The 143,499-nt window shown below is 49.3% G+C and overlaps 2 protein-coding genes, 1 long non-coding RNA gene and 2 other non-coding genes across 5 annotated transcripts in view; 3 read left to right on the top strand and 2 right to left on the bottom strand.

The window, feature by feature from the left end:
* Positions 1-38,013: 38,013 nt before the first annotated feature.
* LOC115647721 (butyrophilin subfamily 3 member A2-like) lies at positions 38,014-48,524 on the bottom strand. Its single transcript, XM_030554453.1, has 5 exons — positions 48,456-48,524; positions 45,394-45,483; positions 41,156-41,506; positions 39,620-39,748; positions 38,014-38,225 (listed from the first exon to the last, which is right to left on the bottom strand). Exons 2-5 carry the CDS (start codon positions 45,449-45,451, stop codon positions 38,134-38,136), a joined length of 630 nt encoding a protein of 209 aa, XP_030410313.1. The 5' UTR covers positions 45,452-45,483; positions 48,456-48,524; the 3' UTR covers positions 38,014-38,133.
* Positions 48,525-59,699: 11,175 nt separating this feature from the next.
* On the bottom strand, positions 59,700-109,538 carry LOC115660628. Its single transcript, XR_004002864.1, has 4 exons — positions 109,443-109,538; positions 99,935-100,016; positions 61,427-61,513; positions 59,700-60,337 (listed from the first exon to the last, which is right to left on the bottom strand). It is a non-coding gene; the product is annotated as an uncharacterized LOC115660628 (long non-coding RNA).
* TRNAP-AGG lies at positions 87,539-87,610 on the top strand. Its single transcript has one exon. It is a non-coding gene; the product is annotated as a tRNA-Pro (tRNA).
* TRNAP-AGG lies at positions 92,329-92,400 on the top strand. Its single transcript has one exon. It is a non-coding gene; the product is annotated as a tRNA-Pro (tRNA).
* A 23,337-nt stretch (positions 109,539-132,875) lies between the features above and the next one.
* Positions 132,876-143,499, top strand: part of LOC115660406 — an 18,577-nt gene continuing 7,953 nt past the window's right edge. Inside the window, exons 1-3 of the mRNA XM_030581857.1 lie at positions 132,876-133,159; positions 136,152-136,514; positions 137,359-137,667. Coding sequence (XP_030437717.1) covers positions 133,108-133,159; positions 136,152-136,514; positions 137,359-137,667 — 724 coding nt within the window. The 5' untranslated portion in view covers positions 132,876-133,107. The remainder of the gene's footprint in view (positions 133,160-136,151; positions 136,515-137,358; positions 137,668-143,499) is intronic.

Below are 143,499 nucleotides of genomic sequence, written 5' to 3'. Positions count from 1 at the left end.
AAAAATCAACTCTAATATTCCACAGTGGAGAGAGGAGGGGGTGGAACTGGTGCTTCTGGCTCCACAAGGAGACTGCACCACCAGGCACAGATACCTGTCCCCAGCCTCTCTCAATTCACTGGGTTTGGAACCCATGTCCCTTGTCTAGCAAGTACCAGCCAACTGAGGTTGAGTCATTTCTGTCACCAAGCAGTCCCACAGCTCGGCAGCTTGGGATGGGGTAGGCGTGCCTATGCAAATACACTCTCTGAAATTGTTTCCACCAGATGTCAGGGTAGAGCTCATCCTGACTCTGCTTACTCTAGTTCATCACACAGTGTGAACCTGGGGTGACAGCAGCTGCACCCAGGGCTCAGAGCCATGCCAACGCACCCGTGCTGCAGTGTGAACCTGGGATAACGGCGGCTGCACCAGGGCTGTGACGATGTGGTTCTGGCGGGACCCAACTGAGAGTGCCAATTCAGGACAAATTACAGTTACAGCCCTAGGCTGGGGTTTTTCCACCTCTAAGGCAAACCAAAGCAGCACACCCCAGTAAAAGAAAAAGGTTCTCTTGATCCCAAAGGACCAAGCCCCACACCCAGGTCAATATACAAATCAGATCTTACCCACAAATCACGCTGTTGCCAATCCTTTAGAATCTAAAATCTAAAGGTTTATTCGTAAAGGGAAAAAGATAGAAATGAGAGCTAGAATTGGTTAAATGGAATCAATTCCATCCAGTAACAGCAAAGTTCTTGGTTCAGGCTTGTAGGAGTGCTGGAGTAAACTGCAGCTATAGCTTAGTGATCTGAGCATTGGTGTGCTAGACCCAGTGTTGTGAGTTCAGTCCTTAAGGGGGGCCATTTAGGGATTGGTCCTGCTTTGAGCAGGGGGTTGGCCTACATGATCTCCTCAGGTCCCTTCTAATCCTAAAAATCTATAAGTCTCTGGAGTACATCCCTTGCTAGGATGGGTCATCAGAGCTTCAGTTTGTAGCAAAGTCCCTCCAGAGGGAAGAAGCAGGACTGAAGACAAGATGGAGATGAGGCATCAGCCTTGTATAATTTTTTTCCAGGTGTAAGAACCAGTTTGTCCTTACTGTGGAAAATTACAGCACAATGGAGTCTGGAGTCACATAGGCAAGTCCCTGCGTACTTTGCTGAGTTACAAGGAGCTTCTGCCTTCTCTCAATGGATCAGTTCAGGGCCAGCGCTACCATTTAGGCAGCGTAGGCAATCGCCTAGGGTGCCAGAATAATTGGGGGGCGCCGTTTTGCCGGAGAGGGCGGCAGGCGGCTTCGGTGGAGCTGCCGCAGTGGTGCTTGCGGAGGGTCCGGTGCTCCGCAGCTCTGGTGGAGCTGCCGCAGTGGTGCCTGCGGAGGGTCGGCTCCTCGCGCAGCTCCGGTGGACTGCCCGCAGGCATCACTGTGGCAGCTCCACCGGAGCCACGGAGCACCGGACCCTTTGCAGGCACCACTGCGGCAGCTCCACCGTAGCCGTGGGACCAGCGCGTGGGGCGGCGAAATTGCCGTCTGCCTAGGGCGCTCAAACCCCTAGCGCTGGTCCTGGGTCAGTTGTGTAGCTGATGGTCCTTAATGGGCCATCAAGCAGGCTAGGCAGAGCTAACACCAACGTGTCTTGGATGTCACTCAGAAGCACAGCATAAATTTGACATACAGACAGTACAGAGCCAATACTCATAACTTCAACTACAAAATGACACTTGCATACAGACAGCATTATCATAACCAGCAACCCATAACCTGGTCTTAGACACCTTATATGACCCCCTTTACATAAGATTTGGTGCCACTACGGGACCTTGGTTGCAACCATGTTCTATATGGTCCCAGATTATATCAATAACGTCACAGGGGCTCAGAGCCGCGCCAATGCGCCCGTGATGCAGCGTGAACCTGGGGTAACAGCGGCCGCACCCGGGGCTCAGAGCCGTGCCCGCGCTGCAGCGTAAACCTGGTCTCAGGGTCATCCTTAGGCATATGCAGCATACCCGGCTGTGTAGGGCACCCAAAAATTTGGGGCACCACCCTTGCTGGGTGTGGCGCAGACTCCTCTCCAGCCTCTCACCCGTGCTGGGCCGGCTGGCTTATCCCTCAGCCAATCCCCTGGCCCTTCCCCACCGTGCATGCACTCCTCTGGGGCTGAGGGCTTGGGCTCAGGTGGGGCATAATGGGGCCAGGAGCAAAAGTTTTTGCCTGTGAGTGAGCAGGGGAGGCGAGCTGGGCCAGGCTGGGGTGCGGGGGTGGGGGAATACCTGGAGGCTGGGAAGAGAGGGGGGAGCTGAGCCGAGCCAGGCCAGGCAGGGAATAGAGTGGGGGCGAGGCAGGGGGAATACCTGGAGGCTGGGAAGAGAGGGAGGAGCCGAGCTTGAGGCTCTGGGTAGAGCTGGGCATGGGACTTCGCGGGGGGCAGGAGAGGGGGATCTTTGTCTTGCACAGTGAGCAAGCAGCGAATGCACTGGGGCCTCCCGAGGAGCAGGCTGGTGGCCCTGGGGGAGAGCAGCCGTTCCAAGCAGGCCCCCCGTACCTGCCCCTCTCCCTTCTTCTGCCCACATGCCCTGCCAGAGGGGTGGCAGGCAAGGGCCTGGATGGGGGCTGGCCTCAGCCATTGGCATCAGCTATTTCTTTTTTGTCATTCATACAGATTTGGGGGCATGGCTGACATCCCGGCCCTCATGTAAAACGCTTCCTGTGGCCTTTTGATCTGCACACTGAGGTGTCTCACTGCCAAGTCCCTCTGCGGGGCTGGGGGAGGCTGCAGGGTGCTCTCCCACCTCCCTGCAGCCAGTGGCCTGTGCTTCCCACTGCCAGGCTGGAGCCTCCATATTTATATATTGACAGAATTTGCAGAAATTTGCAGAATTTTAAAATATTGTGTACAGAATTTAATTTTCTGGCACTGAATTCCCTCAGGAATAGTGGGGGCTGGGCAGTGGAGGCAGGCTGTGAAAGGGGTGCTGAGCAGTGCAGGGGTGTTTGTGGGTGGGAGATCGCTGGGCATAGGGAGCTGTGGTGGAGATCTCTGGGTGAGGAGCCACTGGGCATGGGGGTTGCTGGGCATAAGGGGGTGGAGTGTTCTGAGCAGGGGGACGGTGTGGCAGGGCACACTGGCAGCGCAGGGCTGGGTGTGGGGGTGCAGGTGGGAGGGAAGTGCAGGGGTTAGGGGTAAAGGTGGCACAATGAAACTGGGGTAACGGTTGCTGCACCGGGGCTCAGAGCAGCGCCAACACGCCCGCACTGCAGCATGAATCTGGGGTAATGGCAGCCACACCTGGGGCTCAGAGCCACGCCCAGGCGCTCGCGCTGCAGCGTGAACCTGAGGTAACAGCGATTGCAGTGTGAACTTGGGGTAACGGCAGCCACACCTAGGGCTCAGAGCCATGCCTGCATTGCAGCGTGAACCTGGGGTGACAGCGATTGCAGTGTGAACCTGGGGTAACGGCGATTGCAATGTGAACCTGGGGTGACAGCGGCTGCACCCGGGGCTCAGAGCCGCGCCCATGCTGCAGCGCGAACCTGGGGTAACAGCGGCTGCACCCGGGGCTCAGAGCCACGCTCAGGCTGCAGCGCGAACCTGGGGTAACAGCGGCCGCACCCGGGGCTCAGAGCTGCGCCCGGGGGTCAGAGCAGCGCCAATGTGCCCACGCGGCAGTGCAAACCTGCGGTAACAGCGGTTGCACCTGCCGATGGGCCCACGCAGGAGTATGCAGCCCTGCCTGGTGGCTGCAGCTTGAGTCTCCTCCCCAAGCTGGGGTCCCCGGTCAGCTGTGTGGCGGCTCCCCAGATTAGCTGATGGGGGGTGCTGCCGGATTAGCTGTGGCTGGGGGTGCTGATCACTCACCATTTTTTCCCCATGGGTGCACCAGACCTGGAGCACCCACAGAGTGGGCACCTCTGGCTTTCGTTGTCCCTTTGTCCTGTTCTCCTGTTTCATTCCACTCGTTCGCTGTAAAGCCTCGTCCATAATCATCCTTGGCACGGCCTGGCCCCTCCCCCAGCTCTGGAGACACCCCTGCCCCTCTTGTCCTGACCCAGCTCTGGGGACCCCTCACCCCTGTCTCTCAGCTGCTCTCCATCTAGCAGGGACACCAGCTGTTAGGCATACCACATCCTCCTCAAACCGTGCAGGCCAGCTCCTGCCCCACTGCAGGCAGGTCCGTTGGCCTGGATTGGAACAGGAGCAATTCTGAACTGGGTCAGCTTGTTAGAGCAGATGGGGCTGGGAGCCAGGATTCCTGGGTTCTATCCCCACTGCTCGGAGTGAGGTCAAATGGTTAGAGCAGGGAGTTGGAAGCCAGGACTTGTGGGTTCTATCCCCACCACTGGGAGTAGGGTCAAATGGTTAGAGCAGGGAGTTGGAAGCCAGGACTCCTGGGTTCTATCTCGGCTCCTGGCATGGAGTGGGATACACTGCTTAGATCCCCGCTACTGACTTGCTGTATGTTCCACGGCCAAATCCCAGCATGGCTTCAGGCCTCAGTTTCTCCAGCTGTAAAATGGGTGTAATTGCCCCGGCTGTGCTGACCAGCCTTCCGCACAAGAGCAAATGAGTCAGTTCCTTTCTCCGATGAAGCCGGCACTGCAGTCAGAGGCCTTGGCGTGTGACGGCCTGAGTGTGTTGCTGTTTCGCTGCGTTCTCATGCCTTATGCTTCTCTCTTTCTCTCACCCTCTGCTTGCCCTGCTGCCTGACAGAGCTTAAAGTGGTTCCAGCCGGTGAGTGCACAGCGGGGAGCATGGGCAGCGGGTGAACCCCCGCTTCAGGGAGGCTAGTTCCCCACCCCTTCCTCATGAGGCCCTGCACCTAGCCCCCCTTGCCTGCCAGAGCCTCTCCCTGCAGTCGGAGCAACCCCAACCAAACCACCCCGACCCGGGGACCAGCTGGCTGCCCCAAGCCACTCCGGGCTGCCCACTGGCCTGGGCCCCAAGCTCCAGGCTGGCAACCTGAGCTGAGCCCCCATCCGGGAGAGGGGGAGCGAGGACAGGGACATGGCCTATGATCCCCACCGACCCTGTGGAGAGGGGGTGCCCTGCGTCCGAGACGCTGCCCCTCAGTAGGGGGCTGGCCAGGGTCTGCCTTGGCGAGCGAGAGCCGGGGTCTGGAAACAGCCCTGCATCCTGGGGAGTCTGTGGCATCGCAAAGTGAGGGGCCTGCCCCCTCCCTCCTGAGCCAGCATCCGCCCCAGGCACCCCAGCGTGGGACATGATTCCGGCAGAGCCCCCTGGCTGATGGGCCCGTGGCCCTCATCTTCCTCCTGTCGTCGGATTTCATTTCGCCTGGGTGCCGTCCCTCACCCCAGGAGCCGTAGCCTGTAAAGAAAGGGGAGGGCCTGGTCTGGCTCTGCCACCGACCAGCCAGGTGGCCAAATGTGTCTGGCTGGCTGCCACATTGGGAGTCTCCCCCCACCCCTTGGCCCTGGTTTTCACGGTGGTCATGGCTGTGCCAAGGGAACTGCCCTGGGGTGAATTTGGCCAGGGGGGACCTCGGGATGCAGGTGACGTGGTGGGGCCCGCAGCAGTGCCCTCTGCCACGCATGGCCCAAACGCAGGGTGGGGGGTGAATTACTTTCCTGCCTTGTTCGGTGGCACGAGCCGGGGCCTCCTTTCGAGGGTCACCACAGGGGCTTCCAGCCCTGCCTTTGCGGGTGCGGATGACATTTGAAAACCACCGGTTGTGAGGGCTCCGTCAGGCTGGGCTCTGCTGCGAGTCTTCACAGCAGCTTCTCCCAGGCCGGGGTGAGAGTCAGCCCTCTGCCCAAGGTCTGTCCCTGCACTGAAGGAAGCTTAGCCGGGCCAGGCTGGATCCCACACCTTTGTTGTAGGGCTTGGGCTCCCCTTGGCAGCAGCAGGCTAAGCCCTGTGGCTGGCACGAGCCCCCAGCCCTGCGGGTCCTCTTGCCAGGGCCATGCCAGGGCCGGGCTGTGGAGCTGGCAGCCGGCACCGTGTGGATGGGCAGTGAGAAATGGGGGTGTGGGACACACATAATATAGAGGGGGGCACCCTGAAGGAGATGGGGCTTCATTTGGTGCATAGCGCGGGCACTGGTGCCGGAGAGAGGCTCCCCATTTGGGTGCGTCTACACTGCAAGTCTCAGCCCCCAGGTCTCCAGACTCGGTTCATGCTCTGGAGCAGGGGAGATGTTCCTGCTTGGTCTCTGAAACCCGGCTGTGGGGTGGGGCTCAGAGCATGGGCTCAGGCCGGGGCGGGAACGTCTACACAGCTCTTTTTCACCCTGGAGCGCCAGCCCCACGAGCCAGTCAGTTGTCCTGGGGCTCGCAGACCCAGTGCAGTGTAGACGTCCCCTTAGATACTCGGTGCCTACAACAAGCTCTGGGTAGAGTGTCCGTCAGCCAGCCAGGCCATAGGCCTGGTCACTGAGAATGACAGGTGGCGTAGGGGCCTAGCGTGAGTTGGGGGGCGTCTCCTGCGGGGGTGGGGTGTGCTGTGCGGGGCACTGGGCTTTGTAAACGTCTCGCCAGCCGTGACGGGCTGGGCTGGTGAATTTCAGCTGTCTCTGCGCCCGGATGGCAGGGTGTCTCCATGCTGGGGCTGGGAGGGAGTCCCCTTGAACTGTATCTGCTATTGGCAGCGTGGTTCATTCCCCCTCCCGTGTGGGGCGCAGCAGGATGGCCTGGGGGTGGGGAGCTGCCCTGTGCAGACAGCCAGTCCTAGCACTAGGCCCACTTCGGTCCCCTGCCTGGCTGAGGCAGCCTTCGGCTGGGCCGGCGTAAGAGCAGCTCACCTGTGTCCAGCTCCGACGGGCCAGGCTCGAGATTCTTATCGCTTAATGTAACTCTTCTGCCCTTCTGACTTGGCAGCGACAAGGGCCAGGTTCAGTATCCAGGGGTTCCGTTTCAGTAACACAATGCATAACCGGCTCGAGCCCCCACCCAGTGACCTGGGACACTCACATACCACACCCCCCGGGTGCCTCTAGGAGGCAATATTTCCCCTCTCGCAAGCACGCAGTCTGAGTGTAGCAAAAACCTTTTAATAAAGGAGGGAAACAATGCTGCATCCCATTGGAGAAACACCACAAATAGGATTATAACACAAAACATAAGCAAAAAACCCACCTCCAAGTACGTTTGGCACTGTCCTTTCCCCCTTAGGGTCTTAAGTCCAATCACCCCAAAGTCCAACAACCCGAAACTCTCTGGTCAGTGCCACCCCAGAGTTCAAAAGTTTATCTGCACAGTTTTACCCCCCCAGCCTGGGTGGAAATGGGGGATGGGGGGAGCACACACAGGGTGTTAAGGGGCACCTTACGTGGACCTGGGCCAACTGCTCCGCGTCTCTGTGCAGCCTTCACCACGACCAGCTCCACTACACCAGCTGTGCCACTCCTCCAACCAACCCGTGAGCCACTCCAGCCATCCCCACAAACTGCTCCACTCCGCTCACTGTTCCATGGGCTGCTCCAACATGCTGCAAACTGCTCTGCTCTGCCAGCCGCTTAGCAATAGGTCTTCAGGCTCCCCCACTAGTTAACATGGCACTCGGTGATCTCAGCTCTTAGAAGGGGAGCCCTGGTGCTGGTGCACCACTGGCCCAACGTGAATTCAGCTCAGCAGCCTCTAGATGGACTCCTAATGGAATCAAAATTAGCTTTGCTCTTTTAGTGGAGAGAGGAGGATGTGCAATTGGTGTTCCAGGCCCTGAAAAGGGGCCCATCCCATCAGGTACACACACCAATCCCCAACCTCTCTCCATTCACTGGGTTTTGGCACCTGTGCCCCTTGTCTAGCAAGTACTATTTAACTGAGGTTGAGTCATCTCTGTCATAAAGCAGTCTCATAGTTCCTCATTCACATAATTAGGGTGACAGCACTTTATTCCTCCTGCCCCAATAACAAAGAAATGGGGGCTCCCAGAGCTGTCAGAATAACCATCCCAGGCTGCCGTGGGCTATGCTAGATGGGGTGGGTGTGCCAGTGCAAATACCTGAAATTCCTTTCCACACTCCCCATAATTCACCACCAGATGTCAGGGTAGAGCTCATCCTGACTCTGCTTACATTAATTTATGATCATTTTAAGTCAATTGCTGAATTTTGCAGAATTGAACGTTGGGGTCTGACTCTGTTACCAGACATGCCAGCAACCTCCTCCCCTCCCACGGCGAAGGCAGCTGTGGGCGATTGGCCACCCTGCTCCCTTCCCAGCTAGTGTCAGAGTGGGGGAGGGTTTTCCTTTGGTGCACCTGCACTGTCAGAGCCTGATCCTTTCCCTCCATCCCACAGGTCAATGCCGGGAAGTCGGCCCCCCACCCCAGCAACGTTTACTTTCAGAACGAAGGCTACAGCGACCTGGGAGACGCAACGCCGGAGAGCACCGGGGGCTGGGTGAGCCAGGCCGCGCCGACAGGGAAAAGCCAGCCGGCTGAGACCAGCAAGGAGAGCCCCATGGCCAATTCTGTGGGGAAGGCCGACGGCTTGATGGGAGTGCGGAGCGGGGCAGGGTTAGCGTCCACAGAGAAGGGAGAAAGCGCTGCGGCCGCGCTTCCCAACGGGCAGACGCTCGAGCCGTCGGGGTGTAAGGACACCTGCCAAGACGACCAGGCACCACCCAGGAAGTGCAGCGCCAGCGCGGAGCCTGGCACCGAGGAGGGCACCGCGGAGTCCCAGCCAGCAGGGGAGAAAGAAGAAGAGCTCCCGCCACACGACTCTCAGCCAGACAGCCAGGAAAAGCCAACAGAGGCTGGGGTGGGAAGCAGGGAGATGGAGGTGGGGATGAGCAAACCTTTACAAGACAGGTCACAAGTTGCTGCAAGCCAGGAGGACACAGGCTGGAGTGAACAGGAGCCGCTGCCCACCAGCCCACCCCTGCCTAACTGCACTGCCAGCGAAGGGGGCTCTCTGGCCGAGGGGGCCCAGGCGACTAGCCACAGCGCCTCTCCCTCCAGTGCCAGCCACGCCGACGCCAGCCACACAGACGCCAGCCTCCAGCCTCTGGCCTCGAGTGGGCAGCACGAGCCCCCGCCCAAGCTGCCGATGCTGAAGGAGGTGAGCGAGGAGACGCTGGAGGAGGATGGCCCCAATCCTGGAGCACCCACATACCAAGACCCCCTGGCACCCTTGCCCATCAGCGACGTCCGGATGCCGGTCACCTTGATGCAGCTCCTGGAGGATTCCATAGAGTGTTAACCCATCCGAGAGGGGCGAGCGCCTCGGCCGCGTGGAGCCGAGCCCAACACAGAGACTGTGGCTGGCGACCGGAGCCAGCCCTCCTGGAATGCCTGGAGAAGGGTGGGGCACTCCCCTCCCCGTTCCACAGCACTAGAGTAAAGTCCAGCATCCCACATGGTACCGAGCCCCAGTGCGGAACAGATCGGAGCTTCCAGTGTCTTTCCCCAAAGTCCCTGGCTGCAGCGCACCTGGCATGGTTACAAAGGAGCCTTTGGCCTTTCCAGGTTCTAAAGAGACGTTTTTTAACACAGGGCTGTGCGGGTGGATTGTGCGAGGTCGCGATTCGCGGGGGGCTGCCAGCTCTCCAGGATGGTCCTGGAGTCTCTGGGAATTAAAAATCAGTCTGTTGTGTGATGAAACCTCCAAGAATGCAGCCAGCCAGAACTGGCAACCCCAGATTTGCCAGGTCCGTGTCCGAAGCGCAAGCAGAAAGGACGGCACCTGCTCAGCACGCCCAGGATCTGCCTGGGAGCTGAGATGCTGTTTGTGATCACGAAACACCGGGCTCCTTCTGCCAATGAGCTGGGCCTGTCCCTGGTCCGTGTGTGTGGAGCACCTAGCACCGAGGCCAGATACCCAGAATCCCCCAAACCCCGTCCCACCCGTGCCACCAGAGTCAGCAACACTCCCGCTGTTCAACTGAGCGGGCTTGGGCGCGAATCCAGCTGTGCTTCCTCCCAGAGGGAGCCCCTGCTTTGCTCCCGTAGCGTCAGAACTTCGATTCCTTTGGCAGCAAATGGATGAAATCGAAAGAGACAGACTGTGAGCTCGGTGCCCGCTGACAGGGTGCATGCTGGTGAGGTGCCCGGGGCCAGACCTGCCGTGAACTCCCGCCATTACCCCGTATCACTGTAAATACCCCCTGGGGAAGGCTGCTTCTCTCCCACCTTTGCTTACTCAGCTACGATCACATCTCCTCTTAGAGTGGCACCGGTTGGTTTAGGCTGGCTGCAAAGGGCTGGCTTTCCCCTGCCCTCCCAAGGCACAGAGGGGCCCGGGTAACACTGGTGAGGGGGACACGAACCGAACCAAACCAAGAATGGTGGCTCGGAAGCAGATCAGCAGATGGTGAAGGGGAGCTGGGCTGGGGGTATCCCAATCCCTAACGATTTAAGATCTAAGCTACCCCACTGGCAGGCCATGGTGCCCCAGCCCCACTCAGAGCCCCCCATCCCCTAGCTGGAGCCTCAGCAGGCCCACGTCTCTGGTGTGTATAAAACACAGCCTCCGCCTCTGGTTTATTAAGATTTTGAAATTAAACCTGTTTTAAAAAAAACCACAGTTGGCTTTTTTTTCTCGTGTGGCGTAATTAACATCACACAGCACCAGCAGGAGCCCAGCGCTCTGCTCCTGCCTCTGCCAGGGACTCGGCGAGTGACCCTGGGCACGTCCCGTCGCCCTGCTGTGCCTCACTTTCCCCAGGTGTTACAAAACAGGGATAAAAACGCTAATCCGCCTTTCGAAGGTGCTGCTGCGAAAGGCACCCAGACAAGAGTTCGGTTTATTATTAGAGCATTAGCATTAGCCCAGGAAGGCTTTGAAGACCGTTCCTGGCTGGACAAAGCATCTTAACCAGTGAGTTGTGGTTACTACCTTGTGGGTAATTAAGGTGATGGGCTGTGGACTGTCACCCACGGGAGACCGAGGGCTTGTATGTACAGAGACCGGGCAGCCCTACAGGAATCTAGCTGCCAGATGAGTACCCACAAACAGGTCCCAGCCGTTCAGAGTGTTTGCCCATCTGCCTGGTCTGACATTCTCTCAGCGAACAAAGGAGCTGAGCAATCCCACAGCACCAGAGCAGCGTGCCAGCAAACACCTTCCTGGGCATCAGTGGCTGGGTAAGGCAGGTCCCAGGTACTGCCAAGGGCGTTCAGTCAGAGTACAACAGGTGTGTGCCTCTCCATCGTGGTAACAGGGGCTCTCTGCCTCAGTTTCCCTGGCTGCTCAAGGGGATTGGCTCCTCATCTGCTCTGGAAAGTCCAGTGCTACTGGGGCAAATGAAGGCCAGAGCAATAGGAGCCCAAACCTTCACCCCCATGGATGTGTGTGGGCAGGGTGGTGGTGAGCAGGGGCGGAGCTTCAGATGCATGTGAGTTGGGGGAGGGGATACTTGGGGGGGGCTTCTGGAGAGAGCGGGGGATGGGCAGGATGGGGACTTGGAGTTATGATGGTGCCTTTGCCCATGGAGGGCTCACCACAGGCCTGGCGGGAGGATCCCCTTTTGGGGAGGAGGTGGGCCAGCACCTCGACACCTGCACCAGCTTTGCTGGCCCGGCAAAGGCTCCCCTGGAATGATAAGACTCCCTCAGCTGTGCCATGGGTGTCCTGCCTTCACCCCGTCTCTGGCATTAGCAGCCCTGCTCACGTGCCAGGCCTTAGGTCTGTCCTCTTCCAGGGGTGAGCCCCACAGCTCTGCGATGCGAGATGGGAGCCCCCAGGCTCCAGCCCCACTGCGTCTCCCCAGGGCTCAGAGCTCAACCCCTGGCAGAACGGTTGCCCCTTTGGGAGCGACGCAGCCAGCAGGGATTGGCACAACAAGTGGACACAGGCGTATCTTGTTAATCAATCACGGCTCTGGAGGGCAGAGTATGATTTTCTTTGATCTGGAAACATTTGTTTCCAATACTTCTACTCGCTCCTCCTCAAGTCTCTGTTCTTCGTTAGATAAACATCCTCGTTTTCACTCTGTCTCCCAAAACCCACGCGTTGTGTGTCCAGTGGAGCGGGGAGCTGAGCTGGAGCTGGGAAGCTGTGAATTCTAGGAGCGTCCGGTGGAGCTGAGGCTCGGGAGTGTCGTGTCCTGACTGAGTAGGAGCTTCTGGAAAGAATCCCACTGACGTCGCAAATCGCTTCAAATTACAGCCTCCCAGACCACTGGTTTCTCGCTGCAGCTCGCAGATCACAGCATGCGGCTTCCAGACCCTTCGGGCCATGTCTACGCTAGCACTTATGTCTGCAAAACTTTTGTCACTCAGGGGCGTAAAAAAAACCAACGGCCTGAGCGACATACGTTTTGCCGACGTTAACGCTCGTGTGCACAGCGCTGTGTCGGTGGCAGATGCTCCCTGGTGACATAGCTACCGCCGCTCGTTGAGCTGGTTTTCTGATGTCGCCAGGAGAGCTCCCTCCCCTCGGCATAACGTGGCGATGCGAGTGCTCTGACGGTGTCGTAAGCATAGACGTGGCCTCAGTCGCTACTAAACCCCCTGAACCTGCACTGGATAATGTGACGGTGCTGCCCATGGGAGCCAGCTGAGGTCACTCAATTAGGGTGAACTGCAAACAAAACGGAGCAGACAAACCCCAAAAGCTGCTGGTTATTCCAATATTTTGATTTACCAACCAGCACAGAACATCTTCTCTAGTACCTCACTGGTTACTGAGAAGTTCAAACACCGCAGTTCCCTTAAAGTGCCCAGCCTCAGGCCTCTGTCCAGACACACACATCAGATATGATGATGATTCCTGAAAATCTTACTTCATCATATAAAAGAAAAGGTTCTTCCAACCCCAAAGGATCAGCCACATACCCAGGTCCAATTATAACTTAAATCTTACCCAAAATATACATCACAGCCAATTCTTATTACTCAGCTAAAATTTATTAGAAAAGAAAAGGGAGAGAGTGTTGGTTAAAAGATCAATATACAGACAGACTTGAATTCAATTCTTGAGGTTCAGATACATGGCAGAGGTGAGCTTGTAGTTGCCAAAAGTCCTTTCAGAAATAGTTCATAGTCCAATGTCCATGTTCTGTTCAGGGTGGCTCCAGTCAATCACTGGGGATCTCAATCCTTGGGGCTTAAGGTTTCCCCCTCTTGAAACCCAAAGCAGATCTGAGATGAAGAAGGATCGTGTCCTAGCGTTCTTATACATTCCCAGCAGCCTTTCGGCCTGAGAAAAAAATAGGTTTCACTCTCCTTCCAAACATCCTGGCAATTAGCACAGGGTAATTTATCCATTAAACAGTTCAGATACAGGTTAACCTTCAAAGAGACACAGAGACAATAATACAATTTCACTCAAGCATCTTTCTAAATGTTAATACTCCTTTTTTGATCTTTGAATTAAAACTATAGCAATAGACAAGACTTGTTTGCTTACATCACAAGCCCTGAGCAAACATCTACCCTTGAGATCTCTAACAATGCAGACTTGCATTTCAAAGATCTGTTCATTTACATATCTTCCTAACCAGTCCTTAAGGTTCACCCATGGGTCAGGTCAGGCTGTGAGTTAATTACATCTTTCTGGCCCTGTCATCTTTCAAGGAGATATTAGATCAGACTCATAACGTTGTTGGGTCTAAACTTTTGGTGAACTTTGGAGCCAAAACACACCCAGACTGGCCGTCTCTGCATAATCCTTTCTGAACCCTTTATCGAACAAAGCACTGACCTGCAAACTACTCATGACACCCCCTTTCTCAAGTAGCCATTAGCCTTTATCTCTATGCATTTACTTGTTAAACTTGCTTTTCCTGTAAAATCTTGATTGATTATGCATGACCATTATCTTTTATTAATCACTTTGTTTACTTCTGTGTATAAATATTGATGCTCACCCCTAATAAAGGGGCCACACTTATTCTAAAGCTTTTGGGTTAGTGTGAGCCCGTTGATCAACGCATTTGTGTCTGGTCTCTGACAGAATTGTGTGCCCATAGCCTCCCGCACGAACTCGGGTGCTGGAGAGGTGAGTAAGGACTTGCTTTATTACCTAACAATTTGGGGGCTCGTCCGGGATACCTTCTGGTGCGGTACCTCTGTCCAGTGGTCAGACCACTCATATATGAATTGGCAAGGCGCCACAGGAGATTTCTCCTAGCCAATTCAATATTGAGGGGTCGTGTATTGGACAGCAGGGTAAACGCCAGTTGGAGGGCTCCTGTCAGACACCATGGGTCAAGGGACTAGCGTGCCTCTTGAGAGTCCGTTGGGGATTGTAAATAAGTTATGGAACGAAGGGAAACTCCCAGTACAGACAGGAATGTCTAGGAAGAAATTGTACACACTATGTGTAAGGAATTGGACTGGGTATACCGCGGTATTGGCCGACTCGGAGATGAGGTGGCCTTCGTATGGCTCTTTCGAACAGGCTGCCTTAAGAGGAGTAAAGAGCCAGATCGAAAAAGACCATCCGGGACAGTTATGTTACTGGTTTTGTTGGGACACAGCAGCAGAGCTGTGGAAATCTTTAAAAATTATGGCAGTCAGGTACTCTCCCGAGAGTGAACCCCCTCCAGGTTATTTCGATGAAGGGTGTAGACCACGGCGTGTTTTGACTCGTCAGCTGGTCCCCTCTGCACCTGCCCCTATTCCTCCGCAGGGGGACTCTCTCCTTGTAGCAGAGGGGAATCTGCAGGATCCCAGATTGGAATTTGTGCAGAAGGATGAGGAGGAAATGGAGGGGCAAACCTCGGGAGGAGTAGTTACTAGGCTTATGTCCAAGCAGGTACGGCAGGGTGCATGCCCCCCCCCCCCCCGAGGAAAGTATAGTTAGAGAGATGCCTTTACAGGTGCATGATCAACCTTATATGGGCAATGATGGACGGTTGCAACATGCTAGTATTGTGGAATATAAAGGATGGCTAGAATGGGATTTGAAAGAGTGGGGACAGTTGTCAGGGTCTTTTGGGGAAAATCCCCGAAAGATCATAGAACTTCTAGAAAGATTGTTTTTAAGTTATAATCCTACTTATACGGATGTGGATCAGTTGTTAAGTAGAGTTTTGACCGGAGAAGAACGTAGTAGATTGTGGATGGCAGAAAGGACATGGGGAGATAGCAATGCAGCTAATTTTACTTGGATGGATAGGCGGGATCTGGCCGCTGGCTGGAGTCCCCTAGACTGGACTCAGCTAAGGCTGGCTCAGCTGCAAACAGACCGAGAGCGATTGTTAGAGAGACTCAAGGAAATGGCTCGCCGCTCGCCTAATCAGGCTAAGTTCATGCAGATTCGGCAGGAATCTGATGAGCCGCCCAGAAAGTTCTGGTCGAGGCTATTGGAGGGGGCCCGAATGTTCACTCAGATGGATCCTGAGAGAGAAGCAGACCACCCTACTCTTATTTCATTTTTTGTGAATCAGTCGGTGCCCCCTGTAGGGGATTACTTCTTAAAGTTTCGCCCTGGTTGGGGAGGTGAGTCAGTCACTTCAGTGTTGGAAGTAGCTGATTTTGCCTGGGAGAAAGAAAGGGAAAGTAGTAAAAAGAAAGAGAAAAAGGAAGAATATAAGCTGATGGCTTTAGCTTTTCACGGTGGTGTTCGAGGCAAAGGCCGTGACCGTGGCAGGGGATTCCAGGGTGCCCGGGGAAGAGGGTCCTGGCGACCCCAGCCATCAGGAAATTGTTTTCAGTGCGGACAGCCTGGTCACTTTAAACGTGAATGCCCCTGGGGACGCCCAGAGGGTCTGGTTGCATCCGCAGATGCTTATACAAGTGAGGAATACACCCCTGCACCACCAGCTCAGCCCATCCCCCAGGCCTGGATCAACTACGGGAAACAGCAGCAGCCGCAGCAAACTCAGCCTCCTCAATGACGGTACCCCGGGGGCGAAGGCAAACAATGTGATGGTCTTATTTCCTTAATGTCTTTAGCCGGCTCCTTTCTCACTTTCTCCCCTCCCAGCAAAGAGCCTCGTTTAACCCTTTCAGTCCAGGGACTGCCTGTCTCTTTCCTCATTGATACTGGGGCTACTTTCTCTCTTTTAAATCATGCCCCCTCTCCCTGGCTATCCTCTGAGGTTAAAACTGCGACTGGGGTGGAGGGCAACCCACAGTCTCTGGGACTCACTTTGCCTTTGAATGTTATTTATGCTGATAAATGTTTTTCTCACCGTTTTCTTTTTTCCCCAGCTTGTCCGATCCCTTTGATGGGCCGGGATTTACTCTGTAAGCTTGAGGCTACTTTAACCTGCACTCCTGAAGGGGTAGGATTATTGATGACAGTGTTAGGAGATTCGGCCCCTACTCAGGGTAATTGGGAAACACCCCTCTCTCTCTCCCCTGACCTCACTGACTTGCCTTCAACCCTCTGGGGAATTTCTGACACTGATGTTGGCTTGCTCCTTTCGGCAGAGCCCGTAAGGATTCAGGTAAAGCCTTCCTTAACCCCCCCGTCAGTCCCTCAATACCCCCTGTCGCTGGAAGCCCGGGAGGGCATCCGCCCCATTATCGAGGGATTCATTGCACAAAAGCTAGTCCGCCCTCAGCGCACTCCCTGTAACACCCCTATACTGCCTGTCAAAAAGCCTCCTAAAAAGGACGGAGACCCTGTTCGTTGGCGCTTTGTACAGGATCTACGAGTTGTTAATCAGTATGTGGTCCCTCTTCATGCAGTAGTTCCTGACCCAGCTACTATCATCAGCCAAATCCCCTGGGATGCTGAGTGGTTCACTGTTATTGACTTAAAATCAGCTTTTTTCAGCATTCCTGTGCACCCAGACTCTCAGTATCTCTTTGGTTTCACCTGGGAGGGACAAAGTTATGTCTGGCAACGACTTCCTCAAGGCTACAGGGACAGCCCCACGATTTTCAGCCAGTGCCTCCGCCACGACTTGGAAGGTTTCACCAGTCCGCAGGGATCCACATTGGTCCTATACGTAGATGACATCCTATTAGGTAATCGCGAAGAAGCTGCCCTCCGCATCGATGGTAAGGCACTTTTATTATACCTACACACCAGAGGCCACAAGGTAGACCCTAAAAAGATTCAGTGGGTCTCATAGAAGGTCCGATATCTGGGCTTCCTGTTAACCCCAGAGGGAAGACAGATGGACCCAGCCCGCATAAAGACTATTCAAAACTGCCCTCTACCGAACACCAAGAAACAACTTCGAGGTTTCTTAGGATTAATTGGCTTCTGTCGCCCCTGGTTGCCGTCCTGCGGGGAGTTAAGCAAACCGCTCCACCGACTCACTGCTAACCTTGCTCCTGACCCTTTGCAGTGGTCCCCGGACACTATTCAAGCCTTTCAGTTACTCAAGGACAGTGTGGCCTCCTCCATGTCTCTCCGCCCCCCCAATTACAGCAAACCCTTTCACCTTTTTGTCCACGAGAGGGGCGGAATTGCTAGTGGTGTCCTTACCCAGCTGAGCGGGCCCCACCATTTCCCGCTTGCTTTTTACTCTCAGCAAATCGACCCTGTCGCTCAGGGAACCCCATCCTGCACCCGGACTCTGGCAGCAGCTGCCTTGCTGATCACAAAGGCAAAGAGCCTAACCCTGGGTCATTTTACCACGGTTTGGACCTCTCATGCCTTGTCAGCCCTTCTGCGTAGGGGCACAACCCAAGTCTTTTTGGCCCATCGTCAGCAACAGCTAGAGGCCGAACTCTTAGAAGACACTAACCTAATTTTTGAAAGGTGTGGACCCCTTAATCCAGCTACCTTGCTTCCTGACCTGCCAGTCCTCCAGGACCAGCACGACTGTGTGGAAGTAGTTTACAGCATCTTACAGATAAGAGACAACCTGTTTGACGTGCCACTGGACAACCCCGATTGCATCCTCTTCTCGGACGGAAGCTCCTTCTATGTTGATGGCAAGCGTTTCACTGGTTATGCTGTCACCTCTGAATGGGACATTCAAGAGGCCGCCTCACTGCCAGGCAACTGGGGAGCCCAAGCCGCTGAACTCTATGCCCTGGCCCGAGCTTGCCAGTTGGCCGCTGGTAAGACCGTTACCATTTTTACTGATAGCAAATATGCTTTTGGAGTTGTGCATTGTCATATCCACCTCTGGAAGTTTCGAGGTTTCCAGACAGCTGCCGGTAAACCCATTCAGCACCTCCCCCTCATCCACAAGCTTTTGGACGCCCTCCAAAAACCCTCCGTCCTGGCTGTAGTTCACTGCCGGGCCCATACTAAAGATAGCAGCCCCGTTACCCGTGGGAATGCCCTGGCTGATGCCTCTGCCAAGAAGGCTGCCACCTTACCTTTAGCCATGCCCACATTGGCTATTGCAACCTTCTCCTTTACTCCACCGCACCCCGTACCAGTACCCGCTGCTGAACTAAAATCATGGGAAAGCCTCGGGGCCACTCTGGTCAAAGGGACCTGGCTTATGCCAGATGGCCGAGCCTGCCTCCCTCGCTCCACGTACCCCGTGGCAGTTCGCTGGCACCATGATAAAGGGGGTCACTACGGCACACACGCCCTCGTGGACACTATCGCTCGCTTTTGGTATGCTCCAGGCATTCAACCCTATTGCCTATCAATAGTGAAAGCATGCAGCACATGTCAGCGTAATGGACCTGCTCCGCCTCTTAACAAAATTAAGGGTGGAAGACCTCCGCCTGCTGCTCCATTTCAACATCTTCAAATTGACTTTGCAGATATGCCAAAGGCTTTTGGGAAAAAGCACCTCCTTGTTTTGGTTTGCCCTCTGACTTCCTGGGTCGAAGCTTTTCCTACTGCTAATTGTACTGCTGCCACAGTGGCGAAGATTCTCCTTAGAGATATTGTACCCCGTTTTGGCATCCCTCTTGTGCTCGACTCAGATCGCGGACCTCACTTTACTGGTCATGTCCTTGGCCGTTTAGAACAAGGACTGGGCATTTCACACTCCTTTCATACACCCTACCACCCCCAGTCTAGCGGGAAAGTTGAGCGTATGAATAGGGAACTTAAGTTTACATTGGCTAAATACTGTCAGGAAACAGGATTAAAGTGGCCTCAGGTACTTCCCTTGGTCCTGTTTCACCTTCGTACTCGCCCAACCCGCGCATTGGGATTATCCCCCTTTGAACTGCTCTATGGACACCCCCCTTTCAAAGGCGGGGCGCTACCACGTGCTGATGTTTCACTATTGGGAGGGGATCATATGACCGCGTGTCAGTTTCTCTCCCTACATGCTCGCCTCCGTACCCTTTGGAAAGCCTCGCAGTTTTCCCAGACCGTGCCGCTGGAGGAACAAATCCACCCGTTCCAACCAGGGGACTTCGTCTGGGCCAAAAAGTTCGTTCGTGACGACACCCTCCAGCCAAGGTTTACTGGACCCCACCAGGTTCTTTTGACAACCCAGACTGCAGTGTTCCTGGAAGGACGCAAATCTTGGATCCACCACTCCCACGTCAAGCCAGCCGTAGTGGACCACAGTGACGGACCAGCAGCTCTTGTCACCACTGAAGACACTGCCTTCGACCAGTGGACCAGCTTACCTCTCTCAGACATTAGACTTAAATTAACTCGAAAAAAATGAGAGGACCCTTTATTCTGACAACTGTATGTTTTTTATGCTTTTTTAGTTTATTTTCTGCTTATGAAGATAATGCTTTTATTAGATATTCCCACGAGGTTAAAACTCGTATTTTAGGAAATAGAAGTGATTGCTGGGTATGTACTCAATTTCCAGTAAATGCAGCACAGGGACTCCCCTTCACACCCATTCCCCTAACCACTGCTAATATGACTTGGATGCCACCGACTAGAATAAAAGATCCAGTCCAACCCAATCTTACATGGGACAAAACAGAAGTGCCAATTAACAAATATCTCAGGGTAACCAATCAAACAGGATCACTGTGTTTTGTTAAAGAAAAAGGGTCAACCTTTGTGGGAACAAGTAAATGCAACATATATTTTAATGGCACTGCCTTTAGTAAAAATCTTGGCTTCAAGCCTTGCGCATCCCACTTATCCCATATGTGGATCCCTCACCCCGATCCAACCTTTTCAACTTTTTCATGGAGGGGCAGGTTTTCAGAGTCAGTTTTTAAAAAGCCCTGCTCAGATCTCGAGGGTGTCCAACTAATTGTTAAAGGATACACAATTGCCTTCTACAACTGCTCAAGCAGTACTACACTGCCCTTTGAGGACAACACTACCAAATTGTGCCTCTGCAGTTCACACAACGACCCCTCTGCGTTACCAGGGGAACAGTGGTACAACGGGTGGTGGGTTACCTCCTACTTTGAGAAATGGAATATCCAAAACGCATTATATGAAACATACTGGGTGTGCGGGCCCAAGGCTTATTATTTTCTCTCCCCTGATTGGGCAGGGTCATGTTATTTGGCATGGCTAGCACCGCCTTCTCAGATCTCCCTCACTCCCCCTCATTTTCCCCACGTTCGTAACATCCGTGAAACTGACAGAAATATTAATCTCCGTGATGGTTTGTCCTGGCAGCGGTGGGCTGGTCACACTAGCTTGAAGGGTGCTATCATCCGTCTACAGGGACTATTAGAATCTTTGACCAATGAAACTGCAACCCTATTTGAGAATCAGGCCGGGGAAATGTCCCAGCTGCGCCAGTTAGCTTTGCAAAACAGAATGGCTTTAGATATGATGTTAGCAGCCCAGGGAGGAACTTGCGCCCTCATAAATGAAGAATGCTGTGTTTTTGTAAATGACACCTACTCTGACACTTTTCAACGTACCAAACACCTAAGGGAAATGGCTAAAAACTACTCCTCTGGCCAGCCACCTTATGATTGGTGGGGAGCCTTATGGAATTGGCTGCCCGGATTTGGGTGGGTTAAAAACCTCTTGGTGGGTGTTGTTGGGGCCATGGTAGTCCTTATAATACTGTGTTGCTGTATTCAGTGTGTCCCCTCCCTCATAAACTCATGTAAGTCAGTTTATTCTTTTCCCACTTCAGCTAAAAACCTTACTCTCTTCGAATTGGCCCAGGCTGAAATTGCCAAGCGGCCCTTGAGATCTTGAAATAGGGTGTAGCTTTTTGATTAATAGTTATCTCAAAGCTACAAATGGAGGAATGTTGGGTCTAAACTTTTGGTGAACTTTGGAGCCAAAACACACCCAGACTGGCCGTCTCTGCATAATCCTTTCTGAACCCTTTTTGAACAAAGCACTGACCTGCAAACTACTCATGACACCCCCTTTCTCAAGTAGCCATTAGCCTTTATCTCTATGCATTTACTTGTTAAACTTGCTTTTCCTGTAAAATCTTGATTGATTATGCATGACCATTATCTTTTATTAATCACTTTGTTTACTTCTGTGTATAAATATTGATGCTCACCCCTAATAAAGGCGCCACACTTATTCTAAAGCTTTTGGGGTAGTGTGAGCCCGTTGATCAACGCATTGGTGTCTGGTCTCTGACAGAATTGTGTGCCCATACCAACTCCGCACGAACTTGGGTGTTGGAGAGGTGAGTGAGGACTTGCTTTATTACCTAACATCACCTAGAGCCTGAGAGCGCGTGGCCCCGGCCAGAGCAAGTGTCCAAGGTGCAGCCTCCTTGCAGCACAGCCAGGGCCTGAGAAGGGGCCTGGGAGTTGTGAGGAACAGACTGAACTGCCCTGACATTCTAGAGAAGCTGGTTGTGATGTCCCCGTGCCACAGAGTGCGGTGATGTGTTTTCCTTTAACCTTTCCTATTTCTTTCTTATTTTTAAACATCGATTGCTGTTGAATTGTACGTGCTTTGAACCGTGTGTAATGATCAGTGGGTCAGGGAAGTGTCCAGTGCAGAGAGAGCACCTCGGAGAGGGGACAGCCTACTCCCTGTGTCACGTTAGTGATGTGAACTGGGACCATATAGAACACGGATGCAACCAAAGTCCTGTAGTGGCACCAAATCTTGTATAAAGGGGGTCTAATGAGATGTCTAAGACCAGGTTATGGGTTGCTGGTGATGATTATGCTGTCTGTATGTCTGTATCAGTTTTGTAGTTGAAGTTATGAATATTGGCTCTATTCTGTCTGTATTTCAAACTTATGCTGTGCTTCTGGGTGACATCCTAGACAAGTTGGTGTTAGTTCTGCCTAACCTGCTTTATGGCCCATTAAGGACCATCAGCTACACAACTGACCCATTGAGAGAAGGCAGATATGCCTTGTAACTCAGCAAAGTATGCAGGGACTTGCCCATGTGACTCCAAACTCCATTTTGCTGTAATTTTCCACAGTAAGAACAAAGAAGTGTTCTTACACGTGGAAAAGCCTATAAAAGGCAGATGCCTCATCTCCATCTTGTCTTCAATCCTGCTTCCTACCTCTGGACGGACTTTGCTACAAATTGAAGCTCTGAACAAAGGACTGACTGTATTCAGCTGTGGCTGTATTCCAGAGACTTGATTTGAACCTGCAGTTTATTCCATCACTGCTACAAGCCTGAACCAAGACTTTGCCATTACTGTATGTAATTGACTCCATTTAACCGATTCTAGCTCTCATCTATATTTTTTCCCTTTATGAATAAACCTTTAGATTCTAAAGGACTGGCAACAGCGTGATTTGTGGGTAGGATCTGATTTGTATATTGACGCAGGTTTGGGGCTTGGTCCTTGGGGACTGGGAGAAGCTTTTTCCTTTATTGGGGTGTTGGTTTTCGTAACCACTTGTCCCCATAACGTGTGGCACTGGTGGTGATACTGGGAAACTGGAGTGTCTAAGGGAATTGCTTGTGTGATTTATGGTTAGCCAGTGGGGTGAAACTAACGTCCCCTTTGTCCAGCTGGTTTGGTTTGCCTTAGAGGTGGAAAAAGCCCAGCCTTGGGCTGTAACAGCCCTGTTTTAAACAGTTTGTCCTGAATCGGCACTCTCATTTGGGTCCCGCCAGAACCAGCATCCTTACAACAGGTCACAAACAATTCAGAAAAATTCATGGAAGCGTGTGACCTGCCCTGACTTTTACTGTAAATCTTGTGACAAAATGTGAGGCGTGTGCAGCTGTGGGGCTGGTTCTGGGGCCCCCACCACTGTTGGGTGCATGGAGGTCCAAGGTCTCCCTCCACCCATGTCTGGCAGATCCCTCTTGCCACTCTGCCCCCACCCCCACCCCCAGTGTCAAGGGGCTCTCCAGTCTGACTCACCAAGTCCCCCTCCCCCAGCCTTTGTTTTAACCAAAACTTACCAGAAGAAATTCTAGTTATGAAGTGGGTTACTAGCAGAATGATTGGGGCACGAAAGTGGGTTCTGTGCTGGAACTGCTGAATCGGGGGGCATATGAGGGTTGCCCTGGGGAGCCTGAGTGCAGGGTAGCTCCACTGGGAGGGAAGTGACAGAAGGGAAAAGTAGAACTCCAAGAGCACAAGTGACACAAGCAGCACATTAATAGAATTAATCAACCCTCCCCCCCACCCAGACAAGTAACCCCAATAATGGGCAAAGCTGGTAACAGTACCCAGATACTAAGGGTCTTCCTGGCTACCTGCATGAATAATCAAGAAATTTTACCAAACTTGTGTAGTCATTTTTGAAATGGTTTGCATGCCTGTAATGAGGGTGATTCCTGTATTGGTTTGTCTCTATGGCCCTGTTTCTCAATTGTTTATGGTCTCTGTCTGGTTCTTTGATTTTTGTTTTTTTTCCTGCTGTATATTTAAGTTTGCTGGGTGTAAACCAATTAATGTGGTGGGATGTGATTGGTTAGATAATCTAGTTACAGTATATTAGGACTGGCTATTTAAATGTCATGCAAGGATTGGTTACAGGCACACCTGAGACAGAGACAATACTGATCTGTGTATGTTACAGGGGTTTCTTTATTTCAGATTCTTTAGAATTGCAGAAAACTATTTTTTCCCCAAAAAGTTGCATCAAGCAAGAAATTACCTGTTATACACACCCCATTATGGCAGGTAAGTAGACTGTTTCAATGTGCATTCATTCCTTTGCTTTCTGAACCTATTATTTTCAAGCCCCTCTGCTGGTAATTTCTCTTTTTTATTCACATTTTTGTGCTGTTACTTGTCCTGTCCTGAGTTACAAGGACTATACATGGTTACAATCTTGTAGGTGATCTCATTACCTCAAATAATATTCCATCAGCACCGATTGAATCCAGCCTTCTTTCGTAAGCCACAACTGCTTCACAATTATGTACGGATCTGCAGTTTATTTACGTCTGTGTTGTGACTGGCCTCTGAATGATGCCTTGTTCATTTTGGTTTACCCTGCTTATATGCCCGCAATGTACATCTCGTACCTTTGAATCTTCTATGGATTGACACTGCCTGTTTTTGCTTATGTAACTTTTCTGTTGTGAACAATTCTCAGGGAAATCGTTTGAGGAAAAAATTGCAAATGTTTTGGCATACCTGAGGAGTACCACATATCCTGAGGGAATGAATACGGCAGACAGACTGAACCTGCAGCAATTTGCTATCAATTTTTCTTTGGAAGGCAAGGAATGCTTTTTTCCCTATATAATACTGACACATGGCACTGGAAACTTCAGCCTATAAATGATGGTCCTGATGTCCCAACACTGGGATTAGTTGGAGTGTTAATTTTACCTTCAATGGGATTGCAATCATTAGCTTTATTCAAATTTCCCAGAAAATTTCCTTTGCTATCTATGCAACAAATATATTGGGCAATTAAATGAGACAGTCTAATTGTTACCAAAAAAGCCTATGACTTAGTTTCATTTCTTAAGTAGGTGATCCAGTGTGCTGCAAGCACCAACAACCACTATATGTTCACTGAGCAAGGATTTCTAATTTGAAAAAAAAAACAAAAAAAACAGCTAGTCCTAACCATACTCTGAAATTCCCCCCTCGTACTCAAGCCATTATGAACCATACTGTATGGAGATGTCTTTGATCTGCATATGCCTTTTAATTAACGAATAGCTTTGCAAATAACCGGTCATAGCTTAAATGCACCACTTGATTTCATTATCATGTCTCCCTCATCTGTAGATTAGCTACTGTGACTACTAGGCCCAGGCCTTGGGGGGGAGGGGAAGGAGCTTCCACCCAGTGAGTGGGCCACTGGAAGCCTTCCCACATTGCCCCCAGTCCAGCACTGGAAGAAGCCGGAGGGCAGCAGGGGGAGCCCCTATGCCCGACCCCATCTCCAGCAGATGTGCCAGGTGGGGCAGGAGAAGTTCCAACACCTTGCTCCTGGTCCTCTAAAGAAGCCGCCAAACCCCTACCACAGCCCTGAAACTGGAGGTGCTCTCACTCCCTGCTACAGCCCTGGGGCTGTGAAACAGGGACAGAGATTTTCCAGTCCTGGGGCTGTGTGGGAGAGGGAGGTGGGTGGGAAAGGAGGAAAGGAGTTGTGGGGCAGGCAGAATGGCGGGGAGCCTAGGTGGAACATGGCTGGGATCCCAGGGAACAGGCTGAAAGGGGTAAGACCATGGATGGTGCAGCAGGCGGACAGGGTGGGTAGGGGCACAACAATTGCTCTGGCCCATGGCCCTGAGAAACCTTAATCATCCTCTATGCTCCATGTTCTATGGTCAGCAGAGGGGACATTGTTCCATTCTGCAAAAGGAAGAAAGGCTGTCGTTGTGCATACCATGAAAGAAGCCCTGCAACTCTTCGAAAGGTATCATGACAGTCCATTGGGTGGACATCTAGAAATATTCAGAACGAGCAATATGCTGACATCAAAATACTATTGGCCAGGGATGACAAAAGACATCGCCGACTGGGTAAGTAAAGTAATGAAACTAAATCCTTCAACATTTATAAAAGAAATATAAAAATATACTTGGTGTACAAATGTGCACTGTCTGTCCCTTGCAATATGATTTCCATACCGAAATGTTCATGTGGTCATATTATTCCATCCAAACTAGGTTGCACGATGTCCAACGTGCCAGAAACAGGGAAAGGCATTTAATCGGGATCCCACCTTGAGAAGCGTAAAGGTGAAGGTTGGAATGAGACAATTATTTATCATTTGTGGCACAGCTCTGCCCTTATCTCTGTGGGTCCCACAGTTCCTAGTGGATTTCACTAGCCTCAGAGGCTCCCTGTGACCCTCCACGTAGCCCTTCTCTCTAGAGACAAGGGTCACAGCCTACTGAGCCATTTTCCTCATAAGCCAGCAAGGGAGGCGAGGAGAAGCCACCCTCCCTCACACAGTCTCTGTCGTCTCCCAGTCTCAGTGATTAATCACCAAGGGGAGTGGGGAGCCCGGGCCCACCCTCTACTCCAGGCTCCAGCCCAGGGACCCTAATAGTAGCAGCTATGGTAGCTGACTTTTTGGAAATAGGACATGTACAGTTTCCTGGGCCACTTCCCCACAGCAGCCCCCACTCAATATCTCCTTCACTGATACCTCACAGCCTCCTTCCTTGCACCTGATCTGGTTTGTACTGCTTCGTTCCTCCCACAGCTCCTGACACACACGCCCAGCTGACTAACTGGGAGGCTTTTAACTAGTTCCAGCCAGCCCCTGATTGACTTCAGGTGTCCCAATCAACCTAGCATCCTCCCTGCCTTCCGGAAAGCTCTTGGTTGGCCCCAGGTGTCTTAATTGACCTGGAGCAGCTGCCATTTACTTATGCATACAAGTGGCACAGCAGTGTAGTACAGCAATGAGCAGTACTGCTCCTTTGCACCATCCTGGGATATTTCTTCAGCTTTACTCCTGTATTGTTTTCCTAACCCATCCCCGTACTTCTGTGTGTTTTTCCTTTCTTTCTTTTTCTCCTGTTTTTGAAAGTGGGCTTTACATTCCAGTTCTGGCTCTTTGTAACCATATGACACTGTGTGCTCTGCCTATGAGAGATGGGTTTATTGAGAACATTTAGTAAGAAAAATGTGAAGCGTGATTGTAACTGGTACCCTTGCATATAGGTCACTCGGGTCTGGGAATTGGTGGGAATGGATTTAATAGGCCATTATCAGTAACAAAGGATGGATACCAGTATATACTGACAGCCATAGATTATCTTTCAAGATGAGTGGAAGCCTTTCCACTTAGAAGTAACTCAGCATCTGAGGTCTCAGACAGCATGTCCAAAATGGTTCTTCGACATGGATGCCCACAGCGGATACTGACAGATCTTGGTCCTGAATTCACTAATAAGGTAATATTTTTTTTCCAGATTACAGCTCTACCCGATATAACACTGTCCTCAGGAGCCAAAAAGTCTTACCGTGTTATAGGTGAAACCGCGTTATATCAGACTTGCTTTGCTCCACCGGAGTGTGCAGCCCTGCCCCCCTGGAGCGCTGCTTTACCGCATTATATCCGAATTTGTATTATATCGGGTGGTGTTAAATCAGGATAGAGGTGTATTTTATTCAACCTCACCCTCAGGTCACAGATAGCTGACAGTGAACATGGTTTTCATGTCCCTTGTGATTTCTTTATTAAAGGCACATTGTTCTCAAACAGTTGTCAAGAACAGTCAACCGTACTGCTTTTGATAAACTGCTGTTAGTCTCTGTCACGGTTGCTATAAAAAATTTTGGGAGTGTCTTCATTTCTATCAAACAAAACCCACAACAACTTGCTTCCAATAGTAATATTAAAAGATGGGCTATTCCTGTTGCTAATTGCACATACACTAATGGCAAATAGGCAAAGGAACATTCCTTAAGACAAGTCTGTATGTAAGTTTATGATGTAACTTATTTTCTTCCAGTTTAACCAGTATATTTGCCAAAGATTGGGAATAGAACATAGCTTCACCAGCCCGTACCATCCACAAACCTACAGCTTGGTTGAAAACGCTTATAAATCCATCAGAAGGTAAGTGAATGGGTGTCAGTATTTCAGTAATAAAGGCAAGTAGAGTGTTTTATGCCAGAAGATGCAACTCACTAAAAAATCTTCAAAATCAATGTGTTCCATTGAAAGTTTTTTTGATTATGTATAATCTGTTTCAGTCAAAAATATACATGTGCCTTTTTTTTTCCCAACAAACCAATCAATGAGCATTTCTTACAGAGCATTGCAGAAGATGGCTGATGACAATGGCCATTGGGAGGAATTTCTTGAGCCTGTTTTGTTTTCTTTGCGAATTAAAGTACACGCAACAACAAAAATTTCACCCTTTCGACTAAGGTTTTGTGCTGACCCAGTGTTTCCAGAAGTCTCCGAGAATTACACAGTAAGTGTATGTAATTACCAGCACCGTTCATGTACACGTGGCATTCAGTGTGTCTCCATTATACAAATACAACCCCTTCTCCATTTGTTTACAAAGATCCCAGATCTGAATACTCTGAAGGAAGATTTCTGCAGAGTACGGCATAGATATGAAATCGAGACATGATGCTGACATTGCACTGGCTCTTAAGTAACATTCCTAAAGCACGAGAGAAACAACAAAGACATTCTGCTAAAAGACTTCTAAATATGGGGAAATAACCTTTGATGTTGAGGACTGTGTTCTGTTACTGAATACTAGAAAGAGAACAAGAAAAGGAGGGGTACTGGGACCTACCGATCGGGGACCATACAAAATTACGACTGTTGAGGGTAAGAGAGTGAAATTACAAACCAGGGCAGGAAAACCGTTAGGAACCAAGTACAGCATCACATTTAAAACCATTTAAAGAGCCAGCAACATTAGCTGCTGAAAGCACAGCAGAGGAAAACATCGGAACTGAAATGGCAGTTGGTGACACTGAACCAGAAACCCCCCCTGAAGAGATTCAAAAAATGGTTGGGGCTGTATCTCACAAGTCTCGTGAGAGCACAGTGAAAAACACAGAGGTCGCAGCAATGGAAGAGGATGTTTCAAGCAACGATACAATTGCTGCTGATGATGACAATGTTGATGACATGCTTATGGAGGACGGGGAAGACAGACAATGGTTTCTGGAAGCTAATTGGTTAACACACCTTTCTTAAACCGGTTTTGAACATGTTCAAGTAGGTTTTTCATGTACAAAGTGGCAGCAGTCACAGTAGTAAAACAGAGGAAAAGGAGGCTGTATTACCATGCATGTGATATGTGTTACATTTTTTTCTAGTCACATTTGTAATGACTGGCAAACACACAGAAACTGGAGGCCAAAGTGAGAGATATCAGGTTGTGTGGCTCTTCATTTCATTGCCTGAAACCAAGAAGCTGGATAAGTGAGGAGATACACTTAAGTACCACTAAATGTGTATGGTAACAGAACTGATTCATCAAATATTATTTAAATTGTTCCCTTTCTTTCATCATGTGTTGTAGATTATTGAGGTATATTGGAGCCATGTGGTCGAGAAAGCAGGTGGAAAGGTAGGGCACTTACTGTGATGGTACATAAAAGTATAAATTATATCCATAAGTAAACAATCACATGAATGTGGTCCAACATACTTGAGTCCAAATACTCTTGAAATATCAATATAAACCTGACACTGCAACATTTCAGTGTATTTACTGCTGCAAAACATGTACTGAAATGTATTTGGAGGTGCATATCTGACATACAATCCTTGGTACGTTGAGGGCCACATCAGTTTTGCTCTACATTTCAGTGGGTCCATTAGTTAAACACAAGTCCGTGAGCAGCTTCGTCAGTTTTTGCATTAAGTAAGACAGAGCAGATTGATTACAAATCTTTTTGTTTTTACATGAATCTCTTACGTATCTTACTTGTAACACTAAGGATCCCTTGCATGGCTGTCTATATGAACTTCATTAGCGTCTTCATTATGTCCTCCCTGAAGCAACTACACACCACACAACAACAACACTAACCCAGGAACCTATCCCTGCAACCTATCGGAGAACAGTCGGAGAACACTTCAACCTCCCTAGACACTCAATAACAGACTTAAAAGTGGCAGTTCTTCAACAGCAAAAGTTCAAAAACAGACTCCCGACGAGAAACTGCAGAACTGGAACTGAATTGCAAACTGGACACCATCAGATTAGGCCTGAATAAAGACTGGGACTGGATGGGTCACTACAAAAGCTAAAAACAAATTTCCCCATATTATTCTCCATAGTGTTACTCAGACCTTCTTGTCAACTGTTTGAAATAGGCCACCCTAATTACCACTACAAAAGTGATTTTTTCCCTTCTATTGATGATTGCCCTCTTCCACTTTAATAGAATTGTCTCATTAGAACTGACACCCTCCTACCCCCCACCCATACACGTGGTAAGGCAACTCCCATCTTTTCATGTACTGTGCATATATTTCTGCCTTCTGTATTTTCCTCTCCATGCATCTGATGCAGTGGAGTTTAGCCCACGAAAGATTATGCCCAAATAAATTTGTTGGTGTCTAAGGTGACATAAGTACTCCTCATTTTTGCTGATACAAACTAGCCCGGCTACCACTCTGAAACCTGTCATTATGTTCTTTATGTGCCAGAATGATTGATTAATGCATTAATAACTTGGTTGACTGTCAATAGGTAGCAGTAGTTTCCACGGCCATTTTCTCAGGCAGAGCAACACAAATGAAAGTGAAGGGAAACGCTAACAAGCTTTTATACACAGCATGAGCAAAGCACATTTTCATTCAGTCAGTTAAGCACAACGTGAAACAGCAAATACAATGCTACGTTTGCTGTGGAATGAGTACTGTAACAGTAATTGGGAAATACCATATAATGTACACTTCATGGTTTGCTTCACTGGAAACTATAATTGTGTTTCTAATTTTTTTAAACTGAATAGCGAATGGATTTCTTCAATATGATATAGTAGTGCTTCCTTACCACACACCAGCTCGTTGGGTTCCTGCGGTAAGATGTTTTCTATTGTACTTCTGGATTGTGGTCACTAAATGTGGGATTATAGAAGAGATTTGTAACACAGCTGGGTCGCAGTGGTATAATTTCCTCTGCGTTGTGGGTTTTCAGTGAGTTCGGTGCGTGCAAAGGAAAGTGGAATGTGAATGTAACTCTTGACATTCCAATAACGGAGCTTTGAAGAATAAAGTGCTACTGCAAAGCCTGTGAAATTCTGTTAATGTCACTTGGAAGAATACAGTCTGTAATGATTTGATCAATGAATGCACAATGTGCTTTTCTCCTGTGTGTAAGACATTACAAATGAGAATATGTTAATGGATTGTTTTTTGAGAAATCGTTATAATATAGTTGAATCATCACATTACCAATATAACTTGTACATATATTTACATTTACATTTACATTTAGCATTGATGCAAACAAAAGCATTGTTAATAATTAACCCCTTGTGTGATGAGATGAAAGAACGTGTCTGAGGAACTGGAGGTGATTTTTAAGATACACCTCTACCCCGATCTAACGCTGTCCGTGGGAGCCAAAAAATCTCACCGCGTTATAGGTGAAACTGCGTTATATCGAACTTGCTTTGATCCACTGAAGCGCGCAGCCCCCTCTCCCTGCCCCCGGAGTGCTGCTTTACCACCTTATAGCCGAATTTGTGTTATATCGGGTCGTGTTATATCGGGATAGAGGTGTACTTACTTTTACAGCATACCTGAACTGTTAATGTGAAAATATTTTCAAGGAATGTAATAATAGTGAGACTGATATCTTCCTGTTAGCCACAAAGAAAAATTGAAGCATCCTGTACTTGTACTGAACGTGCTTCCTAATGGACTTTGAGTGAACGTGTGTGATTTGAGACTGGGTAACAACTTCATAGAATGTGGACACAAAACAGTAGCATGTCGCATGAGTGCGAAGGTGTTATCAACATGGGGCACAGCAAAGCAGGTAATACATTGTGTATGAGTGAGACGATAATATGAAAGCGTGTGTGTGTGTGTGTGTGTGTGTATAAATGAGCAATAATTCATGGCAATAATTAAGTAAATAGAGATAGAAAGGGTTTGTATCTCTGTACAGAAACTGTAAAAAACAGAAAAAAAGGAAAGAAAAGCAAAGCTCGTTTATACAGTCCACTAATGTACTCTCTAAAAATTTCAGATACTTCATCAAACGATTAACTAGCAACTCCCCATCTGCTTGGAAGAGTAAAACTGTTCAGCATAACAGACAACGTGCTGGCCACAACAGCAGAGCACTCATCTTAAAGGTCTTGAATACCAAATTGCCATTATCATTTGTTGTTTATGTGTAATGATCAGGGGTGAAAGTAAATGCCGAAGATGCCCGGTGTGCACTGTGCCAGCGCCCTTGCCAATGGGTGTGGGGTGGGCTCATGGCCCCCAGAAGGGGTGGGGTCTCCAGTGGAAGGTGCGGGGCTGGGGGGCAGCTGCCCTTCCCCCCCCGCACGCACTGTTGGTGGCCCTGCCAGTATCATCCAGCAGCGCTGCCAGACCGTATGGCAGGGCCGCAGATGTGGGGGGAGGTAAAGGGGACAGCGACGTGAAAGCACAAAGCCCCGCCACAGCAGCACGGTAACGTGAGCCGTGTACAGGCCAGTACCGGTGGCTGGTTCTTACCAGCATGCTGGCCCGGCCCACTTTCACCTCTGCTAATTATGATATTTTTTTCTAACTAGAAGTGGTGGTAGTTTGCAGAAATGTGTTTGCAGCAGAAAGACATTGGTTCAGCAGAAACAACACAAGAGGCTAATTCTGAGTTTAGAAGACAAATAGCAATTGTTCTAATGAAGGAGTCCGATAATAACTTTCTCCCATGTACTGTGGACTGATTAGGCACATATGAAGATACCCAGAAGAGGGAATTATGTCACATAACAGACAGTTCTCTTAATACCTCTAAAGTGGGGTATCTCACGGGTCTGGTTCTGTAATGCTGACTATGCATCAATAATATCTTTAAGTACCAAAAAATTAGAATGGGGTGAATGGTTGCTATTGATAGACCAGTTAAATAAAATTGGATATTTTTATATCCAGCTTTTAGTAAAGTAAAACTTTGAGAAAATATGACTCACAAAAAAAGACAAAAATAGGTTCAAACCAGTGACTGGATTAAAATATTGGCAGTAATTAATAACTCAGGATTTGCATTTAGAGTGTTGGTTGCAACATAACCAGCATTTCATTGCGCCATATTGATTTTTCAGAAAGCGTTGAGGACTACTGCATATACTGCAACCTTGTCAGCTGTGAAAAGGAAAGTGAGGGTTGCACAATGGTGAGAAACATAGAACTGTATCAGAGACACACACCCTATCCTGCCTAAGGATCAGGATTCTTGTGAAAATGCCACAACAGTAAACATTTCCATTGTGGTGGTAGGCCAGAGGTGAGCAAACTGCAGCCCGCGGGCCACATCTGGCCTCAGGACCATCCTGCTCGGCCCTTGAGCCCCTGGCCATGGAGGCTACCCCCAGCCCCTCCCCTGCTGTCCTCCCCTCCCCCGGAGCCTCAAGTCGCCGTGCCGCCAGCGCTCTGGGTGGCAGGACTGTGCAGCAGCGTGGCTGGCTCCAGCCATGCAGTGCTGCTGCCAGTCCTGGTGCTCTGAGCGGCATGGAAAGGGGGCAGGGAGTGGGGGGGGGTTCGGGAACGGGGTCCCAGTGGGCAGACAGGGAGCAGGGCATGGTTGGATAAGGGGTGGGAATCCCAGGGGGGCCTTTCAGGGGGGCAGGGGTGTGGATAGGGTCAGGGCAGTCAGGGAACAGGGGCGGTTGGATAAGGGGTGGGGTCCCAGGGGAAGGTTTGGGTCAGGGTGTCCCGGGAGGGGGCAGTCAGGGGACAAGGAGTGGAGGGGGGGTTGAATGGATTGGGGGTTCTGAGGGGGCAGTCAGGGGCTGGGAAGTGGGAGGGGGTGCATAGAGGGCCAGGCTGTTTGGGGAGGCACAGCCTTCCCTTCCCAGCCCTCCATACAGTTGTGCAACCCTGATGTGGTACATCCAAAATTCCTGCTGAATGACCCGCCCTGGGAGTGAGTTACCAGTGACCCAGGGCTGGGGTGGAAGGAGAGTGCAGGGGGTGGGGGGGGAGGTGCGGGGAAGAGCCCAGGGCTGCAGCAGCAGGAGGTGGAGGGGCAATGGTGGGGGGGAGGGGGAGCACAGAGTTGGGGTGGCAGGGAGTGTGGGTGGGTGGGGGGAGAGCCCAGGGCTGGAGCAGCAGGAGGGGGGTGGGGGGGAGAGGGAGCCCAGAGTTGGGGCGGCAGGGAGTGTTGGCTGACGGGGGGGAGATCCCAGGGCTGGGGCAGTAGGGGAGTGCAGCGAGGAGCCAAGGGCTGGGAGGGGGGGCAGCCAAAACTTTTTTTTTGCATGGGGTCACAAAAAGCCTAGAGCCAGCCCTGGTGTGTGGGCTGATCACAGGAAGACTATGAGCTGTCAACGTGATGTGCCTGTGAAAATGGCATATGATCCTAGGATGTATCAGGCGAGGCATTTCCCATAGAGAACTAAGTATGAACGTCAATGTACCAGGCACTGGTAAGACCTCATCGGGAATAAAGTGTGCAACTCGGGATGTCCATGTTCCAGAAAGATGCAGTCCAACCGGTGAACCAGGAACCGGTGCGGAGAAGAGCTAAAAGGATGATCAGGGGAATGGAGGGCCCATCTTGAGAGGAGACTGGAAGAGCTTGTGGTGGGCAGAGCTCGGTAGCCCTGGGGCTCACTTCCAGTTTGTCTTACGTTCCTAAAGCTCACACTTCAATCGCTCATCTGCAGGGTTGAGGAAGGGAGTCCTCCTCTCCCCCACTGGGATGTATTCTGGAGCTTTGTTTCTGGTCTCTTTCCTCTGAAGTACAGTGAAAACCCACTAAATGCAACCTTTGGGGTTCCAAAAATTCCCTCATGCTAAATATGGGGGTCACGGTCTGGAAGGGTTTCAAATCAGTCAGGTTTTCAGTGGTCTCCAAAGCGGTGCAATGAGGTGCCCCTGGTGCCTAGTGCCCAGCAGGGGAGAGCAGCCACAGTCCCCCCGCCTGCCAGGGACAGAGAACTCCGGGGATGCAGGTGCCGGTGCTCTCTGTCTCTGGCAGGCGCGGGGCCGCGGCTTCTCTCCCGCTTCAAGAGAAGCCGCAGCCCTGTGCCTGCCAGGGACAGAGAGCACCAGCGCCTGCAGCCTCAGAATTCTCTGTCCCCAGCAGGTGCAGGGCTGCAGCTTCTCTCCCCTGCTATGGTGTCGGGGACCATTGGTACAGTACCATGCTGTATTATACTGTACCTTAAAGGGGAGCCAACCTGTGATCACGTTATATGAGATTTTACGTTATGGCAGGGCACGTTATGGCAGTGTTTGACTGTATCAGGAATGGTCACAGCTGGAGATGGGATATTGGACAGGGTGGGCCACTGAATTTACTGCCGTATGCGGGATCAGGAAGGAATTTCCCCCCAGGTCAGATTAGCAGTAACTTGAGGGGTTTGTCATCTTCAGCATCATGGAGTGTGAGGCACTTGCTGGGATTCTCTGGCTCTTTCTCACTTAATCAAGACTCTGCCACTGCAGGGACCTTGGGCATTGGTTCACGTGGGTCCCGCTTATTCTCTGCCTATGGCACATCATCGTTTAGTCTCCCGTGGACTGTAATACTTTGGTTTAAATTGGGTTGTTGGGGTTGATGTGCAAGTGCTGGGTGGTGTTGGTGGCCTTGATATACAGCAGGTCACGCTCAATTAGTGGGTCTCAGCCAGGGGTATGTACAGCCCTGGGGGTACTCTGGGGTCTTCCAGGGGGTACATCAACACATCTAGATATTTGCCTAGTTTTACAACAGGCTACATACGAAGCGCTACATAAAAAGTACAAACAAAAATTGTCTAGACAATGACTTGTTTAGACTGCTCTACAGCCTGCACACTGAAACGTTAAGTGCAGTCTTTATATTCCAATTGATTTATTTTATAAGTATGTGGAAAAAATGAGAAATCCTGTGACTGATCAGTACTAGTGCGCTGGGACACTTTGGGATTTTTGTCCGGTTTTTTTTAAGCAAGTCGTTTTAAAGCGAGGTGAAACTTGGGATACGCAAGACAATTCAGACTCCTTTTTGACCCGGTGCTTCTCTCTTGCTGTCAGCACAGCCTTGGGCCCATCTCCTTACCCGCCCCTTCACTCAAAGCCACATGGCTCTTCAGCACCTGAAGCACTTGTTCTCAGTATTAAAGGGGGGACTAGTTCAGAAGGGCTGGAGCGTTTACTTCCCTTTGGTTCAGCCGCTGGGATTTCCTTTCACGCTGTTAGGGTGAGTCGTGATTCTGGGATATGTGAGAGATTTGCTTCTGGACATTGGGATGGTCTGAGGACTATTCTTATATTCATAGAAGGGACCATTCTGCTCATCTAGGCTGACGTCCTGTAGAACACCGGCCGTACAACTGCTCCATCATCATCCCAAGAGGGGAGCTCTTACAAAAACATCCACTCTGTATTTAAAAGTGGTCAGTCATGGAAAATTCACCATGAACCTTGGTAAATTCTTATAATTGTTACTCTATTAAAAATGTGCACCGTGTTTCCAGTGTGAATTAGTCTAGATCAGTGGTCCTCAAACGCCTGGTTCAGCAGTTTAGTCCCCCTCCTCCTGCCACACAAGGACAAAAAAACCCCATGCAACTCAGTAAACGTTAAACAGAAAGGCCTCGATTCCAACAAAGCCAACAAGCCATTGCAATAAGAGCAAACGCAAAACTGCGACGATGGCCGCTGCTCACAATTAAATGTGCGCACGGTGTAGCAAAAGGATTAACCTACAGCTGGCAACGACTTTGTATAGTGCTAGGCAAGTGTCACACAACAGACTCTGCCTGTCAGCAGGCGGGATTGAACCACAGATCTCTGGAGCTCAGTGTATGAGCTAAAAGACAACTGGCTGTTAGCTACGGCTGTAAAGCAAACTCATTAATCTCTGAGTGGTCTCAATGCCATTAACCGGGACAAAACACCACAGCCAGGAGGTGTGTAGGTTACACGAGGTTAACAGAAATCCATCAAAATGCACAGCGCCCTCTGATCTGTCTGGAGGAATCAGCTTCGCTAGCTATTCACTGCTGTGGGTAAAATGTGCACAGTCCCCAAAGCAGGGGTCTCAAAGTCTCAGCCAACCGGCCAGCTGCAGCCCAAGCAGAGCCAGCTCCAGGCACCAGCTTATCAAGCAGGTGCTTGGGGCAGCAATTTGGGAGTGGGGTGGCACTTTTAGGTATTTGGCAATTCAGCGGAGGGTCCCTCACTCCCGCTCGGAGCGAAGGACCTCCCACTGAATTGCTGCGGATCGCTCTCACGGCTTTTTATTTTGTTTTATTTTATTTTTTTGGCTGCTTGGGGTGGCAAAACCCCTGGAGCTGGCCCTGAGCCCAAAAACCTCCCCACTGCAGCCCGCGGAGGAGAGACCCATGCAGCCAGCTCTGTCTGCTGCAGGTGCTGCCCCCCTTCCCCACAGTTCCCAATGGCTTGGCAACAGGAACAGAGATACCATCACTTATTGCCAGGCAGAGTCAGCCACGGAGCAGCGTGACTTTTTTCCACAACAAATATAAACCCCTTGCTGCAATCCTGAAGGTTTCAGCTGCTCAGTCACTGACGCCAAACATCAACGAGAGTTTTATTATTTCTAAGAAAGTCAAAACAAAAAATAAAACATTTCTTTTCTGAACACCATCTTCAGTCACATTATTGGCCCGCTGGGAGGATTTCAGGACTTGCACTCGCCCTAAGGTAAATTGAGTTTGAGCCCCCTAATGCTTCTCATACCCCCTCCCATAGATTCTGTGCCCTCCCCAGTGGGGCCCACCCTCCAGGTTGAGAACCCCTGGTCTAGCTTCAACTTCCAGCCCTTGGGTTGTGTTAGACGTTTCTCTGCTAGAGTGAAGAGCCCTTTATTACTTATTTCTTCCCCATGTCGACACTTGGACTGCGATCAGGGCACTCCTTGACCTTCTCTTCATCAAGTTAACAGATTGAGCTCCTTTTGTCTATCACTGCCGGGCAGGTTTTTTAACCCTTTAATCATTCTTGTGGCTCTTCTCTGAACTCTCCACTTTATCAGCAAACATCCTCCTGGAACGGTGGCCACCAGACCTGGACCCAGGATTCCAGCAGCATTTGCATCAGTGCCAAGTATAAAGGTAAAATCTCTGTAGTTCTGCTTCAGATGCATCCCTGTTCGTGTGCCCAAGGATCACAATAGCCCAGCGGGTCTTAAACTTTTGTACTGGGGACCCCTTTCACACAGCAAGCCTATGAATGCGACCCCCCCCCCGATACATTAAAAACACTTAAATATACTTAACACAATTCTAAATGTTGGAGGCAAAGCAGGGTTTGGGGTGGAGGCTGACAGCTCGCAACCCCCCATGTAATAATCTCACGACCCCCTGAGGGGTCCCCGACCCCCAGTTTCTGCATTAGCCCTTCTGAACACAGCATCACACTGGGAGCTCATGGGCAGCTGCTTGCTCTCCACCCCCCACAAAAATGGTTTTCAGTCCCTGCTTCCCAGGCTCGAGTCTTGCTACCCACTGCAGCGTAGGGGAGTCACTGAAGTATTTTCCAAGTTTTTCAGGCATATTAATTCCTCCTTTGTTTGAGCTGCTTCTGCATCACCTGAAAGTACAGGACAAACACAAGCCGTGAAACACTGCACAGTAGAAGCAGAGCTGAAGGAAGTGCTGAGCATGCACATTTGCACACACATCGGGCACAGGAGCCTTTTGGGTTCTCACAGCCCCCAGGAAGAGCCCGACATCCAGGATGCGGGTGTAACATGGGGAGGGTAGCGAAGGAAAAGGGGGAATTAAGCACATTTAGTGAGGCCCATTAAGCACCAGCCAGCGCGGCGTACAGAGCAACAGCTCCTCAGAGCAGCAGTCAGCACATTTCCAGCCTTAGCGAGGGCTGAATGCTGCAGTAATCAGCGAAGCCTTAGGAACTTTGGGTAACTCCAGCAAACAATTTTTACTCCTCTTCCCCCATCCAGATAGAACCCGATTCCTAATCCAGTCACACGTCTCTGCACAGGGCCAGCCAGAAGGGTTGGCGGAAGGTCAGTGACCGGATTCTTTAAACTTTAAGTGATCTCCTTAATCCCGTGTCCAGCTGCCTGGATCGTAGGTAGCAGCGTGGCGAGGAGAGCAGCCTCCGGGGAGCTGGGACGTAGCCCATGGTGCAAGCAGATGGGACAGGAAGTGGAGTGGGCTTTGCATCCACCCTCCATAGCCTCACCTAGCGCCACTCTGCCAGCATGCTGGGAAAGTACCTGCCCCTGGATACTTCCCCTCGGAGCAATAATCACACACTGCCTCATGGGCTGCTCCAGCTGCCCCTTGCTCGGGTCCCATGGCAAAGCCACCCCCGAGCCCCGTTAACTCCTGCCAGCACTTTACTGAAATGCAGGCTCAGAGGCAGAGGATTTGATGGGTAAGATAAGGAAGCTGCCTTGGATATTGGCTTATCTAGCTCTGGAATACACCATTATTGAAATACTCCTCCGCTGTCTATACCTTTGTTGTGTAAACGTGTTATTTAGGTCTTCAAGTGCATTACTGAACCCTGACAACTGTTTGATAATATCTAGCTCTTCAGCTGGAGAGCTCCAAGCGCTTTACAAGGGAGTGTCATTCCCACTTTACAGATGGGGAAACTGAGGCACAGAGCAGGGACGGGACCTGCCCGAGGTCACCCAGCAGGCCAGTGGCAGAGCCAGGAATAGAATCTGGGTCTTGCAAGTCCCAGGCCGGTGCTCTTTCCACTAGGCCGCAGTGTTTCACTGCCTTTATTGGGCTTTCTGTTAGTAATGCACGGTCCAGCTGTCCTAGGGGCAACTGTTAAGATTTGTTTGTCTCGGGAGGAAATAGGTTAAAACCTTAACTGGCAAACAGTTTTGTCTTGCCGCTTAGGGGATATAATGGTTAACAAGATAATTGTTTCTCTTTACTGGTTTGGCATTGTAATGAAAATTCATTTTTAAAAAGCCTTGTGTCACATACTATTGCACATACCTGCTTCAGACTTCGTAGTCTTCTTTTTCCACCAACAGTACCCTAGAGAACCCCCGACTACAAGTGTGCTCAATGGGACAATGATTAGAAAGTAGAGTTGGTTTTCAGGTCCTCCTGGCACGTTTGCACCTGCAAAACAGTACAATGATTAAGTAAGCTGGCACTGTCTCCCTCCCCGTGGCAATCAACTGTTCCTACAGCTAGCACCATACAGCCAGGCATTCTGCTAGAAAGGCTGTGGGCTTAAAACCCACAGGCGGGCAATCAGGAGTGAATGCACAGGAAAGACGGGGGTACATGGTGGTAGCACTGGGTAGGAAATGCAGCAGTGCTAGAGAAGAAGGGACACCAGACATCCAGCTGGGTAGCAAAAAGAGCAGCAGGCTGAGACACAGCGAGGGTCTGGCTCATCGCAGGGTGCCCAGTAGCAGATGGACTCACGGCCTAGCAATTACATGACCCAGAGCAAAGGGGGTGGGGAAGAAGTTGGGTTAGAGTGGGCAGCTGCAGCAGGGTGAGCCGGAGAACGCCCACGTGTGCTGGGAAAACGCTACTGGCAGAGTTGGAGCATGGAAGTTATAGGATCTGAACACCCATCCCCCGTCATGTCCTTTAATAAACCGAACTCCTGAGGTTACAGATTCCAGACTTCGGTGTCCTGACTGCACCAGGAAAGCCTGGTGGTGGGAATGGAGGGTCACAAACAGGGAGATAACAGGACATCTAGATCTTTGGATTGGTGCTTTTTATCTATCCGTAAATTGAAAGAGAAAAATTCCCTAAATTCTACATTAATCAAACCCTGAAAACCTTTGACTGAGCTTCCTGTCTCACCAGAAGAAGCTTAAATGCATCATTGCAACTCTGGCCTGTTTAGTACATTATCCGAAAGATGGCTTGAAAAAACACATTTTTGGCCACACTGTGTGTCTGGCCTGGTGCCCATGGCCAAGCAGAAGGCTATGCTAGGAGACTATCACCTTATGCCCACTTACAGAACCAACCACAATCCCAGACATTGCACTCCTCAGAGCACAGGGACTGCGGAGTCTGCCAGTAGGGAAAACCCACAGGAGGCAGAGACAGACTCTGCAAACTCATCCTGGGATCTGAGAGTCAAGCTGGGCTCTTTCCGCCTCAAACATCACCAGAAATAGAGATCCGATACTGTGCTCTCAGTTACACGGGAACATTTCCACTGAAGACTCATGGGATTACTGGGGTGCAAAAGGGAATTGTTTGGCCTGCAGTGTCGTTATTACTGGTGATGTAGTGAGAGAAGGAAGAACCCAACTCAATCTACAGTTCCTTGCTCCCATCATGGCACTGACTGTTAAAGCTCCATTTCTACTTCTAAAAACAGCTCACGGTAGATACAGAGCAATAAGAGAAAAAAACTGATTCCCCAGGATGCTTCTCTTAATGTCACTTCTCACAGCAGGCTCCTGCTTCAAAATTATGGTAAAGGGCTGATGGGGTTCTCAGTGAAAGGACAAACTTCACGTCACAGTTGATAAGGGAACATCGCTGACCTACCCTGGGTCTTTTTCTGCATCAGCAGGACAGTTTGTAAAGTTTGGGGAGCGTTCTCATATAAACTAGCATGACAGGTGTAGTTCCCAAAGTCAGCGGGGTTTACATTCTTCAGTAGCAGAGACGCGTTGCCCTCGGACAATCCCTGAGAAGTGAACTCCGTTCTCCCCTTATATCGTCCAGACTGATACACTGGATGGTTCTTGCCATCGTAGTAGCTGTTCACAACTTCACTCCCTGACCGCTGCCAGTTCACCGTAGGCTTTGGAAGACAGTCAGCGTCTCCACGTTCTACAATGCAGGGCAGGAGCACGTCTTCACCTTCATCTGCTTCAATTCCGACAGGGTCACCGGCTGAGAGAGAAGGAGAACATGGCATCACTCAAAGTCAGCTGAAACAATTTCTATTGTCCTTGCCAAGCGATACAGCCTCTAGGGCCGTGGCTGCTGGGATCACATGCTCATTCTAAAGCGAATCCAAGAACAAAACCTTCAGGGGCAGCTAAGCTGCCTCAGGACATAACCCGTCCACCCGATGCCTTAAAAGCACACGAGGACATAGCTAAGGAGAAAGGCTCTCGTGTTCCTTTCTATCCTCATCTTGTCCACAATGCTGTTGATAACTCGCCAATGCTCAGCTCCCATCTTTGGCAGATCTCCAACAGCAATAGGTTCCCCAGTGTCATCACACTCGCACTCAGAGGGAAACCCAGAGGCTCGGCTGGCAGCAGATCCATCGTCACACATTCGTACATTAGGCACCAGCCCCGCTGGTTTTGTCTCAGCGAGTAAGAGACCTGCACCCGTCAGGATGGAGCTTCCCTGCAGAAACTGCTCCTGAAGGGCGTGGGAGGCTGTGACATCTCAGTAAGGTATGTGTGTCCAGACCCACTGCACTCCCCCTGCCTCTGGGATCCCGCGTCTGCCAGGATGAACCCCCCCCACAACCTTTAAACATGCCACAGTGAGACAGCTGCAAGCATGACAGCTCCCAGGCTGACTGACGACAGGGATTGAACCAATGACCTCAGAGCAAAAAGCATGAGAGTCTTTAGTAAAAGTCACAGACTCTCCACCCATGGGGCGTGACCAGCTAGGGGATGCATCACACAACCCTGCCTCCCCCTAGTTCGGTTATCCAAGCAAAACATGTAACAAATGCCTGCTGTGTGCAGCATGCTGATCCCCACCAGGATGCACAGCTCATCATAGTTCAGTACATCATCTCCTGCAAAGAGGCCTTTGCACCGTATGAATCACCTGCAACCATCCCATTCCCTCCCGACCCACAGGGTCTGAGGTCTTGACTGTCAGAGCCCTATGCTGGGACTTCACTACTTTAGCGACAGGACCCTGGAGTAATTGCTAGCCCCTCTGCAGGCCTGACACCAGCGGAGGCCTTGCCAGACAACCCCAACGGGCTACACAACTATTTACTAGTGATCGGTACCACACTGGTGCTCAGGAATCCTGGTGTCTCTCCCTGGCTCCAGGAGAGGTTCGAGTGACTAAACCAGCCTTGGTTCTCCACTCCGAACACCAGTGGGGTGCGTGGATCAGATCAGGATTTGTCCTGCCAGAGACCTGGGTCGGGGTCAGCTGTGAGCTGCTATGAACTCACTCCCAGATGACTGTTTGTAAATGTTGGTGTGGTGGGGGCATGCAGCAGCTGTCTGCAGAGGCTGGGGTTCGTGACACTGGGCAGTGCATGGGACTATGAACAGCAGCTAGACAGGGGATCTGAACTCTGGTACCCGCTTTCTCAACTCAGGGAAGTTTCCTGGAAGCTACACGTATCTCGCCTAGTGGAGCAGCTTCCTTCAGGATTCAAACAAGGGTTTTCTTATTCCTGTGTGTGTCTAACCCACTGTTACAAAAAACAGGATTAATAATGGATAAAACTCCTACACCTTGGAGGCTGGTTCAGGGGTATGGAAGAGACGTGCAGGAATAGGATTATGGAGGGAGTGACAGGGTGTCCATCCCACACAAGGCCTACAGAGGCAAAGGTGGTAGGTGGGCCCATTAACTGCCCAGGCTGCACCAAGAGGAGCAGCCAGGGAGCAGGGGTTGATTAAATGAGGCTCAGCCAGTCAGGAACAGGCAGGGCCTGTAGAAAGCCCAGGAGCTGAGAGTAGAAGCGGGCTGCAGGCAGAAGTCTGTAGTCACTCTCTGGGAGAAGGGACGTGTTTTGGGGGCTACAGCGGGTAGTCCACGGTTACTCCCTGGGAGGGGGCAGTTGGGAGTATGGCTTGGTGAGCCCAGAGAAGGAGAGGAGTCTGAGAGGCAGGCAAGGCTCAGGGGAAAAGCAGCAAGGTGTGGGGTAATCAAACGTTAGCTGCTGATGAGAAGGCCTCTGAGCCGGGATCTGGAGTAGAAGGGGGCCGGGTCCTGCTAGCAGACACTGACAAAGTGGCACCAGCAGGGCAAGGAGCAGGAAGACTGCCACAGCTCGTTTGTCAAGAGAGACTCTGATACCTTGGAAGATTGGGGAGGAGGGGGGGGCAACATGTATGGTGACATGCCCAGAGGACTAAGTTATGGAGAAGAGGCTGCAGTTCCTGGAGCGAGAGGGGTCCACAGGGCAAGAGGACGACGGAAGAGACACTGCCAGGGGAGACTGCAATGCCTGACTGGAGTTAATCTCCAGGATGGCCAGCAGGAGGCGCAACTAGCAGTGAGTGAACCCCTGTGATGGAGTCAACCCATAAGGCTGGTTCTTTTACTGTTCTCTGGAGCATCTGCTACTGCGCTAAACGGACGACTGGTCTGATGTGAGACGGCAATTCCAGTGTGCAAAGAGAGAAAGTCCTAGAACAGCATGGCAGGCTGTAGATCCTTGATGATGCGCTGGAGAGGTTTTAGTTGGGGGCTGAAGGTGATGGCTAGAAAGTAAGTAACAGAACGTCACTAGCCATCACCTTCAGCCCCCAACTAAAACCTCTCCAGCGCATCATCAAGGATCTACAACCTATCCTGAAAGATGATCCCTCACTCTCACAGGCCCTGGGAGACAGACCAGTACTCGCTTACAGACAACCCCCCAACCTGAAGCAAATAGTCACCAGCAACTACACACCACACAACACAACAAAAACACTAACCCAGGAACCTATGCCTGAAACAAACCCTGTTGCCAACTCTGTCCATATCTCTATTCAAGTGACACCATCATAGGATCTAACCACATCAGCCACACCATCAGGGACTTGTTCACCTGCACATCTCCCAATGTGATATACGCCATCATGTGCCAGCAATGACCCTCTGCCATGAACATTGGCCAAACCGGACAGTCTCTACGCAAAAGAATAAATGGACACAAATCAGATGTCAAGAATTATAATATTCAAAAACCAGTAGGAGAACACTTCAATCTTCCTGGACACTCAATAACAGACTTAAAAGTGGCAATTCTTCAACAACAAAACTTCAAAAACAAATTCCAATGAGAAACTGCAGAACTGGAATTCATTTGCAAACTGGACACTGTCAAATTAGGCCTGAAAAAAGACTAGGAGTGGTTGGGTCACTACAAAAACTAAAAATTAATTTCCCTTTACTAATTTCCCCCTACTGTTACTCACATCTTTTTGTCAACTGTTGGAAACGGGCCATCCTGATTACCACTACAAAAGTGATTTTTCCTCCTCTTGAGAATAGCCCACTTTAATTGAATTGTTTCGTTAGAACTAATCCCCTACTTGGTAAAGCAACTCCCATCTTTTCATGAACTGTATATTTTTTATATATATATATTATATCTCTTCCTACTGTATTTTCTACTCCATGCATCTGATGAAGTGGGTTTTAGCCCATGAAAGCTTATGCCCCTCCCCCATTCTGTACAAGTCAATTTTCACTCTTTAGCCTATAGTGAGTGTGTGTGAACAGCCCTCCCCAAACAACTCTCACAGGCTGGGTTTTGACCCCGCAGCCCAAGCACTGGCCGGGTACACAGAGGGGCAGGAAGCAGGGCTGGGTGCAGTTACGTATCTATAGAAAGTTGACCAAGAGCACAGAGCCAGCTCCAGGAGCAGCTGCCCTGCTGTGTGGCATCCCACCCTAGCAGCAATGAGACCTATTAGCACAGAGCTTCCCCGCCCCAATGACCCAGGGTTGCAAGTCAGAGACACTGCAGATGAGAGTGTTTGAAAAGCTACAGAGACATTTGGGGAAAGCATTTGCCTTTTTCCCCCATTTGGCAACATGGGAGCAAGAGAGCAGATAGGTCAGCTTACCTCGCAGCAGGACAACGCGACACACAAGTAACAGCCACGTCTTCATCTGGGCTGCCATTTTCCTTGTTGGTTTTCAGAGCCTCTTCCAACCTGTGTAAAAAAAAAAAAAAAAAAGGAATCTCACTTAGATCTGTTGCACGGAAAGTCCAGACTGTCCTTATTAACCCCGGCAAGCTGAGCCGCTTGGGAAGAGAGGCCAGCTCAGCCACCTGCATCATGTTACAGGATAATTGATCAGTAATATTGTGGTTGTGCCTCGGGGCCTCCTCACAGACCAGGGCCCCATTGTGCTGCGCAGTGCACACCCAGGAGAAGACGTGCCCGGTGGGGCCAGGGACTGGCTACACTGCAGCTGGCAGGGAGCCTCCCCGCCCGGGCAGACTGACTCACAGCAGCGAGGCTCAAGCCAGCACGGTGAAAATAGCAGTGTGGGCCTTGCAACCCCAGAGCACCTGCATTAACACCAATGCCAAGGCAGTGAAAAACTCGGCTATTCTAATCTGAACTTTCTCCTTTGCAAGTGACTTCACAAAATGCAGGACCCAGAGGAACTGGCCCAGCATCTGCAGCCACAGAGGACATAATAGTTCTCTCCATTGTGTAAAGAGGAGCCCAGCAAAGGCCCGAACTTGTACAGCCATGACTTACGTGAATAAGTCGTCCTCACCTATTTCAACCATCTCTAGGAAACTGCTGGCACCCTGCAGCCCTAGAATCGATTCAATGACAGACAAGAGACTCATTTTGATGGGGGCAAAAAGGGGACAGGGTGCAACCATGTCTGAGCTGACACAGGCTTCAGTGCGACTCTTCAGGGTAAGAAGGTGCCTATACACATTCCTCTAGTGCACGGGTCAGCCGCCTTTCAGAAGTGATGTGCCCAGTCTTCATTTACTCACTCTGATATAAGGTTTCCTGTGCCAGTAATACATTTTAACGTTTTTAGAAGGTGTCTTTCTATAAGTCTATAATATAGAACTAAACTATTGTTGAGTGTAACAGAAATAAAGATTTTAAAATGTTTAAGAAGCTTTCTTTAAAATTAAATTAAAATGCAGAGCCCCCGGGACTAGTGGCCAGGACCCAGGCAGTGTGAGTGCCACTGAAAATCAGCTCATGTGCCGCCTTTGGCACATGTGCCATAGGTTGCCTACCCCTGATCTAGTGCCTCACTCCTGCTCCTGGGAGGAGGAACGTGCTAGCTCCAGTACAGAGCAGTGACTCATTCATGCAGAAGCAGGACCCCATTGAGGGTCTAGGAAACCTTGTTCTGCACAGGCCAGGCCTATGCTGCACAATTTCCCCATGTCTGAGCCCAATGGCCCACAGCTGTGTCCAATGACAAAGCCGAGCTCTGGTTAGTCATTGGTGTTAGACCAGGAGGAGCACATCCAGCATCACTAGGCTGAACTCATATGGGGTGATGTAATACTGAATACATTTGTCCTGGACTATGCCATATCCTCCTGCACACGTGCCCCACCCAGGATGTGCCCACGTCTCACAGATATGAATGCACTGGCATGCAACCCCGTCTGTCCCCAGCCCCCTAATCTCCCCAAATTTGTATGCTCCCCAGCTCTGCAATGTCCAGTCATCCACCTCTCACAGGATGGGGCACCATTTTAAAAGCCGAGCAGGAGAAGCCTTAGATACCATAGTGACGGCTGCAATCAAAAACTTTGAACAGGCCAGACATCGGGGACAGATGGACTGAAGTCCCCCAGGCCAGACTCAGCCCTCCAGCCTCTGGGAGAAGGGATTTTGCTGCCTGTTTATAGGGACGTGTGAACAAAGTTATAAACAAAACTGACAATAAAATGGGAGGAGGGGAAAACCAAGAAAAAAATCTTCTTTGTCTGTCTATGTGGGGGTGAGGGAGAATGTGAGGAAAAGAACCAGGAGGGAATGCAAAAAGTTCAGAGAGGCCTAGGTCCCCCACACTTACATCCGCACTTCCTTGGGCTCTGCCGTGGGGGAGGCCAAGGCCAACTGCTGGAGGTGAGGTGCGACACAGAACAAAGGTGCTGGAACTATGGGTGCTGCTGCACCCCCGGCTGGAAGTGGTAATAAACACCAAAGACATAAATCCATGGGACACCCACATCTCGAACACTGCGTACAGATGTGCTCTCCTCACCTCAGAAAAGATAGACTAGCATCAGAAAAGGTTCCGAAAAGGGCAACTAAAATGATTAGGAGTTTGGAGAGGGTCCCATATGAGGAAAGATTAAAGAGGCTAGGACTCTTCAGCTTGGAAAAGAGGAGACTAAGGGGGGGGATATGATAGAGGTATATAAAGTCATGAGTGGTGTGGAGAAAGTAGCTAAGGAAAAGTTATTTACTTACTCCCATAATACAAGAACTAGGGGTCACCAAACAAAATTAATGGGCAGCAGGTTTAAAACAAGTCAAAGGAAGTTCTTCTTCATGCAGCGCACGGTTAACTTGTGGAACTCCTTGCCTGAGGAGGTTGTGAAGGCTGGGACTATAACAGCGTTTAAAAGAGAACTGGATCAATTCGGGGGAATGTGCTCAGTGGGGGAGCAGCGCCTCGCCCCCTCCCCTCCCCAGCTCCGCACCTGCTGGTGGGGGCCCCTGCAAGACCCGGGGCACATCGCTCCACTTGCCCCCTCCCTCTGGGCGGCCCTGGCGCTCCGCCGCCCGGCTAGTCCCTTGCAGGCGGAGCAGAGCCCCGGCTTCTCCGCCCGAAGATCCCCCACGCCGGAGCCTGCTGCCGAGAGCCCCGGGGGCGGCGGGGAGCCCGGCTCAGCCCCTGGCACGAGGAAGACGGTGCAGCTGCTAGTGCTAAACCCTCCCCGGCTCTGCTCTGCTCCCCGGGGGGAGGAGTGGCCGAGCCCCGCAGCCTTGTGCTCCGCTGTTTAAAAAAGGTGTTTCAGGCTCCGCTTGTGGGCGCCCCGGCCGGCAGCCTAGTGGTTGCACCGACGCTGGAAATCCCAGCAACTTTCTAATGTAATCGGGAGTCCTCAGCCGGCTCCTGCCCGCCGCAGATTTCAGCCGGCGAGGCCAGGCGATGAAACGGCCCCTGCGGCCGATCTTACCGCTCCGCAGCGTCCTGCCTGGGCACACGGCTGGAGAAGCCTCGCACAGGCCGCTCGGCGAACGGGGCGGCAGAGGGAGAAGGAGCCGGAGACGCTCGGCAGAAGTTCAGCGAGAAGGAAGCGACCCGGCTGCTGGCACGGGCGGAGGCTCCCCGAGAACGGGGATCGAGGGGGGTGTGTGCAGCCGCAGCCTCCTGCCCCGCGTGGGCCACGTGCACTGGCCCGGGGAAGGGGCAGGGGCAGCGCCCTGACCTGGGATCCCGCCTGGGCTGCTTCCCGGGGGCGGGGCACTGGCAGCAGCAGCCGCTCGCTGCGAAGCGGAACCCCAGAAACAGGGAGTCCCGTGACCCCGCCCTGACTCACTGATTTCCAGGCTCGGCGCTGTCCCCGGACAGCAGCCCGGGCGCTATTCAGAGGGCGGAGCAGCTGCTAGCAGGGCCGCCAACTGCCCCCGCCGCCGCCTGCTGTGCTCGCAAATCTGGGGGTGTCGGGGTTTGCGGGGTGCAGAGGCTGTTTTCGTTCTGCTCCCAAGAGCTGCATGTCAGCCCCGGAGCAGGGGGCGGGTTCCTGGGGCTGGGTCTCAAGGGCACAGGCAGCCCAATTCCCAAAGCTTAACACCGCAGCGCCTCTCTATCCTATACAAGTGTTGGGGGGCTACGTTACTGCTGCAGCCAGGAGGCGGAATGCGGTATAATATTGTACAGACGCCTCCTCCCTCCAACTCTGCTTCTCACATTTTGACTATGTAAAAGTGTCTTCTGTCATTTTCTATGTGTGTATGAAATCACTGCAGCTCCTTTCACTTATATAATGTGCTGAGTTGCTAACTCACTCCCAGAGCCCACATGTCTGCACCCCCCTCCGTACCCCGACCCCCTGCCCCAGGTCAGAGCCTGCACCCCTCACTCAAACTCCCCATAGCTGCAACCCTCCTGCATCCCAACTCCCTCCCAGAGCCCACATGTCTGCACCCCCCTCTTGTACCGCAATCCCCTGCCCCAGGTCAGAGCCTGCACCCCTCACTCAAACTCCCCATAGCCTGCAACTCTCCTGCACCCCAACTCCCTCCCAGAGCCCACATGTCTGCACCCCACTCCTGTACCGCAATCCCCTGCCCCAGGTCAGAGCCTGCACCCCTCACTCAAACTCCCCATAGCCTGCAACTCTCCTGCACCCCAACTCCATCCCAGAGCCTGCATCCCAAAAAGGGCTGGATTAACCTTTTGTGGGCCCAGTGCTAAACATATTTGTGGGTCCCCATGGGGGAAATGGGGACATGGGGCAGGGGGGCAGAGTCTTCAGAGAGAGGGGCTGGCCGGGGGCAATGGGAGATGGGTGATGGCATGGCAGGGACAGTCCCACTCCACCCAGCCCAGTACAAGGGCACTGTTTACAAACCGGGAGCTGCCAGAGCCACACTGTCCAGCCCGGCCCAGCACTGCCATTGTGCTTCTTCCCCTTGGGGGTGGGCCCATGCTGCCCCATGCTACCCCCTGCCCAGCACCACACCACCCAGAGACCCCCACAAACCCCCTGCCCAGCACCCCTCCGACTCCCTACGCCCAGTGCTGCACTACCCAGAGACCCTCACAAACCCCCTGCCCAGCACCCCTCCGACTCCCTATGCCCAGTGCTGCACCACCCAGAGACCCCCACAAACCCCCTGCCCAGCACCCCTCCGACTCCCTACGCCCAGTGCTGCACCACCCAGAGACCCCCACAAACCCCATGCCAGTGCCCTCCCAGACCACTCCCCCACAGATCCCCTCACTGCCTAGTGCCCCCCCCACTACAACTGCACAGTGTCCCCCACAGACCTCCCCACTTCCCAGCGCCCCGACATACATAGATCTCCCCACCCCCCACTGCCCAGCACCCATTAGAGACCTACTCTCCCACACCCTAACCCCCAGCCACAATAGCCGGCCCTAATGAGAGGTGACTGTGTCTGCCAGGCTGAGCTGGCAGCGCAGCCAGAGCTGGTCCTGGGGCAGGATAACTCCGGCCCCTTGGGAGTGGTGCAATCAGCCAGGCTGGAGCAGGAGCAGAGCTTACCCGGGCCAGGCTCCCTCAGGACCCAGCTGAGCCTCCCCCAGCTCCCAACTGTCCCCTGCGACTAGCTGAGACTGGCCCAGCCTCTGCACCAGTCCCAGGTGGCTCTTCCCCTGGGGAGGCAGGTGCGGCCCCACAGGTCTCAGGCAGTGGAGACAGCTCAGAGCTGGAGCAGTGCTGGGGAGCAGGGCAGATCCCTGCGACGTGACTCTCGAGATCCCAGCCAGCCCACCCACACCCATTGGCCCTGTGGCCAGCAGCCCTGCCGAGCCCACATGGTGGCCCCCAGCTACTGGGTGATGAGCCCTCTACAGCAGCGGCATAGCCAGGTTCTAACATCAGGGGAGCAAACACATAAAAGGAGGCACCACCCCACATATCAAATTACTAATTACATACTTTAAAATTCGTTATACATATTTATTTTGTACTTAAAATAAAAACACAAGAATGATCCAGCCACAGAAGGGTTTGCACAGCCGGCATTTTGCAGGAGAACGTCAGATTATACTTAGATATACTTTCGATTCTAGAAAGTAAATGACAGAATACAGTACTTTATAATTGTTACATGTTTAAAAAAAATACTAGCCATTTTTTCCAGTTACCAATTTCATTTAAAAATTAATCAATGAAATGCACTTTATTTATAATAGATTATAATACTAAAGTCACCAAAAAGGCATAACAAATACAAGTTTTATGAGAATTGGTGAGCAAAGATCTCATAGCTCTTCGGGGTTGGACAAAGCAGTAATTTCCCTTAAAGTAGCTTTATTCATGGGTTTTTTAAAAAACAGAAGACATCTCCACAACACAGGTTGGCAGTCTAACATTTTTGGAACACTGGGTACTGAATGTTAGGCTATTTAACCAATTTAAGACACACACACTCTCTCTCTCTCTCTCTCTTCCTGCTTTCCTATCACCAGTTATGTTACTACAGGAATGAAATCTAGACATCCTTTGTTCTTCGAGATGTGTTGCCCCAGTCTTTTCCACAGTAGATGTGTGTGCTCGCCACATGCACCGGTGCTGGAAACTTTCCCCTTAGCAGTACCCATAGTGGGGGAGCAACACTGTGACCCCTGGAGTGGCGCCTCTATAGCGCTATAAGGGGAGCTGTGCACTCTCCCCACCCTCAGTTCCTTCTTGCCAGACAACTCTGACAGAGGGGAAGGAGGGCGGAGTGTGGAATAGACGTGAGCAGCACATCTCGAAGAAAGCCAGTTACGGAACAAGTAACTGTCCTTTCTTCTTCGAGTGATTGCTCCTGTGTATTCCACAGTAGGTGACTCCAAGCTATACCTGATGGAGGTGGGTAGGAGTTTAAGTGTTATCGGGACGGAGTACCAGCCTACCAAACCCGGCATCATCCCATGCTTGGGAGACGATCGCATAGTGCGAGGGAAAAGTGTGGACAGATGACCACGTGGCAGCCCTACATATGTCCTGGATAGGGACGTGGGTGACACATAAGGCCGTGCATATGCACGAGGTGATCCAGTGGGAAATGCACTGGGTGGAAACTGGTTGCCCCCTCATCCGCTTGGCCGACACAACAAATAGTTGCAAGGACTTCCTGAACAGCCTGGTTCGGTCCAGGTAGAAGGCCAGCACTCTACGTATGTCTAGCGTGTGTAGGTGGCGTTCCTCGTTGGAGGAATGGTGCTTAGGACAGAGTACTAGTAGGAAAATGTCCTGATCCATATGGAAGGCGGAGACCATCTTCGGGAGAAAAGCGGGTGTGGGTGAAGCTGGACCTTATCTTTGTGCAAAACCATATATGGGGGTTCCGAGGTCAAGGCCCTAAGCTCCGAGACCTGACGGGCTGAGATGATAGCCACCAAGAATGTCACTTTCCAGGATAGGGACCAGGAACACGTGGCCAAGGATTCAAAGGAAGGACCCATGAGGCCGGATAACGCTAGGTTCAGATCCCATTGTGGGACTGGGGCCCTGGCATATGGGAATGCACGATCTAGGCCCTTTAAAAAACAGGAGGTCATCTGGTGGGAGAACACCGATTGACCTTGCATCAGAGGGTGGAAGGCCAAAATTGCTGCTAAATGAACTCTGACAGAGGCAGGAGCTAGCCCTTGGGTCCTAAGGGACAGGAGGTAATCGAGAATAAGCTGGAGGGATGCAAATGATGGGGACGTGCCCCGCTCCCCCACCCATCTGGAGAACCGAGACCATTTGGCAAGGTTCGTCCGCCATGTGGACAGCTTTCTGCTCTCCAGCAGGATTCGTCGCACATCCTCCCAAAACCTTCCCTCCTCCTGGTTTAACCATGGAGCAGCCATGCTGTCAGGTGGAGCGTAGCCAGGTTGGGATGGAGAAGGCATCCCCTCTCCTGGGAGAGGAGGTCCAGAAGAAGCAGCAGCCTTCGCGGGGGGGCTGCTAAAAGCTGCAGAAGGGTCCCGTATCAATGCTGATGGGCCCAATCCGGGGCTATGAGGATAACCCTTGACCTATCTGCCCTTATTTTCTGCAGAACCTTGCCTATCCGGGGGAAGGATGGAAAGGCATAGAACAGTTGTCCTGACCACCGGAGGAGGAATGCGTCCGAGACCGCCCTCCTTTCTGCCCCTGCCCTGGAGCAGAACTGGGGGCAGTGCCCGTTCTGGGCAGTAGCGAAGAGGTCGACCGGGGGAGCTCCCCACTCTTGGAAGAGCCGATGGGCGACCTCCCAGTGGAGTGACTACTCGTATTGGTGGGAAAACGCCCTGCTGAGGTGATCGGCTCACACATTGTGTGCACCGGGTAGGTGGGAGGCCCGTAGGGAGGTATTGTGGGCTATACAAAACTCCCAGAGGTCCAGAGCTTCCTGGCACAGGGCCAAGGAACGTGAACAGGGGTTGCTAACGGAGTTTCACAAGGGAGTTCTCCAGGTGAAGGAGGAGCAAATACAGCATCCCTGGGGTAAGTGACTGTCTGTAGTGTGTGTTTGGGGGTTACTTGCTGTGTGCTCAGCTTGTGTTTGTCAGTCTGTTTGTTTGTTTGGTTGTTTGAAGGACCCTTCAAATTAACCTTTCTCTCCTCCTTCCCTCCTTTCTCCCCACCAATTCCCTGGTGAATCCAGACCCCGTCCCCTGGGGTCTCACCAGAATAAAAAAAACAATCAGGTTCTTAAACAAGAAACTTTTAATTAAAGAGAGAAAAACAGTAAACATTTTCTTTGTGAATTTAAAATGGAATAGGTACAGGGTCTTTCAGCTATAGGCACTGGGAATACCCTCCCAGCATAAGTATACAAGTACAAATTAAAATCCTTCCAGCCAAATACACATTTGAACTCCTCCCAGCCAAATACACATTTGCAAATAAAGAAAACAAACATAAGCCTAACTCGCCTTATCACCTAGTACTTACTATTCTGAGCACATAAGAGCCTGTATCAGAGAGATTGGAGAGCAACCTGGTTGCATGTCTGGTCCCTCTGAGCCCCCAGAGTGAACAACAACCAAACACTAACAGCACACACAAAACTTCCCTCCCTCAAGATTTGAAAGTATCCTGTCCCCTGATTGGTCCTCTCGTCAGGTGACAGCCAGGCTCACTGATTTTGTTAACCCTTTACAGGCAAAAGAGATATAAAGTACTTCTGTTCTATTAACTCCTACTATCTGTTTATGACAGCTCTCCAGGCCAGGTCCGAGGCATCCAACACCAAGTCTAGTGAGAGAGAGGTATCCTGGAAGGGGATCACATTTAGAATATTGCTCGGGATGGACCACCATTGCAGTGTGACCACCACGTTGGGTGGCATCGTGACTACCTTGTCCAGGCTGTTTCTGGACTGGGAATACTGGGAGGCCAACCAGAGTTGGAGGGGCCTCATTCTGAGTCTGGCATGTCGCACCATGGACATGCATGCTGTCATGTGACTCAGGAGTTGAAGGCGCACCTTTGGGGAAGGTCGTGAATGTCTCAAATCTGTCCCAGGGAAGAGAGGCCATGGCATCTACGGAGTTGAGCAGAGACCCTATGAAGTGTATGTGCTGGGCTTGGCCTCTTTCACCACAAGGCCCAGACCCGCGCACTTGGACAGCAGGAATTGCATCTGGGCCTGCACCTGGGACTGAGAGCCGCCCTTGAGGAGCCAATCATCCAGGTAAGGGAAAATTTGCAGCCTGTTCCTCCGGAGGTGGCTGTCACCAGGGGGCCATGGAAAGGCTGAAGGGGAGGACCAGAAACTGGTAATGGTTCCGCCTTACCAGGAAGTGGAGGAAGCGCCTGTGACCCTCGAAAATATGGGTGTGGAAATATGCATCCTGGAGGTCCAGGAATGCAAACCAATCCCCTGGGTCTAAGGAGGGGATGATGGAGGTCAGGAATACCATACTGAACTTGTAGTGGACCATAAACCTGTTGAGGTTCCGCAGGCTGATGATGGGTCGGAGCCCGCCTTTTACCTTTGGGATCAGGAAGTACCGGGAGTAAAATCCCTTGCCCTGAAATTCCACTGGTACTCTCTCCACCGCACCCAGGCTGAGAAGGCTCGCCACCTCTTGGTTTAGGAGGGAGGCATGTTTCTCGTCCCCAAGGTTCTCCCAGGGCGGGGAGTAGTGGAGGGGGAGTGAGGTGAACTGCAACGTGTAGCTCCTGGAAATCATTCTGAGGACCCACTGGTCCGATGTTATATGGAACCACTGCACTCGGAACGCAGATAAATGGTTGCAGAAGACAAACTTTATTAACTGTGGGGCGTTCGTGGCAACAGACTTGGTAATTGGCCACCTGAAGTTGAAAGCTTGCAGAAGAATAAACTTTCCTGCCAAAAGAATCAAGTCTCTTGGTGTCTTTGTCCTTGGGGGTGGGTGTAGGCTGGCCATGGCATTCGCAATGGCTGACTGATTCCACCACCAGGGAGTTAGGTACCGGGTGGGAGTATAGGTACTCATGTCCCTTAGCCAAAACAAAATACTTTTTTTCTGCTTTCTTGGAGATGGGCACCAGGGAAGCTGGAGTCTGCCACAGGGCAGTCGATATGTTGGCCACACCTTGGTGAAGGGGTAAGGCCACACGGCCCAGTGCCAAGGAGGACAGAACATTGAAAAGGGTGTCCAATGGCTCCTCCATCTCCTTAGCCTGGAGTTAGAGATTCGAGGCTACCCTTTTGAGGAGCTCCTGGTGAGCTTTTAAGTCCTCTTGTACAGCAGATGGAGGTGCCACTATGGTCTCCTCCGGTGCCGGCAAGGGGACCGATCCCGCTACCAGGGTGTTGGGAGGTGCCACGGGTTCAACTCCCAAGACCGAGTCCGGGCCCAGTGCTGCCAGTTCGGTGCCCGTCGACTTCTGACTCTGTCGAGGGGGGGACACCGAATGGGTCTGGGATGCCCCGGCTACCGAGCAGGGTCTCACCGGGGCAGGCAATTGCGGCCACGGTGCCCATTGATACCATTGGCCCTGCCACAGCGCCCCTTGCCACTGACTGGCTTGGGTGCCGAGTGGCGCAGGCTGCTCTTGGGGCCTGGAGTGGCTTGGGGATGGGCAGCTGGGTGCCGAGGTCGCCGTTGACCACACGGTGCCATAGGAGCGACGGGAGCATCTACGGTCATGCCAGTGCCGACCTTGAGATGTGGACCTCGACGACAATAAGGAACAGTACTTGACTGAAGTGCTGCTCTCATAGTCGTCTCGGCGATTGTAGCTTCGATGATTCAGTGTCGGTAACGCCCGAGGAGAGCTCTGTCTATCGTCTAGCGGAGTGGGCACTCAAGCCCGAGCGTCCATAACGATGGTGTCAAGATCTGCTCCTGTAGCTCCTATCCAAAGAGGAGTGTCGACGCCGCTTGTCTCAGTGCCTGCACTCCCGATGGGGAGTGGAGGACCTTCGAGGCTCCCGCACAGGCAAGTCAGCCAGTCTGATCGGAGTGGGGGACTGACGCGAGCTTTGTGAGGACCTTGGCAAACGGGGCACACGGTCCTTGGAGCGCAGGGTGTCTCTTGCCGGGGAGGGCTGGTGTGCTCCCAACGGCGGCTTCCCTCAGGACCAGGGGCCCATCTGGGGCGGCGCACCCGGCACTGGGAGGGAGAGGATGTCACGTGTGGCCTGTGCAGCCTCTGGCGTTGACGGCATTCTCACTACGGGAGGGGCACGTGCTGACGGGACCAGACTACTCCACTAGGTGCAAGTGGAGATCTGGGTCCCAGGGAGATTTGTGGGCTGCCCAGCTCGGGTCTGGCCTCACCCCTGTCCTTTTGTTGGAGCCGCTGAGTCTTCCCTTGCTTTTTAGCAGGTGAGTGGTGCTGACTGGTGGAGGTTTTTGGATCACTGGATGCCTGGTTAGTCATACATGGATGCTTTGGCTGGCAGGTTGACTGCAGCAACTGTTGCTTGAACTTTGCTTTTTATTTGGGGTTTGGGGTTTTTTTAGGACAGGACTGTGGTTATTTTAGGTTGCTGTGCTGACGCAATGTCGTTGATTTCAGGGTTTCATGAAAAGCCAAGAGAGCCAGTGAGATACAGGACAGAAGGAAAGAAATACCAGGGCAGAAAGTATCACAACAGGAAAGGGAGGCAGAGCAGCAGCTCACGTGCCTTTGCGCAAATTGCCTTTGTTGGCAATTAGGTATTTTTATTGATGGGCTGGAGACCGGATGTTGTGATGCTTTTTAGGACGTGCAGGTGAAAAACAAAGCTATTAAACAGCAAGGGCGGATGCCTTCCTCTTGGGAAGCCAGTTTTTCAGTCTGTTTTTCTTTCTTTCTGCAGCCGGGACCCCAGCTGGGAAGGGTCTGGCAGCCAGAACCCCAGACCGGCAGCGGGCTGTGTGGGGCTGGCAGCCAGAACCCCAGACCGGCAGCGGGCTGAGCGGCTCAGCCCACAGCTGCTCAGGGGTCCATCCTCCGGCTCCTGCCAGGCGGGATCCCAGCTGCCGGACCCGCTCAGCCCAGTGCCGGTCTGGGGTCCCGGCCCTGCCCACACACAGTAGGTACCTACCTTCTCCCTGGTTCTGGCCCATTCTCTTCCTCTCTCTGCACTGAACTGAGGGTGGGAGTGGACCGAGCACAGGGCTGGGGGTGAAGGGTCTGACCAGGAGCTAGAATGAAGGAGGGGGCTCAGGGTTGGGGCAGGAGGTTTGGGTTTGGGGGCACTTACCTAGGCAGCTCCCATGTGGCCTGAGGGGTGCAGGTGGGAATGTGAGTGGGGGTGCAGGGGCTCCCGTTTGGTGCTCAGGGTGGGGGTGGGGATATGCAGGGTGCATGAGATGTGGGGGGGGCTGGGGATGTGGGGGGTGCAAGAGTCAGGGCAGAGGGCTGGGAGCATGTGAGGGGGTGCAGGTGTCAGGGTAGGCGGGCTGGGTATGTGTGGGGGTGCTAGTCTGGGCTGGGGTCATGGGGGGGTCAAGGAGTCAACAGGGCTGGGTGGTACAGGGCTCAGGGCAGGGGCCTGGGGGTGTGCAGGGCTCAGGGCTGGGCGTGTGTGTGTGTGGGGGGGGGATCAGGGCTCAGGGCAGAGGGCTGGGGGTGTGTGTGGGGGATCAGGACTCAGGGCAGAGGGCTGGGTGACTGCACTCCCCAGAACCACCAACCCCCCCGCTCCTTCTCCCGACTACCCCCTCCTGGGATCCCACCCCCTATCTAAGCATCCCTGCCCCTTATCTCCTGACTGCCCCCCTAGGACCCTACCCCCTACCGGTCCCCTGACAGCCCCAACCCTTATCCACAACCCCATACCCAGAGAGACCCCCTGGACTCCCATGCCTATCTAATGGCTCCCTGCCCCCTGACAGGATCCCCAGAACTCTGGATCCATACAACCCCCCCGCCCGCTCGCTGCCTGCCCCAACCCCTCTCCACACCCCTACCTCCTGGCAGTCCCCCCAGAACTCCTGACTCATCCAATCCCCCCAGCTTCTTGTCCCCTGACCACCCCCTCCAGAGACCCCCCCACCTTAACTGCTCCCCCAGGACCCTCTTTGCTCCCTGTCCCCTGACTACCCTGACCCCTATCCACCCCCCAAACAGACCCCAGGACTCATATACCCCATCCAAGCCCCCCTGCTCCCTGACTGCCCCCTCTAGAGACCCCCACCCCTAACCACCCCCCAGTATACCACCCCCCCATCCTGCTCCCTGTCCCTTGACTGCCCCACCCCTTACCCAACCCCCCCCCAGAGCCAGAGCCGGCCCCCATACCATGAGGCTCCTTGCTCATCCGGAGCCCTGCCACTGCTGCCCCCCCAGCTCACAGCCCTGCTCCGCCCCACCCCTCAGAGCGCTGTGTGCGCGGCAGCAGGGCTCCGGGTGAGTGGCAAGCGTCCTTCCCTCCCCACGGAGCCAAACGCTGCCCCGCAGGTGCGCACAGCCCCAGCCCCCCAGAACTCTGCGCGGGCGGCAGCAGGGCTCTGGGGGAAGGCAGGGGAGGGGCCGGCGCCTTGCTGCACTAGGCCAGCACTCCGGCGCGGGACCGCGGACCCCGCGGCTTGCTGCGTCGGCAGGATTTTTAATGACACGCATAGTCCCAGCAGGCAGCCATGTGCCATTAAAAATTGGCTCGCGTGCCATCGGTTGCCGACCCCTGCTTTAATTTTTACTATATTTGGTTTTATTTAAAAATACTTCATTAAAATTTTAAAACGATAACTGATTATGAAAACTACAAACAATAAAAATATGAAACAAAGCATTTGTTAAAAGATTTTAAAAAATATTAATTTTAAAACAAGTGTTAACTTTTTTTTAAAGCAAAACCATTAACGGTTTGCTTCCTATGCTTATTTTAAACAAGCTGAACATATTTAAGAATGTTAAAACAAACTTTTTTTTATAAACTAACTTTGAAAACAATGACTTGTTTGCCAAGGTACTAGCTTCTGAATATTTATTAACTCTTTAAGTCCCCGTACAGGCCACCAATTGTGCTGTATTGATTTAAAAGAGTTAAAGGTGTTCATAAACTTTTTTACTACCTAGGGATACTTAGATTTGGAGTTTTTGTTTTTTGTTTTGTTCTTGTTTTTTTTGTTAGCCCAATTATTACAAGCACACTTATCTGGATAATGAGAAAATCCAGAGTTATAACAGTAAGGATTAAAAAAACTTCAAGAGTTTTGGAAGAGAGAGAAATCCTCCTGCTCTAGGGCACAAGCCAACCTTTAATTGATGGTTATAAAGAGGAAACTCCCCTGGGCAGGGTATCCCACACCAGCCTATTGCAGGGTTTCTTGCCTCTTCCTCTGAAGCAGCAGGTACCAGCCACTGCCGGAGATGGGACTCTGAGCTAGGTGGACCCCTGGTCTAGCAATTTTTTATATTCCTACTAACATGATTTACAAATAAGATTACTGGGCTTGCCCAGACATTTTACTTTCATTTTTATTCATTCGAATGTTCCCCAGCTTGAGTGTTTTGTAACTTGGTTATTCACACTGGTGCTGCTGAAGGAAGACAAGAAAGCAGCTAATAGATCTCAGAGCCTTGGGCCGGTGACAAAGTAGTACTCAGCCGCAGGAGAGCTCGCTGTCTCTGGAGAGGTCAGAGGACAATTGTTCTGATTTAATGAGGGCACCATGTTGGAACTGGAAGATCAAGTACAAGAGGAGAATTGACCATCAGATTCTAAAGTCAGGGAGCTGAGATGAACTGGTTTGCCAGCACTGTTAGTGAGCTCTGAGACGCTAGTGAATCAGGTTTCAATCTGACCCTCTTACATTAGTTCCTGCAGGGTGCGATTCTTGTCTAAACTCTGAGCCAGGCCTTTCGTGCCTTCATTTCCAACAGCGTTGTCATAAAGGTTAAGACTCTTCAGGCTGCAGTTCTTTTCAAGTGCTTTCCAAAGACATTGAGCACCAGTGGGTCCCAGCTTGTTGACTATTACCCTAAAGCACAGAGATGCATTGTGTAAGTCCCCTGAGAGTATTCTTCACACAGTGCCTATCACTAGATAGACATCTAGGGAGGAACAATCTGTGCCACAAGAATGGACAATCTGAATGTTCCCAAAGATGGCTTGTTTTCAAACCATCAGCCTTTTAAACAGAATGCAATTAATCAAATTAAAGGAAACCTGTGTAATATTTGTAATGCATGTATTTATTTATTCATAGTGTAGCACCCAGGACCCATAGTTGTGGACCAGAATCCCGTTGTGCAAGGTGCTGCACAAAAACAGAAATATGATAATTTCTACACCCAATTCTAAAATAAATGTGTGTTATTTACTCGTTCATAGGCTGAACTACAGTAACTAATGAATAACAACTGTACGGACTCTACCTTCTTACCTGCCTCCTGAGGAGGGCATAGGCACAATTCCGCTCCCATTTGAAAGCATAAGAAATAGCAGTAAAAGTGGTGGTTAGATAAGTTCTATTACATCGGTAAAAGTTTAGTCCCTGTTACATGGCCAGCTTACCCAGGCCGTTATCAGGTGCCTGACTTGACTTCAGCTTCATCTTAGACAATTTGGCGAAACCAAGAACCTTCCTCTTCCATGTCAAATTATGGTCCAAAACAAATCTTGGTGTGCCTTCAAGCTAAGTCCTTCCCCTTCATTTGGGGCTCCCAACACCCCTTAGCCTCTGGGGGGAGGGATTTCCTCACCCCTTGGTCACAAAGGTTTCAATGTGTCCTTTGCCCCTTGTCCCAGGGCTTGTCTACATTACAGCTTAAGTCAATGTAACATTGACTTAAAGCGGTGTCTATACCGTGCTCTCCAGTCGACATAGCAAGTCTTCACCAGATGTGATGTAGCACGGTAGTGAAGACAAGCGCTCAGAGTCTCACAAAAATTCCTCACTCATTGGTCACAGGAGTTTTCCCTACCACCTTTAGGTGCTCCTACTGGAGAACCAAGCCCTGCCATTACACCAAACTGTCCTGCTCCACAGTTCCAAGGGCCACTTCCTACTTTGGCCTATCTCCATCTAGACCTCCCTCTTACTACTAATTACTGCAGGACTACTCACGATAGCGATTCAGTGGGACAGTCCCGGTGTTCAAGAACATTCTGTAAGACACGTCCGGATTTTTCAGTCAGTTTATTGTAACTTATCCTAAAAGTCAAACAAGAGATTGTCAAACAAGAGAGATTGCTGGTAAGGGAAACAGTGGGTTAGATAAATGTGAGACGGGGGGTCACAACATTCCAGCTTCCAGTTCTGTACAAAATGGCTTCAGCACAGAGTATGGATGTGGTGGCTATACAAAGTTTAGGTATTTTAAGTAGTGACCGGAATGTCCCACAATAGTTAGATTAAAATCCTCTTTATAAAGTGTTCTTACTCATGAGTATTCCTGGTGTGGTGTCCAGAGAAGGTGTAACAGTGATTTGTCATACACTGGGTCCTCTAAGGACGGGTCCTCTAAGGGCTCCCTGCATGCCAGCACAGGACCTTCTCTCCCTTCACCAAATGTAGTACCTTTTAGCCAGTAGCCCCTTCCAGTCCGCCTCTGTTTGCTCGTCCTCACCCGAGATAGAGCCTTTCTCATGGTCACCTATGTCAATATTAAGCCAAATCCCAATTACAGAGCAACCTCACTTCAGTCCCCTTGGGCCTTGTTAGGAAATAGTCTATAATTACATGCTCACAAGCTGTTTTTCCCATGGAGCCCCTGGCTTAGTCAGTGCACAGGATGGGTGGCACCAGGGAATGCATCAGGGCTGTGGGGGAATGAGGCTGTTGTCTGTAGGATCCCCGCCTCGTCTGTTACAGAAGTTGGAGAGGGCGGAGTGAAGGAGGCAGGAGACTGCTGGCCAGGATGGCCTGATGGCTAGGGACGGGCTCATGGTTAAGGCAGTGCAACGCCACCCTGGGCACTCAAATCAGTTGACACTTTTGACAGGTTTCGGCCTCGGCCCGTCTGCGAAATGGGGATGACACCACCTCACCTCACAGGGGTTGGGACGACAAGCCGAAGAGGAGAGGAGTACAGCGATGCACACTGCGGGGTTTGGATGGGGTGTAGTGAATAAAGCCTGGGCCCCCACATCGAAGGCGGTGCATAAAAAGAAATATCGGCTAACTACTCAGTGAGTACGATCTATTAGAGGGCTTTCCCTTCCCGTCCCACTTCCCTGGTTCTTCTCATGCAGACAGCGAGCAGCAAAAGGCCAGCAGTCTGAAGCACAGACCATGCGATGTTTACTGGGGTGAATTTCCAGCAAGCGTGATTCCAATTTCCCCTATCTACTTCCTGTTCAACCCCAGTTTATATAGGAATCTTGTCAGCTACACCTTAACCCATCATTTTACTGAAATCTATCTAACCAATCCTAACCAATTATATCCCACTCCCCTAACTAACTTACACGCAGCAAACTTAATTATACAGCAGGCAGAAACAATTAGAGAATCAGTCAGATTAACAATAGAAAAGTGGGAGCCATAAAGATAAAACAATACAGAAATGAGGGTTTCCCAACCACAACCATTGAGAAGTGATTTCTTGCCAGACAGGCTGCTGTCAAACTACGTTTTCTTTAACCATCTTAATCTGATGGTGATGGGCGCTATCAGGACAGGATCGTCTTCCTAACAGCCCAACAGCACCTTATTTCAGCGTGGCTGGTTTGGGACAGGAGGATGTGACCGTTCGCTTCCCAGCTTATGGCTGCCCGTGCTGCTTAGCCAAAGGCCTTAGCCTAAGAACCAGGCCTTAGACTCTCCTAGTGAGAGAAGGCCCAGACACGGGCAGACTGAGATTTTGATTCTTTGTTTTATACCTCTATAAATAGCTAAGTGATAACAATACACCTAAGTTCTTAAAGTAGAGGCCTTTACAGGCAGGCCTGAATATCTTTATTCTAACACTATCCATCCTGCGCACTGAATGAGCCAGGACCCTATGGAAAAAGCATGATGTGTTCATCTAATCAGAAGACTTTGGAGTATTGCATATGAAGAATGGGACAAAATTAAGGTTGCACGGGGGTACAGTGTCTAGGTTCCCATTCATTGACAGGCGAGCCACATTTCCATCCTAATCTTCATCCCTTCTTTCTTAGGAGCCACAGGACTCTGGTCTGTGAAGCAGAATCTGGACATTTGGAGTGGATGCAAAAGGTGGCCTGGTCGCTGCAAAAGGAGGAGTGAAACATCTATTTTAAGGACGATAAGCCCTGTTCTGGTGGCTATGCCCAGAAAAGAGTTTCCTATTTTTTTCATAGCATAGGCCACGTTTTAATACTGAGTTTGCATCATACATCCACTTGCCTTGTTCATGCTCGCACAGAGCACCTCTCCCCCACGGGCAATTCCATCACCTCTCTCTAGCAATTGCACCTCTTGCTTACGAGAAAAAGTAATATGAGGAAAGTCTTAATGTGGCTTCAGCTGTCTTTTAATGCTATTTGGGAGCTGGAAATAAGGAGGCTGAGACGGAGTCATGTGATCAGCCAACTATCCACAGACCACACTTTTGAAACACCTGCTCTAAGGTGCCCACAAATACCCCATTCCACTGAACGGCAGAACAGTTCCATTCCATTCTGCTGGGGAGTCGGACAGCAGTTCCGAGCACGGCAATCTCCTTCTCCACCACGTTACCAATCAGGAGTGGGGAAAATGGGGTTTAATGAATGAGACCAGCCGTAGGAACTGCAGTTTCCTTCTGATACTTCAGAAAAGGTCCTTTCCAAACGCTCCCAAGTTAGAGACCCCCGGGCTTAAGCATCCTTTGCCCTGCACGTTGTGCATCTATTGACAGCCATGCAAGGTGGATCTAAAACTCTCCCTGCTCAGCCAAGGTGCAGGATCAGGGCTCCATCTGTCTGTATCATTCTGCTTCAAGGCCCTAGCCGTACAGGCTGCTCTGCTATTCTCCACAGCCAGTTCCCCTTCATGCAATCAGATTAAGGCTTCATGTCTGAGATGCTAAGGTCAGAAGGGACCATCATGATCATCTCTTCTGACCTCCTGCACTTTGCAGGCCACAGAACCTCACCCACCCACTGCTGTTATAGGCCCATAACCTCTGGCTGAGTTACTGATGTCCTCAAACCATGATTTAAAGACTTCAAGTTACAGAGAATCTACCATTTACACTAGTGTAAACCAGCAAGTGAGCCATGCCCCATGCTGCAGAGGAAGGAGAACGCCCACCCTGGGTCTCAGCCAATGTGACTGGGGGGAAATTCCCTTCTGACCCCAAATCTGGCCATCAGTTAGACCCTGGGCATCTGGGCAAGATGCACCAGGCAGATAGCTGGGAAAGAATTCTATGTCGTAACTCAGAGCCCTCCCCAGCTCGTGTCGCATCACCGACCATGGGAGATATTTGCTGCTAGCAAACACATTTGCTAGACTGCAAACTGGGCACTTTCTTTACACTCCAGGTGGTGTCTGAGCCTCCCTCCAGGGTCTGGGCAGCCTATGCATCTTGAGGTGAGCTGTGCTAGTATTTGGGTGGAGCCACGACTTCCTGACGATCCCAGGTCACTACGCAGGGATAAGCAGCCCTCTGCCTTGTGACTGTGGGAAGAAGGCCCTTAGCTTAGCTTAGAAGAAGGCCCTTGTTCTTCGATTCTTCCTGTTGAAGGTAGGGGTCCGGGCAGAGACAGATGCATCGTGGAGGTGAATGCCTGGCTGCGAAGATGGTGTCGCCAGGAGGGCTTTGGCTTCCTCGACCACGGGATGCTATTTGAGGAAGGACTGCTAGGAACAGATGGCGTTCACCTTTCGAAGCGGGGAAAGGCCTTATTTGCGCACAGACTGGCTAACCTAGTAAGGAGGGCTTTAAACTAGGTTCGACGGGGACAGGTGAGCAAAGCCCCCAGGTAAGTGGGGAACAAGACCTGGGAGATGGGTTGGAAACAGGAGGGAGCACGGGCTATAATGGCAGAGAGGAAGGAGGGTCAGGGCAAAGCTGGGAGGCAAGATCAAACCAGTATCTTAGATGCCTTTATACAAATGCAAGAAGTATGGGTAATAAGCAGGAAGAACTGGAAGTGCTAATAAATAAATACAACTATGACATTATTGGCATTACTGAAACTTGGTGGGATAATACACACGACTGGAATGTTGGTGTGGATGGGTATAGTTTGCTCAGGAAGGATAGACAGGGGAAAAAGGGAGGAGGTGTTGCCTTATATATTAAAAATGTACACACCTGGACTGAGGTGGAGATGGACATAGGAGACGGAAGGGTGGAGAGTCTCTGGGTTAGGCTAAAAGGGGTAAAAAACACGGGTGATGTCGTGCTGGGAGTCTACTACAGGCCACCTAATCAGGCTGAAGAGGTGGATGAGGCTTTTTTCAAGCAACTAACAAAATCATCCAAAGCCCAAGATTTGGTGGTGATGGGGGACTTCAACTATCCGGATATATGTTGGGAAAATAACACCGCGGGGCACAGACTATCCAATAAGTTCCTGGACTGCATTGCAGACAACTTTTTATTTCAGAAAGTTGAAAAAGCTACTAGGGGGGAAGCTGTTCTAGACTTGATTTTAACCAATAGGGAGGAACTTGTTGAGAATTTAAAAGTAGAAGGAAGCTTGGGTGAAAGTGATCATGAAATCATAGAGTTTGCAATTCTAAGGAAGGGTAGAAAGGAGTACAGCAGAATAGAAACAATGGATTTCAGGAAGGCGGATTTTGGTAAGCTCAGAGAGCTGATAGGCAAGGTCCCATGGGAATTAAAACTGAGGGGAAAAACAACTGAGGAAAGTTGGCAGTTTTTCAAAGGGACGCTATTAAGGGCCCAAAAGCAAGTTATTCCGATGGTTAGGAAAGATAGAAAATGTGGCAAAAGACCACCTTGGCTTACCCTTGAGATCTTGCGTGACCTACAAAATAAAAAGGCGTCATATAAAAAATGGAAACTAGGTCAGATCACGAAGGATGAATATAGGCAAATAACACAGGAATGCAGAGGCAAGATTAGAAAAGCAAAGGCACAAAATGAGCTCAAACTAGCTATGGGAATAAAGGGAAACAAGAAGACTTTTTATCAATACATTAGAAGCAAGAGGAAGACTAAGGACAGGGTAGGCCCACTGCTCAATGAGGAGGGGGTAACAGTAACGGGAGACTTGGAAATGGCAGAGATGCTTAATGACTTCTTTGTTTCGGTCTTCACTGAGAAGTCTGAAGAAATGTCTAGTATAGTGAATGCTTACGGGAAGAGGGTAGGTTTAGAAGAGAAAATAAGGAAAGAGCAAGTAAAAAATCACTTAGAAAAGTTAGATGCCTGCAAGTCACCAGGGCCTGATGAAATGCATCCTAGAATACTCAAGGAGTTAATAGAGGAGGTATCTGAGCCTCTAGCTATTATCTTTGGGAAATCATGGGAGACGGGGGAGATTCCAGAAGACTGGAAGGGGGCAAATATAGTGCCCATCTATAAAAAGGGAAATAAAAACAACCCAGGAAACTACAGACCAGTTAGTTTAACTTCTGTGCCAGGGAAGATAATGGAGCAGGTAATCAAAGAAATCATCTGCAAACACTTGGAAGGTGGTAAGGTGATAGGGAATAGCCAGCATGGATTTGTAAAGAACAAATCGTGTCAAACTAATCTGATAGCGTTCTTTGATAGGATAACGAGCCTTGTGGATAAGGGAGAAGCGGTGGATGTGATATACCTAGACTTTAGTAAGGCATTTGATACAGTTTCGCATGATATTCTTATAGATAAGCTAGGAAAGTACAATTTAGATGGGGCTACTATAAGGTGGATGCATAATTGGCTGGATAACCGTACTCAGAGAGTAGTTGTTAATGGCTCCCAATCCTGCTGGAAAGGTATAACAAGTGGGGTTCCGCAGGGGTCTGTTTTGGGACCGGTTCTGTTCAATATCTTCATCAACGATTTATATGTTGGCATAGAAAGTACGCTTATTAAGTTTGCGGATGATACCAAACTGGGAGGGATTGCAACTGCTCTGGAGGACAGGGTCAAAATTCAAAGTGATCTGGACAAATTGGAGAAATGGTCTGAGGTAAACAGGATGAAGTTCAATAAAGATAAATGCAAAGTGCTCCACTTAGGAAGGAACAATCAGTTTCACACATACAGAATGGGAAGAGACTGTCTAGGAAGGAGTATGGCAGAAAGAGATCTAGGGGTCATAGTGGACCACAAGCTTAATATGAGTCAACAGTGTGATACTGTTGCAAAAAAAGCAAACATGATTCTGGGATGCATTAACAGGTGTGTTGTAAACAAGACACGAGAAGTCATTCTTCCGCTTTACTCTGCGCTGGTTAGGCCTCAATTGGAGTATTGTGTCCAGTTCTGGGCACCGCATTTCAAGAAAGATGTGGAGAAATTGGAGAGGGTCCAGAGAAGAGCAACAAGAATGATTAAAGGTCTTGAGAACATGACCTATGAAGGAAGGCTGAAGGAATTGGGTTTGTTTAGTTTGGAAAAGAGAAGACTGAGAGGGGACCTGATAGCAGTTTTCAGGTATCTAAAAGGGTGTCATCAGGAGGAGGGAGAAAACTTGTTCACCTTGGCCTCCAATGGTAGAACAAGAAGCAATGGGCTTAAACTGCAGCAAGGGAGATTTAGGTTGGACATTAGGAAAAAGTTCCTAACTGTCAGGGTAGTTAAACACTGGAATAGATTGCCTAGGGAAGTTGTGGAATCTCCATCGCTGGAGATATTTAAGAGTAGGTTAGATAAATGTCTATCAGGGATGGTCTAGACAGTATTTGGTCCTGCCATGAGGGCAGGGGACTGGACTCGATGACCTCTCGAGGTCCCTTCCAGTCCTAGAGTCTATGAGTCTATGAGTCTATGAGCTGTCACTAGTACAGAGGTATAATATGGGCAGGTCTGGATGAGGGAAACTCATCAAGAGCAGAGGACCCGGACTCCTTTCTGCGCTTGCATCACTTCTTATGTGGAGCACACAGGTGATGGTATCCTGTGCTAATGCCACACCCTGGAATTTAAGCATGTGATGGATCTACGAGACGAGGGGAACCACTGCCTCCCTCCCAGAAGGACCATAAGACTCAAGTCGCTGATTAGAGCTGATCAGAATTCCTGTGGGATGAGGCTCTCAGATACCAATTCCCTAGTGATTCTCCTTAAGGAACAGACAGCCCACCCGTCTCCATGCAAGTCACCCCATTACGGGTGCTGAAACAACCGTCAAACCTCGTCCCGGGACACTTAACAATGTTCCAGGCATGAAGCAGCATCAGACAGAAACTATTCACATGTCAAAGGCTTCCTGGGCCTCTCTTGATGTTCTTTAGGCAGGGCCTCCTATCTAAGTCCACCGTTCAATCTCCTGCATTAGCTGAGGCACTGGCCTGCACGTACTTCAGAGAAGAACCACATGACAAATCCTGAGACCTGAAACCGGGGGGAGGAGTCTGACGTCAGGCAGAGCAGGCCTGTCACTGAAAACACACTCAGTGCCACATCTGGGACATGTATTTCCCCTCCTTTTATGAGCAAAAGGTTCTGCCATGGCGCACGTGTGTCAGCAAAGGGGATACTCCAAATATTAGAGAAGAAAGACCAGGAAAAGGGCTACTGAGGAGACAGATAGTGAGTGCAATATCATTGTTAGTGAATTGGTCTATCAGCCTCCTAAAGGGAAGGAAGCAGGAGCAGGCCACTTGTTCCAGACTACAAGACGACCAGCAGAGACCTGCCGTTGGACATACTGTTCTTCTTCCATTACTGTAGGGGCAGTCCCAAATTACTGCTACTTTTTTATGTGTAGTATGACAAAGTTCCTCCTCTACCCTGGTGGGTCCTGCGCTTATTGGCAGATTTGCTCACCTCAGTGATCTTCCCCACAATCTGGGTCAACTCCTCCTGTGTCTGATCAGGAGTTGGGAGGTTTGGGGGGGAACCCAGGCCCGCCCTCTACTCCAGGTTCCAGCCCAGGGCCCTGTGGATTGCAGCTGTCTATAGTGCCTCCTGTAACAGCTGCATGACAGCTACAACTCCCTGGGCTACTTCCCCATGGCCTTATCATAACCTAGTCCCAGATTTGGACCTTAGCGTCCAAAATATAGGGGTTAGCATGAAAACCTCCAAGCTTAGTTACCAGCTTGGACCTGGTAAAGCTGCCACCACCCAAAAAATTAGAGTGTTTTGGGGCACTCTGGTCCCCCCAAAAACCTTCCCTGGGGACCCCAAGACCCAAATTCCTTGAGTCTCACAACAAAGGGGAATAAACCATTTCCCTTCCCTTCTCCCTTCCAGGTATTCCCTCCCTGGGTTCCTGGAGAGAGAAACAGAAGCAAACTCCGTGAATCTAAACAGAGGGATTCCACCCTCCCTGTTTCCAGCCTTGGAAAACAGAAGTACCGAGAGCTAATCTCTCTTCTCCCCTCACCCAGAGGGAATGCAAAGTCAGGCTAGTAAATCTAACACACACAGATTTCCCCCTGACTTCTTCCTCCCACCAATTCTCTGGTGAGCACAGACTCAATTCCCTGGAGTTCCCCCCTAAAGAAAAACTCCAACAGGTCTTAAAAAGAAAGCTTTATGTAAAAAGAAAGAAAAATACATAAAAATGGTCTCTCTGTATTAAGGTGACAAATACAGAGTCAATTGCTTAAAAGAAATATGAATAAACAGCCTTATTCAAAAAGAATACAATTTAAAGCACTCCAGCAACTACATACGTGTAAATACAAAAAAACAAACCTATCTTTGTACTCACAACTTGGAAACAGAAGATTAGAAAGCAGGAAATAGAAAAATCCTTCCCATAGCCGAGAGGAACAGGCAGAAGACCAAAGAACAAAGGACTCACACACAAACTTCCCTCCACCCAGATCTGAAAAAGTCTTGTTTCCTGATTGGTCCTCTGGTCAGGTGTTTCAGGTACTTCTTTCCAGGTGTAAGAGACATTAACCCTTAGCTATCTGTTTATGACAGGCCTCCTCCAAACACCTTCTTTCTCCTCACCACAGGACCTTCCTCCTGCTGTCTGATAACACTTGTACTCCTTAGTCCTCCAGCAGCACAGCCTCTCACTCTCAGTTCCTTGTGCCTCTTGCTCCCAGCTCCTCACACACACTTCCTCTCCTCTGGCTCCTCCCCTGCCTGACTGGAGTGAGCTCCTTTTTAAACCCAGGTGCCCTGATTAGCCTGCCTTGATTGGCTGCAGGTGATCTAATCAGCCTGTCTGCCTTGATTGGTTCTAGCAGGTTCCTGATTACTCTAGTGCAGCCCCTGCTCTGGTCACTCAGGGAATAGAAAACTACTCACCCAGTGACCAGTATATTTGCCCTCTACCAGACTCCTGTACCCCACTGGTCTGGGTCTGTCACAGTAGACACTCTGTAACTCTTCGATTTGATGCTCCACAGCTTTCTACTTTCCCGTTGCTCTTTTCCTTCATCCTAACCCACTCGCTTCCAACACGAAGGCTGCCTCTCTCAGAATATTACAAGAAAGGTGGAAAAGCTGTTAGGCTGCTACACACAACACGCCTGACTCACACACACAAAAGCAAGAAGATCAAGAGTTAAGGCATCTAACAGCATAGACTCCTCCAGCCACAAGCATATGCCTTACTTTTACTTCAAGGGCCCGACACCACAGAGCGCGTGCCAGGACAGTAACTCTGCCCTCCCACAAGCCCATCTTTCTCTACAGACCCATTTACCAAACTACCTCTTCCCAGCACTTAATGTGCAACTGGCCATACTGGGTCAGACCAATGGCCCATCTAGCCTGTATCCCATCTTCTGACGGGGCCAAGGCCAGATGCTTCAGAGAGAATCGACAGAACAGGGCAACGTATTGAGTGATCCATCCCCCATCATCCAATCCCAGCTTCTGGCAGTCAGCGGCTTAGGGACACCCAGATTATGGGGTTGCATTTCTGACCATCTTGGCTAATTGCCATTGATGAACCTATCCTCCATGAACTTCTCTAATTCTTTTTTGAAACCTGTGATACTTTCACAACATCCCCCTGGCAACGAGTTCCACAGGTTGACTGTGCGTCGAATGTAGAAATACTTCCTTCTATTTGTTTTAAACCTGCTGCCTACTAACTTCATTGGGTGACCCCTGATTCTTGTATTCTGTGAAGTGTTAATAACACGTCCCTATTCACCTTCTCCACACCACTCATGATTTTATAGACTTCTATCATATCCTCCCGTAGTCTCCTCTTTTCCAAGCTGAACAGTCCCAGTCTCTTTAATCTCTCCTCATATGGAAGCTGTTTCAGACCCCTAATCATTTGTGTTGCCCTTTTCTAATTCTAATATATCTTTTTTTGAGATGGGGGCAACCAAACTGCACACAGTATTCAAGGTGTGGGCGTACCATGGATTTATACAATGGTATTTTGCTATTTTCTTTATTATCTATACCTTTCCTAATGGTTCCTAATGCTTTTTTGACAGCCATTGCACAATGAGCGGAGGTTTTCAGAGAATTATCCACAGTGATTCCAAGATCTCTTTCTTGAGTGGTAACAGCAAATATAGACTCCATCAATTTGTATGTATAGCTGGGATTATGTTTTCCAATGTGCATCACTTCGCAGTTATCAACAGTGAATTTCATCTGCCATTTTCTTGCCTAGTCACCCAGTTTTGTGAGATCCCCTTGTAACTCTTGACAGGCAGCTTTGGACTTAACTAGCTTGAGTAATTTATTATTTTCTGCAAACTTTGCCACCTCACTGTTTATCCTTTTCTCCAGATCATTTATGAATATGTTTTGAACAGCACTGGTCCCAGTACAGATCCTGGAGGGACACCACTATTTATCTCTCTCCAGTCTGAGAACTCATAGACTCATAGACTCATAGACTCTAGGACTGGAAGGGACCTCGAGAGGTCATCGAGTCCAGCCCCCTGCCCTCATGGCAGGGCCAAATACTGTCTAGACCATCCCTAATAGATATTTATCTAACCTACTCTTAAATATCTCCAGAGATGGAGATTCCACAACTTCCTTAGGCAATCTATTCCAGTGTTTAACTACCCTGACAGTTAGGAACTTTTTCCTAATGTCCAACCTAAATCTCCCTTGCTGCAGTTTAAGCCCATTGCTTCTTGTTCTATCATTGGAGGCTAAGGCGAACAAGTTTTCTCCCTCCTCCTGATGACACCCTTTTAGATACCTGAAAACTGCTATCATGTCCCCTCTCAGTCTTCTCTTTTCCAAACTAAACAAACCCAATTCCTTCAGCCTTATTCTTACACTTTGTTCCTGTCTTTTAACCAGTTACTGATCCATGAGAGAACCTTCCCTCTCATCCCATGACAAGCTTACTTTGCTTAAGAGCCTTTGGTGAGGGACCTTGTGAAAGGTTTTCTGACAGTCCAAGTACACTATCTCTACTGGATCATCCTTGTTCACATTTGTTAACCCCATCAAATAATTCTAATAGATTGGTGAGGCATGATTTCCCTTTACAAAAGCCGTGTTGATGCTTCTCCAACAAATTGTGTTCATTTATGTGCCTGATCATTGTGTTCCTACCTAGAGTTTCAGCCAATTTGCCTGGTACTGAAGTTATGCTTACCAACCTGTAATTGCCAAGATCACCCCTAAAACCTTTTTTAAAATCAGCATTACATTAGCAGTGCACATTTGGTGTAGAAGTGTGTTGTCTGGAGAAGATCACCGGATAAAGCAGAAGACAGAAGGCTGATGTCACTAGGAGGGGCAGAGTTAACGTGGTCAGGTGTTTCCCTTAGGGAGGAATACAGTGTATACATTATTAAATGGCAAATCATTTTCTTGCTTGTGGGTTTGTGTCAAGTTTGGTGTGTGTAACCACCTTAGTTTTTGTATATCAATTTTCTTCAGTTCTTGGCCTAGGTTGGTGTAGATGTGTTGGAGCAGGGTAAGAAGTGCAGTCACTCACTAGTAAGATTTTCTACATCCCTTGCTGGCTCACAAAACTTTCTAAGTTGTAGGACAAAGTCTGACAGAAGTTGTGGCTCCTGACAGAAGATTTTATCCATATGACAGATTTTATCTGACAAAGATTTTTTCCGTAGGTGCATAAACTTTTAGTTGTGACAAACTGGCCCTAAACCTATAACCCCCTCACCAAACTACAGCTTGCACCAGATCTACTCAGGACACGCCTGTCTACCACATTTTGGGCATGCTAAATGCTTTAAAAAAAATCAGCAATGAACGGTCAGACTGCCATGGACAAATTTCAGCCAGAGCCCAAATGCAAAGACTTCCCCTTAAAAAGTTATGAACGGAAACCAAGCAAAAATTACACAGAAAATTCAAAAGGCATAAAACTAACCCGGTGGGAAATTTGTTACCAAACACCCGAAAATAACCCACCAATGCCTTCTGCGCTCTTTGTTTCTTGGATACTCTTAATGTTGCAATTACGCCTATTTCCTGTCTCCTCCCCACACATCATGTCACCAAATCATAGTTTTATCTAGGAAGACTTTTGGTTCTTCCTGATTATTATTAATATTTAGCATATTGGGATAGACAGCTAAGATTTTTTTTTCTCCCTTCTGTTTTCGATGCCATTTTCCAATTTCTTATTTGTGAAAGAGAATTTTGTTTTTCCATAACAAGATATTTCATGTTGCAAAAACTCACCAGACTTCTCTGCTGCTCCTTATTACAGAAGATAACTGCTCCAGTCTGCATCTCCCAGACCACACCCTCTTAGGTCTACTCTGTCTAGAGTGGTTTTCTCCAGACTGTACTGCAAGGTTCCAACATCTGCAGCGCTGAGGGGGGTGTTATACAGAAAAATGTGCTTCAAGCAGCGAGAAACGACTTCTGTGAGAGAAGCATCGTGCAGTTCAAAAATGCAACAGAGAAGGTTTAGTGAAGTCGTTTGACTAAGGTCTCTCACAACGCAGTCTTTGAACCACTGCAGAAGGGAATTTTTTATAGCACCATTGAGCGGAACCAGATCATGCAAGAGGCTTTCAATGCTTCTGTAAGGCAAAAGGCCCATGAAAAACCTGATGAAATTGTGCAATTTTCCCACATGATTGAGTGTGACTTTCTTTAGGAGACTTTCCTTTTTGTAATTTGCAAGGATATGCCCTAACACCCAGGCATCCAGGCACTGATTAAGCTCCTCCCCATCCTGGATTTCCTGGACACAGTACAAGGCAGCAAACATATCCCTTGCGCCATCATGGCAATATGCAAAAATTTCACCACCTCTCTCCACCTGAGAGATGAAACTGGAAAAGCACTTTGTGAGAAGTTTGGGATCAATATGACGTCTCTCAAGATCCTCTCTCTTTATTTCCTGTACACCAACAAGCAGATGCTCATAGGAAACTTTCCCCAGTCGATAGATAATTTCTTTAACATGCTCTGGAATTGTATCCGTTTCACCTGATTCTGTGCTCACGCAACAATTTTCTTTACTTTCTCCATGGCTGATCAAAACACTGTTGTGTTCCCTGATATCACGACTTTTGGAAATTTTCATCAGTGTGTCCCGTAAGATTTTGATTTGAAGAGGAAATAAGTACAGTGCCAACAATTCACACCTGCTTGCCGACTTACAGTTATGTTTCAATGTCAGATTAACTAAAGTAAATGTCTCGTAGTATTGCTTAATATGCTCAGCAGCGCATCCAAGGATAACAAATAAATAATTAAAATGCTTGCAGATTTCACTCACTGAATGAAACTGAGCAGTCACCAAAACATCTATGCCTGGGAGAAGATCCCTGGTTATGAGTTTGGAGACCAATGTATTTACAGGTAAGGCAACATCAGTAGTATCAAATTCTCTGCTACTGTGGTACTGGGTGTAGTTCAGATCATACCTGAACTCGTTCAGTCCTTCGAGAATAATTAATATTTGCTTGTTACTGAGTAGATCTGTAAGAACTGGAGATAGCTCTTTGCATATGCCAGGAGCTCTCGCACGCTGATTGGCTGCTCAATGCAGTTCAGGTCACTGAACGGTATATAAATCACACAGCTGTAGCACATCCTGTGTTTTCCTGAAGCCCATTTCTGCAGGAGCCTTCTGGAGATGTAGCTTTTTCCCGTTCCAGTACCTCCCATCAGTAACATCCGCGTGGAATGTTGCTCTTGGGTAGTGAACAGGTCTTCTGAATGGACAGTGTCCACATGCGCCTGGCTTCTGTAAATATAGTTTATTATTTCTGTAGTTGTGTGCAGCTTTTTCTCTTTTATAATGATTAATGTTTGGTTTCAAATGTGACCCGAAGTTCGTTTACTGCAGAGTTTGATTGTCTTACGAATCACTTCTCTGTAACGTTCAAGAGCTTCTTCAAGATAAAAGCAAAATTAGATGAAGTATCTGGTGTCTGAACAAGATACATGTTTCTGTATGAGATAGTCACAGATAGCAACCGCGATAGTTAAGGCTGCAAAACAGTTTCCATTCTAACTCCCAGTTTTCCCATTCTATCTTCTGAAACGTGCACCTTCTGAAACAAAATTCTTCATGCTTTGCCCCATGCCTAAAGAAGATAAACCTACCTACCAACCAACCATCTATCCTGAACAATCATTTTTTAGTTGAGTACTAGGCAAAAAAATGTGGCCCACTTTGAAAAGATATTTCTCGCTCATCTTGTTTTCCACACAGATAAGTAAAAAACAGTTCAACTCTGAAACTTCAAAGTTGATAGTTAAGGAGTCATTATAAGGAGTGCAGTTTTGCTATGTTTAAAGAAATCAGTTGCATTCTAAGTGACTGAAAAAACACTTCAAGCATTCTCGGTGGCATCTTAAACATTTTTAGAAGCAAAACATGGCACGGACTGTTTCAAGAAAAGAGCTGAGATCACTCGTAAGGCTCTCACAGTGCTAACTCAGCTATAATCCACAGGTTTGTCTACTTAACTGTGCGACTAATCACAGAATCATAGAAATGTAGGACTGGAAGGGACCTTGATATATCATCTAGTCTAGACCCCCACACTGAGACAGGACTTGTGGTTCTCAGCCAGGCGTACACCTATTCCTGGTGGTATAGAGAGGTAATCTAGGGGGTACTCAACTCCTCTAGATCAAGTGTTTCTCAACCTGGAGGCTGCAACCCCCAGAGGGGGCAATCAGGGGGCCCCATGCCACAACTGAAAAACAGGCTCAAGTATCACACTGAAACGTAAATACAGTATTTATATTCCAGTCAATTTATGTTATAATTATATGGTAAAAATGAGGAAGTCTGCACTTTTTCAGTGTGTGTGCTGTGACACTTGTATTTTTGTGTCTGATTTTGTAAGCGAGTAGTTTTTGAGTGAGGTGAAAATTGGAGTGCGTAAGACAAATCCGATTCCTGAAAGAGGGACATTAGCCTAGAAAGGTTGAAAACCTGATCTAGACCATCCCTGACAATTGTCTGTCTCACCGGCTCTCAACAACCTCCAGTGACTGAGATTCCACATCTTCCCCAGGTACTTTGTTCCAGTGCTTAACTACATAAGAATGGCCATATTGGGTCAGACCAATGGTCCATCTAGCCCAGTATCCCATCTTCTGACAGTGGCCAATGCCAAGTGCCCCAGAGGGAATTAATAGAACAGGCAATCATCGAGTGATCCATCTACTGTTGACCATTCTGGCAAACAGAGTCTAGAGACACTCAGAGCATGGGGTTGCATTCCTGACTATCTTGGCTAATAGCCATTGATGGACCTATCCTCCAGGAACTTCTTAATTTCATTGGGTGATCCTTGATTTTTGTGTTACAAGAAGGAGTAAATAACACTTCCTTAGGCACTTCCTCCACATCAGTCATTATTTTATAGACCTCTGTCATATCCTCTCTTAGTCATCTCTTTTCCAAGCTGAAAAGTCCCAGTCTTTCTGCTGTCCTCATATAAAAACTGTTCCATACCCCTAATCATTTTTGTTTCCCTTCTCTGTACCTTTTCCAATTCAATATATCTTTTTGAGATGGGGTCACCAGAACTGCACACAGGTCTAAACCTTCAGTTAGGAAATTTTTCCTAACATCTAAACTAAATCTCCCCTGCTGAAATTTAAGCCCATTTCTTCTTGTCCTGGCCTCGCTGGTTCAGGAGAACAATGTATCACCTCCTCTTTATAACAATATTTTACAAACTTGAAGACTATTATCAGATCCCCCGTCAGTCTTCTCTTCTCCAGACTAAACAAGCCCAATTTTTTCAATCTTCCCTCAGAGGTTGTGTTCTTTAATTATTTCTGTTGCTCTTCTCTGGACTTTCTCCAATTTGTCCACATCTTTCCCAAAGTGTGGAGCCCAGAACTGGACACTGTTCTCCAGTTGAGGCCTTATCCATGCTGAGTCGTGCAGAAGAATTACTTCTTGTGTCTTGCTTACAACACTCCCACTAGTACATCCCAGAATGTTTGTTTTTGCAACAATATTACCTCATTGGTCCCTATTTAATTTGTGATCCACTATCACCCTCAGATCCGTTTCTGCAGTGCTGCTTCCTACGTCATGTTCTAGTAACGTGGTTTTTGCATTTATTGTCTTTCTTCGCTTTCCCTTCCAATGCATCCTTGCTCCACTGCTGCCGTAACAGTACCAGAGAACTCAGCGCAACATTCATTATGTAGTCACTGTTGCGCTCCATAATGTAAAAGACTGCTGCAGAGTTCCATGTGTGAAAACAAGAGAATCCGAGAGTGACCAGTGAGAGGGGCTGGATGGGGGAAGGAGCCAGCACGGGGAGGTGCAGTATATGAGGAACCCGGGGGCAAGGAGAGAGAGGGGAAGGGGAGCTGGGACAATAATGACTCCCAAGGAGGGTGAGAGATGGTGGGATTTGGGGGAGAGGAAGCAGATGAGTGGCTGGGGAGAGGCAGCTTGTGGCTAGGCTAAGGGAAAAAGTTGGTGGCCAAAGAGGAGCTGTTGCCGGGGGCCCTAAGCTCACACAACAACACTGGTGTGAAGCTGTAAAGCAGGATAGCAATGCTTCTGCTCCGCGGGTCCCTGAGTTGGGCAGAGCTCATGAGGGAGGGAGTCTCCCTGTCACTGTGTCTCTATTGCTGTTGGCCAGACCCTGTCAGCTTAAACCACATCAGGCTCCCCACTAGCTGTCACTAACAGACTTTCCTTCCTCTGCGGCCCATCTGACACTAGAGGGACCTCCTATCACACACACATGTCCGGTTCCTTCCAACAGAAGGCAGCAGGATGTGTATACAGATGCGTGCGCACACACACACCCATAAGTACATTACAGGTGAAAACCTACAGGGCCAGGGCCTTTATAATCCCATTAGCAAGCCCCTAACAAGTATTCAGAATTTGCAGCCTTTAGGTACATTACTGCCTCTGCTTCTTTTTGCCAGTAAGGACATGGGTAAATCAACCTCTTTTGCCACATCATTGAGTATCTCCGTGTTACCTTGAGAGGATGTGCCTTTGTGGACATATTGTCTGATATACGTATCCTTACATACATATAGTGTCCTGAAAGTAATTTTAAGGAACTGATCTTGGAACACAACTGGGGACTTTACCGTATTGGTAGTTAGTGTGTGCATCTGAGAGGGTCTAGAAACCTCAAGAGCTTTGGGGAGGTCTCCCCTAATCAGGTGCTGAAGGCAGGGGCCTGTAAGTAAGAACCCAGTGAGATCGTCCCTTCCGGGAAGAATTAGAGATACATTTCCTGGCTGGATTTGGAGCTTCTGATGCATAGCAAGATATACTTTCTATTACTGAGACCCTTGTCCTCCCTCAAAGAGCATTTGTAGCAGTTGCATTCAGACGGCATTTGTAATACACTAAGTTCACACACAGGAAAACCTGTATTACCCGGGACCCTAGGATAGCAACCGAACACCGTTCTACAGATAGCAGACACGCAACAGAAAGGTGCTACATGGGACACCCCTTGTCCAGTACATGTGGCAATGCAGGTCCCAGCCTACCCAAAGACATGCTAGCTTCATTTCAGAAACTGTTTACACTCCTTATTGCACATACCTTTGGATTTACTGCTCCTGCACGTCTTTATAGATTCATAAAGACACCATATCACTAACAGGAGCAATGGGAAACCAGTAAGACTGTAGTGATTTCTTCCACGTTTTAGCTGAACTCCTTCCTCTGCAAAAGGGTAAATATCTTCAGAGAAACGGAATAGCTTTCATTATTTCAAGTATAACTCAATATATTCCTGATGTTACATATAGCCAGAAACTTTGGCATGGGATTAAACTTTTCAGAAATGTAGAACAGACCATTGTCTGGCTTGGTCTTTTCCACCCAGACTCAAACACATTGCAAGTGATATGAAGGAAATCAGGAGCAAAACCACAGCGAGGTGATCAAGACCAAAGAAGGGCCATTGTGCTGGTGGGGGGAGAATCTTGGCGTGGAGAACAGTAATTGAGAGACGCTGGGGATTCAAGGGAGAAGCCTATTGCTATGGGGGCAGAAATCTTCCCCCGGGGTAGGTACAGGCAGTTGTTGTGTACTAAAGCAACTTAACTGTGGTGACTTGATCTCAAAGTACAGACATACCCACTCAGGCCAAGTCTATGCTACAAGGCTTTGTTGGCAAAGCTGTGCCGGTCGAGGGGGGGTGGGCAAAACCCCCTGCATAGACACAGTGGTGCTTCTATCCACTTAACTCATGTTGTTTGGGGAGGGGGTGTTACTAAGCCAACAGAAAAAAATCGTCTGTCAGCCTATGCTGTGTCTACTCTACACGGGTACAGCTAGACCTGCAAAGCACTGTAGCATCAACACATCCTGAACTGGTTTCTGGGGGGACTGGGTGACCCAGGGCAATGCCACTGGAGGAAAAGAGAAAGGATTCACTTCAGTGGTGGGCAGCAAGAGCTGGACAGGTTACAGAAAGATCCGATGGGCTGGTGTCAAACCTTTAGCAAAGGGCAAAAGTAGAAGAACTGAAGAAGACATAAAGGACCCTACATTTTAGCCTTCGATTCCCATGCTCAAATTAAGTCCTGTACGTGGAAGGTCTGGGGATGGGACTGGAGGGGCAGGAGCCGGGATACACTGTTTAATCAATCACACTTTTGAAAGGTCTGAATGTAGGGTCTTCAAGCCTCATTATAAAGTGGCTAATAACGACCATCCCAACTCTCAAGCTTAGTATTCAGACCTGAAACGACACCTCTTCATACAGCCAATGTCACTGGGAAAGTGACACTGGGGCTTGTTAGCTCTTTCACTCAAGATAACTGTAAGGGCAGGTTTCATAAGGGCGGATTCCAGTACGGCGTACCTGACACAGAAAGCTGCACCACGTGTTCACGAGGCAGCGTCTCCTCATATAAGAAAGCACGGCAGGAGTAGTTTCCTGTATCGTTCAGGGTCAGTCTTTTCAACAACAGAGATGCGTTGCCTTTGGAAAATTCCTGAGGGAAGAGCTGGGTTCTCCCCCGAAATCTTTCTCCTTGATGCTCCAGATGGTCTTTGCCGTCATAGAAGCTGTGGACGATTTCCTGAGTTTCTGAGTCCTGCCAGTTCACGGTCACTTCTGCAAGATGCATGACACCTTCCTCTCCAACAATGCAGGGCAGGAGCACGTCTTTGTTTACAACCTCTCTAATAGCACAACACAGAGAGCCTGGCAAAAGATGATAAGAACATGGGATTGGTTACTCCAATTTGTCTTTTCATTTTCTTAAACTGTTTTTTGTTAATCTATGGAAGCGACTCACAACCTGCTGGTACGGGGCTGGGTTCTGCACCATTAAACTCAATGGGAAAGTCACAGTGGAGCCAGGTTTAGTCCTATAATGACCTGTCAACATGATCCTGAATTCACTTGAATCTAGATTGTTCCCAGAATCAAATCTAGGAGTGTCATGTTCAGTGAAACAAATGTCCAGATATATCTCCTATTACGTTTGCTCTGACCAAAGAGTTTGCTGCTAAAACCACTCTCCTTTCCCCTGCTTCACAGCCAGTCATCACCTTGTGCCTCAAACCTCATGGAACGCTGACAGATCCTGGTTGTCAGCAGCTGGGAATCAAACCTGGGACCTCTGGAGTTTAAGGCATAAGCCGCTACTGCACGACCTGAAAGACATCTCTGGCTACGTCTACACTACAGCATAAAATCGAAATTACTAAAACCGGTTTTATAAAACCGATATTATAAAATCGATTTTATGCGTCCACACTAGGGCACATTAATTCGGTGGTGTGCATCCATGGTCCTAGGTTACCATTGATTTCCGGAGCGTTGCACTCTGGGTAGCTACATTAAAGGAATGAGACCAATAACTTCGATTTCCGTCCACACTAACCCTAAATCGATATAGTAATATCGATTTTAGGGTTACTCCTCTCGTTGGGGAGGAGTACAGAAATCGATTTTAAGAGCCCTTAAAATCGATTTAAAGTGCCTTGTAGTGTGGACGGGTACAGAGTTAAATCGATTTAACGCTGTTTAAATCGATTTAACTGTGTAGTGTGGACCAGGCCTCTCTCTCAGCTATGACTGCCATCAATCTCTACCTGGCCTAGCTGCCACTAGATGGGGACGGAGCACTGCAGCACACCACACAGGCAGGGGATACACTCAGAACACTATTAAAACAAAATGTGGAAGACACTCCCATGTCTCCTAAAGTCTGAGGCGATTTCTCAAATGGGAACCGTCCCATTCGGATACACGCCAGCCCAAGAATCATTCCCTTTAAAAGGCTACGTGACTGAGTCTTGGCACATTTTGGACTCCTCTCACAAGCCTCCATCTGCACGCAATTAGCCCCAGGAGGCAGCTGGTGGTTCCCCAGAAGTTTCGCCACAAGTTACTGTACCTGGCCCATGACATCCCTCCGCAGGGCACCAGGGAATCGGCGCACCAGGCAGAGGCTGCTACAGAACTTTTACTGGCCTGGGGTCTTTACTCATGTCCGACAGTACTGCCAATCCTGTGACCCCTGCCAGAGGGTGGGGAAGGCCCGGGACAAAGGGAAAGCAGCTTTGAGGCCTTAACCCATCATAGAAGAACCTTTCCAGAAGGTGGCCATGGACATAGTGGGCCCTCTCAGCAAGGCGACCCAGTCGGGGAAGAAATACATTCTGGTGGTGGTAGATTTTGCCACTCGCTACCCCGAGGCGGTGGCCTTGTCCTCTATCGAAGCAGACACTGTGGCAGATGCGCTGCTGACCATTTTCAGCCGAGTGGGGTTCCCCAAGGAAGGCTTAACGGATCAGGGGTCCAACTTCATGCTGGCCCTGCTCTGGTGCTTGTAGGAGAAATGTGGGGTCCGGCACAACTGGGCCTCAGCGTATCACCCCCAGTCCAATGGGCTGGTGGAAAGGTTCAACGGGACACTAAAGGTGATGCTAAAAACATTTATGAACCAGCACCCGCAGGACTGGGACAAGTTCTTACCTCACCTGCTGTTTGCGTACAGGGAGGTACCCCAGGAATCTACTGGGTTTTCGCCTTTGAACTGTTGTATGGAAGGTGGGTAAGGCGGCCCCTAGACCTGATGAGAGACGAATGGGAGGGGAAGGCCACTCCCGATGGAGAGTCGGTGGTGGAGTATGTCCTGACCTTCCGGGAAAGACTGGCCGAGCTCATGGGCCTGGCCAGGGAGAATCTGGCCCGAGCCCAGAGGAAGCAGAAGGTCTGGTATGACTGCACAGCGCGGGCCCACGCCTTCACCACCGGGGATCAAGTGATGGTTCTCTTCCCCGTGAGGAAAAACAAACTCCAGGCTGCCTGGGAAGGGCCCTTCAAGATTGTCAAGCAATTAAATGAGGTAAACTATGTGGTGGAGCTGTCTAACCGGGCACATCACCGTCGGGTGTACCATGTGAACATGATGAAACCATACTATGACAGGGGGAATGTGGTGTTGGCCGTGTGTGGACATTGGGAGGAGCAAGGAGATGACCCTTTAGTGGATCTATTCCCTGGGACAAAAGCTGGTTCCCCCCTGGAGGCGATTCCCCTCTCTGATCAGCTGACCCTGGCCCAGCACGCTGAGATCAGAGGGGTGCTGCATCTATACCGACAGCTGTTTTCCAACCAGCCTGGATGCATTAATTTGACTGTCCACAGGGTGGAGATCGGGTCACATCCTCCTATAAGAAGCTCCCCTTTTCGGGTCACTGGGAAAACTGCCCAGGACCTAGAAAGAGAGGTCAGGGACATTCTGGCTTTGGGGGTGATCCAGCCGTCTTCCAGCCCTTGGGCCTCGCCAGTGGTGCTGGTCCCCAAAAGGGATGGGTCAATCCGGTTCTGTGTGGACTATAGAAAGCTCAATGCCATCACCATATCTGATGCCTCCCCCATGCCCAGGCCTGACGAGCTCCTAGACAAGCTAGGAGGTGCTCGGTACCTCATCACCACGGATCTTACAAAGGGCTACTGGTAAGTGCCGCTGGACGCAGATGCCAGGCTGAAATCGGCCTTTATCACCCCTCTGGGACTCTATGAGTTTCTGACCCTGCCCTTTGGCCTCAAGGGAGCGCCGGCCACCTTCCAGCGCCTGGTGGATCAGCTACTGAGGGGGATGGAGAATTTTGCCGTGGCGTATATTGACGACATCTGCGTCTTCAGCCAGACCTGGGAGAACCACGTGTCCCAGGTTAAAGAAGTGCTGGACCGACTCAGAGAGGCTGGGTTAACCGTAAAGGCTGAGAAGTGCAAGGTGGGGATGGCTGAAGTATCTTACCTGGGCCACTGGGTGAGAAGCGGCTGCCTAAAGCCGGAACCAGCCAAGGTGGAGGTGATCAGAGACTGGCCCACTCCCCAAACCAAAAAGCAGGTCCAAGCCTTTATTGGGATGGTGGGGTACTATCGAAGGTTCGTGCCCCACTTTAGCACCATATGTGCCCCCATCACTGAGCTGTGCAGGAAGGGGAAGCCAGACAAGGTGGTCTGGACAGAGCAGTGCCAGGAGGCTCTCCGGGCGCTGAAGGAGGCTCTGGTTAGTAGCCCAGTTCTGGCAAACTCAAACTTTGACAAGCCCTTTATGGTGTTCACCGACGCCTCAGACACGGGACTGGGGGCGGTGTTAATGCAGGAGGATGAAAAGGGGGAGAGACACCCCATCGTGCATCTGAGCAAGAAGTTGCTACCCCGGGAGCAGAACTACGCAGCCATCGAAAAGGAATGCCTGGCCATGGTATGAGCCCTTAAGAAACTAGAGCCATATCTCTATGGGCGACACTTCACCGTGTACACCGACCACTCTCCCCTGACCTGGAAGCTGGACAAAGGAGAGAGCCTGCTAGAGAGGGTTTGGTGAGTTTGAGTTTTGGGCTGGGTGGTGGATTTCAGGGAATCCCAAGCTGGAATCCAAGCACTCTGAACCCACAGAAGGACAAGATTGAGGGGTCCTGGTTGTGCCTACAAGCTCTGCTGTAGCCTGCGTTCCTATTGTCCAATAAACCTTCTGTTTTACTGGCTGGCTGAGAGTCACTGTGAGTCCCAGGAGGAGGGGTGCAGAGCCTAACTCCCCCATACTCCATGATATATGCACCTGCGACACAGTCCCGGACCCGCAGCAGAGCTCTGCGGGGCTCAAACACTCGTCTCTCTCACCAATGCAAGTTGGTCCAATAAAAACTATTACCTCTCCCGCCTTGTCTCTCTAATATCCTGGGACCGATACGGCTACCACAACACTGCAGACACCTATCGACTGAGTTCGGATTCTCCCTCTGATCTGTACAACGAAAGAAACAAACTTACTAAGCTAATGTAAATATTCAGCTGCCCCGATGCAATGTTAAGTCCCTCTCGGCACGTCACCGGCTCCGTCTAACATTCAGACCGCTGGGCCCTGGCGGTTTTAGCCCATCTGACCTGGTTTGGGCACCAACGTTCCAGGAGCAGCTGCCAAAATATTTTTGGTCTCCCTGTACGATTACTTCCACTCCCTTTTTATCCCGTGGGGAAGGGCAGGCCGGGGTTATATCATGCACAGACATGTGCTACTTACATGGGGGCGGGGGGGGGAATAGGCTGATCTGGGATATACCCAAAGCAAGACTCATACTCCTAAAGCAACACGCCAGCTGAAGCAGGTTGTACCTAGGGCCTTTGTAAAAAGGTTTAAAAGCAATGTTATTAATTGACATGGGTTTTAATAGTGTGAGCACCAGTGTAGTCTGAGCACCTGGCGTCATGCATTTAGCACTGGGACTACATGTTTGTCACATTCTGGTTCCCTCATCCCCTCCCCAGGCCCAGAGGGAGACGCTTGTGGTCGGGAGTGTCTTGTTTTGGTAGGGTTTCCTTCATTTTGTTAACAGACCTATTGCCCTGTGTTTATGGTAGAGAAGGGAAGTTGGTGAGGTCTGTGATGGTCCTTAGTTCTTGGGGGACTTTGTTCTGTGGTCTGGGACTTCCCCCAGAGACGGTTCTGTCTGCCCCACAGACAAGCAGCACTCGTGTTGCTGAGAGCTCCACTGGGCCATGGTTTTCCTCCAGGCCCCCCAAAGCCCCTGTGCAGAGCTGATCTCTAGAGATCAATGGGTTTCTGTAGCTTATCCACTGCCCTGGCACCAGGGGTGTCTTGTTCGCCACAGTGCATAGGAGCCGTGAGCCATTAGCAGGTGGTGCCAACAGCTCAGCTGCCACTCAGGACTGAACCCTCCAGGCCAGGACAGCAAACCAGTGTGGGAAGGCAACATGCCCATGACAAAGCAGCGGTGAGGTCCCGTGCTCTGGGGGGCAGAGCCAGTTACCAAGAGCAGGTGCAGGCCTGGAAGGCAGTTCATAAGGTATGTTCCCAGATGCACCACCCCCCATCACCAGAGGTGAATACAAATTTGGCCACTTTCTGTGCAGCTAGAGGAGCTGCCTCTGCCCCCACTGATAGCAGGGGGAGAGGGGCTGTGCTCCTGCTTATCCCCCACTGCGCCACAACAAATCCAAGACAGCTGCAACTGCCTCTGTTAGCCATGCAATGGGCACAATCAAGGTAACACAAAGGGGGGGAAGGAGATTTCACTGGTGGCCAGAGAGCCCACAGCCTCCCCCACAGAGCAGCAGCCTGAGCTGGAGAAGGGCAGTTTTACAGCCAGGGAGATGAAGTGGCAGAAGCTGGATTAGAACCCACATTCCTCCCCCCCTTCTTAGCCCTGTGCCTATTCCACTACACCACAGTGCAGAACTAGCATGGGCCTCTCTGGCCCTGCCTTAGTGCACCAAGCACTACAGGGCAGTACCATGCCAAGGCAGCTATAGGGGATGCAGGTTCTAATCCTGGCTCTGACACTGGGGCAAGTCTCTTTCTGTGCCCCTGCTGGGGAGAATGGGGCTGCCCCTGGGCAAAGGCACTGCGCAGGGGGTGTTGGGATGCCAGGCAGAGATGGGAGCTGCCTGCCAGCAGCACATGGGCTGATAACTTGACAGACCTTTGCAGCTGTGCTGGGGGTCTGTCCTTTGGCCACGAACAGGGGGCAGTTGTGGCCCATGAGCTGGTATACTGGGGGGGTGCAGGAAGATTTTCAGGCTGGCAGGAGAGTGCAGAGTGACCCCCCCCCAAATGCCTCCTCAAGCCCCAATGGCAGTGCCCCCTGGAGGGCAGTCCTAAAACTAGCCCCCGGCCGGAGAACTGATGAGTGCTGTGGGGCTCGGTACAGGTGATCGGAAGCAGCCCCTGCAGTGGGCACCCAAAGAGCTGGGCAGGGGAGCGCACACCTGGCGCTGCTCTCTCTGCCTACCAGACAGCAGCAAGACAGGGACCAGCCCCTGGAAATGACCTTCCTCCTCCAGGCCAGCGTGGCCTTTTACCAGCCCTCAGATTTGGTCTAAAGAACAAACGCAAAGGCAGAGAGAAGGAGACAATAGTGACATTTCCCTTCACATAGATGTCCCCCCGCTCCACAGCGACCTGCTCTGGAACTGGCCCGGCCTCGAGTCTAGATTTTAGAGGCTGAAGATGGAGACCTTTCCCCAGTAGCTGCAGTGGCTCAAAGCCGTAGCATCGCCAGTCTTGTGAAGGGGCTAAACTGTAGCCAGGTAAATCACATTTACAATGGAGTTTTCCATCCCGGCAGCTTCAGCGGGGTGAAAACCCCAGTGTAGCGAAGGTCATAAATTGTTCCTCAAGTGTGTCTAGGAGCCAGGGGAAAGAGTCTAGGGAACATCCTGCTGCCAGATGTGTGTGGAAAGTAATATGATCCCTGAGTGCCAAGCCAGCCAATGGCTCATCTCTAAAAACATCTGGAAGAAGCACACTGTTCATCTGGCTCGTTGGTCTAGGGGTATGATTCTCGCTTAGGGTGCGAGAGGTCCCGGGTTCAAATCCCGGACGAGCCCTTCTTTTTTCCCAGCACAATAGCAGCAGTGGGACGGAAGAAGATTTTGCAGAAAACTGACTTTCCCCACATAAATAATGTACGGAAAGTAAGTGAGACTTTTTATCTACAATTCCTCAAGGACAGAAAAACACTTGCCATTTTCCATTGCAACCCCACCCTGCAGCACCGCCTGCTAGCTGCCCAAGAGAATGGGTTTTCCACGCCCTGCCCTGGGCAGGGGCCGAGCACGACTGGCTGGAGGGGAAGGGGTGCCTGTGACGCAGCAAAAAAAAGTCAGGTCCATGACCAAACACTTGCCAATCAGCTGTAAAACTTTCCTCCTGGAGAGCAGCACGTGGCCAAGGAGAGCTCGGTTGTTTCTGATCTAGCCAGGTGGCTCTATCTATTTGGCACAAGCAACGGAGACGCTTTGGGCCCGATGTTCCAGGATCTGAACACAAGATAGTGTTGGCCCCGAGCGGGATCTGGTTCAGAGGGGCGAGGGGCAGAGCATCACACCTACCCAAAGGGAGCGACGCCTTGCTTAAACCAGGGAAGAAAGGAAAGCTGTGGGCTCGGGTGGCACCTCCCAAACCCAGACACATACTTCTAGACCAACAAGGTATCCAGGAAGACAGGGCGCTGGTGGCTTTTCTGAATGTCCCGCAAGCCACACAGAGACCGACGCTACGTATTAATGTGCTCAACAGAGGCACAGGAGGGTTCCCATACATTGACCCGACACATGGAATACAGTCAGTATCCTCGCACCAAAGGCGTCATTTACATGAAAACCTGCAGCCGCGTGGGGAGAGGGAGACTAACTGGATATTGAAAGCAACATTTCTCAGTAGACTTAATGAGCCTCTAACCCTGCCCTGCTCCCTCCCTGTGGGGAGCAGGGGCTTTAACTCAGCCTCTGACCTCCCAGGAAAGCTACAACTGCCTTGGCTGGAGCAGGAACGTAAGCTGCGTGAAGAACCCCGCAGTTTTCAGTCGTGAAGAGAAGGCCACCACGGAGGGTCCCCAGGATAGATTCCAAGTCTAGCTTCAGCTTCCAGCCACTGGGTCGTGTCAGACCTTTCTCTGCTAGACTGAAGAGCCTGTTGTCAGATACTTGTTCCCTATGTAGGTTCTTGTAATTGTAACCAAGTCACCCCTTGACCTGCTCCTTGTTAACGCTTTGAATCAAACACTATAAGGTGTCTAATCTAGACCAGACTGGTTTTTGAAAGAGACGCTCCATTTCCGACAGGAGACATAGCCACCTGTGGAAGCAGGTGCCCTGGAGATGGCCAGGGGACACACACACCACCTGAGAATCTTGTTTCCAGCGGTGCAAAGAGCAGGGCAGGCGGGGAGCACTCTCTGATGGGCCTTCACCCCGCAGAGCACTGGGAGTCTGCAGAGACCCCGCAGGAGCAGCCAATGAGGAAGTTGTGAGTCTCCCATGGTCCCTTCCTCCTCTTCCCACAAGCTTTTCAAGCCTGACTCTTCCCAGGTTTCACTCCACAGAAGGAAGAGACTGAGTGAAATCAGGTCTGTTTTTTGAGCAGACTCGGTTTTTGGAAATTCACCTTCCTCCCCTCGCCCAATCATTTGCTTGATGTCTGCGGGGGCCTCAAGTTTGCTTGGATCAGTCCCCCTTGGTAGATAGTAAAGGCTGAAGAGTAGATCTGAAGTGTCTCTAGCTCTGTAAGCCATAGCCCAGAGCTGGAGAAAGGAGACTTTTGTGCTGCTGGCAGACCAGATACCAGCTCCTGTCAACATTTTCATGTGAACACAGACACATACATGGCTAGGATCAGTCTGGCTCAATGAGTGTTAGATTCATAGACTTTAAGGTCAGAAGGGACCATCATAGTCATAGTCGGACCTCCTGCACCTCGCAGACCACAGAACCTCCCCATCGCACTCCTGTAACAGAACCCTCACCTCTGGCTGAGCTCCTGACACCCTCAAATCAGGGTTTAAAGGCTTCGAGTTACAGGGAATCCACCATTTACCCTAGTTTAACCCTGCAGTGACCTGTGCCCCATGCTGCAGAGGTATTAGAGTTATGAGAATGTGCTGAGGATTTGGCTACACTTGCAGCTGTACAGCGCTGGGAGTTACAGCTGTCTCCGTACAGCTGTGTAGGGAAAGCGCTGCAGTGTGGCCACACTGACAGCTACCAGCGCACAGTCGTGGCCGCATTCGCAGCATTTGCAGCAGCATTGGGAGCAGTGCATTGTGGGCAGCTATCCCAGCATTCAAGTGGCTGCAACGTGCTTTTCAAAAGAGGGGTGGGGTGTGACAGGGAGTGTGGGGGAGAGAGAGAGAGTGGATTTTTGGAGCTGACACTGTGCCAGCAGCTGTCTCGCAAGTTCCGACCCCCACCCCTCTCTCATTCGCTAAATGCAAATAGCCCTCTTTGTTTTCTTTCTCACAGACCAGATAAGCAGCTACTCCAAAATGGACACCCCCCGCCCTCCCCACACAGACACTGTGCTGCTTCTCTCCTCAAGCAAACACTAGTTGTGGCCCTTCCAAAGGGATCCCGCTGCCTGCCTCGTTCACAGCAAACAGGAGCTGTGTTTGGTTTTTAGATAAGCAGCTCCGGGAGCCCCGAGTTCACAACAAAACAAACAGAGGCATCACAACAAAACAAAGAATGTTAGCTTTCCTTAAAAGCATTATGGGAAGGTTCCGGAGGTCAGTTACAGCGTAGTAAGATACAGCGCTGTATGTGCCTTGCCAGTGTGGACGGGGAGTGAGTTACAGCGCTGTAAAGCTACCAACAGCGCTGCAACTCTCCAGTGTAGCCAAGGCCTGAGACGTTGTGGCAGGCTTAAGAGTTGCTGCCGGCATTAATCTCACCTGTAACATCTGTCTCCCGTATCATCAGGTCATATCTGAGTGTTTGCCTTGTGAGCCTGTGTGAGAGTGTAACTGACCAGACAGGAGAGAGGCGTTAACTCATGTGAAATGCTGGTCTCCAGCAGAAGGTGCTCTGCCCTGCCCCACGAGGCGGCCCAGAGACGCCAGACAGATGATAGTGCAACATTAAAGAGGATGAAAGATTGTGTTGTTTCCTCTGCTCCCTCCCCCATGAAGATGAGCTGTGTAAGTGACAGGGGCGGCTCCAGGTATTTTGCTGCCCCAAGCACAGCAGGCAGGCTGCCTTCGGCGGCTTGCCTGCGGGAGGTCCCCAGTCCCACGGATTCAGGGGGGTCCGCCGAAGCCACGGAACCATCGGACCCTCCCATTTGTGTATCTACCTGCTTTAACCTTGTAAATCACTTTCCCGTTTCCTTTCCCTAATGAATAAATCTCAAGACCATTTACTATAGGATTGGCTAAAAGCATTGTCTTTGGCGTGAGATCTAAGGTGCAGCTGACCTGGGGCAAGCGACTGGGGAGTAACCTGAACGTTGCTGTGATCTTTGACGTAAGAGACCATCTGTCACAAAGAGAAACTCACTGGGGTGGCCAGACAGATCGGCGCACCCCCGGGGACTGTCTGTGACACCATGTGAGGGAGTTTACACTTGATAATTGGTGAAACCGAAGTATAGAACTCACCACCAGACTGAGGTTTGCAGTGACCGGATTCCCCCTCCCCACGATGACCCAGCCCCCCCGGCAGCCCCCTCACCCCTCTTCCCTGCAGCCCGTTCCCTTTCTCTCTGCACTGGCATCCTCCGGACCCTCACAACTTAACCTGCCTCCCCCCGGGCTGAAGCAGGGGAGGGAAAGGAGGTGCTGGGGGTGCAGGGGATTCTGATGATGAGGTGTCACAGGTCTCCAGGATTGGGCTCCGCCCCCAGCCTTGCCACAGTCTCTTGGAGGAGTGGGCCAGCCCCCCAAGGGGTCTCACTCTTCCTCAAGGGTCGGCCACGCAGCCTCACCACCTCCTAGACGGACGCTCTGGGGCTGCAGCCCACCTGCCTCCCACCGTGACCTCTGCCTAGTGAGGCAGCCTGAGACAGAGACTTGGACACTGCCTGGACCGATGGACCTCGGCCAGCGTTCACAGTGACACTCACACGGTGACGCGCTGTCACAACCGTCGGGTTTACTAGTCACCTGGCGCACCGTGCAGGGCTCCCTGAGGTTAGCCCAGAGAGCTGGAGGTGGAAGCATTGTCCAAGCCCATTCCGGTCACAGTCTGAGCTTAGGTGAGTGCCACAGGACATGCCTAGCGGTGCCTGGCATGGGAGCCCCTCTGTCTCCACCCCTGTGCCCACGAGGAGCTGCCCGGGCGACTGCTTCCCTCCCAAAGTTCAGCCATATCGTTTGCTCCCGGAGCTCCGGGTTGCCTTGGCTGGACGGCAGGTGAGTGAGCCCCTTTGTGCTGGGCCAACCCTATTTCCTACAGCCTTGGGCACCGCTGTCCTGGGCCCCAGGATTTGGACTGTGCAAAGCAATGTGCAGGGTGTGAACACAGGGTGCATTCTGCCACAGCTCCCCCCTCGCAGTGCGGCCCATCGCAAACGCAGTATCGCTCCTAAAGAGAGACGCAAGCAGCGGGCCCCTTAAGCAGGCAGGGATTGGGTTTGTGGGGGCTCTGGCTTGCTTGAAGTGGCTTGACTCAGGGTCTAGTGGATGCTGTGTCTGAGCCACCCAAGGTGGAAAGTGCCGAGGCGCCGGGGGAAGAACTGTGCAGCTGCTTGAACCTCAGAGGCCACATGGTCTTGTGGTTTCCAGCACTGCCAAGGTCTCCTCTAAGGCATGTGGCAGAAACATTTCCCAGCTGGCTTGTTGGTCTAGGGGTATGATTCTCGCTTAGGGTGCGAGAGGTCCCGGGTTCAAATCCTGGACAAGCCCATTTTTAATGGTTGGGGGGGACCTGCCAGAACGAAGCCACTTCCCCCAAGAAGAAAAGCTCAGTGACAAGGAGGAGAAATCTTATTGCCTAAAACCCACGGCAGTGCCCAGCCTGACTGCCAAGGCCACATCCCAGCTGGAGGGGGATGATTAACGTTCCCCCACTGCAAATGTTTTGGGGTCTCCTCCTGCCCAGCCAATCTTAGAGCAAAAGCCCTGGGTGGCCCTTAGAGTCCCTAAGTGCCTCCCCCACCCCCAGGTTGCTCTGACACCACACGCTGCAGGTGGCTGGTTTCCATCGCCGGCTCCGCTACCATTTCTATTCAGCTGCCAAAGCCAAGCTGATCTCATGGGTGGGAATGTTTCAGCTGGTGCCAGTCAACAGGCAAAGGAGAGGCGACCCCGTGAGCTGTGATGTGGCCTTGGAAGCCAGGTCTGGGCACCGCTGTGCTATATCAGGGTCATAAGGGTCCCGCCGCGCCGGGCAGCCCCGTGCCCCCATCACATCCCCACAGCGCCAGGCAGTCCCATGCCCCAGTCATGTCCCCGCTGCGCTGGGCAGCCACATGCCCCCATCACGTCCTTGCCACGCTGGGCAGCCCCGTGCCCCTATCACGTCCCTGCTGTGCCGGGCAACCCCGTGTCTCCGTCATGTCCCCGCCACGCTGGGCAGCCACATGCCCTGGTCACATCCCCACCACACCGTGCAGTCCCATGCCCCAGTCATGTCCCCACCGCGCCGGGCCGCCCTGTGCCCCAGTCACGTCCCCGCAGCACCTGGCAGCCACGTGCCCCCATCATGTCCTTGCCACACTGGACAGCCCCGTGTCCTGGTCACGTCCCCGCCACGCCAGGCAGCCCAGTGCCCCCATCACGTCCCTGCCGCGCTGGGCAGCCACATGCCCCAGTCACGTCCCCACTGCACATGATCGGCCACAGCTGCAAGCTATCACACTTACAATCCTACAATCTCTTTTCTACTAGCTGCACCTCTTACCTATTTACCAGGCTACTGGAAAGTCGGGCTTTGGCCATTGTTTTACGTCCTTGCTCGGAACAGACCCCCAGCCGAGCATTCTGTGTGCCACGTGCACCGACTGAAACACAAACGATTGCCCTGAGGAGGCCTGGGATGTGGCACTGCCAGTTGTAAGACCAATATGTGTGAACCTAACTCACTGGACGATGGGGCTGGACACGTTTCTGAATGGGCTCCATGATGGGGTTGCCTGCAGCAGCAGCAGCAGACTGGCTCAGTGACCCAGGCCGTCCCTTCCCGTCCTATGCCAGGGATGGAGGAAACTTCTACTGAAACCGGCAATTTTTCATTTGAACACTAACAGGACCGTTCCCCACTCCTGGAATGCCACGGCTCACCCCACAACTGCAGGAATACTCTGGCAAGCTCTGCCCACAGGGGAGCCCCAGTACTATGCAGGAGAGGCTGTGAAAGGGGATGGGGCTTCCCGTGCACTCTCAGTTCCCTCCACAAAGAGTTGCTATCACCAGTCCCAAGATACAAACCAACAGGTGTGTGATTCTCTCCAGTGCCACAACTCAGACAGTCCCATATGCTGCACTCCCTGGGGCAGAAGCGCATCTCGGGCCATTTATCCTATTGCCCGGTACGAACTATCCTCTCTAGTTATGTCTGTGCTTTATGAGACAGCGGGACAAGGACTCAGCCTGACGAAGATGCTAGGAAGACCAGAGTTGCTGAGATGCACAAAAGCTTCCCATCTACTTTCTGTACCATTCATTGTATTCTATACGTCTGTCACACTCCCTCTTATTCACCTCCTTTCGAATGTCACAATCCCAGTTCATTCAATCTCCGCTCCTAGGAGCGTGTTTCCAGGTCCTTGGTCACTTACTGCCCTTCTCAGAACCGCCAGTTCTGCAATGTCCTGTCTGAGAGGGGCCGACTAGCACTGCAGATGGCACTCAGGGGAGGCGGAGCAGATAAGGCCTTGCGTTTGTTTTCGGTATCATTCTCCATCCCATTCTGTCAGTGGCCCTGGAACACTTTTTATAGTGGGGGGGCTGAAAGCCAGCTACCGAAACTGTAAACCAGGGGTCGGAAACCTTTCAGAAGTGGTGCACCAAGTCTTCATTTAATCACTCTAATTTAAGGTTCCGCGTGCCAGTAATACATTTAACGTTTTTAGAAGGTCTCTTTCTATAAGTCTATAATATAGAACTAAACTATTGCTGTATGTAAAGTAAATAAGATTTTTTAAATGTTTAAGAAGCTTCATTTAAAATTCAATTAAAATGCAGAGCGTGCCATAGGTTGCCCACCCCTGCTGTAAACCGTGTGCGCGTCAAAAAGTGCAATTCCTGCTCACACCACATGGGAGCAGCACAGCTTCAGGATTCACAGAATAATGCCAGCTTCGTCCTAGGGTGACCAGATGTTCCGATTTTATAGGGACAGTCCGAATTTCGGGGGTCTTTTTCTTATATAGGCTCCTATTACCCCCCGCTACATCCTAATTTTTCACATTTGCTGTCTGGTCACCCTACTTTGTCCTGACAGCACCAGCAAACTTTTTACAGTGAACCCCAGGGATGCAGCAGCTGTACCCGCCGCACCCCTAGGTCCTGTGCATTCATGCACATCCCAACACCTCGTTTGCTTTTCTGACCACAGCTGCCCACTGCTCAGTCTGCAACAACACCATGGTCCCGTCCTTAATGGATACCATTAATTTAGAGCCCTGTAAGGTGTATGAGTAATTTAATCTTTTCCCTCCAATGTGCAATGCTTTGTGTTTGTCAACACTGAATTTCATCTGCCGTCATGGTGCCCATTTCCTGGCTTGGTTAGGTCTCTCTGAAGTTCCTCACAGGGCTCTCTGGCCCTGGCTAATCTAACTAATTGTTTGATGATGTAGGTTATGCATCAAATTGAAGACTTAAAGTTAGCTTGGTTTGGTTAAGGAAATATGTGTGTGTTGTAAAGAAAGCCCCTGAATAGCAAGCAGAAGGAAGGCCTTGAAAATAAAGAGTTATAAGGCCAGAAGGAACGAAGAGGGAGGACATCTGGTTCCAACAATAACTAATAAAATGAGGGGAGGTTTCTAAAAAGGCCTCTGACTGATAACGGTGACGGCAGATGGTTTTCAACAAGACAAAAAGAATCTCTCTTAAAAGGAGCCAACATGGACCTTCCTGCCCACCTACCAGAGTTCTCTCCTATGTAAGCCCAGGTGCAATGAAAAAAGCCGCAGGTCAGCCAGGAGGGGAGGAAAGGAGGTTGTGAATGGTCTCCAGTCTGTTTTAGTGGATGTCAGTCATTGGCAATGATCTCACTTGTTTGTTAAAGGGTATAAAAAGGAAAGTCTAAAGAGTTCATCGTCAATCCCTGCCTGATCATGCTGGAGCTGACCAATATGGCTGATCAAATGCTTGGCTTTTTAGTCTTGCTTAGAGCAATTCTGTAAGTCCCATTTGGCCGTTGGATTTAATAAAGGAATTACTGGTTAGATCAGGGTTTGGGGGTTTCTCATATTAATCATTTCAAACATTATTAATAATTCCAACAGTCAGCCGGAAATTTGGCTACCTCACTTCTCACCCTGTTGGTGTCACTCTGGCATAACCCTAGGTAACTCAGGAGGGTGGTAGACCACATGTGTCAATGAAGCCCTCCTGTTGTAGGCCTCAATGAACCAATGTTCCTCCATGTTAAACACTTTGTGTAACCTAGTGTAACCTAATATGTTAAGAGCTGTAAAATGTAATGTCAGCAGTTAGTTTTCTGATTGTAACAGCCAGTTCCCTGCTGTCACACACTGGAGCTAAATTGAAGCAAGTTTCAAGGCCGTTTTTAGATACAGCATACATGTCTCTGCAGCAGAAACGGGGAGAGGGAGGGGGAAGACGAAGGAGTGTGTGAGAAGAGAATGCTGCAGCCGGACAGAAGAGGGAGGGTAAACAGGGGATTGCGAGTCAGCGAGAAAAGTTCTCATGGGATATAAAGGAACAGACTGCTTCTTTTAGCTGTGCTTGATTTGAGGCATCAGCCTCGCAGCACCGCTTTGAGATCTCAAATAAACTTGTGTTTTGCTTCTCCACCCTGGTGTGTTCATTGGCGCTAAGCACTCTGGGCAACGAACCACTGTTGCTTGCCTCCGGCACTTCTGTGTCGGCAACAACCCTCCTTTCCAGCTCGTTCATAAATACATTAAACCGCATGGGACCGAGTGCAGGATCTTGGGCTGCCCCCATTAACCTTCTGCCCGGACTGAAACCCAATATTTAATGCTACTGCTCCCCTCCCCACTCAGCACCCAGAACCCCATTGTAGATACGTGCAGAGATGCCATGGGACGCCCACCCCAGACGGCCACCCAACACTACTCTGATCTGGCCTCAAGGTGAGATGGCTGATTTGGGAGACCAGGCCTGCGGTCTCTGTTCAACTAGTCAGTCTGCTCATCCCTGTCCAGGGAGGTGAATCCTGCGGAGAGCAGAGCCCTGTGACCCGAGCCAAACTCAGCAGGACCCGGCTACAAGTGCTGGGTTCAGGTCAGGTCTAAAAACCACCCGAAACTGTCAGGCGTGGGTGGGGTCAGCTCTGATCGCCCACCCCGGGCGGTGGAGTCGGGGTGACAGTGACGGCCACGTGCCCTGCTCCTGCCAGCTCAGCCTTGTGATGAGCCCCACCAGACTGCGCGAACGCCCAGAGAGATCGTGCAGCAGGGCGGGAGGTGGGTGCCAGCGCAGAGGTGGAGTTCTGGGGTAGGGGCACCAAGAACACACTGGTGTAAGGATCTAGGACCTGGGGCAGTGGGGCCTGCGTCTCTGACGCTCCCTCGTCACCACCCAGGGAGCCAGGAGAAGCAGCATCTCGCTAGTCCTTGGGGGGGGTCAGTTGCAACGCGAAGTCCTATCAGAGCACCCAAGGCCTGTGGCCACCTGATTGGCTCGCACCCGCTACGTAAGCCAGGAAGTGAGCTGGGTGGGATGTCCGGGCAACTGTGCAAACCCCCTGCTCTGCAGACCCTGCTCTTGCCTGTGTCTGGCAACCCACATCCAATCCTGTTCCTGATCCCTGCTCTGCTCCTGACTCCTGCCTCAGCCCTAGCTCCCCCCGGCTCCTGTACCCAGCCTGGTCCTGGCCCCTTCTCCGGTTCCTGCTCACTCCTGGCCCTCAGCTACCAGTCCTGGCTCCGACCCCCAGCTCCGACTTCTGACTCGAATTCTGGCTCAACCCTTGGCTCTGGCATTTGGTATCTGAGCCCGGCTCTGATTCTCGGCTTTGATTCCTGTTCTGATGCTGGCTCTAGAATGTGGCAGTTGGCTCTGGTTCTGAACCCTGCTTCTGTTTCTGGGCTCTCAGGAGGCAGATTTCATCATCTCCTTATACAGAGATAGATTTCCTTTGCAAGAGACTATGGCTAAGTCTACACAAGGAACTTCTGCTGGTATTGCAATGTTGCTAAGGGTGGTGGTGGGTTGGTTTTTTTTGCAACATTCTTACTCTGGTAAAAGTCCTATTGTAGACAAAGTTATACCAGCATGAAAGTGCTTTTGGCAGGATAGCTTATTTCCTCACCAAATCGGTAGAAGCTCTACCAGCAAAATTGGGGCAGTAATTGTGGATAAATAAACCAGTGATTAATAAAAGATTCAGGATTGTTTTTTTAAACGGAAAAGGCTGAGTTAAGTATAAATACTGAAGGAAAGCTAAGGCATACAAAGGAACAGGTGAGATATTTGGAGCACCCAGAAATTCTGGTCCCATTGTGCAAACATAGTAAGATCCCTGAGAGTAAGAGTTTATTAATGTCCCAAAAATTCAGTATCACGGAGTTGAGGTTGCCCAGTGCTGCCTTGTGCCCTTCCAGAATGTGGAGAGTGGCTGAACTTAAAACATCTGCAAACCAGAAAACAGAGTGGTGGAACACAACGGTCCTGCAACACAACCTTAACTCTGCCCCCTGGGTGATGACACTAGCCCCTGGGAGTGACTCAGTCATGAGGGTGCAGATGTTGGACTCCCAAGGGAGGTGCTGGATTCTCCATCTTTTGAGGTCTTCAGAGCCAGCCTGGTGGCCATTCTGCAAGATGCTTTAGCCAAATACACGCGATTGGGCTGGAGAGAGGGTAGCTGGGGGATACCCCTGGTCCATGTGACACAAGATGTCAGACCAGATGATCTAATGGTCTCTTCTGGCCTTAAAAATTTGTAACAAGTAGGTCTGAGGAAAAGAGACTTAAGAATGAATACAGCCAATATGACCAGATTGATCTGAAAAGCCTGAGAAAATTCATTGTTTACTTGGACATGAAAATTTACAGCAAATATTTGTTTTGTAAGTAAAATGATGCCAGTCGAACTGCTTTAGGGCAGCTAGAACGGACCTCTAACTACGACATCCCTACAGACCCATGTCAATGAGAACACATCTTCTGGAACATTCCCTGGAGCTCAGAGAAAACCCAGGAGACGAGTTTCAGTGACTGTGATGGTTTAGCCGAGGGCACACTCGAAAGCTACTGCAGCCACTGGACTACAGCAGCTTTCACGAAATGGCTCTGTAGCTTTTCCGTGACCTGGAGGGGAAAAGGGAAGAGAATTCCCATCCTCCCTCGCATCTGTGCACCATCCTACAGGCCTATTTGGCTGGGCCTTGACCATGTGTTCTTTCCTTTGGGCCTGGTCTTTCATCTTTCCCCACATAACCTCACTAGCCCTTGGTTCTAACCCCATCACTTCATTCAGAAGGTTTCCCTTCAAATTGTAAAAAGTCTTCAAAGAGTGAGAAGTAACCACGTTTTTCTATTCCTTTCCCACCTTCCATTAGGTCCCTTTTCAGCTCTGCCTTGAATATTGGCTTGTAACCAGGCTGCATCCCGGCTCTCGACGGGCTTGTCTACATGAACATTTAGTTCTCGGCAAGCTGGGGCGTGAATCCTGCACAAGCCTGCCACGCACTAATTGTCTGCACCGCTGCAGCTGTGCTGTAGGGTGTTAGTGAAGACGCTCTACGCTGAGGGAAAAGAGCACTCCTGTCGGACAATTAATCCAACTCTGCGAGAGGCGGGAGCTATGTTTGTGGGAGACGCTCTCCCTTTAACATCGCACTGTCCGCACCGGCGCTTGGGTCGGTATAACTACGTTGCTCACTGGTGTGGATTATTTACACCCCTGAGCGATGCAGTTATACCAAAGTAATTCTGTCGTGTCGATCCACCCTATGTCACCTAGGAACACAAGTCCTAGTCACTTCCAGTGGTCACTTCAGCGCTACTGAAAATCCCAGCCCAGCATTCTTCTGCTGCTTCCATCCCTGCATTTCTTCAGCATGATGAACATCATTACATGATCACCGGGGCTTGCGTCCTCTTTAGATTCCAGCTTTTCAAGGTCTTCTGGCAGCGAGTGACCAATCAAAAATAACTACCCTGTTCGAAATCTTCCCAAGCATGAGCATTAGTCTGCATAAAAAGCCACGTCAGTACTAAACTCAACCTCATCCTTTCAGTTTGGCAACAAGTTAGAAAGAAGGGTCATGCAACTTACAAGACAGAAGGCAGGTGAATGAACACACGGCTTTCTCTGGCAAGGTTCCCATTCTGCGTTCTCTTCAGATCTAATGCAAACCCTGTTTACAAATAAATAAATAAATAAATAAGCAGCGTGCTCAATCTAACATCACTTAGAATCCTCGTCACTGGACGTTTTTGAGGTCAGATGAACAAGGGTGAACGGATGTCGATTGTAGAGGGACAGTCCCGATTTTGGGGTCTTTTTGTTATATAGGCACCTATTCCACCCCATCCCCTGTCCCGATTTTTCACATGTGCTGTCTGGTCACCCTAAGATGAACACCTGTCAGGGATGCTCTTGGTATACGAGGTCCTGCCTCAGCAGACAGGGCTGGACTAGAAACCTCTCGAGGTCCCTTCCAATTCTAACGGTAAAAGTGAGCCAACGCTCCATACAATGACTCGCATTTATGTAACATCTCTTCTCCTGCAGGATCCCAAAGCACTTTGCAGCTGGGGTGCAAACGGCCGACAGCAACGATCTCATCGGCCACGCGGGTGAAACCACGGTGCAGTGCTGCTCGCAAACAGCCCCGTGTAGAACACAAATGTGAAGCACACCATCGCCAACTGAAGGAAGAACTCGGGGAATCAAAGGCAATTACCCTATTTGCAATGTGGTCAGAACACCCAGGCTAAGCCTCTGGTGTAAGTACAGTAAACTCTGAAAAAGTGGCCAGGATCCCAGCTTTATGCTTCATCCAAATGACACAACTCTGACTGCACAGTGCCACCCAGTGCTGTGGAGGGGCGAGTGTTTAATGCTGTGTTGGAGAAAATGGATCATGTTCATGGGTTTGACCTATACTGGGTGTGGCACAGGCAGACCAGCTGCCAGCTCATACCACAGCCCTCAGCCTCACTGAACACAAATGCAGAGCTGGAAACCAGTCTTGTGACCTGTGTGTTCGCATTACCGAAATAGATACCGGGTGTTAAATTGCTAAGAATGTGTTCAGTGTTTTGTAAAATGCTTGTAGGATGCTACATGTATTGTTCTCACTCAGCCATACCCCATGTTATAATGTAACAGCAAACATTTGCATTATAAAGCTCTGTGACACGGAACTCATCAAACATGGAAAAAGCCTTGTGAAACGAAAGTGATGGTCTCTAGCAAGAAGATGTTAAATCCTGTTCACAGAATGCAAATGAACCATTGTGCAAGACCAAGGATCAAAGTCTTTGCTAAGTGCATTCCCCCTCCCTCCCATCCCACGAAGAAGGGGCCTCCATGGGAACTGTTGTGATCAGCTGGGTTTCTTCATCTCTGGACTGCTTGGATTCTAATAGCGTGCAGTGCAGTTGTAGCCATGTGGGTCCCAGAATATGAGAGAGACAAGGCGGGTGAGGCAATATCTTTTATTGGACCAACTTCTGTTGGCGAGAGAGACGAACTTTTGAGCTGACACAGAGCTTTTCTTCAGGTCTGGTCTGAAAAGCTCTGCATGGTTCTCTTCTCTGGATTCAAACAGGGCAGAACAACTGAACGAGAAGACAGAGATTCCCAGAGTTACACTGGTTGGCCCTGAGAGACTTTTGGAACACTTACAGATTACTGCATCTCTGCTACCGTTTGAAATTATAGACCGTGACTCACCCTGTACATATAATTGTTACCTGCTTTAGCCTCTCAATATCCCTCTTTTCTTTTTTCCTGGTTTATCAACCTTTAAGTTATTTTATTACAGACTTGGCGACAGTCATTGTCTTTGGTGCGAGATCTAAGATACAAATTGGTCTGGGGTAAGTGACTGGGTCTCTTGGGACTGGGAGCAAGCTGAACATTTTGTGATTCTGGTGTAAGTGACCATTTATCACTAAATCCAGCTCCCCTGGGTGGCAAGAGACAGTGGAGTGTCCATGGGGCTGTATGTGACTCCATAGTAAGACTGTTAGGGCATGTCTACGCTTGCCATTTAAAGCAGAAAAAGTCCCTTTTTTGCGCAAAAACCGTGGGACCATCTACACTGGCCAATGACTTTTTGCAGTGAAACTTAGAAGTTTCACCACAGAAAGAAAACCACTTCCACGAGAGGCGTACAACTCTTACTGGTGATGCTTCTGCATGATGTGCAAGGGAAGACGATTCTTCCTGTTTACAGAGTTTTTAGCCTTCGGAGGATATCCCACAGTGCCTCGGCGACCACTCTATCCAGAAGCTCTGCTTCTCTGATGCCAGGTAAACAGACGTCCACCCCTCCCGCTGGAAAGCCCCAGGAACTTCGAAACTGCCCTTCCTGTTTTCTTGGCAAGTGCTCACTTCTCTGGCCAGATGACAATGGCTGCTCCACGGAGCGGAGCAATGCTGAACTACTGCAGCTGATCAGTGTTTGGGGAAAGGAGGCTATGCAGGGACCCAGGATGCCCCACAATCACCCATCCTCAAACTGGAGAGAGCTGTACTGTGGCAGAGCTGCCCGAGAGCTGCTCTTGTCAGCAATGGAAGTGCTGCTAATGTAAATACTCTCTGACCCCTGAGGAATGAAATGAGTACACAAACCAGCGCTTTACTTTCACCGGTTCCCTATCACTGGTGAAACTGACAGTGCAAAAACTCTGCAAATGTAGACAGACCCTAGTGATCCAGGAGTTCACATTTGTTACTGGATTGGTGAAATCTAATTACAGAACACACCACCAGTGTAGAGTGTCTGTCCTGCTTTTGAGAGTCTGCCCCGAGGTAGGCACTCACGGCTGTCAGCCACTCCAGACAGCGTGACACTGGGGAAATGAGTTGTGTTGGAAACATGCTAATTAATTAACAGGCTGTTAAACACACTTAGTACCTAGTTTAGAAAAAAGGGCTGTCTAGATTAGAGGTTTTGGTTGTGTTATTACTGAAGTGAACTGATTGCCAGTGAACTCAAATTAACAAACATGATTGTAAATGCTAGTGTAGATGGTCCAAAACCATTAATTCCAGGACACAAATGTTTGTTCATGGACCATGCTCACTCTAGCCTGAAGTTAACTGGCACAGCCAGGCACAAATGTGTGTGTCCTGTAATAAATACCAACTTGAGTTACAGCACAACCAAGACCCCTAGTTGAAAGAACTCCAAAGACAGTTGTTTCCAAACGTGTGAGCTGGCTGTGGTTAACACTCAATAGGGAGATAGACCCATCTCATAGAGCTGGCAGGGGCCTTGAAAGGTCATTGAGTCCAGTCCCCTACCTTCACAGCAAGACAAAGTACTGATTTTTTTTCCTTTTCCCCCCAGGTTCCTAAATGGCCCCTCAAGGGCTGAACTCACAGCCCTAGGTTTAACCCTAGCCCAATGCTCAAACCACTGAGCTATCCCTCCCAACCTTCTGAGTGTAGACACAATGCTGACCAGTGACACCTATTCTGGATCCAGCGTCTCCAGCGTCCAGGGATGCTGAGCCCAGCTGCAAGTCTTGCAGGGTCATTTCATATATAGCTATTACTTTAATGGTTACTTAACGATTATTTTAGTACGGTCATTCTCAGAACTCAGCAGTTTCAGGAGCCAAATTAGCGATCAGTATTACCCAGAAGAGCACTGCTATGGGTACCCGCATGGCCCCACAGGATGCCAACATCTTTATGGCTGACTCAGAACAACGCTTCCTTAGCTCTCGTTCATTAACGCCCCTACTCTACTTGCGCTACATTGATGACATCTTCATCATCTGGATTCATGGAAAAGCAGCCCTCGAGGAATTCCACCGTGATTTTAACAATTTCCATCCCACCATCAACCTCAGCCTAGACCAATCCACACCAGCGGTCCATTTCCTAGACACTACGGTGCTAATAAGCGATGGTCACATAAACATCACCCTATTCCGGAAAGCCACTGACCGCTATACTTACCTACATGCCTCCAGCTTCCATCCAGGACACACCACACGATCTATTGTTTACAGCCAAGCTCTAAGATACAACCGTATTTGCTCCAATCCCTCAGACAGAAATAAACACCTACAAGATCTCTATCAAGCATTCCTAAAACTACAATACCCACCTGCTGAAGTGAAAAAACAGATTGACAGAGCCAGAAAGGTACCCAGAAGCCACCTACTACAGGACAGGCCCAACAAAGAAAATAACAGAATGCCACTAGCCATCACCCAAAGCCCCCAACTAAAACCTCTCCAGCGCATCATCAGAGATCTACAACCTATCCTGAATGATGATACCTCACTCTCACAGATCTTGGGAGACAGGCCAGTCCTCGCTTACAGACAACCCCCCAACCTGAAGCAAATACTCACCAGCAACCACATACCACTGAACAAAAACACTGACCCAGGAACCTAGCCTTGCAGCAAAGCCCGATGTCAACTCTGTCCGCATATCTATTCAAGGGACACCATCACAGGACCTAAACACATCAGCCACACCCTCAGGGGCTCGTTCACCTGCACATCTACCAACGTGATATATGCCATCATGTGCCAGCAGTGCCCCTCTGCCATGTACACTGGCCAGACCGGACAGTCTCTATGCAAAAGAATAAATGGACACAAATCTGACATCAGGAATCATAACATTCAAAAACCAGTGGGAGAACACTTCAACCTCTCTAACCACTCAGTGACAGACTTGAAGGTGGTTCATCTCAATTGATTGGACTCTTCCTGTTGGTATGCATACTTCCACCTTTTAATGTTCTCTGTATGTATAAATATCTCCTCTCTGTGTGTTCCATTCTGTGCGTCCGAAGAAGTGAGCTGCAGCTCACGAAAGCTCATGCTGAAATAAATTTGTTAGTCTCTAAGGTGCCACAACTACTCCTGTTCTTTTTACTGTAGTGTGAATTCTTTGTTCATTTTCTGTAGTACTATATATTCATATTTAAACTGTATGACAGGAAATAACTTAGATTGGTTAATAATTAAATCACACTGTGTTTTATCATCACATGCTGCTCACAAGTCTGTCTGAGTATCACTGCTCTAGTAGAATAAGTTCCAGAGAGAAATGCAGAACACAAATTTTAACTATTTGTTCAGATTAATAGTTTTTAATGGAGTTCTAAGAAAGCATTAAAAGGCATTTAAAGGCGTCCACAGAAAACACCATCAACACCAAAAGTAACTTAGGCCTGGTCTACACTAGGGGGAGGGATCAATCTCAGTTATGCAACTTCAGCTACGTGAATAACGTCGCTGAAGTCGACATACTTAGATCTACTTACTTTGGTGTCTTCACCGCAGTTAGTCAACTGCTGACACTCCCCCGTCAACTCCACCTGCGCCTCTCACCCTGGTGGAGTACCAGAGTCGACGGGAGAGTGCTCGGGGGTCGATTTATTGCGTCTAGACTGGATGCAATAAATCAACCCCCGCTGGATCTACCACTGCCCGTCGATCCGGCGGGTAGTATAGACATACCCTTAGAGAAGCAAGCCACTTTTTCTCAAGAAACACAACGCTTCAAGACAATTGTTTTAAACATCAAAAATGTAAATCAGGATTTTTTTTAAGAGCATTCCACTCTTCTTAAACACACTATGAGCAGGTGCTTTCCTGACTCTATTTAAAAATACAGTCCACATAGTATGTAAAGTATGTAAAGACGTGTGTGGGGCAAGATTGCATTTGTTAAGGCAAGAGAGAGGGAGGTTGCAGCAATCAAGACATGAGATGATGAGAACCTGGACAAGAGCTGTAGCTGTATGAATGAAAAGGAAAGGCCGTATCTCAGGCCTGGTCTACACTACGCGTTTAAACCGAATTTAGCAGCATTAAACCGATTTAACCCTGCACCCGTCCACACAACGAGGCCCTTAATATCGATATACAGGGCTCTTTAAACCAGTTTCTGTACTCCTCCCTGACGAGAGGAGTAGCGCTGAAATCGGTATTGCCATGTTGGATTAGGGTTAGTGTGGCCGCAAATTGACGATATTGGCCTCCGGGCGGTATCCCACAGTGCACCACTGTGACCTCTCTGGAAAGCAATCTGAACTCGGATGCATTGGCCAAGCAGACAGGAAAAGCCCTGCAAACTTTTGAATTGCATTTTCCGTTTGCCTAGCGTGGAGCTCTGATCAGCACGGGTGGCCATGCAGTCCCAAATCCAAAAAGAGCTCCAGCATGGACCGTACGGGAGATACTGGATCTGATCGCTGTATGGGGAGACAAATCTGTTCTATCAGAGCTCCGTTACAGAAGACGAAATGCCAAAGCATTTGAAAAAAATCTCCAGGCTATGATACAGAGTCCACAGCACAGTGCTGTGTGACAAGCATAACGGAAAGCCAAAGAATCAAATGGACGCTCATGAAGGAAGGGAGGGGAGACTGAGGACTCCAGCTATCCCACAGTCCCCGCAGTCTCTGAAAAGTATTTGCATTCTTGGCTGAGTTCCCAATGCCTGTAGGGTCAAACACAGGGTATGTCTACATTACAGTTGTCCGGGGTGGTTCAGGGTATATCTCATCAATTTAGCCTCCATCCCCCGCCATGAAAGAAAAGGCGAAAAAATCGTTTCTTGACTTTTTTCAATGTTACCCTATGTCTACTGCATGCTGCTAGTAGATGGGGTGCCGCGGCACTGAACAGCAGCATCCTCTCCCCTCCCTTCCCCGGTGGCAGACGGTACAGTGCAGTAGGATTGGTAGCCGTCCTTGTCATCATCCCATGAGTGCTCCTGGCTGGCCTCAGATGCGGTCGGCCAGGGGCGCCTGGGTAAAAATAGGAATGACTCCCGGTTATTTCCAGCAGATGGTACAGAACGGCTGGTAATCGTCCTCATCATAGCAACTGGGGGCTGAACTCCATCAGTCCTGCCCCTTTCATGTCTAAAGAAAAGATTCTGTACTGCCTGGACTATCATAGCAGCGGGATGCTGGGCTCCTCTCCCCCCCACCGTTTAATGTCCTGCCTGGACTGTCATAGCAGCTGCAGGCTGCCTCCCCCTCATTTTATCTCACTAAAAACTCAGTGTTTCTTATTCCTGCATTCTTTATTACTTCATCACACAAATGGGGGGACCCTGCAACGGTGGCCCAGGAGGGTTGGGGGAGGAGGGAAGCAACGGGTGGGGTTGTTGCAGGGGCACCCCTAGAATGGCATGCAGCTCATCATTTCTGTGGGATCTGACATGGAGTGGCTGTGCTCTCTGGTACACTGCTTCTCTAGTACACTTGCCCCATATTCTAGGCAGGACTGACTCTATTTTTAGATACAACATAAAGGAAGGAATGACGGGGGGGGTCATTCCCCTTTTTGTCTTTGTGCCCCCAGCCGACCTCAGCAAAGGTCAGCCAGAAGCACCCATGACAGCAGCAGACGGTACAGAACAACTAGTAACCATCTCTGCTACCTTGCAAAGGCAAATGAATGCTGCTGTGTAGCGCTGCAGTGCCGCCCCTGTCAGCGGCATCCAGTACACATACGGTGACAGTGACAAAAGGCAAAACGGGCTCCATGGCTGCCATGCTATGGCATCTGCCAGGGCAATCCAGGGAAAAAGGGCGCGAAATGATTGTCTGCCGTTGCTTTCACAGAGGAAGGAATGAGTGATGACATTTACCCAGAATCACCCACGACACTGTTTTTGCACCATCATGCATTGGGATCTCAACCCAGAATTCCAATGGGTGGGGGAGACTGTGGGAACTATGGGATAGCTACGGGATAGCTACCCACAGTGCAACGCTCCAGAAATCGAAGCTAGCCTCGGTACATGGACGCACACCACCGAATTATTGTGCTTTGTGTGGCCGCGTGCACTCGACTTTATACAATCTGTTTTACAAAACCGGTTTATGTAAAATCGGAATAATCCTCTAGTGTAGACATACCCTTAGAGTGATTCTGCTGAAAGACTCGGCAACATATAAACCCCTGTCATTCCTTGGACTGAAGATTATAATGAGTTTTTCTCTGAAGAACAGTTCAGTAACATTTGTGGATACAAATAAGTACATGGATTAAAATGCTAAACAGGATCTGATTAATCAATGATGGGGAAGGCCAAGTGCGTTGCATAAACTGGTAAGACTAGAACGAAGGTTGTATGTAACTCTGAAATGTTCATAACTCTGAATGGAACATTATGGTTCTTTCAAAAGTTTACAACTGACCATTAATTTAATACAGTTTTGAAACTTTGCTATGCAGAAGAAAAATGCTGCTTGTAACCATCTTAATTTAAATGGAAGAAGCACAGAAAAAGTTCTTTCCCTACCGTACAAACCTGTATCACTATAACTACTTCCCTCAGGGATGTCAAAATCCACATCCCTGAGCAATGTGGTTATACCAACCTAACCCCTGATGTAGACACAGCTGTGTCGATGTGAGTGCTTCTCCCACTCACATAGCCCTCGTCCAGACTAACCCGCGGCATCGGCGGGTTAAAATCGATTGCTCGGGGATCGATATATCGCGTCTAGTCTGGACGCGGTGTATTGATCCCCGAGCGCGCTTACATCGATTCCGGAACTCCATCAATCCGAACGGAGTTCCGGAATCGACACGGAGAGCCGCGGACATCGATGGAGCGCCGTCCAGACTGGTGAGTACCTCGATTTTAGAAATTCGACTTCAGCTACGTTATTCTCGTAGCTGAAGTTGCGTATCTAAAATCGATTTTAATTCCTAGTCTGGACGTGGCCATAGCTTCTACTTCTCAGGGAGGTGGAATAACTATGCCGATGGGTGAAGCTATCCTGTCAGCGGAGCAGCATGTTCACTAATACGCTGCTGCAGGGGAACCGCACCGGTGTACACCCACAGTGGAGAATTAAACCCAAACAAGTCACAGCCTAAAGAAACAAGGAGGTGCGGGATGAAGAATGGGACTGTGACAACACAGGACTGAGTCATGTTTTTGTTGTGTGTCTTGCAGCTCAGTGTTTGGGAGGGGTCTTCGGGGGTAGATATTCACTCTCTCATCCTCCCACTCATGGTCCCCTGCAAGTGGCACACTAGGCCTTATGGGGACTCCAGGGCAGGAAGCACTTGGAGAAGAGGCACCAGAGTGGGCTAGGAAAGAGGGTTTCTACTGTTAAAATTTGGGGTTTTCTGGGGGAGGGGAGGGAATTCACATTGTGTCTTATATAAACACATGGGGGGGGGTCTCCACCACCATCCAGTAGCCTGGGGAGGGGCTCCTCCGTGCAGATCTGCACCATTCCCGGCGGGGGAGGTGGGCAGCATGGTCCAGGGCAATGCCCCCTCCCCCCGACCTCCCATCTCCGGCCTTTTGGGGGAAGGCGAGTGGAAAGTTAACATGGCCTGTCACAGCCTGGCAACCGCCCCTGTAGGGAGGGGGGTGCATGGGGGCCCGGCCAGCTGCTGCTGGGGGCTCCCGGGCAGCGCAGGGACACGCGGTGCCCCACCCCGGCCTCTTGCAAACCCGGAGTTCAGGGACAGACCCTGCAGGCTGCTCTGGAAAGCAAACCCTGCTGCCCCTGCCCCTGCCCCTGCCCCGGCCCTTCCCCTGCCCCACTCCGGGTCCCGGGGCGGCCGTGCGCTGGGGCCGGACCGCGGGCACTCACCGGGCCGGAGGGGAGCGCAGCCACCGCGCGTCCAGAGCGCGCAACGGCGAGGGCCGGGGGCGGCTGGTTTCCTTCTGCCCCAGCCCAGTCCTGGCCGGTCCGCGCCTGTCCGCCCGGGGAATCCCGGCAGGGGCCCGGCCCCTTCCCAGCTCCCTCCGCCCCGGGGCGCGGCTCCCTTTCCCAGCGCCGGACCTGCGCCCCTGGCCCCGTTCCCGGAGCGCACCCAGCGGCCCGGCCTCCGCGGGGCGCGCCAGGCTTCCCGCTGCGCCATGGCACAGCCGGGGGCCGCACAACCCATGGGGGGGGGGGAGCTGCAGCCCCCGACCCTCCCATCGCCCCCCCCCCGCCAAGTGCATGTCCGCATCTGCCACGGTTAGGGCATCTAGCGTCATAAATGGGGGGGGACTCGCTATTCTCACACCTACATGGTAATGTACAAATATTATTTTATTAAAAGTCTTTCTCCACCCACCCCCCCATCTGATAAAATCTCACCAAGAGACGAGCAAAGATGAGCCAGGCTGCTACCAGGTTAACACTTTCAATTTGTGTAGTTGGCACCTCTCCGTGCCACGGGGCGATATCTTTTATTGGACCAAGTATCAGGGGGCAGCCCTGTTAGTCTGGATCTTTGCTGCTTTTATTGGACCAAGCTCTGCTGGTGAGAGAGACAAGCTCTGATGCTCACCCCCAGCCAGACCTGAAGAGGAGCTCTGGGTAAGCCTGAAAGCTGTTCTCTCTCACCAACAGAAATTGGTCCAGTCCAAAGTATTCCCTCCCCCATCTTGTCTCCCTAATATAGAACCATAGAATATCAGGGCTGAAAGGGACCTCAGGAGGGATCTTGTCCAACCCCCTGCTCAAAGCAGGACCCATCCCCAACTAAATCATCCCAGCCAGGGCTTTCTCATGCCTGACGTGAGGTTCAGCCTTTCAAAGGGACACTATCAAATTGAAAACCTCATGATGCCATGCTGACTTAACTGCTCCTTTTTTCCAAAAGGATTTCGGACAGAGGAGCATGTCTTCTAATCCTTACATCCCCTCTGCAGCTAAAAAGAGGGGACAGAATTGTTTTAAATGTGACAACAGTAACAAACCCCACCAGCAATAAGGAACAATGGAGAGTGTAACCAAGAACAAAACTTGACAGGCAAATTGGATTGCTTTTTTGGGTAGAATTACAGGATTAATGAAAGAAAGGAAAGTGGTAGCTGTGAGACTTTTGTAAAGGATTTGTTATAATAACCCATGTGTATTCAAGTAGCAGACAGGAGACCGAATCAGAATCATGCCCCCATTGTACTGGGTGTCAAATAAACAGTAGGGCTGTCAAGCAATTAAAAAAAATAATCGCGATTAATTGCACAATTAAAAAAATTAATCGCGTTGTTAAACAACAATGGAATACCATTTATTTAAATATTTTTGGATGTTTTCTACATTTTCAAATATATTGATTTCAATTATAACAGAATGTAAAGTATACAGTGCTCACTTTATATTTATTTTTATTACAAATATTTGCACTGTAAAAACTAAAAGAAATAGTATTTTAAATTCACCTCGTACAAGTACTGTAGTGCAATCTCTTTAGCATGAAAGTTGAACTTACAAATGTAGAGTTATGTACAAAAAATAACTGCAATGAAAGATAAAACAATGTAAAACTTTAGCGCCTAGAAGTCCATCGGTCCTACCAATCGCTCAGACAAACAAACTTGGTTACAATTTGCAGGAGATAATGCTGCCCAGTTCTTGTTTATAGTGTCACCTGAAAGTGAGAACAGGCATTTGCATAGCACTGTTGTAGCCAGCGTTGCAAGATATTTATATGCCAGATGTGCTAAAGATTCATATGTCCCTTCATGCTTCAGCCACCATTCCATAGGCCATGCGTCCATGCTGATGACAGGTTCTGCTTGATAATGATCCAAAGCAGTGCAGACCGATGCATGTTCATTTTCATCATCTGTAGTTTCCACATTTGAGTGTTGCTCTTTTAAGACTTCTGAAAGCATATACAACACCTCATCCCTCTCAGATTTTGGATGGCACTTCTGATTTTTAAACCTTGGATCGAGTGCTGTAGCTAGTTTTAGAAATCTCACATTGGTATCTTCTTTGCATTTTGTCAAATCTGCTGTGAGAGTGCTCTTAAAACAAACATGTGCTGGGTCATCATCCAAGACTGCTATACCATGAAATACATGGCAGAATGCAGGTAAAACAGAGCCAAAGACATACAGTGCTCCCCCAAGAAGTTCAGTCACAAATTTAATTAACGCATTATTTTTTAACAAGTATCATCAGTATGGAAGCTTGTCCTCTGGAATGGTGGCTGAAGCATGAAGGGGCATATGAATGTTTAGCACATCTGGCATGTAAATACCTTGCAACACCGGCTACAAAAGTGCCATGTGAATGCCTGTTCTCACTTTCGGGTGACATTGTAAATAAGAAGCAGGCAGCAGCATCTCCTGTCAATATAAACAAACTTGTTTGTCTGAGCGATTGGCTGAACAAGGAGGAGGACTGAGTGGACTTGTAGGCACTAAAGTTTTACATTGTTTTGGTTTTGAGAGCAGTTATGTAACTAAAAAAAAATCGACATTTTTAAGTTCAACTTTCATGATAAAGAGATTGCACTACAGTACTAATATGAGGTGAATTGAAAAATATTGTTTCTTTCATTTATCATTTTTACTGTGCAAATATATGTAATAAAAATATTAATATAAAGTGAGCAGTGTACACTTTTTATTGTGTTGCAAGAGAAATCAATATATTTGAAAAAGTAGAAAAACATCCGAAAATACTTAATACATTTCAATTTGTATACTATTGTTTAACAGTGTGATTAATCACAATTAATTTTTTTAATTGGCACAAATTAAGCACTGCCATTACGTCACCAGTGTCATGGGCAACAAACAGGGCTCCCTAAAACTGGACAGGCGCTCTCCAACACCAGGTATTGCATCCTCAGCCGTTCCTGGATGCCCAGGTAGCTGCAGTGGCCACGATTCCTTATTATCTACATTTGACCAGTTAATTGTAATCCTTTTCCCCTCCCGCCTTGAATGCAGGACCTCACCCCAGTGATCCAGGCCTTGTCATCACGAGACTGGGCTGTGGCCAAGGGCTCTGCTCGGGGTGACAATTGACGGCAATTAGAAACTTGTGGCTCGTGCAGAATGCAGCCACCTGCTTGTTAAGGAGCATTTCTTGCTCAGAGCAAATGACATCTGGACCCTGCGCTGGCCTCCAGTTTCTTTCCACATGCAATTTAAAGATGTGGATTGTAACCTATAAAAGCAGCATTCCACACAGGGATGTGAGAGTCAGAAAACACAAATGCAGAAGACCTCCCACTCTTTACACTGGGCCTAGCCATGCTCCCATTTAAGTGTGTGTCAAAGCTCCCCCCACCTTCAATGAGAATGGAACTGGCCTCCAGAAGACCAAACAAGCAAGTGACAGTAAATCAGAGATTAGAATGAGGCCAGCGCTCTTGAATTTGCCAGTGCTCCTATCAGACCCTGGGCTGACCTGGAATTGAATGTGTGGCAGGCAAGCCCAGGAGGAGTGTATTTCGTCCTACGGTGGTTTGGCTCGTACCTGTCCATACAGAATATGGGGATCCCCACTATGCTGTCTTTGCATTCCACACTGCTCCCCTTTCTTTCTGCAGTGCTCAAGAGTGATGATGGCTTGCAGCAGAAAGAGAAGCTTCCGGTGTTGTTAAATTGAAGACCAACCTCTGTTCACCACAGGCCTTATCTCAGTTTCTACTGAGTAGCAGCCAAAGGACAGATGAGCTATCAGGAAACTGATCATAGTGTGTGGTTAGAGCCTCGGTACCCAACTGCTCATTGTCGGTATTTCTGCTGAAGTCTGTTCACACCTTGGATCTGTGCCCCTTATTTCTTATTCAAGTTAAAGGTATTATGCATTTGTAACCCACACACCTCCTGGGTGTAGTGCTCTGTCCCATCTAGGGGTGCTGAGACCACATAGAGAGAGTTTAATGAGTTTGCTTTACAGCCTGAGCTAACAGCTAATTGGCTTTTAGCTCATACTGTAGATCAGGGGTCGGCAACCTTTCAGAAGTGGGGTGCCGAGTCTTCATTTATTCACTCTAATTTAAGGTTTCACGTGCCAGTAATACATTTTAATGTTTTTAGGTCTCTTTCTATAAGTCTATAATATATAACTAAACTATTGTTGGATGCAAAGTAAGGGGGGTGGGATAGCTCAGTGGTTTGAGCAGTGGCCTGCTAAACCCAGGGTTGTGAGTTCAATCCTTGAGGGGGCCACCTAGGGATCTGGGGCAAAAATCAGTACTTAGGCCTGCTAATGAAGGCAGGGGGCTGGATTCAATGACCTTTCAGGGTCCCTTCCAGTTCTAGGAGATAGGTATATCTCCAATTATTACTATTTTGTTTTTAAAATGTTTAAGAAGCTTCATTTAAAATTAAATTCAAATGCAGAGCCCCCCAACCAGTGGCCAGGACCTGGGCAGTGTGAGTGCCACTGAAAATCAGCTCACATGCCACCTTCAGCACACATGTCATAGGTTGCCTACCCCTGCTGTAGAGGCTCAGGCACTATGCTCCAGAGCTCCCAGGTTCAATCCCACATCCTAAGATTCAGAGACTTCCCAGTTGAAATCCCAAACAAGCCCCTACTTGTGACACCAACTGTCATAAACAGATAGTTAAGGGTTAATGCCTCTTTTACCTGTAAAGGGTTAAGAAGCTCAGTAAACCTGGCTGACACCTGACCAGAGGACCAATGGGGGGACAAGATACTTTCAAATCTTGGTGGAAGGAAGTCTTTGTTTGTGCTCTTTGTTTTGGGGGTTGTTCGCTCTTGGGACTAAGAGGGACCAGACATCAATCCAGGCTCTCCAAATCTTTCTGAATCAGTCTCTCATGTTTCAAACTTGTAAGTATAGCCAGGCAAGGCATGTTAGTCTTATTTTTGTTTTTTCAACTTGTAAATGTTCCTTTTTGCTGAGAGGATTTTACCTCTGTTTGCTGTAACTTTGAACCTAAGTCTAGAGGGTGTTCCTCTGGGCTATATGAATCTGATTACCCTGTAAAGTATTTTCCATCCTGATTTTACAGAGATGATTTTTACCTTTCTTTTCTTTAATTAAAAGCCTTTGTTTCTTAATACCTGATTGATTTTTCCTTGTTTTTAGATCCAAGGGGATTGGATCTGGACTCATCAGGAATTGGTGGAGGAATGGTTAATTTCTCCTTGTTTTAAGATCCAAGGGGTTTGGATCTGTGTTCACCAGGATATTGGTGAAGTCCCTCAAGGCTACTCAGGGAAGGGAATGTTTTGGGGGGACAGGGAGTGATCCAGACACTGAAAATTCTGGACGGTGGCAGTGATACCAGATCTAAGCTAGTAATTAAGCTTAGAAGTGTCCATGCAGGTCCCCACATCTGTACCCTAAAGTTCAGAGTGGGGAAGGAACCTTGACACCAACAGACCCCAATCATTGGTGGACAGGATCAAACCTGGGCCTCTGCACAGCTTCTCTGGCCTACCAGGATCCTCCAGGCATCCATCCAACCACTCTGTGCTCACAGGGAGCTTGGCTTTCTGCTGGGCTCCTCTCTGGGAGCTGAGCCTGAGCGGTCTCTCCATCTCCTATGCTGCCCTGGGCTCTGCTGAACTGAACTTATTTTAAGACTCCCCTGCATGATTAGCATGCCTTGCAGTGGGGCGGGGCAGGCCTGCCTGCCCCTGCAGCTGCTCTGTGACCTCTTTTTGTCTGGTGTAGGGTTTGTACACCCTGTCGCAAGCCAGCTCCTGTATTCGCTGGCACCAGCCGCTCTTTGGAGATCTGAGCTCTTGTGCTAATTGCATGCTCTGACATTAGGAGAGGTTATCCTCAGCTGCTGAAGGCCATGGGGTTTTCTCCCTCAGTGCTAGGGGCTGAAAGTCCTAGGTTCAATCCCCTAGCAGGACTATGATATCTGTATGTATGTGTCACGGATTCACGGCATCAACACCTTGCTGATGTGACAGTCACTACAGTGGCCAAAAACGACAGGGCTCCGAGCAGAGACGGGAAACCAGTCTCCAGCCTGTTTTAACGCCTGTCTGATGACAGGCGGAAGAAATGAATGACTCAATCTAGCCAGGTCCAGTCTCGCAGTCCTCATGCCTTGTTTAGGCAAAACTCCCATGGACGTTAGCAGGGGATTTGCCTGTTCCGCCGTGCAGTCCTCTCTCCTGCTCCATGGCGCCAATCGTCACTATTCAGCAAAACGGAGGCTGCCAGCACAGGGCACAGATGCCAGCGTTACTCAAAACCAACATTGTATAATAAGCTTGAGTGTGTGGGCCTTGAAGCCCATCTCAGGATGGGAGTTTTCAGAGTGCAATAGGGCATAAGCTACATTTCCCAATACTAGTCAACCCTATGTCTAGAAATTCATTACAAATAGGGTGACCAGATGTCCCAATTTTATAGGGACAGTCCCAGTTTTTGGGTCTTTTTCTTATATAGGCTCCTATTTCCCCTCACCCCCGTCCCGATTTTTCATATTTGCTGTCTGGTCACTCTAATAACAAATATTGCAGCAATCAATGGGATTTTCGTATGTAACCTTAGTCCAGTCCCTAGAGGATAGATAGTGGGCACATAATTATTTACTGAGCGACCACCTCTGGGTAGGACTCAGTAACACACTGTCCTGTTTGCTTTGCTGTGGGTTTGCTTGTGTAACCCACGTGCGTAATGGGGAGATATCTCTTTAAGAAACCCATTGCGGGGAGGTAGGAGTGAGTTGTGCCTGGGTCATTGTCACTAGGCAGATTAAGCACTCCCCATCCAGAAGCTTCTGGAATTGAGTGTGGTCGTTTTGGGACTGCTCCAGTAGGTTCCCTGTTGCTGGGATCAGACCCCATGAGGGCAGCAGTCTGGGCCGCTGCTTTGCGCCAGGCCCTGTGCTCTCTGCGGGCTGGGAGAAGCTGGGCCCAGGAGCAGGAAACAGGCTGGTGTCTCAAACTCTGAAGCATTTTGCTGCAAGTTAGTGACATGTTAACCCTCTAACAGGGAAGCCCAGTCAATGCTAATTATAGCCAGGGGAAAATAACTTCTATTTTAATTGCACGCTTTGAATGTGGTTTTGATTTTAGCCAAACTGGTCTAGTTACATTGTCTCAATTAGTGCCAGTCACCAACTTTTCTTTAAATGCAGTAATGGGGAAAGAGTCATTTCTATTTTGCTATTCTCAGTTTTGTATTTTCTTGTAAGAGGGTTTTCTTTAAAGCTGTACACTTGTGACTTAACTCTGTGGCTAGTTAATCAGTTAGCTGGCTGGCAAGCGGAGGATGAATCTGCATAGATTCCAGCTGAAGATTCCTACAAGCAAGTAGGGGGAGATGTTTTAGACTCAGCAAACTGTATAGATTTGGGATCAAAGACTCTGGGACTTAGGTGACCTAAACCTAAGCCTTTGGGAACTCTGTTTCCTCTCACTGTGTTTCTGTGAACTGTTCAGATTTAAATTTGTTTGTTTATGTTTATGTATAACTGTGAAATTATACATTATTATTAACTGTGGATTATAAAATAGCCAAGTTATGCTGTAAAATTTAGATTATTATTTCTTTATCATATGATTTTATAAAGTTATTTAATTAGATTAATTTCTTTAGTTCCTTTCGGGACTTGACTGTGGGGAGGTTGACCCTATGCAGTCCTTGCTGAAAATCCTTAGAGACTGAACTTGGGTCTCCAGCTACTTTTCTATGAGAATTGGGCTTTTTAGGCACTGGAGAAGGGCAGTGAAGTGAACTCTAGCCCACCCAAAGGTTACACTTGACCTTACATTCACACTGAGAATCATGAATAGAAATCATTAAAGGAAGCCATTTAGGGATTTGGGGCAAAAATCTGTCTGGGGTTTGGTCCTGCTTTGAGCAGGGGGTTGGACTAGATACCTCCTGAGGTCCCTTCCAACCCTGATATTCTATGATTCTATATCTACTTAAACACTTTACTAGCCAGTCTAAAATATCCATGTGTAAAGCCTATTGAACACTTGCTGTCCCCTTGCATTTAAGCATCTCTGAAACCTCTCCGCTTTTCCCTTCTCAATGCCCGCGTACGCTGCAGACAATGACCTCTGGTGGGGTGAACAGTGATAAAGGGTTGCAATTCCCCCCCCAGGCTCAGAGGTACTGTTTTATACAAGACTGGTCATCGCCATGGTTGTGATTCTTTGGCTCATCCTCCTTGTCCTCTTCAGGAAATGTAAGTGATCAGTAAATTAAGTATCAGAGGGGTAGCCGTGTTAGTCTGGATCTGTAAAAAGCGACAAAGAGTCCTGTGGAACCTTATGGACTAACAGAAGTATTGGAGCATAAGCTTTAGTGGGTATTCACATGCGTCTGACGAAGTGGGTATTCGCCCACAAAAACTTATACTCCAATACTTCTGTTAGTCTACAAGGTGCCACAGGACTCTGTCGCTTTTTACAGTAAATTAAGGCATTTATTGAGGGTGGTCAATGTAGCTCTTTCATAGCCTTGTACAAAGAGTTTTCCATCTTCGAAAACGGTTTCATGCTGCTGACGGAGGTTGTGTGAGCTCCCTGGCTGCCAAGGATTGGATGCTTCTCATTCCACATGATCTAGGGAAATTTGCTGGAAACTGAATCATGGCTCAAGGATTGTCAGGGAGTGAGAAAGAGCAACCCTGCAGCAGATCTCTGCTTGGCAGTGACTGGAAACTGGAAGCCTTCCATCGTAACACCTTTCCCCAGCATTGACCTGTCCATAGAAAGAAAATCAAGGAAATGTCATTTTCTTGGTGAGACAAGTAGGGTGCGGTAATATTTTTATTGGACCAACTTGTGCTGGGGAGAGAGAGAAGCTTTCGAGCTCTACAGAGCTCAGAGTGTTACAGGGCCTTTCTCAGACCTGAAGAAGAGCTCTGTGTAGCGTAAAAGCTTGTCTCTCCCCCCCCCCCCCGATAGAAGTGGGTCCAATAAAAGATATTACCTCAGCCGCCTTGTCTCACTAATATCCTGGGACCAGCAGAGGTGAAAGTAACTGAAGGTCCTGAGCAAGGGGGCCCCCTCAGGCAGAAGGGGCGGGGCCTCAGGCAGAGGGGGCGGGGCCTTTAAATCCCTGGGCCCTTTAAATCACGGCTGGAGCCCCAGGGCTCCCAGCTGCCACCGCCACTACCCCAGGGCTCCAGCAGTGGGGCTCTGGCAGCAATTTAAAAGGCCAGGGGCTCTGGCCGCTGCTGGGAGCCCAGGGCCCTTTTAAATTGTCAGCCTGGGGAAGCTGCCCCCTGCTGGTACAGTCGGCTGTGTACCGGCTCTCGCTGGTACGCTGTACTGGCTTACTTTCACCTCTGCCGACACGGCCACAGTAACACTGCAAACAACAATGGAGGTTTTCTTGGTGCTCATTTAGGCCCAATTCTGCCACCTTTTTTCCCCTTCCTCAGTATGTTTCCACTGCCAGCAGGTCTACACGATGGGAGCAAAAAGGGTGGCAAAAGAGGCGTGTTCAGCTTTTTCCTAAGCAGAGAAAATTCAAATTGAACTATCTGCAAAGCTAAAATGTCAGAAAGCTAATTACTAATTTGCTTTGTGGCAGATGCCTTCAACTGTGGAAACCAAAGGTATGTATTACTTGTTGTATAAAACATCCAGCTACACAGGAGGGGAGGTCGTAGGAGGGAAAGAGAGATTACAGTCTGTACTGGAGAGGCACTGTTCACAAAGCTGAAATTTGGGGTCTGCATCCCCAGAGGAAGAATAATCAGGCTAAAGCTCAAGGGGGAAGAAAGCTCAAGGAGGCTCATGGGAGCAGTATTGCCAGCACCAAGCTTTCAGAAATGATGAGTCAGCCTCAAAATCATGGAAATTGGCTTGAAAATTATGAGATTTTTAAAAAAAGGTTTGGTTTCTGAGCCATTTGGACACACTCACTTCACGTTTTTGAGCTTTTCTCCTCAGCTTTGAGGACTAGAAACTTACATTTAAAAGAATGAAAGCTGAGCCTCTCTGTCACTTGACTCCAGGAGCTGGGGCTTTAAGAAAAACACCAACTATCACAAAAACTGGTAACACAAACTTCAGCCTCTGAAATGAATGCCAAAGGTTCAGGATAAACAACAAATCACATCAGGGCGAAGTGCTAAAATCAAGGGGAGGGGGCGGGATTCTCTTTCTGCAGGAAACAAAGGATAAGCCATAAACAACAAAAGTGTGAAACTTGTAAGTGATACGTAACTCCAGGCAGGGTAATAAGTCAGTGATTTAGATAATGGCACAAAGAGCACATGTATAAAGTTTTGGGAAGATACCAAGCTGGGAGGGGTTGCAGCTGCTTTGGAGGAGAGGATTAAAATTCAAAAAGATCTGGACGAACTGGAGAAATGGTCTGAAGTAAATAGGATGGAATTATACAAACAGGTAAAAATGCCTGCATCCCAGCCCAGCCCTCCTGAGCAAAGCCAACAATAGCCACCAAAGGTAGATAAATGACAGAGGCAAAATTATTGTTTCAAGCTTTCAAAGAGCAAATCTAAACAACTGGTGGTAGAGCTGGTGGAAACTGAAGTTTCCATTCCACAAAAAATTCTGACTTTCCATTTGTTTTGATTCCGATTGAGAACGAAAAGTCAAAATTTCCGATTCATTTTGGAAAATAAGCATTCAAAAAAATGTCAACTCTGGACACCAAATGTCCATCTGATTCATTTCTGTTTTGACTTTTTATATTCTATTACATATCTAGATACATAATAGTAAACATAATATATTTATAATATAATAAAAATAATATTTAATATAAAAGTTTAAATAACATGAATCAAAATGGCACTATAGAAAGGAAACATTTCAGCTTTCTCTTAAAAAATATTTGTTGAAATCAACACAGTCCCACAAAATGTTTCCATTTTGATGGAAAACTCTTTCATCCAAAAAAAAAATTCAGTCAATTCTAATTAACAGCATCCAAATGGAAAGAGAGTTTCATAGGCAGTGCTCTGGCCTGGGCCTCAGGAACTGTGGGTTCAATTCCCAGCTCCACCACAAATGACCCAAGTAGGAAGTTGGACAATTCACTTAATTTATCCTGTGCCTCAGTTCCCCCATCTATAAAATGAGGGAAATATTTCCCTGCCTCGCAAAGGCAGAATGTATTAATGGTGGTAAGGTAATCTGGTATTACAATGTGAAAGCTATCTCAGTAGCTAGACGGGCATGTTTCTTTCAGTTTGTAGAATTCAGATCCAGATGATCTGATGAGCCACATTTCAAAAATCCAGCTCGTTAGAGGACTGGATCGCTCAGGGGATCAGTAGTAGGCTAATGTAGCCTTTCACCCCTGAATCCAATCCAGCCCAGAAACAGGGGAAATTGTTACCATCTACAGGCTGGGTGGTGCTTTATGTGCAAATAGGTGGTGGTCTAAGTCTCCTTCTTAATGGACAGATGTCCACATCATTAAAAACCACCTTCGCAATTAGCAGTAATTGCCACCCTTGGTAGGAATCTGCAAAAAGAAAAACAGCCTGAGAATGAACTGATTCTTCACCCTACAGAGGACTCCTTGGAAATCGGGGTGAGGAATAATAGGCAGGGCAGTATGGGCAATGTTGTTGTTGTCCCTTGGACAAAGAAAGGACTTCAGGCTCCAGCATGAATAAACTGAATCTTATTCCAGAGCTATTACACCTCAGAAGACCTTCTACAATCAAATGATGAATCAAAATGCAAACCATTAAAACAGCTTCCCATGGTTCCAAGAGGAGGAATCTCTTGGTAGTGACCACATCATGTATCTCAGTATCTCTCTTCCTACCGTGGGCAGGGAGGTTAGAGGACTATTACCCATGTGCACGCACACGCAAGTGCGGACTCGTGCATTAGCATCTTCCTACTGGGACAAGGGGTTATTCTGCCTATGAGGCCTCTACCACATGGGCTGTGCCCTGCATGTGGAGACGGGACTGGCTTCCAAGAACAGGGAACAACGGAGCACCGTCAGCTATTGGAGGAATTATATTTATATGCTCTTTTCCCCAAGCATCTCCACACCTTGCCACCAAAGAGCTGAAGGGTTTTCTCTCTTTGACCTTCGGTGGTAGGATGACAATTTCTCTGCAAGTATTCCCAGCTTTCAAGGGCTTTTGCAGCCAGAAAAGGTTGCAGGTATTTTTGCTGCTCTGACCCTTGTTTAGCAACATATAAAAACATTCTTATACTGTATCATCTCAATAAAATCCTGTTCTAATTTTGAAAACCAATCTGATGCTATGCCCTGTCCCATTGCAACTTGGGTGCTGGCCACTTGGCAATCCTGTGCCATTGACAAAAAGAGGAATTTATTCATCTGTTAATGCTGGCGTAGTGGTTATGTTTCATTGATATGTTTGTGGCATGCAATTGAAAATGAATGATAATCATTCCACAGTAGGGTTTTAATAAATGTCTTCCATTGACAGAGTGTGCTTTGGAAAATGACATTCCGCCATTTCCTTTCCTTAATGCATTGATTCTCAAACAAGACAACCAACTTCAGAAAATGGCTGAAAAATAAATTGTGTTGGCATATAAACATTTATAGCAGCTTCTGTATCCTCCCAGGTCATTAGTCAGCCAATTTATTACATTGAGAAGTGTGTGTATCTGGTGTTAGTTTTTCAGATAAATATTTGGTCATGCTTCATAGATTTGTTTTTGGAAAGAAAGTACATGTCACCACCTCCACGAAACTATTTGTAAGCCTTTCATGAGAGCATTGTGGCCCTGATTCTCCATTAGTCTGCACCTTTCATAGCCATTTACATCAGTGCGTAGAGTAATGAAGAATCTGAATCCCGCAAGAGTTTTCCAGGCCTCCTGGAGCAAGTGAAGGACCCCACTCCAGGGGCCCCGAAAAACTCTCGTGGGGGCCCCTGCGGAGCCCAGGGCCTGGGGCAAATTGCCCCTCTTGCCCTCCCCTCTGGGCGGCCCTGCTTTTACGTTACTAGATGAGGCCTGCAGGAAAGGTCAGAACAGGGATAGGAAGAGGTGGGCGGGTGGACACTAAGACCTGGGTTGCCCTACACAGCTGCGTATGCCTAAGGATGGCCGGGGGTGGGGAAGGCAAATAGCAGTGTAAATGTGGGAGCCATTGCTTGGGCAGGTACCCCTGTAGGGTATAACCTGGGGGTGCAGCCTTGTAGGGCACTTTATTCACCTAAGCTGTGCCTCGCTGTCTGCACTGCTATGGATACCTGTGGGTCCGGTGTCAGTGCCCTGCGTGCCCCACTAACAGGGTCGGCTTTAGGAAGTGCGGGGCACAATTCGAACAGTTTTGACGGGGCCCTGGCAGGGATGACTTAAAAAAAAAAACACGTGGGGCTTGTACTCACAGGGCGGTGCTCCGAGACTTCGGCGGCAGGTCCTTCACTCACTCCAGGTCTTCGATGGCATTGAAGGACCCACCGCCGAAGGGCCACCAAAGCGAGCGAAGTACCTGCCGCCAAAGTGCTGCTGAAGACCTGGGGTGCCGCCAGGTGAGTAAAAATTAAAAAGGCGCCTCTAGCCAGGAAAGGGATTCTCACTGGGCGTGGGGCACTCTTAGGCATGGGGCTCGATTCGGGGGAATTCGTGGAATAGGCCTAAAGCTGGCCCTGCCTACTAAGGGTAGATGCAGGCTCAGCAACGGCCTTTGTCCCAATGCGCTTCCAGAGTGAGGGAGGTGAACGGACACATGGTTACCCACACTCCCAAAGACTGGCTGGGGTCAAGGCTGTCTCTTGCCAGACGCTCAGCTCTGGAACTCCCCATACTGGACATGTAGCTCCTGAGCTTGCTGACCTTCTCAGCCCACCTACATACTGGGGCTTTCTCAAGGTTTTGACTGAGGGCCTGATATCGGCTGCCCCTTCATAGCTGAGCGAAGAGTTGGGTTTTGAGGTGGATTAGATGAGATCTGCATAGTTGCGTAGTAATTTGGTATTGTTTTGTAATATTGCTTCGGAACTGGCAGACAGGGCATCAGACTGGGAATCAGGAGACATGGGTTCTGTTTCCAGCTCAGTTACTGACCTGCTGGGTGACTTTGGATCAGACACGTCATCAATCCGTGCCTCTGTTTCCCCTCCCACTCTGTGTCTGTCACGCCTTGTTTAGATTGCAAGCACTTTTAGGGTGACCAGACAGCAAATGTGAAAAATCGGGAAAGGGGTAATAGGAGCCTATATAAGAAAAAAACCCAAAAATCAGGACTGTCCTTATTAAATCAGGACATCTGGTCACCCTAAGCCCTTTGGGGAGTGGGGATTGTCTCTCACTGTGTTTGCACAGCGCTGAGCACAAGGGAACCAAAATGTTGGTTGGGGACACCTAGGCGCTACTGTAATAAAAATAAAAAATACTAAGGTTATAGAACAAAGTCAGCAGGGTTCCATTCGTGTAACAGGAGTGAGAGGAGTTGTAGGCCCTTTAAAGTTTACTGTGCTGTGACAGGTTGTCATAAACAGATAGCTAAGGGTTAATGTCTCTTTCACCTGAAGCACCTGACCAGAGGACCAATCAGGAAACAGCATTTTTTTTTTTCAACTCTGGGTGGAGGGAAGTTTGTGGCTGAGTCTTTGTCTGCCTGCCTGCTTTTCTCTCAGCTATGAGGAGAGATTTCTATTTCCTGCTCTCTAATCTTCTGTTTCCAAGTTGTGAGTACAGAGATCATGTATTTACATGTCTATAGTTGCTGGAGTGCTTTAATTTGTATTCTTTTTGAATAAGGCTGTTAATCCAATATTCTTTTAAGCAATTGACCCTGTATTTGTCACCTTAATACAGAGAGACCATTTGTATGTATTTTCTTTCTTTTTATATAAAGCTTTCTTTTTAAAACCTGTTAAAGTTTTCTTTACTGGGAAATTTCAGGGAAATTGAGTCTGTACTCACCAGGGAATTGGTGGGAGGAAGAAATCAGGGGGAGATCTGTGTGTGTTGGATTTGCTAGGCTGATTTTGCATTCCCTCTGGGTGAAGAGGAAAGTGCTTTTGTTTCCAGTACTGGGAACGGAGAGTGGGAGTCACTCTGTTTGGATTCACAGAGCTTGTGTCTGTGTATCTCTCCAGGAGCACCTGGAGGGGGGGGAGGGAAAAAGGATTATTTCCCTTTGTTGTGAGACTCAAGGGATTTGGGTCTTGGGGTCCCCAGGGAAGGTTTTTCAGGGGGACCAGAGTGCCCCAAAACACTCTAATTTTTTGGGTGGTGGCAGCAAGTACCAGGTCCAAGCTGGTAACTAAGCTTGGAGGTTTTCATGCTAACCCCCATATTTTGGACGCTAAGGTCCAAATCTGGGACTAGAGTTATGATACAGGTATATATTAGCCACACACCCATTGTTTTGTCGTTAATCTGAGGGATTTGCTGTTGAACTATAGACACATCTTCACAGGCGCCTGTCGTTTTCATTGGGATGCAAATCCTGTAGCTTTGCCAGAAGATTCTTTCCCACTGGTGGCTCTTTTCCAGAGTTTTGGACACCAACCACCTTTTGATTAATTGAAGAGTTGTCATAAACAGATAGCTAAGGGTTAATGTCTCTTTCACCTGAAACACCTGACCAGAGAACCAATCAGGAAACCGGATTTTTTTTCAACTTTGGGTGGAGGGAATTGTGTGTCTGAGTCTTTTGTCTGTCTGCCTGCTGTCTCTGAGCTTTGGAGAAGTAGCTCTGTTTTCTAATCTTCTGTTTCTAAGTGTAAGGACAAAGAGATCAGATAGTAAGTTATATGGTTTCTTTTCTTTGGTATTTGCATGAATATAAGTGCTGGAGTGCTTTGATTTGTATTCTTTTTGAATAAGGCTGTTTATTCAATATTCTTTTAAGCAATTGACCCTGTGTTGTATCATCTTAATACAGAGAGAACATTTGTATTTTTTCTTTCTTTTTTATATAAAGCTTTCTTTTAAGACCTGTTGGAGTTTTTCTTTACTTCAGGGAAATTGAGTCTGTACTCACCAGGGAATTGGTGGGAGGAAGAAATCAGGGGAGGTCTGTGTGTGTTGAATTGGCTAGCCTGATTTTGCATTCCCTCTGGGGAATAGGAAAGTCCTTTTTGTTCCCAGTACTGGGGAACGGAGAGGGGGAATCACTCTGTGTAGTTTCACAGAGCTTGTGTCTGTGTATCTCTCCAGGAGCACCTGGAGGGGGGAAGGGAAACAGGATTATTTCCCTTTGTTGTGAGACTCAAGGGATTTGGGTCTTGGGGTCCCCAGGGAAGGTTTTTCAGGGGGACCAGAGTGCCCCAAAACACTCTAATTTTTTGGGTGGTGGCAGCAAGTACCAGGTCCAAGCTGGTAACTAAGCTTGGAGGTTTTCATGCTAACCCCCATATTTTGGACGCTAAGGTCCAAATCTGGGACTAGAGTTATGATACAGGTATATATTAGCCACACACCCATTGTTTTGTCGTTAATCTGAGGGATTTGCTGTTGAACTATAGACACATCTTCACAGGCGCCTGTCGTTTTCATTGGGATGCAAATCCTGTAGCTTTGCCAGAAGATTCTTTCCCACTGGTGGCTCTTTTCCAGAGTTTTGGACACCAACCACCTTTTGATTAATTGAAGAGTTGTCATAAACAGATAGCTAAGGGTTAATGTCTCTTTCACCTGAAACACCTGACCAGAGAACCAATCAGGAAACCGGATTTTTTTTTCAACTTTGGGTGGAGGGAATTGTGTGTCTGAGTCTTTTGTCTGTCTGCCTGCTGTCTCTGAGCTTTGGAGAAGTAGCTCTGTTTTCTAATCTTCTGTTTCTAAGTGTAAGGACAAAGAGATCAGATAGTAAGTTATATGGTTTCTTTTCTTTGGTATTTGCATGAATATAAGTGCTGGAGTGCTTTGATTTGTATTCTTTTTGAATAAGGCTGTTTATTCAATATTCTTTTAAGCAATTGACCCTGTGTTGTATCATCTTAATACAGAGAGAACATTTGTATTTTTTCTTTCTTTTTTATATAAAGCTTTCTTTTAAGACCTGTTGGAGTTTTTCTTTACTTCAGGGAAATTGAGTCTGTACTCACCAGGGAATTGGTGGGAGGAAGAAATCAGGGGAGGTCTGTGTGTGTTGAATTGGCTAGCCTGATTTTGCATTCCCTCTGGGGAATAGGAAAGTCCTTTTTGTTCCCAGTACTGGGGAACGGAGAGGGGGAATCACTCTGTGTAGTTTCACAGAGCTTGTGTCTGTGTATCTCTCCAGGAGCACCTGGAGGGGGGAAGGGAAACAGGATTATTTCCCTTTGTTGTGAGACTCAAGGGATTTGGGTCTTGGGGTCCCCAGGGAAGGTTTTTCAGGGGGACCAGAGTGCCCCAAAACACTCTAATTTTTTGGGTGGTGGCAGCAAGTACCAGGTCCAAGCTGGTAACTAAGCTTGGAGGCTTTCATGCTAACCCCCATATTTTGGACGCTAAGGTCCAAATCTGGGAATAAGGTTATAACATGAAAGCCTCCAAGCTTAGTTACCAGCTTGGACCTGGTACTTGCTGCCACCACCCAAAAAATTAGAGTGTTTTGGGGCACTCTGGTCCCCCTGAAAAACCTTCCCTGGGGACCCCAAGACCCAAATCCCTTGAGTCTCACAACAAAGGGAAATAATCCTGTTTCCCTTCCCCCCTCCAGGTGCTCCTGGAGAGATACACAGACACAAGCTCTGTGAAACTACACAGAGTGATTCCCCCTCTCCGTTCCCCAGTCCTGGGAACAAAAAGGACTTTCCTATTCCCCAGAGGGAATGCAAAATCAGGCTAGCCAATTCAACACACACAGACCTCCCCTGGAGGGCACCCCAACACAAGAAAACAGGAATCATGACTTCTAAGGCAAAAATTGAGGCCGAAGAGCAATTCAAAGACGCTGAACACAGGCGACAAATGGAAATGAAAGAAAGAGAAGAACAGATCAGAGAGGCCGCCTACCAAAGAGAACAGGCAGCCTTCCAAAGAGAACAGGCAGCCCAAGAGGCAGCACACAAAAGACTCAGACACACAATTCCCTCCACCCAAAGTTGAAAAAAAATCCGGTTTCCTGATTGGTTCTCTGGTCAGGTGTTTCAGGTGAAAGAGACATTAACCCTTAGCTATCTGTTTATGACAAGAGTAAGAAAGGGGCCTTGGTGTCCTTCATTTTTTTGGACAAAAGGCCACGTTTTTGATGGAGCTGCAGATTCTGGAACGTAAGGGGAGAGGTGAGTCTTGGCTTATTTTTTGTGAAAGGTTTAGTTCAGGATGTAAGTGTGCTTAAGCTACTAAATAGCAGTGAGCATACTCTAATCAAGTTCGACATGCACTTCTCAGGTGGCATAAGACCAAGTGACAGGATTGTGACACTGCACTTCAAAAAGGGGGATTTTAATAGACAATAGGAAACAGTCTGAAGGGAAAAGTTAGGAAATTAAAATCCAGAGAATCAGTATGGAAGCTTCTGAGAGACTTAGATTGGGGACAGAATCCATGCTTATCCTAGAACCAAAGCAAATAGCATGAAACAGAGCACAAAGGGGAAAATGGTACAGTCAAATGGCAAGGTATGAGAGTTTCCTGAGGCCAAAGGGTATTTTATATAATGGGAAGGCAGCTCAAATGATGCTAATACGACTTTGGCTGCTTTGCAGCCAGAGCAGGAGTCTGAATTTGGCCCATCACTTGAAATCAAACAGGATCCATAATTTTCCTAAACAGTGAAGGAAATTAACTCAGCATATGCCCCAAGAGAATAAGGCAACGTAGCCAACTCAGTTACTATTGGGGAAACCCCTGTCTTCCAGGTAGGTTCTGGTGCGTAGGCCCCTCGATTTCAGTTTCTCCCAGAGAAAAAGAGAGAAATCTTGCCTGTAAGCAGCCAGCCCTGTGAAGCCAGTATCCTCTTTCATTGCCTGTTTCTCCTTCTTCCTTCCTTCCTTCCTTCCAAATGGGGCCGGCATCACAGAGAGGCACTGACTGACTGCAGCCCTAGTTCCAGTCCTGGGCTGCCACCAAGCTAAAATCCTGCGCCGTGGCAGGGCGCTAAATTAGATGTCTCCCGCGGTCCCTTCTAACCCTATGGTTCTACGATTCTAAACTCAATACAGCCCCAAACGTGGAGTGGGCAAATGTGGTTTTACATTATCTTTGTACTCTCCACCCCCGATTTGGGGGCAGCTGGTTGGTTTGCCCCAGAGACTGCTCTAATTTTCCCTCTTGGTGCAGCAACCCAGGAAAGCCGGAGGGCAGAATGCTCTGGCCACACCTCTTCTGTCCTCCGTATACACCCCTGTGACGTTATTGATATAAACTGGGACCATATAGAACATGGGTGGCAACCAAGGTCCTGTAGTGGCACCAAATCCTAGGAAAAGGGGGTCATATAAGGTGTCTAAGACCAGGTTACAGATTACTGGTTATGATTATGCTGTCTGTATGTCTGTATCATTTTGGTAGTTGAAGTTATGAATATTGGCTGCATGCTGTCTGTATTTCAAACTTGTGTTGTGTTACTGGGAAAGATCCCAGACAAGTTGGTGTCAGCTCTATTTAGCCTGCTTGATGGCCCATTAAGGACCATCACTTACACAATTGTCCCATCGAGAGAAGGCAGTTATGCCCTGTGACTCAGCAGGGTGTGCAGAAACTGCCCCATGTGACTGCAAACTCCATTCTGCTGTAATTTTCCACAGTAAGAACAAAGAAGTGTTCTTACACCTGGAAGTGCCTATATAAGGCTGATGCCTCATCTCCATCTTGTCTTCAATTCTGCTTCTTACCTCTGGAGGGACTTTGCTACAAGCTGAAGCTCTGCACAAAGGACTGAATGACCCATCCCAGCGGGGGATGTTCTCCAAAGACTTGATTTGAACCTGCAGTTTACTCTATCACTGCTACAAGCCTGAACTAAGAACTTTGCCATCACTGTATGTAATTGATTCCATTTAACCAATTCTAGCTCTCATCTCTATCTTTTTCCCTTTATGAATAAATCTTTAGATTTTAGATTCTAAAGGATTGGCAACAGCGTGATTTGTGGGTAAGATCTGACTTGTATATTGACCTGGGTCTGCGCCTTAGTCCTTTGGGATCGAGAGAAACTTTTTCTTTTACTGGGGTGTTGGTTTTCATAACCATTCATCCCCAGGACGGGTGGCACTGGTGGTGACACTGGGAGACTGGAGTGTCTAAAGAAATTGCTGGTGTGACTTGTGGTTAGCCGGTGGGGTGAAATTGAAGTCATTTTTGTCTGGCTGGTTTGGTTTGCCTTAGAGGTGGAAAACCCCAGCCTTGGGCTGTGACTGCCCTGTTTGAGCAATTGGTCCTGAATTGGCACTCTCAGTTGGGTCCCGCCAGAACCGCAACATCACAACCCCTTCTTTGCCCCGTATACCCCACACCTGGAACCTGGGCTGGGCCTGCTAGCTCCTGGGTGGCTGCCGTGTCCACAGCACCACCTCTGGTGAAGCAGAGGACAGCCTCTGGGCCCTACCGGTACAAGCATGCTGGATGTCCCACCCACAAGGTCCTGAGGAAAGAAGACTGAGAGGGGACCTGAGAACTGTCTTCCAGTATATTAAAGGTTGTTACAGAGGACAGGGATGAATAGTTCTTCGTGTCCTCCCATCAGTGCCCAGGGGATAATCAGTTTAATCAGCAGCAAGCATGATTTAGATTACATATCAGGAAAAACTTTATGACAGGCACAGATGACACATGGGGGGGCATGTGGGTTAACGTGTCCCCCCAGATTTCTGCTTGGCCTGCCAGGGCAGGAGAGAGAGAAGCTTTGTCCTCCTCCCACTACATCTGCCCCCCTGGACGCTTGGCCCCTGTCCCTAGCAGCTGAGCCCAGGCAGGGAGTGGACCGGGCGGGACCAGCCACTTCTCACGCTGGCCACTCTGGGTCACTGCTCCCTGCAGCACAGTAGCTGCCTGCAAGAGCCCGGCTGGGGATGCAGTAGCAGTGACTGGCCCCCTCTGCTCCCTGCCCAGCCCTGGCTGCCAGGGTCAGCCCGTTTCCCTCCGCCACGTTTCTGGCTTGCTCGGCAGCCAGCCACAGCCACCTCCCCAGCTGGGCTCTTGCAGGCAGGCGCCGTGCTGCCCAGAGTAGCGATCCTGAGCAACCATCTTCAGCAGCATGAGAAGGGGCTCCGTCCCGGCCGCACATCTGGGCCTGGCTTCCAGGGAGAGCAGCCAAACGTGCCTCTGGGGAGGCGCAACGGGAGAAGGACAGAGCCACTCTCTGACAGGTAACTGGTGAGGCATGGAGAGTGCTGCAGTCCCCAGGCGGGGCACAGGGCAAGGGGGCCACTGGGGAAGGCACCAGAAGCAGGTTCCCTGGCCTCTGCTCAGCTGGGGTTGGGGCTGGCCCCAGCCGGGCCAAGAGACACATGCTCCCCGGTCCTGTGGCCTCAGCCTCCTAGGAGGCAGCAGGATTGGCTGCCCTGGCCCAGGGAGGTGGGGCTGGGAGTTCCTCCCAGGGAGACACATGGGGCAGTCCCAGGTCCTCCCTTGTGCTACCCCTCCTCCAGTATCAGGAGGCACAAGTCGTCTATGGGAACAGTCAAGTACTAGAATTGGATGACCCAAGGTGGTTGTGGAATCCCCGTCATTGGAGGTTTATAAACACAGGCTGAACAAACACCTGTCAGGTCGAGGTTTACTTGGTCCTGCCTCAGCGCAGGGCGCTGGACTTGGTTACCTCTTGAAGTCCCTTCCAGCCCAACAGTCTAGAACAGGAAGTTGAAAATGAGCCTGGGAAAATACCATGACACCATGTCTAACCAACCTCATTTCAAGTATAGATCAGTTTCACGTTACATAGAAAAATACACGTGAAGCTCAGAGCTAGACCACACTGCAAATTCAATTCCTGGTCATTTTCATAAGGGCTGCTTCTGCCAGATATGACCAAGCAAACATTTCAGATCCAATCCAGATGAAATGCAATTTCACAGTGAACAATATTTTGTTCTGCTTGCTTTATGCCACTCTGATGTATCATTTTTTTGAATTGCAGACAGGTGCATTCTGCTGCCAGAGGAACTAGAATGTTTCATTTACACTTCTTGATCTTTATATTAAAATAGAAACTGTTGAAAAGCAGACCTCTACCCTCAGGTGCAGGAGGGGTGAGGGCTCTGGGCAGCACTTACCTTGGGGGGAGTCCTCGGAAGCAGATGGCATGTCCGGATCCTAGGCAGAGGCATGGCCAGGTGGCTCCATGTGCTGCCTCCCCCTGCAGGTGCCACTCCCGCAGCTCCTATTGGCCGCAGTTCCCAGCCAATGGGAGCTGCAGAGCAGGCACTATGGGTCAGAGCCTCTGCCTAGGGGCCACAGAGATATTCTGGCTGCTTCTGGGACCTGCGCGGAGCTGGGTAGGGAGTCTGCCAGTCCTGCCAGCACACACACACACCAACACCAGAGGGGTTCCTGGGCCACATGCTGCCACTCACACCCCCCCAGCACAAATGGGGGTCTCAGGACACCACCCCCAGGCACCCCCGGTACCCCGGGCCACCCCTTCTCCCAAAGCATTCAAGTTTTAGTCATGGATAGGTCACAGGCCGTGAATTTTTGTTTACTGCCTGAGACCTTTCCAGACTTTTATTAAAAATACCTGTGACTAAAACGTAGCCTTAATCATGAACCTTTCAAGTTCTGTAGGGCTGGGGAGAATATTCTGTCTGGCCTAGAGCCCGGGGAACACAAAGGTTAGAAGACAGAACACACAGCAACAAAAGAATGGAGGAGGAGAGCATATTCTGGTGACGAGGTGTCTGTTTTTTGGAAATTATTATATGTTATCTAGACAGTCATCTCAGAACAGACAAAACAATTCCACTTGCTCATTTCCTACTGTACGCATCTCCTGCCCTCTTCCCCCTGCAATGTCATTTCCAAAAAACATTCTTATTTCTCTTAGGCTACGTCTAGACTACCCGCTGTATCGGCGGGTTAAAATCGATTGCTCGGGGATCGATATATCGCGTCTCATCTAGACACGATATATCGATCCCTGAGAGCGCTTATATCGATTCCGGAACTCCACCAACCCCAACAGAGTTGTGGAATCGACAGGGGGAGCCGCAGACATCGATCCCGCGCGGTGAGGACGAGTGAGTAATCCGATCTTAGATATTCGACTTCAGCCACATTATTCACGTAGCTGAAGTTGCGTATCTAAGATCGATTTTCCCCCGTAGTGTAGACCAGCCCTTAGGAACAGCATCAACATATTCTGGATTTGGGTTTCGGGTTTTTGCAACTACTTTCAATTGGTTGCCACTCCCTCCATTTCCACTAGATGGCAAGACATACACAATTATGCAAAGTTTGATCTTCTCACCCTGAGCAAACTGTTCCTCTCCACTACACAGCCTTGTCCCCTGAATTCTTCTGTCTCGGGGAATTGCTCTCTCTGATTAACAATCAAGAAACTGCACGAGGCAGGTGTCACAACTCACTTTTTCCTTCAGCTTGTTTGCATCAGGCCTGATTTTGTTGGGGGCAGGAGGAGAAATGTGCAGGATCTCAGCATCTTTCAAGAGGGTTTCAAGCAGTTTGCAATGAGTGACCCATGGGCGTGGCTGCACTTGGCTTGGAGAAGAGCTCAAGGACTGGTTACAGTTTCGGATAAGACATGGCGTGGTTGCCATTTTCTCTCTACCTTCTGGGGACCAGGCTGTGTAGAGGTAAGAACAGAAGGCTGAGGGGTGACTTTATCACAGTCTATAAGTATCTACACGGGGAACAGGTATTTAATAACAGGTTCTTCAGCTTAGAAGGGAAAGATCTAACACGATCCAAGGGCTGGAAGGTGCAGCTAGACAAATTCAGACTGGATTAAGGTGTATATTTTGAGAGTAATTAACCAATGGAACAATTTACTGAGGGTTGTGGTAGATTCTCCACCACTGACAATTTTTAAATCAAGACTGGATCGTTTTTTAAAGCTCTGCTCTAGGAATTATTGTGGGCAGTTGCCTGGCTTGGGCTATACAAGAGGTTGGACTAGATGATCACAGTGGTCTCTTCTGGGCTTGGAATCGCTGAATCTTAGTGTTTTCTATTCCAGGGCAGCTTATCTGCGAGCATAGTCTTACCCTAGGAGAAGTTTTTGCATTTTCTTGCGAGCCCGTGATCATTTGTTGGTCTTGTGCATGGGCTGAAGCTGAAATCAAGCTGCGAATCAACTGCAAGCAATGTATCTTTGTGCAGAATTTCAGTCTTTTATCTCTGAGTTGGAAAATCTGTCCTGTGTATGCAGAATTTGATGTAGCCTCGTGTTCTAAGTACCATACTATAAGCAGGAACAATCTTCAAACAGAGGCGCATATTATAGCAACTGACAAGGTGTGACTACAACATTGCAAATGTTTTATCTTTTTCAGGCTGATTGTAACACACAGTTTATAGTACAGGCATTCACTTTTCACATGATGGACATGGTATGTATGCACCTGGGTTCCAATCCTACACAGACTTTCCTATGGGCTTGACTTTACACACCATGAGAATTCAGTCCAGAGATTATTCGCAGTGCATAAAGGCAAGCCTGCACCTAAGTCTTTGCCGGAGCAGGGCCTTGCGTAGTTGTTCTCTGGAAGGTGTGTCTGTGTGTTACCCTTCGCAAGCAGTGGACAATCTGTGAGAGGTTGAGAAGAACTTTCTGTTCAAAGTCTCTCTTTTGATTAGCTCCTAACTCTCTGGAGGAAAAAATCCTTTTGGGATTAAATGTCATATGTTTGGTTTCCACTAGCACTGGTTTAAAACCTTGGGGGGTGGGTGGAAATCCTGAGGAATACGTGGCATTTCTTTTTGTCAGAATTTCCAAATGTTAGAGATTTTCTCAGCAGTAAGAGGTGGATGGAACGTTTGAGTAAAATCCATTCAGTCGTCTGAGTCAGCTAAGTGGAGGAGGATAAAACACACACACACGTGTCTGAGTATTCTCTGTGTGTCTAATACCATTTATTAGATACTCTGTCTATATATTGCTCTATACTGTATGTGACAGTAAAGGGTGGAGCGTACAGTCGTAGATTTTAATTTTGGATTGGAAGCTCCTTGAGGTACGGACCTGCGCTACTTGCATTTGACAGCACAGCATCGTGCACATCTGTGGTGCATCAGAAATAAAAACATTGCACGGTGTCTGGTAGATGTATGGGCCAAATTCTGCTCATATTGAAATCAGCAGGCTGCAGAAGCAGAATCTGGTCTGTGTTTTAATTCTAAGGAGATTTGTGAGAATTGTTGTGGAGTAACTTGTTAGACAAATGATGGATTTCATTCTGCTTTGAGTATTTATATGGGCCTCATTACCCTAGTATCTGGGCAGCTGATAATTAAGGCTATGATTATTCATGGGTATTTTAGTAAAAGTAATGGACAGATCACGGGTAATAGACAAAAATTCACTGCCTGTAACCTGTCTGTGACTTATTCTATAAATACTGCTGACTAAATCTGGGTGGGGGGTCACTGCTGGGGGCACCCTGGAGGACTGCAGCTGGGGTCGTACTGGGGTGCTGCTCAGGGAACACCCTGGAGGGCCACTTCTTGGGGGGGAGGGCCAGGACCAGCGGCACCAGCTGCCGAGGGTTGCCAAGCAGCAGCTGCTCCAGCTGCCCCGGGACCACTGTTCAGGTGGTCCCCAGGGCCAGCCACACAGGCAACCCTGGGATCAGTCCCATTGGCTACTGCAGAAATCACAGAGGTCGTGGAAAGTCATGGAATCCATGACCCCTGGGACAGACACAGAGCCTTACTCATAATCTTTAGGGTATTTATCCTCATGACACGCTGGTGAGGTAGGGCTTTTATCCCCTTTTACAGATGGGTAACTGAGGCACAGAGAGACTTGCCCAGTGTCAGACAGGAAGTCTGGGAGGGACAGGGAAACAAACCTGGGTTTCCAGCATCCTAGTCTTTACTGTACAAACACGCTGCTGTTTGGTCTGCCTCTTAGATCAGCCTCGAAAAAAACCCAGTTAATCTCTTCAACATATTACCTGTGAGTTTTCTTAAACACCACTTTTCCTTGAGTTAGCTTTATCTGGGGGGAAAGATAGCTCAGTCTACTAAGCCCAGAGTTGTGAGTTCAATCCTTGAGGGGGACACTTAGGAATCTGGGGGGAAAAATCTGTTTAGGGATTGCCCCTGCTTTGAGCAGGGGCATGGACTAGATGACCTCTTGAAGTCCCTTCTAACTTTGATTGTCTATGACCTAGGATCTTCTTCTGCAACTTTCAAGCTACAAAGTACATATTTATCAACACAAGCAGTGGGAGAAATTTTTTTTTTTAATGGTCACTTTCTAGAGCCTACTGCTTTGTGCCGTGGAAAAGCACCTTGGGTGATGGGAAGATTCCCAGAGAACCAGCCCAGTGTGTGACACTGAAAATCTGCCAAGGAGCCATGTTAACATCGGGCAGCTCTGTCATGGAAGTGACATGGGGTATATTAGGCAAGGAAATCTGCGTGAAGTTCAGCATGTGGTCAGTGTCACACTACGTGGCAACTTACAGCAATGTTTGCAGCTGGATGGCGTGGGGTGGGGGCAACTGTAGCATAACCAGGTTCCCTGACATGGCTGCCTTTGCTGTGTAGACAGAGCCTCCTGGAGTTACTCCGGACTGAACGCTTGCGTCGGGACTTACTCCACACTCTCCTTTTCCTTAGCTGCGTCCACACAAGATCTGGGTCTAGATCAGCCTCCAGTTGTCAGAGCCCTCAGAGGGGAGTCTGTGACTCTGCCCTGCTCCTGTGACGTCTGTAGCTACCCTGAGTTCTACTCCGAATGGCGTTTCACCAGTGGGAACAGGGGCCCGGGCACCATCCTGGCCGTGAAGACGGCCATCAGTTCCAAACACCTGGACCCACAGTACAAGTTTTCTGTGACGCACCAGAGAAACTCAAGATCTCTGCTGCTTATTAAAAACTTGCAAATCAACGACCAGGGAACCTACGTGTGTACAATGATTAAAAACGTGCCGCCTCCTACAGTGATCTTGAAAGGGCCCGGGACTCAGCTTGAAGTCTATGGTAAGGATCATTTACATGGACCACAAATAGCAGGGGCCAGACCCTCAGTAGTCCTGGAACTAAGGCAATTTACACCAGCTGAGGACCTGGCCTCCAGGACCTAAATCCAGTTTATGTGAAACCTGTCGGCTGAGGGGGAGAATTTGTCTTGCGGCTCAGATGAGGGTCGAGAGAGAGCTGGGGTTTGTGTCGTATTCTTTATGGGTGAAATTCACCCCTGCACGTTGTACCAGCATAAAGTCACCGCTTAAATCCCACTTAAGAGCTGAGAGGACAGGCACCGACTTTCTGCTTTCCCTAGGGGTGCTCCACCCTGCCCCAAGGCCCCGCTCCCACTCCGCCCCTTCCCCTAAGGCCCCGCCCCCACTCCGCCTCTCCCCAGCCTCTCCCCCGAGGCTCCAGCCCCACCCTGCCTCTTTCTCCCCATGCTCTATCCTCTCCCTCAATTGCACTCCGCCCTCACTCCTCCTCTTCCCGTCCCCGCTCCTCACCCTTCTCTCCCTAGTGCCTCCTGTCCCCTGCCAAACAGCTGATCAGCAGTGAATAGGAGGCACTGGGGAGGAAGGAGAGGAGCTGATTGGTAGCGTGCACTGAACAGCTGATTGGCGAGTGGCTGTTGAGTGCTCAGCACCCACTATTTTTTTTTCTGCGGATGCTCCAGCCCCGCAGAACCCATGGAGTCGGCGCCTATGGCTCAGAATAGGGGTCTGCGAATCTCTGACACGCCAATGTACCTGAACAAATAAATAGCCACACAGATGCCTGTTGTCACAACAAGGCCCTCTAGATCTCCATTTTCCCCCGATCTGTAATCTGATTTACCTGGTTCTCTTCTCCTCTGCAGCTTTGCCCAAAGTCTGGCTCTTTGCTTCTCCCTCGGAAGCAGCTCTCCCCATGGCCCTAGTGACCTGTGCAGTGAGGGACTTTTATCCACAATCTCTGTACACCACAATGAATGCAACATGTGGGGGGTACGCGGCGCTGGTGGACAATGCTTCGGCTGTCATGACTGGTGATGGGACCTTCAGCATGACCCTACAGGCCTGGGTGAATGTGACCGGCTGCCAGAATGGGACGGAAGTGACCTGTTTGGTTAGACAGCTCACAGCTGAGACACGCAGGATTCTCTGGATACCCAGGGCAAAAAACAAAGGTAGGAGATCTGGCTATTTGTGGGATAATGGCCTATGTATCAATTCAGAGAAGGCTTTCCAGGTGTAGGAGCGTTGTGGGGGAATGTGCGAAGACAGCTGGGCTAGAAGCAGTCAGGGTGGAAGGTGCAGGGGGTGACCCAAGAGGACATAAAAGCAGCTAATAGAGGAAAAAGTTGTGTAGGGCAGAATGAGAAGCTTGAAATTGATGCATCGAGGGAGGGGGGAGACAGTGGAAGATTCCAAAGACTTTTAGAAAATGGTTTGACCGTGTGCCAAGTGCGGGATGGATGCATTTACTAAATCAAAAATAATAATTACTAAATTTGCCCCAATTGCATGTGCAAATTATGCACCTGTGCAGGCACTAGCGTCATCCAGGCTTTAATGGGATGTTGTAAACTTAAATATAGCGCTTCAGTCTGGAAACTTCAGACCTGCTGTTGTTGCAAGCAGGGGCAGCTTTAGGTATTTTGCAGCCCCAAGCACGGCAGGCAGGCTGCCTTCGGCGGCTTGCCTGCGGGAGGTCCCCGGTCCCACGGATTTGGCGGCAGCCTGCGGGAGGTCCACCAAAGCCGTGGGACAAGAGGACTTTCCGCAGGCATGCCGCCAAAGGCAACCTGCCTGCCGCCCTCGCAGCGACCAGCAGAGCACCCCCCATGGCTTGCCACCCCAGGCACACGCTTGGCGTGCTGGTGCCTGGAGCCGCCCCTGGTTGCAAGGAACAGCTGAGAGCTCTGTAGCTGGACATGGATTGCTGACTGGGCATTCAACAGCCCTTTATGTATGGCCAGTTTCACTGCTTCCGCTGCGGCGTTAATGAGGCTGAGTTGAATTAGTCCATTTCCCTGTTCACAAAAGATTTAAGCACATGTTTAAATCCCATTGAATTCACGTGCTTAAAACTAAGCATGTCGTGAAACACCACTGACTAATGGTGTTTAAGTATGTAGTTAAAGTTAAGCACAGTCTTAAGTGAATGGAGCTGGATGCTTTGCTTAACTGGGGAGGTAGGCCCTGATCCTGCACACATCAGTAACTCATTTGCGTGAGCATTTGTAGGTTTGACTCTTAGAGTTTGTCTACACGAGGAGTTATTCCTGATTCATTATGCCTGATTAGCTCCATATGTGGATACTCTGATGCCAGAATTAGAGTGCTTTATTATGAATTAGCTTAATCCATGAATTAAACTAATTTGGAATAAGGCATTGTTATTCTGGAATAAGAGTAACTCCATGAGTGGATAATCAGGAATAATCATCTTTAAATTCACACTCAACTTTATTCTGGATTCATTTTCATGTGTAGACAAACCCTTCATTTTCTGTGTGATTTTAGTCTTTTCTTTGGCAACAGGGAAGAGAGAAATATATTAATAAGTAGAAAAATGTGACTCTAAAACAACACCTGAAATTGTAATTTACCCCGACACTGCTCTTTCACTTGCTTTTTGTGAAACTGACTAGGTTTCAAATGTCCTTGTAAGCAAGTGGTTGTACAAATGACAGCCTGCTGTGACTCCGTATTTGGTCAAAAACGAACAACACCCCGACTTTGCCAAGTTCCACCGCTGGCCTCCGTCAGGGCTGTCCAGAGGATTCAGGGAGCCTGGAGCAAAGCAATTTCAGGGGCCCTTTCCATTAAAAAAAGTTGAAATACTATAGAATACGCTATTCTTGTGGGGACCCCTGCAGGGCCTGGGACATATTGCCCCACTTGCCCCCCCCCCCCCGGGGCGGCTCTGGCCTCCATTCTATTTTGCAGTCCCATTGATGTCCAGAGGAGGCTTTCCATTGATTTCAACTGGCTTTAAATAAGGCCTTACATTATTTTTAAAGCATATTTTGGCAACTGAGTTTTTTAGGGTTGTGGTTTGTTCGCAAGTTTGGCACATTTCAAAACCCAAGTTTCCATTTTCCTGTCCGTCCGGAAGCTGAACTGCAGCTTCAGTGTGGTCACTATTGTTAATTCTGTTTTACCTGTGTGATGAGCCACAGCCCGAAGGGTCTGAAATGTACTTGCAGGCTCATTGATTGCTGTATTAGAGCAGATCTCTGCCCGGTCAAATGTCCTGCTGTTCCCGTTCATTTTAGGCTTCTGGTGAGAGCAGGAGCTGTCTGTACCTAGCGCCATTTTCTAACAAAACCAAATAAATAAGTAACTTAATTTTACTTGAAAAGATGATGTGAAGATTGGACAACAGAACCAGAGACCACAGCCCAGCATGCTGACCAATACTGGCAAATTGGGGTGTTTTGGGCTGCTGTGTCTGTCGTCTCTTTTCCTAGATCGTGAGCTCTTTGAGTCTGGGCCATCTTTTTCTGCTGTGTTTTGTACAGCCCCTAGCACAATGGGATCCAGGGCTGGACTTCTAGCCACTACCACCATGCTAATAATTAATAATTATTATTATTAAGAATATGGCTTGCATAAGTCCCTTACAAAGCTAATGGTTTACTCTTTACCTTCTCCTCCCCGCTCAATCTCACTTCTCTCTTTTATCCTCGTGGTGTTGTCTCGTGGGATGGATAGATTGCAAACGCATTAGGGCAGTGTCATGGTATAATTCCCCACTCTGAACCTTAGCGTCCAAAAGATGGGGTACTAGCATGAATTCCTCAAAGCTCAATTACCAGCTTAGAACTTGTAGCGCTGCCGCCAACCAGGAATTCCAGTGCCTGGTACACTCTGGTCCCCCCCAAAACCTTGCCCGGGAACCCCCAAGACCCAGTCCCTCTGGATCTTAACACAAGGAAAGTAAACCCCTTCCCCCACCATTGCCTCTCCCAGGCTTCCCCTCCCTGGGTTACCCTGGAAGATTACTGTGATTCAAACTCCTTGAATCTTAAAAACAGAGGAAAATTCACCTTCCCCCCTCCTTCTCTCTCCCCCTCCCAGACTCTCCCTGAGAGAGAAAGTAATCCTAACACAGAGAGAAATTAGACTCTCTCTCCCCCTTCCCTCCTTTCTCCCCACCAAGTCCCTGGTGGATCCAAACCCCGTCCCCTGGGGTCTCACCAGAATAAAAAAACAATCAGGTTCTTAAACAAGAAAAGCTTTAATTAAAGAAAGAAAAATACAGTAAAAATTATCTTTGTAAATTTAAGATGGAATATGTTACAGGGTCTTTCAGCTATAGACACTGGGAATACCCTCCCAGCCTAAGTATACAAGTACAAAGTAAAACCCTTTCAGCAAAATACACATTTGAACTCCTTCCAGCCAAATACACATTTGCAAATAAAGAAAACAAACATAAGCCTAACTTGCCCTATCTACCTAGTACTTACTATTCTGAACTTATAAGAGCCTGTATCAGAGAGATTGGAGAGAAACCTGGTTGCACATCTGGTCACTCTCAGAACCCAGAGAGAACAACAACTGAAAACTAACAGCACACACAAAAACTTCCCTCCCTCAAGATTTGAAAGTATCTTGTCCCCTGATTGGTCCTCTGGTCAGGTGACAGCCAGGCTCACTGAATGTAACCCTTTACAGGCAAAAGAGACATGAAGTACTTCTGTTCTATTAACCCTTGACTATCTGTTTATGACAGGCAGGGTCTCTCTTTAACATCTGTAAACACTGCAGACTAGTGAACATTCTCTCCGGTCAGGGAAAGGAAATCAAGCTTGATAGGAAAAATAGCCCCCCCTTGTTGATTCAGAGTTTCAGAATAAGAATAACCTATATCCCCTTGACCTTTCAGGCCCAAGGCCTTTAGCTCAAAACTATGCTAAATAAAAGCAAGAGTTTTAACTTCTGATAAATTTGTTTATCAGCATACTGAGCACTGGGGCATGAAGAAACTGGGGTGTGAAGAAACTAGGTATGAAGAAACGGGGTATGAAACACTGACAAAAGAGGAACTGGGAGGAGGACAAGGGGTCCCTTGGGTGCCAGCTCAGCTTTAGGCAAGTATAGTGTGGCAAATATTGCTTACTTAAGGTAACCGCAAAGAGGGGTTACAAAATGACCAGCGCAACAACTGCCAGAACACATGAAACATGTTGAAATAGCTTGCTGATTTGCAATATTTTATGCCAGATACGGTAAAGTATTAATCTTAAATTGCAGTGTTAGCAATAGCACCCAAATATGAGTATGTTATGTGTGACGTTTTGCGGTTTTAACCTTTATAAGCTTGGTAAAATTGTAAAGGGCAGAGCAGCCTGCCTCTTGCGTGGGGTCTATGCTGTCTCTCCCTGCATATACGCTTGTATGAAATAAAGGTGCCTCAGGCTGTCTGATCTAAAATCAACCGTGTGGTCGATTTTCCACAACAAGCTCCATGTGTAACCCACACACCTCCTGGGTGTGGTGTTTTGTCCCATCTAGTGGCACTGAGGCCACTTAGAGAAATTAACGAGTCTGCTTTACAGCCTTAGCTAACAGCCCTGTGGCTTTTAGCTCATGCCATAGAGGCTCATGCCCTGAGGTCCCACGTTCGATCCCGCCCACCGATGACTGGGGTCGGCCTGTGTTACACGTGCACTACTCCTCTCCTCGAGGCTTGTTTATTTGACCACAATACAGCTACCAAATCAGCTCAGCTGAAAACCCCGGCAGTCATCCCCAGCTGCTTTCCTGGAATTGGGAGTTTTGTTTCAAAACGTTGCTAGATTTATCTTTTTAAAGGGTGAAAACACCTAAACATTAAATGAAAAGAACAAAAATAATTGTTTGGGGTCAAACGAAACATTTTGTTCCACCCGAAATGAAACATTTGCCATGTTTCATTTCGGCTTCTGAACCGAAAAGCCAATTATCGCTCTGCTCTAACTGTACGTACTCAGCCTGCTGGCTTGCCTTGTGCACAGTGTGCAGAGAGCCAGCCAGTGTGTGTTGCAGTGGGTTGGTTTTGCGTCAGACACACACAGCCATGCAGCGTACTGGGATTTCTACAGTGCTGTGAGAGCACTCCCTGGCCTCCTCTCTCCCCCAACCCATCTTTGTCATTTTCAAGATAACCTGCTCAGACACTGCAGCAGCTGAACACGGTCTGAGCAATGCCACGGGCGTTATCTTCACACCTACCGAGTGACCACAGAGCAGAAAAGAGTAAGGAGGAAGCGTGTGGTTAGGGGCCCAGGTTTGTACCAAACTGCTCATTCTCTGTTCTGCGGCAGAAGCAAACACTGTTGAGTATTGGCTGGATATTCACCCTGCTCTGAATTCGTCTCTGTACACATCTGTGTTCACTCTGAATGGCTTCTATTAAGGGAAGCAATCAAACAAGCTAGAAAGAAGTGAAGTCTCTATGGGAGAGGGAGAGCACAGCGTGTGTGTTTCTGTAACAAACTGCATGCCCTCTGCCTTCCAAAATGGCAGCTGCCTATGCAGGCAGGTAGACACCTTAGTAGTTTAAAGGCACAGTAAAGAGAAAAGAGTCATAACAGCTATATGGCTACGTACGACACAAACCCTCTTGATGCATGCAGCAGAATTCTCATGGAAGTTAAGATGTACACCTGGGACTTCCCATTGTGATGCGTTAGGGATGAGTATGACATGAAATTACTAAGTTCAAAAGTTCCAGACATGTGGAAATATCCATCTTTTAGCTAGTACAGTTTCTGAAGTGCTAGTTTATCTGCTCCACCCTGAATTGTAGCTCTGCCTCAGGGTTTATAACTTAACCCTCCCCCACACACACTTGTTATCTTGCTTTTTGTGTTTTAGCATTGACTTAGGAAATATTTAGTACCGGTCTTTGCACTAGCCAGCGATGACTGACCCCACTCTGATCCTTAAGAGGCCTGATCCTGTATCAGCAGGTTTGGCATATCTAGGCCAGTGGTCTGACCCTGCACCTATACCAGTGAATGTTC

The sequence above is a fragment of the Gopherus evgoodei genome, chromosome 1, assembly GCF_007399415.2.
Source record: "Gopherus evgoodei ecotype Sinaloan lineage chromosome 1, rGopEvg1_v1.p, whole genome shotgun sequence".
Taxonomy (NCBI): Eukaryota; Metazoa; Chordata; order Testudines; family Testudinidae; genus Gopherus; species Gopherus evgoodei.
This window is presented reverse-complemented; position numbering and strand designations above follow the sequence as displayed.

Coding starts and splice junctions, on each gene's coding strand:
- LOC115647721 (XM_030554453.1), bottom strand. CDS start 45,451: ATGGCAGCCCAGATGAAGACGTGGCTGTTACTTGTGTGTCGCGTTGTC. Junction 41,507..45,393: donor TCGCGTTGTCCTGCTGCGAG/GTAAGCTGACCT, acceptor CTTCTCTCTCAG/CCGGTGACCCTGTCGGAATT. Junction 38,226..39,619: donor GACTACGAAGTCTGAAGCAG/GTATGTGCAATA, acceptor CTGTACTTTCAG/GTGATGCAGAAGCAGCTCAA.